Raw genomic sequence first — 144,179 nt, forward strand, 5'->3', positions numbered from 1 at the left:
GACTTAGAGCCTAGCTTCGCCTTCCCTTCTCTTCCCCGCCCTCTCCTCAGAGTCAGAATCAGAGGAAGCCTCACAGCGCTTCTCAGCCCCTGCGACACAACTCCACTATAAGGGAGTTTCTCCGGCAGTTAGCATTCGGAAGAAGCATTTCGCTTTATCTCATCTTATTTAACTCGTGGTTTTTTGATTCTCCTACACGCTGAGCAGCCCCCGGACACTGCAGAGGACAGTGGAGGCCACACCCCCACCTCCCCAGCAGCGCCAGGTGCGCTGGAGGCCTTGTAGGAGGCCTTGTTGCCTTGGAAATTGGGGCGGGGCTTGGGAAACGTCAGCACCCGCGCTGCGTTTGCGCAGGCGTTCGGGCCCTGGACTCGAGTTCTATCGCGAGAACTCCTCTCGGAAGTTCCACGTCAAGCAGTCGGCCGGTCGGCGGGTCGGCGGGTCTCTACCGGAGTGCTTCGTCGGCAGAGAGTAAAGGCGCCCGGGTTCGGACCAACGGAGCCATGGTAGGTCCAGGCCCTGCAGGAGGGAGTGGGGCCCTTGCGGCCAAGGCCAATTCCTGGGGCTCCTGGCCTCAGTACCGTAGTCAGCAGCGGCCTGGGTTCCCCCTGCGGCCGCCGCCTCAGGCCTTGCGGGGTCCTGGTCTAGTACGAACTCTGGGAGGGAGGAGGCAGTGGGTGGTTTGAGGAGGCAGTGCCTGGAATTGAGGGGTCCTTAACTCCTCCGGTGCTTACGGCGTTTGCCAGAGGTCCTGCGGTCTGCAGCGGGATCCTTGGTGTAGGGAAATAGAAGAGACCGAAAACGTTGAACTCCGTAGAAGGCTTTGACGAAACTGCCTCATTGTGCCTTTAAAACGGCGACAGCTGGTTTTGCACTCATGTTGGGCTTGTTTTGGTATGGTATATGCTGACCGCAAACTACAAACTTAAGCAGACAAGCCCCCCTCCCCCAAAAAAGGTAAATAAAATGCATAGAGAGTCAGGAGTGGAATTTCAGGTGCTTTGGGACCCAAGCTTAAGTTTCTAGGGAGAAGCGAAGAGTTGGGGAGTTGTTTATAAAACTGGTTGGCGTGCTTTTCTGCATTTGCAAACATAGCAGCTGATAAGAATGACAGCCATGACAGCATTTTTTATTATCACCCCCAAATATGCTCTAAAATACTTTTGCACAGTTACAATAGTAAGAAAAACAGTATGATAGTGTGAGAATTTCTTTCCAAAAAGATGTAAGAAATTCAATATTTTGTATTTAAACATTTTCCTGCTTTTTTTTCACTTGTTAGGAAGCACAGGTTCAAAGAATTTGGAGCTTGAAGACCGTAGGGATTAATAAGTCCAAGTTCCTCACCTTGCAGTTAAAGGAAAAAAATAAATAAAAACTTAAAATCACGTTAGTTTAAGACTCATTGCTGCAGAGTTTTAACTACAACAGAAGTTGATTCCCTGGGTAAACTTGTGAACATTATGGATACTTCCAGAAAAATGCATAGAGAAACACAGCATTGCATAAAATTTTAGTGGGTTTACTCCCAGATACCGCCCCCCACCCATCCTCATCCATGAACTTTCTTGGGTCCCCAGGTTAAGAGCCTCTGAACAATACTCAAGTCACTTAATTATGCCACCTTGTATTACCAACCACCCGCTCTGGGGTGTGCTGTGCTTTCAGCACTGGACATTTTTGGAAACAGCCCTTGCATCTGCCTAATTTAGTTTTCTTTTGCAGTGTTTAAGAGTATTTTTATAATTACATATTTCATTCTTTAACACATTTAAAGTCTTTTATATAACTACAAAATGTGAATTTATTTATTCACTCATTTACCATAGAATTTACTATGTGCCATGGATTTTGCTAAACATTTGCCTTCTAATTCTCACAGCAGCTGGGAGAGTGAGTTATAAATGCTTATGGAGTGGTTACAATAGGCCAGGCACTGTTCTAACTGTTTAACACTGAATTTAATTCTCATTATACTAAGCGGTAGATAATAGTCAATGGTTAAAAATTTTTCAAACCTGAGAGAAGTTAAGTAAACTTACACACTGTTGTACGTTTGAAATGAGTAGTGGAACTGAAGTTTGAGTCCATCATGATTCTTTAGACCTCAATTATACTGTCTGTACTTAAACCCCTATACCCAAATATATAAGATGCTATGGAGGTAAACACATGAATAAGCAGTGACCCTGCCCTTAAGGAGCATCTATTCTAGAAAGCAGAAACAGACATGTGCACAAATGTTAAATGTTAAAATTAAAACCTGTAGGATCCCGTAGGAAAGGATACTTCTGGTAGGGTAATCTGAAAGATCATAGTAGTGGCAGTAGCATTTAAGCCGAGTCCTAAATGCATCCAGCTTTTGGGAGATATAAGGAGACATTTAGAGTTACGGCCGCAGTATGAGTACCTTACTCATTTTGGTATTCCACAGTGCCTGGTACAATGTCTCATCCAAAGTAGGCACTAAAATCTTGGGAGAAATACAGCAGGAGCTCTTGGCTGTGCTTTTTAAACTGAGATTGTGCATTGGGGCTATGTAGAGTTATACTGGGGTTGCTCAGTCCCCTGGACCACCTTCCTGAAGCATCACTTTTACTCAGTAATCAAGCATTTAAAACATTTTTAATGGTAAAATATACATAGTTTATAAGTGTACAGTTTCCTCATTTACTAGAGGAAAAAGCCTCCACCATGGTTCCTGGCATATAATGGACACATCATGTTTGCTGACTGAAGAGACCAGAAAAAAAGAGTTAACATTTGTGATGATAATTAATGGGACAAAATTCAGAAATGGGTGAAGTAAGAGGTCCTGCTTCAGCAAGGTATGTGAAGATGATGGTTTGAAAGTAGCAAGTTTGAGATGGAGAAGAAGGTAAGACAGTGGAAACATTTTTGTGGCTATTGTAGAGATGAGCCAGAGAACTCGGATCTTTTAAAGGAAAATAAGAGGTATAGGTTGTTGCCAAAAGTGAGGGAGGCCTGTATAGAAGTCAGAGCAAGGTTCGAAGCAGTCAGTGACCCAGATTTGATAGAGATCCAAAACGATGAATGAAAGCCTTGTGAGGTGTTTGCTTTGTCTCAGGAAATTATCTAGCAGTCTTCATTTGTGTAGAAAAGTAATGTTAAATTTCTGTCCCGTTCATGATCATCACGGAAGATTGCAAAAATAAAAATTTGATAACTCAACTTGCCAAATAAACTTTTAGGTTGTGTGTAAAACCTGTTGAAGGAGAAACATATTTTAAATCAGTCTTCCTCAGATCTGCTTCCAAGAGAGAATTAAGACTACTGCCCTAAGCCATCATTATATATAATGAGTTAACTTTTCTCCTAGAAAGGTATCCTTAGGAGAATTCAGAAAGTAGTTAGTGAGATCTTTTTCTTTCTGTGGTTTAGATGAGGAATCCAGGTTGAAAAAGGCTGTTTTAAACTCTTAGTATTTTATGACTTGAGGGAGTATTTTAGCTTTGGTTTAAAATTGTAATTTCCATTTGGTTCTTGTAACTTAAATACATTAAAACATTATAAACATTCTCATTTGGCTCCAAAGCTCTTCATGGACATGGATATAACCCCTATTGATCCCACATTACATTGCCTAGCATTTACTAATATTATTGCCAAAATAAATGTAGTACTTTTCTCTGAAGAACTCAACTTTAAAAAAAAATAATTGAGGTATAATTGACATATGACATTATATTAGCTTTAGGTGTCCAATATAATGATTTGATATTTGTGTATATTGTGAAACAGTCACCACAATACGTCTAAACACCTGTCACCATACATAGTTACAAAAATCTGTTTTTTCTTGCAATGAAAACGTTTAAGATCTACTCTCTTAGCAATTGTCAAATATGCAACACTGTATTATTAACTACTGTGCTGTACTTTACATCTCCATGACCTACTTACTTTATAACTGGAAGTTTGTACCCTTTGACCCCCTTCACCCATTTCTCCCTCTTCCACACTCCATCTCTGGGAGTTACCAATCTGTTCTCAGTATCTGTGAGCCAGGTTTTTGTGTTTTGTTTTTGGGTTTTTTTTTTTATATACATCAACCAAAACAATATATCACAACATATTGAGGGCCGAAGCAGATATGGGGAAACAAATGTCTTCTATTAAGTCAGAATTTAAAAAAAGAGTTTTGCAAAAATGTGAAACATTGCTACTCTTCTCACTAAATTTCTTTTGAAACTATAGTTAGTTTTCATAACAATATCTTACTTAAGTTAACATGTAATGGGTTTAGTTCTTTTTTTTTTTTTTTTTTTTTTTTTGTGGTATGCGGACCTCTCACTGTTGTGGCCTCTCCCGTTGCGGAGCACAGGCTCCAGACGTGCAGGCTCAGTGGCCATGGCTCATGGGCCCAGCCGCTCCGCATCATGTGGGATCTTCCTGGACCGTGTCACGAACCCGTGTCCCCTGCATCGGCAGGCAGACTCTCAACCACTGTGCCACCAGGGAAGCCTGGTTTAGTTCATTTTTGAAAATGAATTAATACACAAATATTTTAACGTCTCAGTTTTAATTTTTAACATGGTAAATATTAATAAATATAATCTACCTAGAAAGAAGCTTTTTAGTGTCCACAAAAATTAAGACTATAAAGGTGTCCTAAGACCAAAAAGTTTGACAAGTGCTGCTACAAATTAAAAATTTTTAAATACTCATATTTTTTGTATATATGAGTGAATAAGTAGGTGCTTTAGACTTCAAATTGTGTCTGTAATTTAGCAAAGTAAACACTGAATTGTTTTGTAGGCATGTTAATGCACTGCTTTTAGTTAAGATCTCAAGCATGTTTTATTTGGCATAGCAATTTAATGTTTGTTTGTTTTTTATGTTTGTCCTTAGCCTCTGCGACTCGATATCAAGAGAAAGCTAACTGCTCGATCTGATCGAGTTAAGAGTGTGGATTTGCATCCTACAGAGCCATGGATGTTGGCGAGTCTTTACAATGGCAGTGTGTGCGTTTGGAATCATGAAACACAGGTAGGAATTTTTAAAGATTTTATTAGAAATACTATCTTAATCTGTTTATAATGAAAGAGAAGAAATATAGCAGTTCAGTAGTATATGCATACTGCTTTCTTAAATAAATTGGTACGAAGTATTTTTAATAAAGGTAAACTAACATTTATGAGGGTAGAGCTTGTGGGAGAAACTATCTGGGCTCATTATATCCAATATTTAAGTGTTAAGTGCTGAGATAGGTAGTATTAGCTCTACTTTGAAATTAAGGAAACTGACACCAATATAAGATCCCTTGCTCTAGATGAAAGTATTTAATGGTACTGAAATTTCCATTCAGTGAGTATTCTAACAATCTTAAGAATGGGATTTGTTACTTTTATTAAATTTTCCCCAAGTGCTCACTGTAATGCATGATTCAGGTAACTTTCAGTCAGCCATACACATTATAGATTATATCAGAGAGAGATTTGTAGTCAGCTTTTCATTACACATGAGAATGTGCCTTTTACAGATTATTTCCCTTAAATGCTTTCATCTGAGTAAATAATAGATCTTTCAGCTTAGTTTGTCTTATCTTTTTCAGTCTTTGTTGGCCATCCTTAATGTTTTTCTTTCAAAGTACAGGACATACCATACGGTTTTGAGTCTATTTATACAGTAATTATCCCCAACATCCAAGATTAAGTTCTTAAAATCCAGATAAAATTCACATTTGAGGGACTTAAGATGGCAAAAATAGGCCTTAGGGAACCAAGTTCAGGAGTAAACCTAAAAACACCCTTACCGCTTATATCACTCTAATGAAACAGTAAGGGCTACACACTCAGCCAAGTCCCACCAGTGACATTTTATTCACATTAACACTTTGTTCTCTGCTGTATCCCAGTGCCTGTGACATTACCTGACACACAGTAAGGGCTCAATAATTATTTGTTGACCTAGTGAATAATAAACTTTCCTTTTATCAATATATCACTAATTCAGAATTTCTGTCCTGCGACTTCAAATCTTTATCTTGTGCATTCCTTTTGCTTTGATGCGGAGAGTATGCTTGTTAACTGCTTTTGTGTGGGTGGTGGTGGTGGGGATATACTCTCTCCATGTGTTTAAAACCTTCCAGATTTTATGCTTAGCAGATATACTGGTACCTGTTCCACCCCCACCGTGCTTCCTAATGCTCCCTGGAGTCCCCTCTGTCAGCTCCATTTAACCATTTCTCAGCTCTGTCATTTTACTATAGTTGTGCTCTAAAGCCCAGGTGTACTTCCCTTATCTTTCTCCAGGCTTTACTGTAACGTGACTCTGCTTTATATGGGTCATCTACTTTGCTTCATTTTTCTTTCTGTACCCTTCTATGCCCTCCTGCAGGGCCATCTACTTCCCCTTTCATTGGTAATTTTTCGTTTAATTTCCTTCTTTCCTTCAAAAATGGAGGTTTTATGAGGACAGGGCTTATCCTAGTGTTAATTCCCATTGTTATTCCAAGTGGGTGGTTTTTTTTTTTTTGTGGTACGCGGGCCTCTCACCGCTGTGGCCTCTCCTGTTGCGGAGCACAGGCTCAGGACACGCAGGCACAGCGGCCATGGCTCACGGGCCCAGCCGCTCCGCGGCATGTGGGATCTTCCTGGACCGGGGCACAAACCCGTGTCCCCTGCATCGGCAGGCAGATTCTCAACCACTGCACCACCAGGGAAGCACCTTCCTCCTGTTTTTATCACCAATAGAAGTTACTTGCCACTCGTGCATTAAGAGCAAAATTCTTGAAAGAGCCAAAAAGGTTTTTGGAAGTAAATTCAAATGTACTTGAATTTCAAATAGGAGATATTATACTCTTTGAGGTGATGGGTGCAGCAGTTAAAAAATCAGTATGTTATATATACGATGGAATATTTCTCAGTCATGAAAAGGAATGAAACTGAGTTATTTGTAGTGAGGTGGATGGACCTAGAGTCTCGTATAGAGTGAAGTAAGTCAGGAAGAGATAAACAAATACCGTATTAGCATACGGTATTTGAATATATATATGAATTCATATATATATGAATTCATATATATATTCATATATACATTCATATATATTCATATATATAATTCAATATATATATTGAATTATATATATTCATATATTCAATATATATATTCATATATATGAATATTCATATATATATGAATATATATGGAAACTAAAAAATTGATACTGATGAACCTGGTGGCAGGGCAGGAATAAAGACACAGATATGGGGAATGGACTTGAGGTCACAGTGGGGGAAGGGTAAGAAGTGAGAGAGTAGCATTGACATATATACGCTACCAAATATAAAATAGATAGTTAGTGGGAAACTGCTGCAGTTTCCCTGCTAATTAAATGATGTGGGCAAGCCTTTTAACCACGTTGAGTCTCGGTTTACTTACCTAAATGAAGATGATATTTTGCCTTCTTTACTTCGCAGGATTGTCAGAAGGATTAAATCAAATTGATAAAATTGTGTACGAGACCTATAAGGCACCATGCAAGTGTTTCTTTATTTTCTTATATTTCGCTGGTGGTTTACATGTTGAGTGTGTAGTGTTTCCTCCTGTTCAGCTTGTTTAGCTTCTGGAGTGGGAAGACCATCCCTTAGGTCATTTGTATCAGCCACAGCACTTAACATGGACCTGAAACATGACTGTTAGTTCTATAGCTGCTTTATGTTTTATTGCTCAGCAGATCCCTGAATTTGTTGGCTCCTCACGAGCTTTCGTGGATTTGTCTGTCATCTTATAGGTTGCATGTTCTACCTGTTTGCAGTGTCTGTATCGCAGTCAGCTGCTAGTGGTTGTGCAGTTGGGAGCTTATGTCCCCACTTATTCAGCCTTTGTCTGAAGAATCTTTGAAGTCTTGCTCAGGAAGCCATAGTGGGCTCAACAGTTCTTGTGAACCAGTCCCTATTTTTAAATTTGGTGTACATGGTTAATCAATCAGAATATGCTCTTTTCATTATTCTCTCGTACAGAAAGACAGATTGAAAAGTGATAGTTTGATTTTCAGAATTTTAAAGAACAAGGCATCAGAGTGGGAGGACAAAGAGGTGCATTCATCCCTGCTCTTTCTAGCAGGGTCTCCTAGTTTTCCACCTTTATCCTGTGTATATAATTCTATTCTGAGCAGCCTTAAGGGACATCTAAATCACTGTGTTCTCGTACTTCACTAAAAGGAAATGGCATCTGTATGGAAGCATATTGCTGAAGTGTACAAAAGAATTGTATCTTGTTTATAAGTTTATTTTATGAGTTTATGGGTTTAATTTTTAAAAGAAGAAAACTAGGGGCTAATTCATTCAACAAATACTTATTACACATTCATTGTTTTTCAGCCGCTGTTCTAGGCTCTAGGTATACAGTGGTGAACAAGATTCCTGCCCTCAGGGGGCTTAGCAGGAAAGATTGACATTAAACACGTAATCATGAATGTGCTATGTTGTGAAAGTGGAGTATAAGGTCCTGTGGGTGGGTTTTCAGGCGGAGGGAACGTGAGCAAAGGTAAGGCACTGGGAGTAGCCAAGGATGAAGCTACAGAAGTAGGGAAGGGCTGGAGCACAGAAGATAGGGAGCTTCATCTTGCTGACATTTGCTTTCTTTTATCATTTATAAGTATTTGCACTTTGAATCAGTTAAAGAAAAGATCTTTGGTCTGTTTTTTTCATTTGACTGTTACACTTTTATATTTTAGCCTGAGAACATTTTATGATTAGTAGTGATATAAAAAATCGGATGTTTTAAATATAACAGAATAGATTTTTCAGTTATTTTCTCATGACTCAAAGTGTATATTCTTGTGAAATTTTTAAGACACTGGTGAAAACATTTGAAGTATGTGATCTTCCTGTTCGAGCTGCCAAGTTTGTTGCAAGGAAGAATTGGGCTGTGACAGGAGCGGTAAGTAATTCCGTGTGCGTCTAACCCATCTCTGAACCTGTCAGTGGCTGCTTTGGCGGCGAGTCACAGAGCTTTGACTCTTGTTTTGTTTTGTTAATTAGTGCATTGTTTTGGAACCTGGGCTTTATACCCTGACCCTATAATATACTTTTTTGTGCAATTTACTTCATAACAGTAACGATGGTGTTAAACTTTCCATTTCTAGGATGACATGCAGATTAGAGTGTTCAACTACAACACTCTGGAGAGAGTTCATATGTTTGAAGCTCATTCAGACTACATTCGCTGTATTGCTGTTCATCCAACCCAGCCTTTCATTCTAACCAGCAGCGGTAAGAGATGACCCCTTTTGGTTATGTGCGTCTCTTTGAGTAATTCATTTTCATTCAGTGAGACATGCAATTCTTTTACTGCTGTTACAAGCAGAGTTCTAATTCGAAGCAGCTTTTAAACTATTTAAATCCATTAACATGCTATCAGTGCTGCTTACTTTTGTATTTTAATGAATATCAGCTCTACTTAGGATTTATATAGCAGTTGCTCCAGTTCCTGTCAGGGAAGAACTGAAGGTCTAGATGCTGAAACGTCAGCTGAACAGAAAGCTAATTTACATGCTGATTGAGTGAGTTTTTGGCAGATTGCCATGTACCCTAGTCAATTTTATCTTTATACTCAGACTAGTTTGACTCCTTGGTATTATGTATAAAACTGGAGCTTTTGGAAGGCATTTAAAACCAGTTGCACTGAACCTGGTAATAGCTCTTTGAAACATTTTTAATTTAGAGATTGAGAAGTAACTCAAAACTTTTTTTTTTTTAACCAATCTTGTATTAAAAGAGAAATGCTTATTTCTGAAGTAGTCATTGCCATCATTATTCATTCATACTTAGACTCTAATCAGACTTGTTCCTCTTTCATCATTCTGTAAAGCCCATTGAGTCTGTCTTAAATTTTTTTCCATGATATATACGTTTGCTATTAGTAATCTCTCTTTTATCTCCACTCTTTAGAGAGTTAAATTTATTCTTAGAATAAATAAGCATTTTGAAAAATCTGTTCAATTCCGATTCTGTTTCTTTAAGACATGGAATATATGATTTGTGTTAGATTTGCTGTCTTAAAAGGCACAGAGACTCTGTACCTTAATTCTGAATGAAAGAAATAGAAATTGCAACTAACTGGAGACTTTCTTTTGGTCTAGATGACATGCTTATTAAACTCTGGGACTGGGATAAAAAATGGTCTTGCTCACAAGTGTTTGAAGGACACACCCATTATGTTATGCAGATTGTGATCAACCCCAAAGATAACAATCAGTTTGCCAGTGCTTCTTTGGACAGGACTATCAAGGTAGGATGTCCACTGTTGGTGTCAGTTATGATTGTTGGTGAAATATAGTTGTGTCAGGTATTTTACTATTGGCTGCCCAGAAAGTTATTCCTGTCTGAGAAGTTTCTCTCAAAAGCTCATTTTGAAGCAAAATAGGATTTCTCATTTCGATCCAGAAGGGCATATTCTGTTGAGAAGAACAGTGTGGCAGTTCAGTGCTCTTAATGAAGGAGTGTTTTTCCATGTGGAAGCAATATGGTGTAAGACTTTTTATTTTTTTATTTTTTAACATCTTTATTGGAGTATAATTGTTTTACAATAGTGTGTTAGTTTTCCCTCTACAACAAACTAAATCAGTTATACATACACACATGCTCTCACGTCTCCTCCCTCTTGCATCACCCTCTCTCCCACCCTCCCTATCCCGCCCCCCTCAGGCGGTCACAAAGCACAGAGGTGATCTCCCTGTGCTATGCAGCAGCTTCCCACCAGCTATCTAATTTACATTTGATAGTATATGTCCCTGCCACTCCCCCACTTCGTCACAGCCCACCCCTCCCCCTCCCCATATCCTCAAGTCCATGCTCGAGTAAGTCTGTGTTTTATTCCCGTCCTACCACTAATCTCTTCATGACATTTTTTCCCCTTAGAGTCCATATATATGTGTTAGCATACGGTATTTGTTTTTCTCCTTCTGACTTACTTCACTCTGTATGACAGACTCCAGGTCCATCCACCTCATTATAAATAACTCAGTTTCATTCCTTTTTATGGCTGAGTAATATTCCATTGTATATATGTGCCATATCTTCTTTATCCATTCATCTGTTGATGGACACTTAGGTTGCTTCCATGTCCTGGCTATTGTAAATAGAGCTGCAATGAACATTTTGGTACATGAGTCTTTCTGAATTATGGTTTTCTCAGGGTATATGCCCAGTAGTGGGATTGCTGGGTCGTATGGTAGTTCTATTTGTAGTTTTTTAAGGAACCTCCATACTGTTCTCCATAGCGGCTGTATCAATTTACATTCCCACCAGCAGTGCAAGAGGGTTCCCTTTTCTCCACACCCTCTCCAGCATTTATTGTTTCTAGAGTTTTTGATGATGGCCAATCTGACTGGTGTGAGATGATATCTCATTGTAGTTTTGATTTGCATTTCTCTAATGATTAATGATGTTGAGCATTCTTTCATGTGTTTGTTAGCAATCTGTATATCTTCTTTGGAGAAATGTCTATTTAGTTCTTCTGCCCATTTTTGGATTGGGTTGTTTGTTTTTTTGTTATTGAGCTGCATGAGTTGCTTATAAATTTTGGAAATTAATCCTTTGTCAGTTGCTTCATTTGCAACTATTTTCTCCCATTCTGAGGGTTGTCTTTTGGTCTTGTTTATGGTATCGTTTGCTGTGCAAAAGCTTTTAAGTTTCATTAGGTCCCATTTGTTTATTTGTGTTTTGATTTCCATTTCTCTAGGAAATGGGTCAAAAAGGATCTTGCTGTGATTTATGTCATAGAGTGTTCTGCCTATGTTTTCCTCTAAGAGTTTGATAGTGTCTGGCCTTACATTTAGGTCTTTAACCCATTTTGAGTTTATTTTTGTGTGTGGTGTTAGGGATTGTTCTAATTTCATACTTTTACATGTAGCTGTCCAGTTTTCCCAGCACCACTTATTGAAGAGGCTGTCTTTTCTCCACTGTATATCCTTCCCTCCTTTATCAAAGATAAGGTGACCATATGTGTGTGGGTTTATCTCTGGGCTCTCTATCCTGTTCCATTGATCTATATTTCTGTTTTTGTGCCAGTACCATATTGTCTTGATTACTGTAGCCTTGTAGTAGAGTCTGAAGTCAGGGAGCCTAATTCCTCCAGCTCCATTTCTCGTTCTCAAGATTGCTTTGGCTATTCGGGGTCTTTTGTGTTTCCATACAAATTGTGAAATTTTTTGTTCTAGTTCTGTAAAAAATGCCAGTGGTAATTTGATAGGGATTGCATTGAATCGGTAGATTGCTTTGGGTAGTATAGTCATTTTCACTATGTTGATTCTTCCAATCCAAGAACATGGTATATTTCTCCACCTATTTGTATCATCTTTAATTTCTTTCATCAGTGTCTTATAGTTTTCTGCATACAAGTCTTTTGTCTCCTTAGGTAGGTTTATTCCTAGATATTTTATTCTTTTTGTTGCAATGGTAAATGGGAGTGTTTTCTTAATTTCACTCTCAGATTTTTCATCATTAGTGTATAAGAATGCCAGAGATTTCTGTGCATTAATTTTGTATCCTGCAACTTGACCAAATTCATTGATTAGCTCTAGTAGTTTTCTGGTAGCATCCTTAGGATTCTCTATGTATAGTATCATGTCATCTGCAAACAGTGACAGCTTTACTTCTTCTTTTCCTATTTGGATTCCTTTTATTTCTTTTTCTTCTCTGATTGCTGTGGCTAGAACTTCCAAAACTATGTTGAATAAGAGTGGTGAGAGTGGGCAACCTTGTCTTGTTCCTGATCTTAGTGGAAATGGTTTCAGTTTTTCACCATTGAGAACGATGCTAGCTGTGGGTTTGTCATATATGGCCTTTATTATGTTGAGGAAAGTTCCCTGTATGCCTACTTTGTGCAAGGTTTTTATCATAAATGAGTGTTGAATTTTGTCAAAAGCTTTCTCTGCATCTATTGAGATGATCATATGGTTTTTCTCCTTCAGTTTGTTGATATGGTGTATCACGTTGATTGATTTGCGTATATTGAAGAATCCTTGCATTCCTGGGATAAACCCCACTTGATCATGGTGTATGATCCTTTTACTGTGCTGTTGGATTTTGTTTGCTAGTATTTTGTTGAGGATTTTTGCATCTATGTTCATCAGTGATATTGGCCTGTAGTTTTCTTTCTTTGTGACGTCTTTGTCTGGTTTTGGTATCAGGGTGATGTTGGCCTCATAGAATGAGTTTGGGAGTGTTCCTCCCTCTGCTATCTGTTGGAAGAGTTTGAGAAGGATAGGTGTTAGCTCTTCTCTAAATGTTTGATAGAATTCGCCTGTGAAGCCATCTGGTCCTGGGCTTTTGTTTGCTGGAAGATTTTGAATCACAGTTTCAATTTCAGTGCTTGTGATTGGTCTGTTCAAATTTTCTATTTCTTCCTGGTTCAGTCTCGGCAGGTTGTGCATTTCTAAGAATTTGTCCATTTCTTCCAGGTTGTCCATTTTATTGCCATACAGTTGCTTGTAGTAATCTCTAATAATCTTTTGTATTTCTGCAGTGTCAGTTGTTACATCTCCTTTTTCATTTCTAATTCTATTGATTTGAGTCTTCTCCCTTTTATTCTTGATGAGTCTGGCTAATGGTTTATCAATTTTATTTATCTTCTCAAAGAACCAGCTTTTAGTTTTATTGATCTTTGCTATTGTTTCCATCACATCTTTTTCATTTATTTCTGATCCGATCTTTATGATTTCTTTCCTTCTGCTAAATTTGGGGTTTTTTTGTTCTTCTTTCTCTAATAGCTTTAAGTGCAAAGTTAGGTTGTTTATCCGAGATGTTTCCTGTTTCTTAAGGTATGATTGTATTGCTATAAACTTGCCTCTTAGAACTGCTTTTGCTGTATCCCATAGGTTTTGGGTCGTTGTGTCTCCATTGTCATTTGTTTCTAAGTATTTTTTGATTTCCTCTTTGATTTCTTCAGTGATCACTTCGTTATTAAGCAGTGTATTGTTTAGCCTCCATGTGTTTGTATTTTTTACAGATCTTTTCCTGTAATTGATATCTAGTCTCATAGCGTTGTGGTCGGAAAAGATACTTGATACGATTTCAATTTTCTTAAATTTGCCAAGGCTAGATTTGTGACCCAATATATGATCAATCCTGGAGAATATTCCATGAGCACTTGAGAAAAATGTGTATTCTGTTGTTTTTGGATGGAATGTCCTATAAATATCAATTAAGTCCATCTTGTGTAATGTATCATTTAAAGCTTGTGTTTCCTTATTTATTTTCATTTTGGATGATCTGTCCATTGGTGACAGTGGGGTGTTAAAGTCCCCCATTATAATTGTGTTACTGTCAATTTCCCCTTTTAAGGCTGTTAGTATTTGCCTTATGTATTGAGGTGCTCCTATGTTGGGTGCATAAATATTTACAATTGTTATATCTTCTGCATGGATCGATCCCTTGATCATTATGTAGTGTCCTTCTTTGTCTCTTGTAATAGTCTTTATTTTAAAGTCTATTTTGTCTGATATGAGAATTGCTACTCCAGCTTTCTTCTGATTTCCATTTGCATGGAATATCTTTTTCCATCCCCTTACTTTCAGTCTGTATGTGTCCCTAGGTCTGAAGTGGGTCTCTTGTAGACAGCATATATATGGGTCTTGTTTTTGTATCCATTCAGCCAGTCTGTGTCTTTTGGTGGGAGCATTTAATCCATTTACATTTAAGGTAATTATCGATATGTGTGTTCCTATTACCATTTACTTAATTGTTTCGGGTTGTTCTTGTAGGTCTTTTCCTTCTCTTGTGTTTCTTGCCTAGAGAAGTTCCTTTAGGATTTGTTGTAGAGCTGGTTTGGTGGTGCTGAACTCTCTCAGCTTTTGCTTGTCTGTAAAGGTTTTAATTTCTCCATCAAATCTGAATGAGATCCTTGCTGGGTAGAGTAATGTTGGTTGTAGGTTTTTTTCCTTCATCACTTTAAATATGTCCTGCCACTCCCTTCTGGCTTGTAGAGTTTCTGCTGAAAGATCAGATGTTAGCCTTATGGGGATTCCCTTGTGTGTTATTTGTTGTTTTTCCCTTGCTGCTTTTAATATGTTTTCTTTGTATTTAATATTTGACAGTTTGATTATTATGTGTCTTGGCGTGTTTCTCTTTGGGTTTATCCTGTATGGGACTCTCTGTGCTTCTTGGACTTGATTGATTATTTCCTTTCCTATATTAGGGAAGTTTTCAACTATAATCTCTTCAAATATTTTCTCAGTCCCTTTCTTTTTCTCTTCTTCTTCTGGGACCCCTATAATTCGAATGTTGGTGCGTTTAATTGTTTAATTGTCCCAGAGGTCTCTGAGACTGTCCTCAGTTCTTTTCATTCTTTTTTCTTTCTTCTGCTCTGCAGTAGTTATTTCCACTATTTTATCTTCCAGGTCACTTATCCGTCCTTCTGCCTCAGTTATTCTGCTATTGATCCCATCTAGAGTATTTTTCATTTCATTTATTGTGTTGCTCATCGTTTCTTGCTTCCTCTTTATTTCTTCTAGGTCCCTGTTAACTGTTTCTTGCAAATTGTCTATTCTATTTCCAAGATTTTGCATCATCTTCACCATCATTATTCTAAATTCTCTTTCAGGTAGATTGGCTATTACCTCTTCATCTGTTAGGTCTGGTGTGTTTTTATCTTGCTCCTTCATCTGTTGTGTGTTTTTCTGTCTTCTCATTTCGCTTATCTTACTGTGTTTGGGGTCTCCTTTTTGCACGCTGCAGGTTCGTAGTTCCTGTTGTTTTTGGTGGCTGTCTCCAGTGGCTAAGGTTGGTTCAGTGGGTTGAGTAGACTCCCTGGTTGGGGGGACTAGTGCCTCTGTTCTGGTGGATGAGGCTGGATCTTGTCTTTCTGGTGGGCAGGTCCTCGTCTGGTGGTGTGTTTGGGGATGTTGGTAACCTTATTATGATTTTAGGCAGCCTCTCTGCTAATGGATGGGGCTGTAGACCTGTCTTGCTTTCTGTTGGGGATAGGGTGTCCAGCACTGTTCTTTGCTGGTCCTTGAATGAAGCTGGGTCTTGGTGTTGAGATGGAGATCTCTGGGAGATTTTCGCCGTCTGATATTACGTGGAGCTGGGAGGTCTCTTGTGGACTAGTGTCTTGAGGTTGGTTCTCCCACCTCAGGGACACCGCCCTGGTGCCTGGCTGGGGCGCCAAGAACCTTTAATCCACACGGCTCAAAATAAAAGGTAGAATAAATAGAAAGGAAAGAAAAGGAAGGAAGGAGGGAGGGAGGGAAGGAAGGAAGTAAGGAAGGAAGGAATGAAGGAAGGAAGCAAGAAAGGAAGGAAGGAAGGTGCAGAGGAAGAAAGGGAGGAAGGAAGAGAGGAAGGGAGGAAAGAAGGGGGGAAGGAAGGAAGAAAGGGAAGAAAGGAAGGAAGAAAGGAAGAAAGAAAGGGAGAAGACAGAGTAGTATAAAGTATAGTTATTAAAATAAAAAATAATTATTAAGAAGAAAAATTTCCTTTTAAAAAAAAAAAAAAAGAAAAAAGAAAAACAGGTCGGTCTAACCCTAGGACAAATGGTGAAAGCAAAGCTATACAGACAAAATCTCACACAGCAGCACACACATACACACTCACATAAAGAAAAAAAAGGGGAAAATAATAGTATATCTTGCTCCCAAAGTCCACCTCCTCAACTTGGGATGATTCGTTGTCTATTCAGGTTTTCAACAGATGCAGGGCCCTTCAAGTTGATTGTGGAGCTTTAATCCACCACTTCTGAGGCTGCTGGGAGAGACCTCCCCCTCTCCTCTCTGTTCGCACAGCTCCTGGGGTTCAGCTTTGGACTTGGTCCCGCCTCTGCGTGTAGGTTTTCCGAGGGCGACTGCCCTTCGCTCAGACAGGACGATGTTAAAGGAGCAGTTGATTCGGGGGCTCCAGCTCACTCAGGCTGCGGGGAGGGAGTGGCACGGGGGCAGAGCGAGTCCGCGGCGGCAGAGGCCGACGTGACGCTGCACAGGCCCAAGGCGCGCCGTGCGTTCTCCCGGGGAAGCTGTCCCTGGATCCCGGGACCCCGGCAGTGGCGGACTGAACGGACTCCCGGGAGGGCCGGTGTGGAGAGTGACCTGTGCTCACACACAGGCCTCTTGGTGGTGGCAGCAGCAACCTTAGCGTCCGACACCCGTCTCTACTGTCCGTGCCGACAGCCGCGGCTCGCGCCTGTTTCTGGAGTTCCTCTACGCGGTGCTCTTAATCCCCTCACCTCACACGCGAGGAAGCAAAGAGGCAAGAAAAAGTCTCTTGTCTCTTCGGCAGCTCCGCGCCCGCTTCTGGGGCTCCTTTAAGTGGCGCACTTAATCCCCTCTCCTCGCGCCCAGGCAGCAAAGAGGGAGGAAAAGGTCTCTTGCCTCTTTGGCAGCTCCAGACTTCTCCCGAACTCCCTCCCGGCCAGCCGTGTCGCACTAGCCCCCTTCAAGCTGTCTTCACTCTGCCAACTCCAGACCTTTCCCTGGGATCCGACTGAAGCCCGAGCCTCAGCTCCCGGCCCCGCCCGCCCCGGCTGGCGAGCAGACGAGCCTCTCGGGCTGGTGAGTGCTGGTCGGTACAGATCCTCTGTGGGAATCTCTCTGCTTTGCCCTCCGCACCCCTGTGGCTGCGCTCTCCTCCGCGGCTCCAGAGCTTCCCCCTCCGGCGCCCGCAGTCTCCGCCCGCGAAGGGGCTTCTAGTGTGTGGGAGTCTTTCCTCCTTCACGGCTCCCTCCCACTGGCGTAGGTCCCGTCCCTATTCTTTTGTCCCTGTTTATTCTTTTTTCTTTTGCCCTACCCAGATATGTGGGGAGTTTCTTGCCTTTTTGGAGGTCTGAGGTCTTCTGCCAGCGTTCAGTGGGTGTTCTATAGGAGAAGTTCCACGTGTAGATGTATTTCTGATGTCTCTGTGAGGAGGAAGGAGATCTCCGCGTCTTACTCTTCCGCCATCTTTTCTAAGTACTTTTTGATTTCCTCTGATTTCTTCAGTGATCACTTCGTTATTAAGTAGTGTATTGTTTAGCCTCCATGTGTTTGTATTTTTTACAGATCTTTTCCTGTAATTGATATCTAGTCTCATAGCGTTGTGGTCAGAAAAGATATTTGATATGATTTCAATTTTCTTAAATTTGCCAAGGCTAGATTTGTGACCCAAGATATGATCGATCCTGGAGAATGTTCCATGAGCACTTGAGAAAAATGTGTATTCTGTTGTTTTTGGATGGAATGTCCTATAAATATCAAGTAAATCCATCTTGTATAATGTATCATTTAAAGCTTGTGTTTCCTTATTTATTTTCATTTTGGATGATCTGTCCATTGGTGACAGTGGGGTGTTAAAGTCCCCTACTATAAGTGTGTTACTGTCAATTTCCCCTTTTATGGCTGTTAGTATTTGCCTTATGTATTGAGGTGCACCTATGTTGGGTGCATAAATATTTACAATTGTTATATTTTCTTCATGGATCGATCCCTTGATCATTATGTATTGTCCTTCTTTGTCTCTTGTGGTAGTTTTAATTTTAAAGTCTATTTTGTCTGATATGAGAATTGCTACTCCAGCTTTCTTCTGATTTCCATTTGCATGGAATATCTTTTTCCATCCCCTCACTTTCAGCCTGTAAGTGTCCCTAGGTCTGAAGTGGGTCTCTTGTAGACAGCATACATATGGGTCCTGTTTTTGTATCCATTCAGCCAGTCTGTGTCTTTTGGTGGGAGCATTTAATCCATTTACATTTAAGGTAATTATCAATATGTATGTTCCTATTACCATTTACTTAATTGTTTCGGGTTGTTCTTGTAGGTCTTTTCCTTCTCTTATGTTTCTTGCTTAGAGAAGTTCCTTTAGCATTTGTTGTAAAGCTGGTTTGGTGGTGCTGAACTCTCTCAGCTTTTGCTTGTCTGTAAAGGTTTTAATTTCTCCATCAAATCTGAATGAGATCCTTGCTGGGTAGAGTAATCTTGGTTGTAGGTTTTTTTCCTTCATCACTTTAAATATGTCCTGCCACTCCCTTCTGGCTTGTAGAGTTTCTGCTGAAAGATCAGATGTTAGCCTTATGGGGATTCCCTTGTGTGTTATTTGTTGTTTTTCCCTTGCTGCTTTTAATATGTTTTCTTTGTATTTAATTTTTGACAGTTTGATTATTATGTGTCTCGGCATGTTTTTCCTTGGGTTTATCCTGTATGGGACTCTCTGTGCTTCCTGGACTTGGTTGACTATTTCCTTTCCTATATTAGGGAAGTTTTCAACTATAATCTCTTCAAATATTTTCTCAGTTCCTTTCTTTTTCTCTTCTTCTTCTGGGACCCCTATGATTCGAATGTTGGTGCGTTTAATGTTGTCCCAGAGATCTCTGAGACTGTCCTCAGTTCTTTTCATTCTTTTTTCTTTCTTCTGCTCTGCAGTAGTTATTTCCACTATTTTATCTTCCAGGTCACTTATCCGTCCTTCTGCCTCAGTTATTCTGCTACTGATCCCGTCTAGAGTATTTTTCATTTCATTTATTGTGTTGCTCATCGTTACTTGCTTCCTCTTTATTTCTTCTAGGTCCTTGTTAACTGTTTCTTGCAAATTGTCTATTCTATTTCCAAGATTTTGCATCATCTTCACCATCATTATTCTAAATTCTCTTTCAGGTAGATTGGCTATTACCTCTTCATCTGTTAGGTCTGGTGTGTTTTTATCTTGCTCCTTCATCTGTTGTGTGTTTTTCTGTCTTCTCATTTCGCTTATCTTACTGTGTTTGGGGTCTCCTTTTTGCACGCTGCAGGTTCGTAGTTCCTGTTGTTTTTGGTGGCTGTCCCCAGTGGCTAAGGTTGGTTCAGTGGGTTGAGTAGATTCCCTGGTTGGGGGGACTAGTGCCTCTGTTCTGGTGGATGAGGCTGGATCTTGTCTTTCTGATGGGCAGGTCCTCGTCTGGTGGTGTGTTTGGGGATGTTGGTAACCTTATTATGATTTTAGGCAGCCTCTCTGCTAATGGATGGGGCTGTAGACCTGTCTTGCTCTTTGTTGGGGATAGGGTGTCCAGCACTGTTCTTTGCTGGTCCTTGAGTGAAGCTGGGTCTTGGTGTTGAGATGGAGATCTCTGGGAGATTTTCGCCGTCTGATATTACGTGGAGCTGGGAGGTCTCTTGTGGACTAGTGTCTTGAGGTTGGTTCTCCCACCTCAGGGACACCGCCCTGGTGCCTGGCTGGGGTGCCAAGAACCTTTAATCCACACGGCTCAAAATAAAAGGTAGAATAAATAGAGAGGAAAGAAAAGGAAGGAAGGAGGGAGGGAGGGAAGGAAGGAAGAAAGGAAGGAAGGAATGAAGGAAGGAAGCAAGAAAGGAAGGAAGGAAGGTGCAGAGGAAGAAAGGGAGGAAGGAAGAGAGGAAAGGAGGAAGAAAGGAAGGAAGGAGGGAAGAAAGGAAGGAAGAAAGGAAGAAAGAAAGGGAGAAGACAGTAGTATAAAGTATAGTTATTAAAATAAAAAATAATTATTAAGAAGTAAAATTTCCTTTAAAAAAAAAACAGAAAAATGGGTCGGTCTAACCCTAGGACAAATGGTGAAAGCAAAGCTATACAGACAAAATCTCACACAGCAGCACACACATACACACTCACAAAAAGAAAAAAAAGGGGAAAATAATAGTATATCTTGCTCCCAAAGTCCACCTCCTCAACTTGGGATGATTCGTTGTCTATTCAGGTTTTCAACAGATGCAGGGCCCTTCAAGTTGATTGTGGAGCTTTAATCCACCACTTCTGAGGCTGCTGGGAGAGACCTCCCCCTCTCCTCTCTGTTCGCACAGCTCCTGGGGTTCAGCTTTGGACTTGGTCCCGCCTCTGCGTGTAGGTTGTCCGAGGGCGACTGCCCTTCGCTCAGACAGGACGATGTTAAAGGAGCAGTTGATTCGGGGGCTCCAGTTCACTCAGGCTGGGGGAGGGAGTGGCACGGGGGCGGGGCGAGTCCGCGGCGGCAGAGGCCGACGTGACGCTGCACAGGCCCAAGGCGCGCCGTGCGTTCTCCCGGGGAAGCTGTCCCTGGATCCCGGGACCCCGGCAGTGGCAGACTGCACGGGCTCCCGGGAGGGCCGGTGTGGAGAGTGACCTGTGCTCACACACAGGCCTCTTGGTGGTGGCAGCAGCAACCTTAGCGTCCGACACCCGTCTCTACTGTCCGTGCCGACAGCCGCGGCTCGCGCCCGTTTCTGGAGCTCCTCTACGCAGTGCTCTTAATCCCCTCACCTCACACCGGAGGAAGCAAAGAGGCAAGAAAAAGTCTCTTGTCTCTTCGGCAGCTCCGCGCCCGCTTCTAGGGCTCCTTTAAGCGGCGCACTTAATCCCCTCTCCTTGCGCCCAGGCAGCAAAGAGGGAGGAAAAGGTCTCTTGCCTCTTTGGCAGCTCCAGACTTCTCCCGAACTCCCTCCCGGCCAGCCGTGGCGCACTAGCCCCCTTCAAGCTGTCTTCACTCTGCCAACTCCAGACCTTTCCCTGGGATCCGACTGAAGCCCGAGCCTCAGCTCCCGGCCCCGCCCGCCCCGGCGGGCGAGCAGACAAGCCTCTCGGGCTGGTGAGTGCCGGTCGGCACCGATCCTCTGCGGGAATCTCTCCGCTTTGCCCTCCGCACCCCTGTGGCTGCGCTCTCCTCCGCGGCTCCGGAGCTTCCCCCTCCGGCGCCCGCAGTCTCCGCCCGCGAAGGGGCTTCTAGTGTGTGGGAGTCTTTCCTCCTTCACGGCTCCCTCCCACTGGCGTAGGTCCCGTCCCTATTCTTTTGTCCCTGTTTATTCTTTTTTCTTTTGCCCTACCCAGATATGTGGGGAGTTTCTTGCCTTTTTGGAGGTCTGAGGTCTTCTGCCAGCGTTCAGTGGGTGTTCTATAGGAGAAGTTCCACGTGTAGATGTATTTCTGATGTCTCTGTGAGGAGGAAGGAGATCTCCGCGTCTTACTCTTCCGCCATCTTTAAGCCGTCTCGGTGTAAGACTTTTTAAACTTCTGCACACCCAGAATAAGAAAATGCCTGTATCTTCTCTAGGTCACTCTTTCCTCTCCTTTAGTATATTTGTTGTTGACTTCTGTTGATTATTAATCTGTTTTATATTTAAATGTCATCTGCCTCCATTCTTTTTCTTACTTCATTTCCCCGTACTGCTTCCAGTTATCTTTCTAAAACATGGATTCCATCTTGTCAGCTCCCAGTCTAAGGATAAAGTCCAAATGACTTGGTGTGGAATGCAAGCGTTTCCAAGACCAGCCTTAGCTAATGTTATGAGATATCTCCAGTAACGCTGGTCTACTCACCATTTTCTAGAGAAGCCCTGAATGTTCACAGAGCCTTACCTAATTCAGCTGGTCCTTCTGCCTGCAGTATTCTTTATTCTGCCATTTTGACTTCTTTTCCTCTGGAGAATTACTCATCTTTCAAGGCTTATTAGCACAGTTATTTACTCTGAGAAGCTCTCTTCAGACATTCATTTCACCTCTAGACAGAGCTAGTCATTTTCATCCTGTTCCTTCCCTCGCTTTTTGCCTCTATTATGGCCTTCATGTTGAATAATAATGAACGTGTCTCCGGAAATTTTTATCCCTGAAATGTTGATGTTTGGGGCAGGAACTATGTGTTACCCCCTCCCCCAAACAGACACACGTTAGCAAGCAGGACAGCGCCTTGCCTATACTAGATGCTTAATACATGTTGCAGTGAGTGTAAATACATTCCTCTTCCCACTGTAATATTTAAAATATTTCTATATGCATAGATTTACAATATACATTACATAAACTTTGACTTGCATGTGTAGGCTTACATCTATATAACATTTTTATTAGTTTTCCTTTAACTTTTATATAATGTTATATGCTGTTTGTCTGACAATTTATTATTAAATGTTATATGTTGAATATCTTAGACTTCGGCTTACTTTATTTATTTTTCCTCTCACTGGATTGTCCTTGCTTTTGACATAGGTTGAAACTTTGAAATTAGTTTTAAACTTTCTTCACTAAATTAGGTATATCTTGAAGACGAAAATTGTCTTATCTTTGGCTCTAGTAAAGTTTGTTTACACATCTTTATACTCCCCACAGGGCCTCCCATGTAGTAGGCATACAAAATAAATATTTGTAAAGGTAAAGCTCAATACCAGTGCTGTAGTAATATTTGACTACTTTTCCATACTTTTAATTTTTTGACTAAGCAGTAGTTTTCTCCTTTTAATACGTCCTACTAAGTCCACTTTCATTAGCTTTATATTAAATCTCTCATGAAGTCATTTCCTGCCCTTAAAGTAGTGTTTCTCAAAGTCAAGACACCTGGGGTGTCTGTTAAAAAAAAATCTAGATTCCTGGGCTTCATTGTAGATCCACTGAATCATAATCTCTAGGGATAAAGCCTGGAAATTGGCATTTTTCAGAGAATGCTGTAGTGATTCTGCCCCCTGGAAATTTAAGGAAAGTGAGAAAAAACAAAAAGTGGGTGAAAAAATGAGCATTCTTTAGCGCCTCTCCCCCCAGCTTTGGCATTTATATGACCTGTCAGGGGTGTGGTGAAGCTGCCTTCTGAAAAGCAAGGCCCCGTATTGACTGGCAGATGCTGTTACTCTCTGAAGGTGTGGCAGCTGGGTTCCTCGTCACCAAACTTCACTCTGGAGGGACATGAAAAAGGTGTGAACTGCATTGATTACTACAGTGGGGGCGACAAACCATACCTCATTTCAGGTGCAGATGACCGTCTTGTGAAAATATGGGACTATCAGGTACAGTTTTTTCATAACTTACTTGCCATATGTTAGATATACTTCTTACTGTTTCTTACAGGACAGTTAAAACTTGGGTTGTTGAACTCTATGTATAGCATAATAACTTAAGGCGTCAGAATTTGCACCTAAACTGTGGTCTCAGACTTTCATTTATATTTGAAAACTAGCAGACAAATGAATAATGTCATGACATCACCATGGTACAATCATTTTGCCACAAAGACTCTTGTAAACCTAGGTATGTTACTACACTTTTTATCTCCAAGAGTATGTTAAATTTTTATTTTTTTGTTTCTCACATCAAAATTTCAATAAACAGTTAATAAAATGAGGCCTAGAAACCAGTTGTACTGAGATACTCAAATTTGTGTTTAAGTACAGGATAAAAATATTAAAGACATTATCTTAGGAATTTAAGGGAATGATACTTAGATGAAGACCACATCTTTCGGGGGTGTGTTGTGTTTTCTTCTTTAAATGTGATAGTTATATTTACATTTGCCTGTACTATCAAATAATTGGAGAAAATGTGTATGCGGTAAGATGGTTCTATTTCAAAAATCTCTGTATTGAATACTGTTTAGATGTCATAACCACTCTTGTTTATTATGTATCTGCGCACTGGGAAAATTAAGGATGAGTTATTGTTTGCCACTAATAAAAGTGTTTTCTGTGTACTGATTACAGAATAAAACATGTGTACAGACACTGGAGGGACACGCCCAAAATGTGTCTTGTGCCAGTTTTCATCCTGAGCTGCCAATTATCATCACAGGTTCAGAAGATGGTAAGTTAGAAATGAATATTTATTCCTGTGTTTAATATCATTACTAAGTGGATATTTAAGCTGGCTAGTGCCCTGCATTTTCATTGGAAGTTTCAAAGGATTATGATATTTTTATTAGAGTAGACTACTTAAGCTATAAAAGAGTAAAGGGGTGTTATTATCATCATCATTCTAATGTGTTTTGACTCTGTTACTTAAATAAGAGGACACCCAGAAGTGCTAGAGAAAAGCTGAAAAAGCCTGTGCTTTGGAGTCTAAAAGCCCGGGGTCAAATTCAGCCTCTGCCCCTTCGTAGATGTGTGGTTTGGGTACATTATGAAATGGGCATAGATATATCTGCCTCATAGGACTACAGTGAAAGAATGTGAAGAAATCACATATAGAAAGCATCTGGCACATAGTGGGCACCGTACCCAGGAATCCTGTCATTATTTCACACTTAAGATCACATTTCTTAGTTTTAGTTTCTTATAAATTTTCTATTATTTATTTATGTTGCTTTATAAAATCACAGACTATAGATCAAGAAATTAAGCTGTCAGGAAGTGTGTTCTGTTTGAATAGAAAGACTTCCATGTGGCTGGTTCCCCTGACAGTTCGTTCTTGGATGTTCAGATTAAAAGGGCATATTCCCATGGTTCTTTTCAGGAACCGTGCGTATCTGGCATTCAAGCACCTACCGCCTTGAGAGCACATTGAATTACGGCATGGAGAGGGTGTGGTGTGTGGCCAGCCTGCGGGGGTCCAACAACGTTGCTTTGGGCTATGATGAAGGGAGCATCATTGTGAAGGTAATCTCTCGTTACACTGTCTCTGAATAGATGGACATAGGGGAAGCAGTTATCTTGCAAGTCACCAGTTTTGTTAAACTGGCACTTCTGTCATTAAGCTCAAGAGATTAAACACCGGAGATTTAAAGTGGGAGAAAGGAGCCCTCCATTAAATGAAAATAGAAAATGTTTATTTTGTCGTGGTTTTATTTTGTTGTGGTTTTATTTTGTTTTCCTTTGCGTTGCTGAGAGTCATTTGTCATTCCTCCAGCTTGGTCGGGAGGAGCCTGCCATGTCCATGGATGCCAATGGAAAGATAATTTGGGCCAAACATTCAGAAGTCCAGCAGGCCAACCTAAAAGCAATGGGAGATGCTGAAATTAAAGATGGAGAAAGATTGCCACTGGCAGTAAAGGATATGGGCAGTTGTGAAATATACCCTCAGACTATCCAGCACAATCCTAACGGGCGGTAAGCCACCACCAGAATCTCTCTGGGCTTCTGTGTATGTTTGCATATCCACAGCATATCCCACCCCTGCCCTTTGGTGGGCATTCCTCATTGAGCTTTTGCCGTGGCCTCACAGTCCTCAACACAGCAGCAGGCAGCCATGCTTCGGATCAGGTTGGCATGCGAGGTGAAGCGTAGTTGCCTTCCTGGCCTTATCCCACCATGCAGTTTTGAACAGTTGAATAGTTTTGTGTTGACTCTTTATTTCAAATGTGTTGGTATGTGTCCTTACGCTCCTTCAAGGCCTAGAATCATGTCTTATCCTGAGACTTAGTGGGTGCTCTCTAAATACTTGCTGACTCATTGCTCTTAAGAAGAGTTGTGAGGTCTTTGTCTTTTGAAAAAGTATTGGGACTGCTAATAATTCTGCTTCTTCTCTGTAGTTTGAATCATCAGCTCTGTTTCTCCCTTAAGATTTGTAAAGCACTGAACATCTTGTGAGAGGAGAGTTTCTAGTACAATAAGTTTAAACCTGTGAGTTTTAAAAATTATTTTACAATAGATCTTGGCATTTTATAATGCTGTCCTAAGCATTAAAAAAGAGTATATAAACCAAGTACGCTGCCTAGTTCAGTAAATGGTATCCATAATTACTTGTAATAAAATTTTCTTATGAAGATTAAGAACGCATTGCATTTTTTCCCCTTAATATCATAAAATGTTTCTTGCTTAAGTTTTACATTTCACCTTTGGCAATCTAATAACAGCCAATATATCTATTGAGAAAATTTTGACTATGCAACATTCGTTTTTTCTTACATTTAAATGTTAAAATATCCTGTTTATTTTGATAAATTTAACAGTCATTAAAAACTGGGGTAAGATATCTTTATTCATTTGAATGATCAGCTTTAAAATGAAGATAGCCTTGCAACAAGATAGCGCCTTCCTGTGGTGTAAATGTAATGAGCAAACTGCCAGGCATCTTGGTGCTCAACAGATGCTGGTCGAATTAGGGGAATCTTCCCCCCTGTGCCTCCACCCTTTCTCATCTTCCTGACCCTTTGTTTATAAGAGAGGCCACTGCAGTAACATTTTCAGCAGTAACCCCCTCTTCATAATCTGCTTTTGATTTGTTGGGTGGAATATTTATGTCTAGCTCCGTATTCAGAGAAATATATAACTTTAAAAGATAATAGGTTCATTTGTAACAGTCAACTGAAATAACGTTTGCTATTAGAAATATTTCACCATAAAGATGAATCATTGTTTCTTAACTTTTACATGTCATTGGTCCTCTGTACTTCACTCCCTGGGTTCTGTAATTTCTAGGTTTGTTGTGGTGTGTGGTGATGGCGAATATATCATCTACACGGCAATGGCACTGAGAAACAAGAGCTTTGGGTCTGCCCAGGAGTTTGCGTGGGCCCACGATTCTTCAGAGTAAGTTTTGGCTGGGTCATATCCAGCTTGCCCTGATTGCCAATAGGTGTCCTCTGCGCAGCTGTATTAAAGAGGTTTGCAAGGCTCAGTGTAGGCTGTGCTTCACCATGTTAAGGAACAGTTCTCACCAGAGCTGTGTTGGAAGATTGGTCAGGGGCAGCTATGCAACCTGAGCTGCCTCTGCCTTTTCTGTGTTCAGTATTGAGCTGGCTCACTCAATCTGATATAATAATCACATTAAACCGGGGACCCAGCGCCTATTTCCTTGGTGGAGCCCATGGCAGGGCCTGGTACTTACGGGCTGAAGGCAAAGTAGGCCCTCAAATCAAGACCATGGCAGGCCCTCCCCAGGACCTGGCATCCTGAGCTGCTGCTGCCCTTTTCAGAGCTACTGGGGAGAGATGCTAGATTCTGATGTAATCTTGATGAAAACATCAATGAATCTTTTTTAAAAAATATATTTATTGGAGTATAACTGATTTACAATGTTGTGTTGGTTTCTGTTGTACAACAAAGTGAATCAGCTGTATGTATACATATATCTCCATATCTCCTCCCTCTTGTGTCTCCCTCCCACCCCTCTAGGTTGTCACAAAGCATCAAACTGAATCCCTGTTATACAGCAGCTTCCCACTAGCCATCCATTTTACATTTGGTAGTGAATATATGTCAGTGCTACTCGCTCACTTCATCCCAGCTTCCCCTCCCCACCGTGTCCTCAAGTCAGTTCTCTACGTCTGCATGTTTATTCCTGCCCTGCCATTGCAGGTCTGTTTACAACAGCCAGGACATGGAAGCACCCTGAGTGTCCATCAACAGATGAATGGATAAAGAAGATGTGGCACATATATACAATGGAATATTACTCAGCCTTAAAAAGAAACGAAATTGAGTTATTTGTAGTGGATGGACCTAGAGTCTGTCATACAGAGTGAAGTAAGTCAGAAAGAGAAAAACAAATACCGTATGCTAACACATATGTATGGAATCTTAAAAAAAAAAAAAAAGCTTCTGATGAACCTAGGGGCAGGACAGGAATAAAGACACAGATGTAGAGAGTGGACTTGAGGACACGGGGAGGGGGAAGGGTAAGCTGGGATGAAGTGAGACAGTGGCATGGACATACACTACCAAATGTAAAATAGATAGCTAGTGGGAAGCAGCTGCATAGCACAGGGAGGTCATCTCGGTGCTTTGCAACCACCTAAAGGGATGGCATAAGGAGGTTGAGAGGGAGATGCAAGACGGAGGGGATGGGGGATATACGTATGCATATAGCTGATTCACTTTGTTATACAACAGAAACTAACACAATATTTAAAGCAATTATACTCAAACTCATTTTCTGTAATGTTACCTCCCATTTTTTTTTTTTTTTTTTACAATCTTAGGATCCATTTAATTTTATTTAAATATATCATCACCCTCCTTGAGAATCTAAATCAAGGACTTGGGATCCTAATTTGAAAATGAAACGGAACAACACAGAGGAACCTGTTTCCTCAAAACAGTAACAGAATGCCTTTTAGGAACTTACACCTAATTAAGTCTGTTCATTCCTTGCATAAACTTTAAGCATCCTCAAATTTTATACATGTCTAAATAGAGAAAAGGGGAAAAACCACATTTAGCTGCATAATTCAAATAAAAGTATTTCTTTACTCATGTCCCATTCTTAACAAAACAAATTCTGTCTGAATTCAAAATGTTCATAAAATAGTCTCATTAAAAACAGGAAAAATTTACGTCTCAATTATTATAGTCACTGACCGGTTCCATTTTTTTTTTTTTTTAAAAAAAACATCTTTAAGGGAGTATAACTGTTTTACAATAGTGTGTTAGTTTCTCCTTTACAACAAAGTGAACCAGTTATACATATACATATGTTCCCATATCCCTTCCCTCTTGCATCACCCTCTCTCCCACCCTCCCTATCCCACCCCTCTAGGTGGTCACAAAGCACAGAGGTGATCTCCCTGTGCTATGCGGCAGCTTCCCACTAGCTATCTAATTTACTTTTGGTAGTGTATATATGTCCCTGCCACTCTCCCACTTCATCACAGCTTACCCTTCCACCTCCCCATATCCTCAAGTCCATGCTCTAGTAGGTCTGTGTTTTATTCCCGTCCTACCACTAATCTCTTCACGACATTTTTTTTCTTAGATTCCATATATATGTGTTAGCGTACGGTATTTGTTTTTCTCCTTCTGACTTACTTCACTCTGTATGACAGACTTCAGGTCTATCCACCTCATTACAAATAACTCAGTTTCATTTCTTTTTATGGCTGAGTAATATTACATTGTATATATGTGCCACATCTTCTTTATCCATTCATCTGTTGATGGACACTTAGGTTGCTTCCATGTCCTGGCTATTGTAAATAGAGCTGCAATGAACATTTTGGTACATGACTCTTTTTGAATTATGGTTTTCTCAGGGTATATGCCCAGTAGTGGGATTGCTAGGTCGTATGGTAGTTCTATTTGTAGTTTTTTAAGGAACCTCCATACTGTTCTCCATAGTGGCTGTATCAATTTACATTCCCACCAGCAGTGCAAGAGTGTTCCCTTTTCTCCACACCCTCTCCAGCATTTATTGTTTCTAGAGTTTTGGATGATGGCCAATCTGACCGGTGTGAGATGATATCTCATTGTAGTTTTGATTTGCATTTCTCTAATGATTAATGATGTTGAGCATTCTTTCATGGGTTTGTTGGCAATCTGTATCTCTTCTTTGGAGAAGTGTCTATTTAGTTCTTCTGCCCATTTTTGGATTGGGTTGTTTGTTTTTTTGTTATTGAGCTGCCTGAGTTGCTTATAAATTTTGGATATTAATCCTTTGTCAGTTGCTTCATTTGCAAATATTTTCTCCCATTCTGAGGGTTGTCTTTTGGTCTTGTTTATGGTATCCTTTGCTGTGCAAAAGCTTTTACGTTTAAGATCTTTGATTTGATTTAATTTAATCCTCAAAACATTTATTTCTCCATTATTTTCTTGCATTTAGTCCTGCTTGTAAGAAGACTCTTGTTAATACAGTTTTTATTCCTCTCTATATTATTTATTTTTCTCCTCTCTGGTAGTATCTAGGAATAAAAAGAATTCTTTGTGAAACTATAAGGTATGAATTATTTACCATTTATTTATTTATCATTGAGTTCACTGATACTCATTTTCAGCCAGATTAGGGCTTGGTTTATCTTTTTAATTTTGGGGTCTTTAACTTTGGGAAATTGTCTTTTACTGTTTCTTAATTTCTTCCTTTTCTTTGAACATCTGGTGTTTAATTTCACCATTTCCCCCTCTCTTATCACTAATCTACACTTCCATTCTGCCTCTCTCTCCAATGGCATCTGTTTTACTGCTTTTGGTGTATATCCCTGCCATATATAGTGTTTTTGATTATGTACGTATTTTTTCCTCTTTTTCTAGACCTCAGGTGCAGAAGTGAGTTTATCAGACTCCTTAGTTCATGAACATTATCATTATTTGTCTATTCAGGGCACCTCTCTTGTTTCATTTATTCCATTTTTTTCCCTCAACTACTCCAACTCCTTTCTCATCATCCTCGGACATTACTTTGTGCTCTTATAAAATGTGTGGGGTTGTTCAGCTATGAAGATGTTTTCAACTTACATTTCACTTCACAGCTTGTACGTCTTACACTTTTCTCTGAGCACTGGCTTTACAATTTTTTTTAAAAATTGAGGTACAGTTGATTTCCAATATTATATTAGTTTCAAGAGTACAACAAAGGGATTCAAAATTTTTATAGATTATACTCCATTTATAGTTATTATAAAATATTATAAAATATTCCATTTTGATTCCTGTTTGGTGCATGTAATAAACTTCAGGGCTTACACATTTTTTTTCAGACACTGAATTACATCTTTACAGTTTTCTTAGTTTTGTTTTCCCCATATTTTGTGTTGCCTCTTCTGCCAGCAGTGTGTAACTTAAGCCTCAGTGTTGCATAGTAAGATGCATGCTTTTTATTTTTTAACAAAAGGTCACTGAGAGATTTCCTAAATAAACGCATTCATGCACAGTTCCATATACTAAAAGGTACTTTGTTACCATCTTAAGCATGGTCGCCTTACCTCTCTCAACATACCTCTCCCTCCGTTTTGATAGTTTCCTCTTTTCAGCTTTATCCAGCCCAGACCCTGTTTAGCATCTTGCCCGTCTTGAGCAAAGCACTTGTCAGATCACTTCCTCATATACTCCCAAGTATCCAACCACAGCCCCGTTTCAAGGCAGAGGCCTGAGTGTATATGATTTTTTAAGTTGTTGCCAAACATGGCTGATAATGAGCCACTTATAATAAAAGTTTTTATTTTTTAAGTTACTTTTATTGAGGTATAATTTATACCAAATAAAATGCACTGTTTTAAGTGTATATTTCAGTGAATTTGGACAAATGGATATAATCCGTAACCACCAGCACAATCAAGATATATAGAACATTTCTGTCATCTCAAAAACAATCCCCTTGTGTCCCTTAACAGTCAGCACCCCAGCCCCTACTCCACAGTAGGTTAGATTTGTCGTCTTTAGGGGTTCATGTCAGTGGAGTTGTGTGGTATGTGCACTCTTAGCCTGGCTTGTCTTGCTCAGCATAATGTTTTTGAGATTCATCCATGTCGTTGCGTGGAAGGGTAATTGGTTCCCTTTTTCGCAGAGGAGTGTTCCATTGTATGAACAGACCACAGTTGGTTTAGTTATTCACTTATCGAGGAACATTTGGATCTTTTCAGCTTCTAAAATAGTTTGTAAGCCCTGGTAATTTGTGTAATAGACCTTGTGAAACCCATTTATCATTTGTCCAGCTGTAAGCAGGTCACTGATCTCTCAGGAAAAAATATATTATTGAATTTTCAACTATTAATGTTATATTTTTGCATAATCCACTACTCACATATATTTGAAGATATTTGTAACATTTGGTGGAATTGCAGTTTAGTATATACATAATATGCTATGTTTGCTTTCCTTTTTTCCTCCCCCAGATATGCAATAAGAGAGAGCAACAGTGTTGTAAAGATATTTAAGAACTTTAAGGAAAAAAAATCATTTAAGCCAGATTTTGGAGCTGAAAGTGAGTGCTGTTTATATATGATACAATTTTAGAAGCTTTGTAATGGCTCAAAAACATCTAAAATATTTTTTGTTCTTTTTAGGTATCTATGGAGGCTTCTTACTGGGAGTCAGATCTGTAAATGGCTTAGCTTTCTATGACTGGGACAATACAGAACTCATACGCAGAATTGAAATTCAGCCCAAACATGTGAGCTCCCTCCATTGCTGTTTTTGGAGTGTACATCTTTGTGACAAGTTCTGAGTCCCTGAGGCCAAAAAACATCCTTGCACCCTGCTGTCCCTGTTCCATTGTGCTGGACACAGTGCCATGTGCCTCAGGATTGCTCAGAAAAGGAGAGTCGTGGTATTTGAGTGAGGCAGTAAATGTTGGGCTTTTTGAAAAGTATAAAAAGTTATACAAATGCCAAGTGCTGTTCATATTTTAAATGGCTTTAATGCTTTGAAGATAAGTAGCCAGGGAGTTATTGACCTGGAAGGGCCTGTAAGTCTCCCACTCAGTTCAGAAAGCCTTTTCATACTTTACCTGATAATGGCTGTTTAAAATTTAGGTAGCCGTTCTCCAGTGACAAAGTTTTCAACCTTTAGATCTGCCTGCTTCTTTGACAGCTTTAACTGTCAGGAAATTATCTGTGGAAACAAATCCTGGTTCTGTTTTCGAGAGCATGCATTTTCAGCAGGGCGATGCCGTTCCCTACGGGGAAGAAATTGGTTCCTGAAACCAATTGATGAAAAAAAGTACTCTCTTTATCTATAAAGCATGGATGCTCATATGTTTATACACATTATGTGTTTGTGTACCTTATGTATATGTTTATGTATTAATATATGTATAGACATATAGTATCTGTGATACTAAAACTTCAGGGGAAGGTGATTGGGAAAAAAATGCCTAAAATAGGTTTGGGGTGGGGGTCATAATGGGAAAGAAAAAAAAGAGTGAGAAACACTATTCTAGAGCAATAGGGACTAGGCTAGTGCTCCTCTGAATCTCAGCACACCTGGCACTTACTGCCAGCGCTCCTTGCTGCCTCCCTTAGGTCTTTCCATTTCTATAGATAGAACAGTAGTGCCCTGTCCACCCTTCCAAATATGTGTGTATATACATGACAAAACTGTTAAGTGTATACTTAGTATTTTAATGTAGGAAGATAAATCTTGTAGGAAACGAAGGGTATGCAGTTGGTCATACCCACTGAGAAATCCGAAATCATTTATCTGTGTTTTTGTTTGTCATGTTGCAGATTTTCTGGTCTGACTCTGGAGAGCTAGTCTGTATTGCCACTGAAGAGTCATTTTTTATCCTTAAATATCTGTCGGAAAAAGTTTTGGCTGCACAGGAAACACATGAGGGAGTTACTGAAGATGGCATTGAAGATGGCTTTGAAGTAATTGCATCGGCACAACTTTAGCTTTGTTTTTAAATGATTTATATTCTTATAGCAGAACTTCACTCATTGTAACATTTTACTATAAAATAGGTTTGGGGAAACATAAGCATTTAAGGAGTTACGGTAAAATGTGAAAATTAAAATCTTGGCTCAGAGATCAGGGTCTGAAAGTATTTGTTCAAAAGAAATTTGTGCTTTGATTTTAGGAAGCCTTTAGACTAACTTTGATTATCTTTCAGTAAGGAAATTAGAAGGTGTTTTGGTCTTAAGACAGTTTAGCCAGAGTTATTTAAAATGAGCTCTCAAATGTAAAGATTAAATCATCCATTGTGGAGGTGTCTTGGAAGACTTTTTGAAATACTTATTATTCCAGTCTCATGTATGTTAGGAGTTTAGATCAACACATTCTTAGATTACAGCTTTGACACAACAGTGAGATATTACAGTACAGATACTCATCCAGGAATCTGTTCTTAAGTGAAGAAAGCAGAAATTCCAAGGAAAGATTTTCTTTCTTGAAATAAGATTCTTTCTTTGCATTTCTTATTCTACGTATCACCCCTAATTATATTCAGTTTTTTGTCATTGACAGGATTCCTTTTGCTGAATAAGATAATAATAGACTTTATTTTTTTCCTGCAGGTTCTTGGTGAGATTCAGGAAATTGTGAAAACAGGGCTGTGGGTAGGCGACTGCTTCATTTACACAAGTTCTGTGAACAGATTAAATTATTATGTCGGAGGAGAAATAGTCACCATTGCCCACTTGGACAGGTAGCTGAGTATCGTTTTGCTTTTGTGTTTAGCATCCTACATTTAAAAGCATACTTTTTAAACATAAACAAAACCAGTTGCTGGCTTTTAACAATGATAGGCCTGATTTTTCAGTGTTATCATTTTAATAGGTGGCAATTGCTAACCAAAATCGCATCAATCAAATGGAAAGATTTTGAGCAAGAGGCAGAGTGAGTGAGTGACTGCAAGAGAGAGAGTGTGTGTGTGTGTGTACTGATTTGGGCTTAGTTCTAAATTAGTTTCCGTTTCTCTTACAGAACGATGTATCTCCTGGGCTATATTCCTAAAGACAACAGGCTTTATCTGGGGGATAAGGAACTCAACATTGTTAGCTACTCCCTGCTGGTTTCAGTGCTGGAATACCAGACAGCTGTCATGCGGAGAGACTTCAGCATGGCTGATAAGGTCCTTCCGACCATTCCGAAAGAGCAGAGGACCAGAGTTGCTCACTTTTTGGAAAAGCAGGTAAGGGGGTGGGGGTTGGTTGTTTATTTTGTGTGTGTTTTTGAAAAGCAACAATTTGAAAGAATGTTAATACGAATTTGAAGAACTTTATTTCTTAACTGCCACTGATTTCCTTATGGCAATGGAATTTCTCTTGTAAATTTAAGTCACTTGTTAAACTCCTCTTTCTCCTTTCTCATTGCCCTTTGCATCCCCTTTAAATGCTAGAGGTGATTATTAGTCTTCCGTTTTGTAGACTTCTTTTCCGTTCTCTCAATATTTTCATTTCTATGCTGCATTTTTCTCTATCCTAGCTGGCTTCTCTCTGTCTCTCTGTCTCTCTCTCTCTGTCTCTCTGTCTCTCTCTCTCTCTCTTTGTAAAACATACATAAAATTTACTGTTACTGATAAGCCTTTTCCTTAATGTAGCAATTTTTAGTATAAATTCAAAGTTATATGTGCACAAAGTATAATGTTTTGCAAGGCTTAGGAAAGAAACAGCCCTCCCTCTCTCTCTCACTTCTACTCCCTAGCGGTAATCCCTTGTAATTCTTTTAGCTGACTCTGTTGGCATTTATTTCCACATGTCTAACATGCTTATATTGCTGTTTCTCAGCTTTAGGCATTTCTTGGGCCTTTCCACTCTATACAAGATGAGGAATTTATCTTTCACTCCCCCTGCTTCTACCACGTACATGCCACTTTCCTATTCCTTATCCTCCCAGTATAGTTACATCATAATTTTGATTAAATTGGTATTCATTGTTTATATTACTGTGGCTGTTGTGAACACTGTTCATAGCTGAGCCATGTGATATATAGCAATAGCTTTCTCTTCTTGCAGTTGTTTTCCCTGGAGTTAATAATTGTTTCTTTTTTTTAAAACTTTGCTTATTTTTCTATGTGCTTAGGGTTATTCTCCCTACTCTGATGGTTCTCCAGATTTCCTTAAAATCTCCTTTCAGTATGTTCAGTCTGCTTCAGGCTGAACTGGTTTCTGCCTTCATCATGGATATCCTCTCACCATCGTGTTGGGGCTTCCCTTTGGCTCTCCTGAGTTGGATCCGTTGTTTCCTATATTCCCTATCTTCTTTCCTGGTTTACTCCCTCATTTTGCTGGAGTATGTCCTTCAGTAGTTTCCTGAGAAAAGGGTTATTTATTAATAGCAAGTAAATTTTTTTGTGACCTCGATTATCTGAAAGTGCCATTGTTCTACCTTAAAATATAGTTGGCCATTTAACTTGATATAGAATTCTAGATTGGAGATGATTTTCTCTCAGAATTTTGCAGATGAAATTCTATTTTGCTTTCTGCCTTCTAGCTTCTAGTTGTTGAGGTCTAAAGACATTTATATGCCTGATTCTTGGTACCTGATCTGTTTTTTTCTCTTTGGAAGTTTTTTGGATCTTGTCCCTGTTGTTCTGTGATGTTATCATGATGGTGGGCCTTGGTGTAGGGGTAAGTTATCGTTCATTCTGCTGGGTATTAGATGAGCTCTCCTAATTGGAAACTCATTCCTTCATTTTTGAGACATTTTCTTGAATCATTTCTCTGTTGATTTCCTTCCTTTGTTTTCTATATTCTCTCTGTGCAACTGTTATTCAGATGTTGGACCTCTTGCACTGGTTTTCTCATTTTGTTATTCTTGGACTTTTAAAATCTTGTTTATGGATCAAAGTTTCTTTTCATACCCTCTGTAAGGGTATGAATGATAGTGTTTGTTGTTGAGTTTTCTTTTCCCCTTATGTGGTATGCTTTCTTCAGATTGGTTGGTTCATTTTGATCTCTGTCTTTCCTTTTAAAGATTTTTCCTCAGCTATCTGATGATCTTTGGGCACTCATTTAAGAGTGGAGGTCTAAGAAGCAGGTCAAAAGATCTGAGTTTATATGTGAATTTATTGGCTGGACTAAAAATATGTGATGTGGACATTGATTGGTGAAACTCAATCAATGTCCGTATCTTCATCTGATGAATTTAATGACTTTTCATTTATTCATTTAGTGATTTAATGAGCACTTAATATTGCACCAGGCACTGTTCAGGCAGGCATATGGCCCTCATTGACATTTTAGTATTTTTTTTTTTTTGGTCTATCTCTCTTTTTTTTTTTTTTTTAACATCTTTATTTGAGTATAACTGTTTTACAATAGTGTGTTAGTTTCTCCTTTACAACAAAGTGAATCAGTTATACATATACATATGTTCCCATAACTCTTCCCTCTTTTGTCAACCTCCCTCCCACCCTCCCTATCCCACCCCTCTAGGTGGTCACAAAGCACAGAGGTGAACTCCCTGTGCTATGCGGCAGCTTCCCACTAGCTATCTAATTTACATTTGGTAGTGTGTATATATCCCTGCCACTCTCTCACGTCGTCACAGCTTACCCTTCCCCCTCCCCATATCCTCAAGTCCATGCTCTAGTAGGTCTGAGTTTTATTCCCATCCTACCACTAATCTCTTCATGACATTTTTTTTTAGATTCCATATATATGTGTTAGCATACGGTATTTGTTTTTCTCCTTCTGACTTACTTCACTCTGTATGACAGACTCCAGGTCTATCCACCTCATTACAAATAACTCAGTTTCATTTCTTTTTATGGCTGAGTAATATTCCATTGTATATATGTGCCACATCTTCCTTATTCATTCATCTGTTGATGGACACTTAGGTTGCTTCCATGTCCTGGCTATCGTAAATAGAGCTGCAATAAACATTTTGGTACATGACTCTTTTTGAATTATGGTTTTCTCAGGGTATATGCCCAGTAGTGGGATTGCTGGGTCATATGGTAGTTCTATTTGTAGTTTTTTAAGGAACCTCCATACTGTTCTCCATAGTGGCTGTATCATTTTACATTCCCACCAACAGTGCAAGAGTGTTCCCTTTTCTCCACACCCTCTCCAGCATTTATTGTTTCTAGAGTATTGGATGATGGCCAATCTGACCGGTGTGAGATGATATCTCATTGTAGTTTTGATTTGCATTTCTCTAATGATTAATGATGTTGAGCATTCTTTCATGGGTTTGTTGGCAATCTGTATCTCTTCTTTGGAGAAATGTCTATTTAGTTCTTCTGCCCATTTTTGGATTGGGTTGTTTGTTTTTTTGTTATTGAGCTGCCTGAGTTGCTTATAAATTTTGGATATTAATCCTTTGTCCGTTGCTTCATTTGCAAATATTTTCTCCCATTCTGAGGGTTGTCTTTTGGTCTTGTTTATAGTATCTTTTGCTGTGCAAAAGCTTTTAAGTTTCATTAGATCCCATTTGTTTATTTTTGTTTTGATTTCCATTTCTCTAGGAGATGGGTCAAAAAGGATCTTGCTGTGATGTATGTCATAGAGTGTTCTGCCTATGTTTTCCTCTAAGAGTTTGATACTGTCTGGCCTTACATTTAGGTCTTTAACCCATTTTGAGTTTATTTTTGTGTATGGTGTTAGGGAGTGTTCTAATTTCATACTTCTACAGGTAGCTGTCCAGTTTTCCCAGCACCACTTCTTGAAGAGGCTGTCTTTTCTCCACTGTGTTTCCTTCCCTCCTTTATCAAAGATAAGGTGACCATATGTGTGTGGGTTTATCTCTGGACTTTCTGTCCTGTTCCATTGATCTATATTTCTGTTTTTGTGCCAGTACCATACTGTCTTGATTACTGTGGCCTTGTAGTATAGTCTGAAGTCAGGGAGCCTGATTCCTCCAGCTCCATTTTTCGTTCTCAAGAATGCTTTGGCTATTCGGGGTCTTTTGTGTTTCCATACAAATTGTGAAATTCTTTGTTCTAGTTCTGTAAAAAATGCCAGTGGTAATTTGATAGGGATTGCATTGAATCGGTAGATTGCTTTGGGTAATAGAGTCATTTTCACTATGTTGATTCTTCCAATCCATGAACATGGTATATTTCTCCAACTATTTGTATCATCTTTAATTTCTTTCATCAGTGTCTTATAGTTTTCTGCATACAAGTCTTTTGTCTCCTTAGGTAGGTTTATTCCTAGATATTTTATTCTTTTTGTTGCAGTGGTAAATGGGAGTGTTTTCTTAATTTCATTCTCAGATTTTTCATCATTAGTGTATAAGAATGCCAGAGATTTCTGTGCATTAATTTTGTATCCTGCAACTTTACCAAATTCATTGATTAGTTCTAGTGGTTTTCTGGTAGCATCCTTAGGATTCTCTATGTATAGTATCATGGCGTCTGCAAACAGTGACAGCTTTACTTCTTCTTTTCCTATTTGGATTCCTTTTATTTCTTTTTCTTCTCTGATTGCTGTGGCTAGAACTTCCAAAACTATGTTGAATAAGAGTGGTGAGAGTGGGCAACCTTGTCTTGTTCCTGATCTTAGTGGAAATGGTTTCAGTTTTTCACCATTGAGAACGATGCTAGCTGTGGGTTTGTCATATATGGCCTTTATTATGTTGAGGAAAGTTCCCTGTATGCCTACTTTCTGCAGGGTTTTTATCATAAATGAGTGTTGAATTTTGTCAAAAGCTTTCTCTGCATCTATTGAGATGATCATATGGTTTTTCTCCTTCAGTTTGTTGATATGGTGTATCACGTTGATTGATTTGCGTATATTGAAGAATCCTTGCATTCCTGGAATAAACCCCACTTGATCATGGTGTATGATCCTTTTAATGTGCTGTTGGATTCTGTTTGCTAGTATTTTGTTGAGGCTTTTTGCATCTATGTTCATCAGTGATATTGGCCTGTAGTTTTCTTTCTTTGTGACGTCTTTGTCTGGTTTTGGTATCAGGGTGATGGTGGCCTCATAGAATGAGTTTGGGAGTGTTCCTCCCTCTGCTATCTTTTGGAAGAGTTTGAGAAGGATAGGTGTTAGCTCTTCTCTAAATGTTTGATAGAATTCGCCTGTGAAGCCATCTGGTCCTGGGCTTTTGTTTGTTGGAAGATTTTGAATCACAGTTTCAATTTCAGTGCTTGTGATTGGTCTGTTCATATTTTCTATTTCTTCCTGGGTCAGTCTCGGCAGGTTGTGCATTTCTAAGAATTTGTCCATTTCTTCCAGGTTGTCCATTTTATTGGCATACAGTTGCTTGTAGTAATCTCTAATAATCTTTTGTATTTCTGCAGAGTCAGTTGTTACATCTCCTTTTTCATTTCTAATTCTATTGATTTGAGTCTTCTCCCTTTTATTCTTGATGAGTCTGGCTAATGGTTTATCAATTTTATTTATCTTCTCAAAGAACCAGCTTTTAGTTTTATTGATCTTTGCTATTGTTTCCTTCATTTCTTTTTCATTTATTTCTGATCTGATCTTTATGATTTCTTTCCTTCTGCTAAATTTGGGGTTTTATTGTTCTTCCTTCTCTAATTGCTTTAGGTGCAAAGTTAAGTTGTTTATTCGAGATGCTTCCTGTTTCTTAAGGTATGATTGTATTGCTATAAACTTCCCTCTTAGAACTGCTTTTGCTGTATCCCATAGGTTTTGGGTTGTCGTGTCTCCATTGTCATTTGTTTCTAAGTACTTTTTTTTTTTCTAAACATCTTTATTGGAGTATAATTGTTTTACAATAGTGTGTTAGTTTTTGCTTTACAACAAACGGAATCTGTTATACATACACATATGTTCCCATATCTCTTCCTTCTTGCATCACCCTCTCTCCCACCCTCCCTATCCCACCCCTCTAGGTGGTCACAAAGCACAGAGGTGATCTCCCTGTGCTATGCAGCAGCTTCCCACTAGCTATCTAATTTACATTTGATAGTGTATATATGTCCCTGCCACTCTCTCACTTCGTCACAGCCCACCCTTCCCCCTCCCCATATCCTCAAGTCCATGCTCGAGTAAGTCTGTGTTTTATTCCCGTCCTACCACTAATCTCTTCATGACATTTTTTTCCCTTAGAGTCCATATATATGTGTTAGCATACGGTATTTGTTTTTCTTTCTCCTTCTGACTTACTTCACTCAGTATGACAGACTCCAGGTCCATCCACCTCATTATAAATAACTCAGTTTCATTTCTTTTTATGGCTGAGTAATATTCCATTGTATATATGTGCCACATCTTCTTTATCCATTCATCCGATGATGGACACTTAGGTTGCTTCCATGTCCTGGCTATCGTAAATAGAGCTGCAATGAACATTGTGGTACATGACTCTTTTTGAATTATGGTTTTCTCAGGGTATATGCCCAGTAGTGGGATTGCTGTGTCATATGGTAGTTCTATTTGTAGTTTTTTAAGGAACCTCCATACTGTTCTCCATAGTGGCTGTATCAACTTACATTCCCACCAGCAGTGCAAGAGGGTTCCCTTTTCTCCACACCCTCTCCAGCATTTATTGTTTCTAGAGTTTTGGATGATGGCCAATCTGACTGGTGTGAGATGATATCTCATTGTAGTTTTGATTTGCATTTCTCTAATGATTAATGATGTTGAGCATTCTTTCATGGGTTTGTTGGCAATCTGTATCTCTTCTTTGGAGAAGTGTCTATTTAGTTCTTCTGCCCATTTTTGGATTGGGTTGTTTGTTTTTTTGTTATTGAGCTGCATGAGTTGCTTATAAATTTTGGAAATTAATCCTTTGTCAGTTGCTTCATTTGCAAATATTTTCTCCCATTCTGAGGGTTGTCTTTTGGTCTTGTTTATGGTATCCTTTGCTGTGCAAAAGCTTTTAAGTTTCATTAGGTCCCATTTGTTTATTTGTGTTTTTATTTCCATTTCTCTAGGAGATGGGTCAAAAAGGATCTTGCTGTGATTTATGTCGTATAGTGTTCTGCCTATGTTTTCCTCTAAGAGTCTGATAGTGTCTGGCCTTACATTTAGGTCTTTAACCCATTTTGAGTTTATTTTTGTGTGTGGTGTTAGGGATTGTTCTAATTTCATACTTTTACAGGTAGCTGTCCAGTTTTCCCAGCACCACTTCTTGAAGAGGCTGTCTTTTCTCCACTGTATATCCTTCCCTCCTTTATCAAAGATAAGGTGACCATATGTGTGTGGGTTTATCTCTGGGCTCTCTATCCTGTTCCATTGATCTATATTTCTGTTTTTGTGCCAGTACCATACTGTCTTGATTACTGTAGCCTTGTAGTAGAGTCTGAAGTCAGGGAGCCTAATTCCTCCAGCTCCATTTCTCGTTCTCAAGATTGCTTTGGCTATTCGGGGTCTTTTGTGTTTCCATACAGATTGTGAAATTTTTTGTTCTAGTTCTGTAAAAAATGCCAGTGGTAATTTGATAGGGATTGCATTGAATCGGTAGATTGCTTTGGGTAGTAGAGTCATTTTCACAATGTTGATTCTTCCAATCCAAGAACATGGTATATTTCTCCACCTATTTGTATCATCTTTAATTTCTTTCATCAGTGTCTTATAGTTTTCTGCATACAAGTCTTTTGTCTCCTTAGGTAGGTTTATTCCTAGATATTTTATTCTTTTTGTTGCAGTGGTAAATGGGAGTGTTTTCTTAATTCCACTCTCAGATTTTTCATCATTAGTGTATAAGAATGCCAGAGATTTCTGTGCATTAATTTTGTATCCTGCAACTTTACCAAATTCATTGATTAGCTCTAGTAGTTTTCTGGTAGCATCCTTAGGATTCTCTATGTATAGTATCATGTCATCTGCAAACAGTGACAGCTTTACTTCTTCTTTTCCTATTTGGATTCCTTTTATTTCTTTTTCTTCTCTGATTGCTGTGGCTAGAACTTCCAAAACTATGTTGAATAAGAGTGGTGAGAGTGGGCAACCTTGTCTTGTTCCTGATCTTAGTGGAAATGGTTTCAGTTTTTCACCATTGAGAACGATGCTAGCTGTGGGTTTGTCATATATGGCCTTTATTATGTTGAGGAAAGTTCCCTGTATGCCTACTTTCTGCAGGGTTTTTATCATAAATGAGTGTTGAATTTTGTCAAAAGCTTTCTCTGCATCTATTGAGATGATCATATGGTTTTTCTCCTTCAGTTTGTTGATATGGTGTATCACGTTGATTGATTTGCGTATATTGAAGAATCCTTGCATTCCTGGAATAAACCCCACTTGATCATGGTGTATGATCCTTTTAATGTGCTGTTGGATTCTGTTTGCTAGTATTTTGTTGAGGCTTTTTGCATCTATGTTCATCAGTGATATTGGCCTGTAGTTTTCTTTCTTTGTGACGTCTTTGTCTGGTTTTGGTATCAGGGTGATGGTGGCCTCATAGAATGAGTTTGGGAGTGTTCCTCCCTCTGCTATCTTTTGGAAGAGTTTGAGAAGGATAGGTGTTAGCTCTTCTCTAAATGTTTGATAGAATTCGCCTGTGAAGCCATCTGGTCCTGGGCTTTTGTTTGTTGGAAGATTTTGAATCACAGTTTCAATTTCAGTGCTTGTGATTGGTCTGTTCATATTTTCTATTTCTTCCTGGGTCAGTCTCGGCAGGTTGTGCATTTCTAAGAATTTGTCCATTTCTTCCAGGTTGTCCATTTTATTGGCATACAGTTGCTTGTAGTAATCTCTAATAATCTTTTGTATTTCTGCAGAGTCAGTTGTTACATCTCCTTTTTCATTTCTAATTCTATTGATTTGAGTCTTCTCCCTTTTATTCTTGATGAGTCTGGCTAATGGTTTATCAATTTTATTTATCTTCTCAAAGAACCAGCTTTTAGTTTTATTGATCTTTGCTATTGTTTCCTTCATTTCTTTTTCATTTATTTCTGATCTGATCTTTATGATTTCTTTCCTTCTGCTAAATTTGGGGTTTTTTTGTTCTTCCTTCTCTAATTGCTTTAGGTGCAAAGTTAAGTTGTTTATTCGAGATGCTTCCTGTTTCTTAAGGTATGATTGTATTGCTATAAACTTCCCTCTTAGAACTGCTTTTGCTGTATCCCATAGGTTTTGGGTTGTCGTGTCTCCATTGTCATTTGTTTCTAAGTACTTTTTTTTTTTCTAAACATCTTTATTGGAGTATAATTGTTTTACAATAGTGTGTTAGTTTTTGCTTTACAACAAACGGAATCTGTTATACATACACATATGTTCCCATATCTCTTCCTTCTTGCATCACCCTCTCTCCCACCCTCCCTATCCCACCCCTCTAGGTGGTCACAAAGCACAGAGGTGATCTCCCTGTGCTATGCAGCAGCTTCCCACTAGCTATCTAATTTACATTTGATAGTGTATATATGTCCCTGCCACTCTCTCACTTCGTCACAGCCCACCCTTCCCCCTCCCCATATCCTCAAGTCCATGCTCGAGTAAGTCTGTGTTTTATTCCCGTCCTACCACTAATCTCTTCATGACATTTTTTTCCCTTAGAGTCCATATATATGTGTTAGCATACGGTATTTGTTTTTCTCCTTCTGACTTACTTCACTCAGTATGACAGACTCCAGGTCCATCCACCTCATTATAAATAACTCAGTTTCATTTCTTTTTATGGCTGAGTAATATTCCATTGTATATATGTGCCACATCTTCTTTATCCATTCATCCGATGATGGACACTTAGGTTGCTTCCATGTCCTGGCTATCGTAAATAGAGCTGCAATGAACATTGTGGTACATGACTCTTTTTGAATTATGGTTTTCTCAGGGTATATGCCCAGTAGTGGGATTGCTGTGTCATATGGTAGTTCTATTTGTAGTTTTTTTAAGGAACCTCCATACTGTTCTCCATAGTGGCTGTATCAACTTACATTCCCACCAGCAGTGCAAGAGGGTTCCCTTTTCTCCACACCCTCTCCAGCATTTATTGTTTCTAGAGTTTTGGATGATGGCCAATCTGACCGGTGTGAGATGATATCTCATTGTAGTTTTGATTTGCATTTCTCTAATGATTAATGATGTTGAGCATTCTTTCATGGGTTTGTTGGCAATCTGTATCTCTTCTTTGGAGAAGTGTCTATTTAGTTCTTCTGCCCATTTTTGGATTGGGTTGTTTGTTTTTTTGTTATTGAGCTGCATGAGTTGCTTATAAATTTTGGAAATTAATCCTTTGTCAGTTGCTTCATTTGCAAATATTTTCTCCCATTCTGAGGGTTGTCTTTTGGTCTTGTTTATGGTATCCTTTGCTGTGCAAAAGCTTTTAAGTTTCATTAGGTCCCATTTGTTTATTTGTGTTTTTATTTCCATTTCTCTAGGAGATGGGTCAAAAAGGATCTTGCTGTGATTTATGTCGTATAGTGTTCTGCCTATGTTTTCCTCTAAGAGTCTGATAGTGTCTGGCCTTACATTTAGGTCTTTAACCCATTTTGAGTTTATTTTTGTGTGTGGTGTTAGGGATTGTTCTAATTTCATACTTTTACAGGTAGCTGTCCAGTTTTCCCAGCACCACTTCTTGAAGAGGCTGTCTTTTCTCCACTGTATATCCTTCCCTCCTTTATCAAAGATAAGGTGACCATATGTGTGTGGGTTTATCTCTGGGCTCTCTATCCTGTTCCATTGATCTATATTTCTGTTTTTGTGCCAGTACCATACTGTCTTGATTACTGTAGCCTTGTAGTAGAGTCTGAAGTCAGGGAGCCTAATTCCTCCAGCTCCATTTCTCGTTCTCAAGATTGCTTTGGCTATTCGGGGTCTTTTGTGTTTCCATACAGATTGTGAAATTTTTTGTTCTAGTTCTGTAAAAAATGCCAGTGGTAATTTGATAGGGATTGCATTGAATCGGTAGATTGCTTTGGGTAGTAGAGTCATTTTCACAATGTTGATTCTTCCAATCCAAGAACATGGTATATTTCTCCACCTATTTGTATCATCTTTAATTTCTTTCATCAGTGTCTTATAGTTTTCTGCATACAAGTCTTTTGTCTCCTTAGGTAGGTTTATTCCTAGATATTTTATTCTTTTTGTTGCAGTGGTAAATGGGAGTGTTTTCTTAATTCCACTCTCAGATTTTTCATCATTAGTGTATAAGAATGCCAGAGATTTCTGTGCATTAATTTTGTATCCTGCAACTTTACCAAATTCATTGATTAGCTCTAGTAGTTTTCTGGTAGCATCCTTAGGATTCTCTATGTATAGTATCATGTCATCTGCAAACAGTGACAGCTTTACTTCTTCTTTTCCTATTTGGATTCCTTTTATTTCTTTTTCTTCTCTGATTGCTGTGGCTAGAACTTCCAAAACTATGTTGAATAAGAGTGGTGAGAGTGGGCAACCTTGTCTTGTTCCTGATCTTAGTGGAAATGGTTTCAGTTTTTCACCATTGAGAACGATGCTAGCTGTGGGTTTGTCATATATGGCCTTTATTATGTTGAGGAAAGTTCCCTGTATGCCTACTTTCTGCAGGGTTTTTATCATAAATGAGTGTTGAATTTTGTCAAAAGCTTTCTCTGCATCTATTGAGATGATCATATGGTTTTTCTCCTTCAGTTTGTTGATATGGTGTATCACGTTGATTGATTTGCGTATATTGAAGAATCCTTGCATTCCTGGAATAAACCCCACTTGATCATGGTGTATGATCCTTTTAATGTGCTGTTGGATTCTGTTTGCTAGTATTTTGTTGAGGCTTTTTGCATCTATGTTCATCAGTGATATTGGCCTGTAGTTTTCTTTCTTTGTGACGTCTTTGTCTGGTTTTGGTATCAGGGTGATGGTGGCCTCATAGAATGAGTTTGGGAGTGTTCCTCCCTCTGCTATCTTTTGGAAGAGTTTGAGAAGGATAGGTGTTAGCTCTTCTCTAAATGTTTGATAGAATTCGCCTGTGAAGCCATCTGGTCCTGGGCTTTTGTTTGTTGGAAGATTTTGAATCACAGTTTCAATTTCAGTGCTTGTGATTGGTCTGTTCATATTTTCTATTTCTTCCTGGGTCAGTCTCGGCAGGTTGTGCATTTCTAAGAATTTGTCCATTTCTTCCAGGTTGTCCATTTTATTGGCATACAGTTGCTTGTAGTAATCTCTAATAATCTTTTGTATTTCTGCAGAGTCAGTTGTTACATCTCCTTTTTCATTTCTAATTCTATTGATTTGAGTCTTCTCCCTTTTATTCTTGATGAGTCTGGCTAATGGTTTATCAATTTTATTTATCTTCTCAAAGAACCAGCTTTTAGTTTTATTGATCTTTGCTATTGTTTCCTTCATTTCTTTTTCATTTATTTCTGATCTGATCTTTATGATTTCTTTCCTTCTGCTAAATTTGGGGTTTTTTTGTTCTTCCTTCTCTAATTGCTTTAAGTGCAAAGTTAGGTTGTTTATTCGAGATGCTTCCTGTTTCTTAAGGTATGATTGTATTGCTATAAACTTCCCTCTTAGAACTGCTTTTGCTGTATCCCATAGGTTTTGGGTCGTTGTGTCTCCAATTGTCATTTGTTTCTAAGTATTTTTTGATTTCCTCTTTGATTTCTTCAGTGATCACTTTGTTATTAAGCAGTGTATTGTTTAGCCTCCATGTGTTTGTATTTTTTACAGATCTTTTCCTGTAATTGATATCTAGTCTCATAGCGTTGTGGTCAGAAAAGATACTTGATACGATTTCAATTTTCTTAAATTTGCCAAGGCTAGATTTGTGACCCAATATATGATCAATCCTGGAGAATGTTCCATGAGCACTTGAGAAAAATGTGTATTCTGTTGTTTTTGGATGGAATGTCCTGTAAATATCAATTAAGTCCATCTTGTGTAATGTATCATTTAAAGCTTGTGTTTCCTTATTTATTTTCATTTTGGATGATCTGTCCATTGGTGAAAGTGGGGTGTTAAAGTCCCCTACTATAATTGTGTTACTGTCGATTTCGCCTTTTAAGGCTGTTAGTATTTGCCTTATGTATTGAGGTGCTCCTATGTTGGGTGCATAAATATTTACAATTGTTATATCTTCTGCATGGATCGATCCCTTGATCATTATGTAGTGTCCTTCTTTGTCTCTTGTAATAGTCTTTATTTTAAAGTCTATTTTGTCTGATATGAGAATTGCTACTCCAGCTTTCTTCTCATTTCCATTTGCATGGAATATCTTTTTCCATCCCCTCACTTTCAGTCTGTATTTGTCCCTAGGTCTGAAGTGGGTCTCTTGTAGACAGCATATATATGGGTCTTGTTTTTGTATCCATTCAGCCAGTCTGTGTCTTTTGGTGGGAGCATTTAATCCATTTACATTTAAGGTAATTATCAATATGTATGTTCCTATTACCATTTACTTAATTGTTTCGGGTTGTTCTTGTAGGTCTTTTCCTTCTCTTGTGTTTCTTGCCTAGAGAAGTTCCTTTAGGATTTGTTGTAGAGCTGGTTTGGTGGTGCTGAACTCTCTCAGCTTTTGCTTGTCTATAAAGGTTTTAATTTCTCCATCAAATCTGAATGAGATCCTTGCTGGGTAGAGTAATCTTGGTTGTAGGTTTTTTTCCTTCATCACTTTAAATATGTCCTGCCACTCCCTTCTGGCTTGTAGAGTTTCTGCTGAAAGATCAGATGTTAGCCTTATGGGGATTCCCTTGTGTGTTATTTGTTGTTTTTCCCTTGCTGCTTTTAATATGTTTTCTTTGTATTTAATTTTTGACAGTTTGATTATTATGTGTCTTGGCGTGTTTCTCTTTGGGTTTATCCTGTATGGGACTCTCTGTGCTTCCTGGACTTGATTGACTATTTCCTTTCCTATATTAGGGAAGTTTTCAACTATAATCTCTTCAAATATTTTCTCAGTCCCTTTCTTTTTCTCTTCTTCTTCTGGGACCCCTATAATTCGAATGTTGGTGCGTTTAATGTTATCCCAGAGGTCTCTGAGACTGTCCTCAGTTCTTTTCATTCTTTTTTCTTTCTTCTGCTCTGCAGTAGTTATTTCTACTATTTTATCTTCCAGGTCACTTATCCGTCCTTCTGCCTCAGTTACTCTGCTATTGATCCCATCTAGAGTATTTTTTATTTCATTTATTGTGTTGCTCATCGTTTCTTGCTTCCTCTTTATTTCTTCTAGGTCCCTGTTAACTGTTTCTTGCAAACTGTCTATTCTATTTCCAAGATTTTGCATCATCTTCACCATCATTATTCTAAATTCTCTTTCAGGTAGATTGGCTATTACCTCTTCATCTGTTAGGTCTGGTGTGTTTTTATCTTGCTCCTTCATCTGTTGTGTGTTTTTCTGTCTTCTCATTTCGCTTATCTTACTGTGTTTGGGGTCTCCTTTTTGCATGCTGCAGGTTCGTAGTTCCTGTTGTTTTTGGTGTGGCTGTCTCTAGTGGCTAAGGTTGGTTCAGTGGGTTGAGTAGATTCCCTGGTTGGGGGGACTAGTGCCTCTGTTCTGGTGGATGAGGCTGGATCTTGTCTTTCTGGTGGGCAGGTCCTCGTCTGGTGGTGTGTTTGGGGCTGTTGGTAACCTTATTATGATTTTAGGCAGCCTCTCTGCTAATGGATGGGGCTGTAGACCTGTCTTGCTCTCTGTTGGGGATAGGGTGTCCAGCACTGTTCTTTGCTGGTCCTTGATTGAAGCTGGGTCTTGGTGTTGAGATGGAGATCTCTGGGAGATTTTCGCCGTCTGATATTACGTGGAGCTGGGAGGTCTCTTGTGGACTAGTGTCTTGAGGTTGGTTCTCCCACCTCAGGGACACCGCCCTGGTGCCTGGCTGGGGCGCCAAGAACCTTTAATCCACACGGCTCAAAATAAAAGGTAGAATAAATAGAAAGGAAAGAAAAGGAAGGAAGGAGGGAGGGAAGGAAGGAATGAAGGAAGGAAGCAAGAAAGGAAGGAAGGAAGGTGCAGAGGAAGAAAGGGAGGAAGGAAGAGAGGAAGGGAGGAAAGAAGGGGGAAGGAAGGAAGAAAGGAGGGAAGAAAGGAAGAAAGAAAGGGAGAAGACAGAGTAGTATAAAATATAGTTATTAAAATAAAAAATAATTATTAAGAAGAAAAATTTCCTTTTAAAAAAAAAAAAAAAAACAGAAAAATGGGTCGGTCTAACCCTAGGACAAATGGTGAAAGCAAAGCTATACAGACAAAATCTCACACAGCAGCACACACATACACACTCACAAAAAGAAAAAAAAGGGGGAAATAATAGTATATCTTGCTCCCAAAGTCCACCTCCTCAACTTGGGATGATTCGTTGTCTATTCAGGTTTTCCACAGATGCAGGGCACTTCAGGTTGATTGTGGAGCTTTAATCCGCCGCTTCTGAGGCTGCTGGGAGAGACCTCCCCCTCTCCTCTCTGTTCGCACAGCTCCTGGGGTTCAGCTTTGGACTTGGTCCCGCCTCTGCGTGTAGGTTGTCCGAGGGTGACTGCCCTTCGCTCAGACAGGACGATGTTAAAGGAGCAGTTGATTCGGGGGCTCCAGCTCACTCAGGCTGCGGGTAGGGAGTGGCACGGGGGCGGGGCGAGTCCGCGGCGGCAGAGGCCGACGTGACGCTGCACAGGCCCAAGGCGTGCCGTGCGTTCTCCCGGGGAAGCTGTCCCTGGATCCCGGGACCCCGGCAGTGGCGGACTGCACGGGCTCCCGGGAGGGCCGGTGTGGAGAGTGACCTGTGCTCACACACAGGCCTCTTGGTGGTGGCAGCAGCAACCTTAGTGTCCGACACCCGTCTCTACTGTCCGTGCCGACAGCCGCGACAGCCGCGGCTCGCGCCCGTTTCTGGAGTTCCTCTACGCGGTGCTCTTAATCCCCTCACCTCACACGCGAGGAAGCAAAGAGGCAAGAAAAAGTCTCTTGTCTCTTCGGCAGCTCCGCGCCCGCTTCTGGGGCTCCTTTAAGTGGCGCACTTAATCCCCTCTCCTCGCGCCCAGGCAGCAAAGAGGGAGGAAAAGGTCTCTTGCCTCCTCGGCAGCTCCAGACTTCTCCCGAACTCCCTCCCGGCCAGCCGTGGCGCACTAGCCCCCTTCAAGCTGTCTTCACTCTGCCAACTCCAGACCTTTCCCTGGGATCCGACTGAAGCCCGAGCCTCAGCTCCCGGCCCCGCCCGCCCCGGCGGGCGAGCAGACAAGCCTCTCGGGCTGGTGAGTGCTGGTCGGTACAGATCCTCTGCGGGAATCTCTCTGCTTTGCCCTCTGCACCCCTGTGGCTGCGCTCTCCTCCGCGGCTCTGGAGCTTCCCCCTCCGCCACCCGCAGTCTCCGCCCGCGAAGGGGCTTCTAGTGTGTGGGAGTCTTTCCTCCTTCACGGCTCCCTCCCACTGGCGTAGGTCCCGTCCCTATTCTTTTGTCCCTGTTTATTCTTTTTTCTTTTGCCCTACCCAGATATGTGGGGAGTTTCTTGCCTTTTTGGAGGTCTGAGGTCTTCTGCCAGCGTTCGGTGGGTGTTCTATAGGAGAAGTTCCACGTGTAGATGTATTTCTGATGTCTCTGTGAGGAGGAAGGAGATCTCCGCGTCTTACTCTTCCGCCATCTTTTCTAAGTACTTTTTGATTTCCTCTGATTTCTTCAGTGATCACTTCGTTATTAAGTAGTGTATTGTTTAGCCTCCATGTGTTTGTATTTTTTACAGATCTTTTCCTGTAATTGATATCTAGTCTCATAGCGTTGTGGTCAGAAAAGATACTTGATACGATTTCAATTTTCTTAAATTTGCCAAGGCTAGATTTGTGACCCAAGATATGATCGATCCTGGAGAATGTTCCATGAGCACTTGAGAAAAATGTGTATTCTGTTGTTTTTGGATGGAATGTCCTATAAATATCAAGTAAATCCATCTTGTATAATGTATAATTTAAAGCTTTTGTTTCCTTATTTATTTTCATTTTGGATGATCTGTCCATTGGTGAAAGTGGGGTGTTAAAGTCCCCTACTATAATTGTGTTACTGTCAATTTCCCCTTTTATGGCTGTTAGTATTTGCCTTATGTATTGAGGTGCACCTATGTTGGGTGCATAAATATTTACAATTGTTATATTTTCTTCATGGATCGATCCCTTGATCATTATGTATTGTCCTTCTTTGTCTCTTGTGGTAGTTTTAATTTTAAAGTCTATTTTGTCTGATATGAGAATTGCTACTCCAGCTTTCTTCTGATTTCCATTTGCATGGAATATCTTTTTCCATCCCCTCACTTTTAGCCTGTAAGTGTCCCTAGGTCTGAAGTGGGTCTCTTGTAGACAGCATATATATGGGTCCTGTTTTTGTATCCATTCAGCCAGTCTGTGTCTTTTGGTGGGAGCATTTAATCCATTTACATTTAAGGTAGTTATCAATATGTATGTTCCTATTACCATTTATTTAATTGTTGCGGGTTGTTCTTGTAGGTCTTTTCCTTCTCTTATGTTTCTTGCTTAGAGAAGTTCCTTTAGCATTTGTTGTAAAGCTGGTTTGGTGGTGCTGAACTCTCTCAGCTTTTGCTTGTCTGTAAAGGTTTTAATTTCTCCATCAAATCTGAATGAGATCCTTGCTGGGTAGAGTAATCTTGGTTGTAGGTTTTTTTCCTTCATCACTTTAAATATGTCCTGCCACTCCCTTCTGGCTTGTAGAGTTTCTGCTGAAAGATCAGATGTTAGCCTTATGGGGATTCCCTTGTGTGTTATTTGTTGTTTTTCCCTTGCTGCTTTTAATATGTTTTCTTTGTATTTAATTTTTGACAGTTTGATTATTATGTGTCTTGGCGTGTTTTTCCTTGGGTTTATCCTGTATGGGACTCTCTGTGCTTCCTGGACTTGGTTGACTATTTCCTTTCCTATATTAGGGAAGTTTTCAACTATAATCTCTTCAAATATTTTCTCAGTCCCTTTCTTTTCCTCTTCTTCTTCTGGGACCCCTATGATTCGAATGTTGGTGCATTTAATGTTGTCCCAGAGATCTCTGAGACTGTCCTCAGTTCTTTTCATTCTTTTTTCTTTCTTCTGCTCTGCAGTAGTTATTTCCACTATTTTATCTTCCAGGTCACTTATCCGTCCTTCTGCCTCAGTTATTCTGCTACTGATCCCGTCTAGAGTATTTTTCATTTCATTTATTCTGTTGCTCATCGTTACTTGCTTCCTCTTTATTTCTTCTAGGTCCTTGTTAACTGTTTCTTGCAATTTGTCTATTCTATTTCCAAGATTTTGCATCATCTTCACCATCATTATTCTAAATTCTCTTTCAGGTAGATTGGCTATTACCTCTTCATTTGTTAGGTCTGGTGTGTTTTTATCTTGTTCCTTCATCTGCTGTGTTTTTTTCTGTCTTCTCATTTTGCTTATCTTACTGTGTTTGGGGTCTCCCTTTTGCAGGCTGCAGGTTCGTATTTCTATCTATTTTTGGTGGCTGTCCCCAGTGGCTGAGGTTGGTTCAGTGGGTTGAGCAGGTTTCCTGGTTGGGGGGACCAGTGCCCCTGTTCTGGTGGATGAGGCTGGATCCCGTCTCCCTGGTGGGCAGGTCCACGTCTGGGGGCGTGTATGGGGATGTCGGTAGCCTTACTGTGATTCTAGGCAGCCTCTCTGCTAATGGATGGGGCTGTAGACCTGTCTCGCTCTTTGTTGGGTATAGGGTGTCCAGCACTGTTCGTTGCTGGTCCTTGAGTGAAGCTGGGTCTTGGTGTTGAGATGGATATCTCTGGGAGATTTTCGCTGTTTGATATTACGTGGAGCTGAGAGGTCTCTTGTGGACCAGTGTCCTGAGGTTAGTTCTCCCACCTCAGAGACACAGCCTTGACACCTGGCTGGAGTGCCAAGAGCCTTTAATCCACACGGCCAGGTACGTGGGGAGTTTATTGCGTTTTGGGAGGTCTGAGGTCTTCTGCCAGCGCTCGGTGGGTGTTCTATAGGAGAAGTTCCACGTGTAGATGTATTTCTGATGTCTCTGTGAGGAGGAAGGTGATCCCCACGTCTTACTCTTCCGCCATCTTCTCGCTGTCAACATTTTAGTATTTTTAAGTCTTACCCCTTTGGCTGGTTAGTTTACAGAGAAGCTCCCTAATCACCATCCTTGTGCGGGCTGAGCAGAGTATGGCTTGGTGTCTCAGTATTTAGTATTTAAAATATTTAGTCTCAACATCCATTCTTATAATTTCCTATTTTCCTTTTGCCACTCAGCACTCCTTCTGGGTGTTCAGGGAATCCCTCAGACTGGAGACCCTCTAGTTTACCCTCTCCAAAGAACAAGATTCCTGTCTTCTATGTGTGTTGAGAGGTCAGGGCGGGGAGAGGAGTGGGGACCTGGGGTATCTAACTGCTGCTTTTTTTTTTTTTTTTTTTTTTTTTTAGCGGTACGCGGGCCTCTCACTGCTGTGGCCTCTCCCGTTTTAGAGCACAGGCTCCGGACGCTCAGGTGCAGCGGCCATGGCTCACGGGCCCAGCCGCTCCGCGGCATGTGGGATCCTCCCAGACTGGGGCACGAACCCAGGTCCCCTGCATCGGCAGGTGGACTCCCAACCACTGCGCCACCAGGGAAGCCCCTAACTGCTTCTTATATAGACTTTCAGGCAGTTTTGTTTACTTGCTGGTTTTAGCAGTACCCTTCATGAGATACCTCTGGGGATTCTGAGGTGTGAATCAGGTTGTTTCTATGCTGTCTTCACTCCTGATTTAGGGATTAGTCTTCTCTAGTGTTTTAACTTGAATGTTTGTACTCCTCCACTAGCTTTTGAGCTTCCAAAATTGTTACTAATGTCTCTGCTGCCTTTCTGTGTGTCCTTGGGAGTTTATGCTTTTAAAAAAGAACCCCCTAAGTGTCATTTCAGTGGGGATTTGCAGGAAAGCAAAAGTAACTGTATATAGCCCACCTCATTTCATCTGCTTTGCCCTCACCTATATCTGACTAGTTCTGTAGATCTTCCACCCTCCACTCTTGGATTTTATATTGTGTACATTAGTGCTAGGGAAGAAAGGGAGTAATGCAGATTATTCAGAATGCCTTGTTACATTGTACTCTTGGGAGAATGGAGGGGAGGGGCAGCTTGTATAGTCTGGGAAGTTATTTTAAACACAGTGATACAGCAATGCTGAATATCTACCCAGACAGAACTCAGACAGCGGTCCAGCTTCTCCATCCTGACCACCCCCTAACAGCGTTCACTCTCAGTCTGAGGAAGTCTTCTGCAGCCTGAGCTTTTTGTCTCTCATACCACATCCCTGGAGCTGAAGAACTTGCCCATAGGGCAGACCCCGTCAGCCCTGTTTGTCTTGAGGGAGAAACTAATATAGCAATTACAGTAGTTAGTTTAAAAGCTTGTTGCTGATGATGACTGGAGCATGGGAAGGCAGTTTTAGACTTCTGTGCTCTGGAATACTTGCTGATGAGTAAACTGGACTTGAGACCAACAGTAAAGGCATAGGTAATGACACCAGATCAATATCAGAACCTGAAAGCAAAATGTTTGCTAAATGACCTGCAGATGATAGAAAATTGGAAGGTTTTACATTCGACTTCCTTTTCTCTGAGCACTGGACTAGATCTCTAAGGCCCAGCTCAGGAGATTAGGAACAGCTAGGTTTACACCACTGTGCCTGTCTTTCTCTTTTTGAAGTGGCTCTTGTTCAGTCAACTTTCCAAAATCCTTTTCTTTTTGACATTTGTTTACTTTTACATTTCTAAATTTTACTGGTTGTTGTTTTGAGTTTATCAAGCATTGGTCAGCTTCCACTGCTTAGAAAACAGTAGATGTTGTGTGACTGAATTTTGTCTGCCCTGTTTTTTGTTGTTGTTTTTTTTCGCAGTACGCGGGCCGCTCACTGTTGTGGCCTCTCCCGTTGCGGAGCACAGGCTCCGGACGCGCAGGCGCAGCGGCCATGGCTCACGGGCCCAGCCGCTCTGCGGCATGTGGGATCTTCCCGGACCGGGGCACGAACCCGTGTCCCCTCCTGCATCGGCAGGCGGACTCTCAACCACTGCGCCACCAGGGAAGCCCTGCCCTGTTTTTTACCAGTTAATTTAACAGCTCCTTAATTTTTCTGTCTTCTAATTGAAGAGTATTTTTTATGTTACTTTGTTTAAATAATGGGGCTTCCAATGTCAGCAGCGTATTTAGTTTGAGAGAGCAATGGATTGTTTGCCATGTGTGTGCACTGTATATGTAGACTACACACACAGGCTTTTCTGTACATAAAACACATATTTTATCTGTTTAGGGCTTCAAGCAGCAAGCTCTTACAGTATCCACAGACCCTGAGCATCGCTTTGAACTTGCTCTTCAGCTTGGAGAGCTAAAAATTGCATACCAATTAGCAGTGGAAGCAGAGGTATGTACTAATTTATGATTTTTTGTAACTGATGGAAGGGTCAGTAGGTACTTATATGTGTTTACTATAAGTTGTGTTTTAAAATTTTCTGAAATGCAAATTAGTGACTCATTTTGGTGAGGTTGTTGCTTTTCTTTGGTTTTCTTAAAAAACGAATTACATTTATCTTTGCATAAATTAAATGGATTATATTGGAGATATATATTATTATATTCTTATTAATATATTCTTAGCATTCTAATTTAAGAAAAAGTGTTTTTTTTAAAATCTTACATGAGATCTGTTTTGGAATAGAAGGAAATAGTAGATAGTAGATAGTAGATAAAGGAGTCTGGAACTCTGAAAGGATGCAGACATAGTAATTTGCCAATATCCCAAACTAGTGAGGAAGATGTTGGTTTTAAAGAAGGGTTCTGACATTTTGAGACAGTTTAATGACATTTTTATGGATCGTTGCATATTTTGTATATTGAGGGCTCCCAGTTGTGGTTTAAGTCTAGCATTTACTGGTAAATTCATTTCAGATGTACTAAGTAAATTTTAGCTATGTTAAGATCATCCAAATGAGCAGCATTTTATTTGATTTCTGAGAAGCTACAACTGACAGAGATAATATTATTAAATATTTAAGGACATAAAAAGTTTTTTCTTTCAAAAAATGGTATTAAATCGTTCCTTAAAATAATTACAGTCTAATTACCTTTAAAACTCGTTAGTTTTAGTTTCACTATGTAATTACAAAATAAAAATATAATGGGCTGATGATTTTTCACATGCAGCATTAAATTTGATTTGTGTTTGAATTAATCTTATGTATGTGAATAATTTCGATTTCCTCATACATTTGTCATTCCGTTCTTCTGATAGAACCTACTTAACAAGCACAGCTCAGTATACATAAAATATGTATTTTATAATTATAGAAAATTTAAAATTGTTAGTACAATAATGTTCAGACTAACAGAATAATGTTGGTTGGAAATTCAGATGTTTATTTAAAAGATATTTTAGTGTGGAATCTCTTTTCTTACAGTCAGAACAGAAGTGGAAACAACTTGCTGAACTTGCCATCAGTAAATGCCAGTTTGGCCTAGCCCAGGAGTGCCTGCACCATGCACAGGATTATGGGGGCCTGTTGCTTTTGGCCACTGCCTCTGGAAATGCTACTATGGTGAACAAGCTGGCAGAGGGTGCGGAGAGAGACGGCAAGAATAACGTGGCATTCATGAGCTACTTTTTACAGGGCAAGTAAGTATTAACTCAAGGTCTAAAAGAGGTGGGCACAGTAATAAAGCACTGACTTCAAGGGTGGTCTTTGGAGAGGAACATGAAGAAGGAACCCTGGAGAGTGCTGATGCCTGGCCAAGTGGTGCTGCTGATGGGAGCAGGCAGGAGGACAGTGCTGCTTTGGAAAAGAACTCAAAAGGATGCTCTTACCACATTTGGTCTAAATGTTTGAGAGAAACGAGCTGCTCAGGGAGGATCAACTGGGAGAAATGTTAAACCCCTTTGTCAACAGCCCTGCCACTTCCTAAGGTATTTCATTGAAGGCAGGAGGCTGTTGGGCTGCTTGCTTCATTTGGTACCTGAACGGCAGGTGATTTTACCCAAGTTGAGTAATTCTGATCTGCTTACAACAAAAATAAGGTGGATGAGGATGCCAGTTACTTTTAGATTTGATTTCAACTATAAAGCATAAAAATGTCATGTATTAAAAAGTCTAGCAGTGCATATCAGATCATTAGTTGACCATATTATGAAATAAAACACAAAAGCATTCATTAACTTTGCTCTACATACTTTTTAAACTTTACACTTAATCATAAAAACTTTGAATGTGTATGTGTTTTATAACATACGTATGTGTAAATTTATATACCTGTAAGAATAGGTCCACTATTTCTTATCAATAACTCAGAAACCACAAAACATTCTGAGAATATTTTATTTGGTGGCAAAACCTGGCCTAAACGCTGAAGTATTATTATTAGTTGCTTTTATGCCACTTGGTTTGTTTTTATTGCATTTAGTATTCATGTGTTATAGCAAAATATTGATGTTTGTGACTCTGATGCTGAGGGTATTATGTAATGTATGGTATATGTACTTTATAAAATCCAAAAGGTGTTAACCTTTTTAAAATCGAAAAAATTCTGAGTTCTAAAGCACGTTATCCACTTTACCACACTTACACAGGAAAAAGTTAAAATTAAAAAAGGAGAATGGACACCTGGATATTTTCCTACCGGGCACTACTGGATTGTCCAGCATAGTCCATGTTAGAGATGCTGCCCTCAAAACTATACTTGTGAAACCGAGTTTCTGCTCTCCATATTCTGAAGCCCTTAGATGTGCCTATCTAAGCTACCTTGTTTTAAAAAGCCCCTTTAGATTCTTCTTAGGGAAGTTAAGGAGATTGAAAAATCTCTCACACTCCTGGAGTCCGTTATGTAACACACTGGGGATGGCAAGTTAGCGGCTCAGTGACAGAAAAGAGGTGTTATGTGTGAGAGTTGGAGTGCTGACTTGCCAGCACTAAACCCACCCTTCTTTAATGTGGTAAGTGCCATTACTATAGCATTTATTCTTGGTAACAGTGCCTCTCCTTTTTAATCTTTAGGCTTGATGCTTGCCTCGAGCTCTTGATTAGAACTGGACGACTGCCAGAAGCTGCCTTCCTGGCACGGACTTACTTACCCAGTCAGGTTTCAAGGTACAGACTTTTCATTTTAGGAAGAAATGTTTCAGATAAAAACAGAACCCCTAACAGTCTCCCAATGGTTCTATGATATCTGTAATAGGGTGGTGAAACTCTGGAGAGAAAATCTCTCAAAAGTCAATCAGAAAGCAGCAGAATCCCTTGCTGATCCAACAGAATATGAAAACCTTTTTCCTGGATTAAAAGAAGCCTTCGTTGTAGAAGAATGGGTGAAGGAAACACATGCTGACCTGTGGCCGGCCAAACAATACCCACTTGTCACGGTGAGTGCCTGGGGTGCCTCATCCCGTGTGACTAAGGGGTGGAAAGGCATTCACGACTTAAGGTTTTGAACTGCACCACACACACTATGGTTCGATTAAGAGCTAGTATCTGGGATTTAGGCCAAGTTTATAGATGAATTATGCTTTCAGAATATTTCATTTCATCATTGCTTTATTCTCCGATAGCCAAATGAAGAAAGAAATGTTATGGAAGAGGCAAAAGGCTTTCAGCCCTCAAGATCTGCATCTCAGCAGGTCAGTCAGATATGAGAAAGTCTGGTTGAGATTTGTTGATTTTAAGTACCGTTTCCCACTTCCTAATCCTTATCTGCCTTCCCTTCGGGAAAAATTTCAAATTCCTGAACAAATTCCTTTGTTTTTATGTGTGTTTCTACTTGGGTTTTCAGGAACTTGATGGGAAACCTGCTTCTCCTACTCCTGTTATTGTGCCCCCCCCTACAGACAACAAAGAAGAAAAGGTACGGACATTATTTTGTTTTTTCTATATGCGGGCCTCTCACTGTTGTGGCCTCTCCCTTGGCGGAGCGCAGGCTCCAGATGTGCAGGCTCAGCGGCCATGGCTCACGGGCCCAGCCGCTCCGTGGTATGTGGGATCTTCCCAGACCGGGGCACGAACCCGTATCCCCTGCATCGGCAGGCGGATTCTCAACCACTGCGCCACCAGGGAAGCCCAAGGTACGGACATTATACCCAACTTCCTATTGGACCTCAGCCTCACCCTCCCTCCCCTCAAGTGTCTGCAGGATGTGCAGAGGCCTCTGCATTTTAAGTGATGTAATCAGTTTCAGAGCAGGGGTTTTGAATGAGAAGATGCCCCCCTTTGACTGTTGTTTTAGTTCTCTTTGGATCATGAATCACAGATAACTTTGCCTTTAATAATTTTGCTTTAACACAGTACTATGTAACTCACCCTCTTCCTTTTCTTTGCAGAGTTTACTTGAACTGGAAGTAGATTTGGATAATTTGGAATTAGAAGATATTGACACAACAGATATCAACCTGGATGAAGATATTTTGGATGACTGAATAATGTTTCCCATTTACTCAGCTAAACAGATCATTATTATGGACAGGTATTGATCATCACCCTGACCACAGTGCTTTGGACTCTGAGAAACTCCTTAGATTTTTATATATAGATGCTGTGGCCCACTGGGAGCACAGTGCCCTCATCTTTGGAGGAGTTTATGTGCAGCATCTAAATCACAATGTTTCCTTGTTAACTAAGACTGCTGTGGGCTTTGATTTTTTTCATACTGTCATTAAGACCATATCTCATAAAATCTTTTGAATTAATGAAGATACTTCAAAGTTTCCTTTCTGCATAATGAAAATAGATTCTAGCAAAACTACACCTCACCTAGGGATCAGCCCGCATTCTCTTTTCTTTGAGTAACTATTTTCAAATACCATCAATCACATTTTTCTTAGAACTGAATATACGTGCTAAACCATTTTCCTTGACCTCATGGCATTATTCCTCTCTATGTAGCTTTCTTGTGCCTTGCCCTGACTTTGTCTGGTAGGTACCCATTTCTGGAATCAGGGTCTGAAACCCCAGCTCCTCTGACCTCTTTAAGCTGGGCTCTAGTTAAATTACCGACTGGCCCATTTGGTAACACAGAGAGGCATAGTACTTTTTTTTTCCTTTCTTGTTACAGTATACTTATCTGACATGATTAGAAAAATTCATAACCAGGCACTAAGATGTACTTCTCAGTTATCCCCTTGTAGCCTAGGAAAGTGAGCAGAGTAACAAGTTTTTCTTTGTATTTCTGATAGAGGCACTACTTGGAATTTAAAAAAAGAAGTAATTTTATAGGGAGCTCCCAATTTTGACATTTTTAAACCACTCAGTATTAACAGAGAAAACTAGCCCGTATTTAGTAAAACGAAATTTATTTAAAAAATATTTTTAGGAAGCTGCAGAATTGCTAATGAATGCTTCTTGATAAGCTTGCAGTGTTAATTCTATATATGCTCCCTTCTGTGCTTCTGTTTCTGCAAAGACCTGTTTAAAAAAAAAGTTTGAAAATAATAGAGCACATACTATTGATAAAGTTTTTAGTTTTGAGACATCACTAACAAACATTTCTGTAGTAGCAAAGGAAAGTCCCAGTTTAAAAAGCCTTCCACATTTCCAGTATTTTTCTGATTACCAAACAATAAGCATAGTACATGGACAGAAAACAGTATCACAGTTAAAGCAATACTAATTCTAAACACCAGAGGTATCCAAATATGGGTGCCATCTTTCAGAAGAAAATTAAGAAACCTGACATTGCTGGATCAAAATAAAAACCATTAAGGTTCAAGAGAAATCTGGAGGATGAGAGTTAGCAAACTGATTTTTCAACTTTAAAGAATGGGTTTTTTTCTGCCCCACCTATGATGTCATCATCACTGGTTGTTTTGATCCTTAGTAAGTTTTATAACTGCTTTGAAGAATGCATGAAGTAGTATTGGGATAGAAGCCAGATCCACAAATACATGTCTATCCCGAGCATTAGAATCTAGAGATGAAAATTATACAACGATCTCCCCTTCCCTTCCTGAAAAAAATCGTCTCTCAACATTTACAGAGACATCTACGTTAGCCCATAGTTTCGAGAGGTATGCAATTCCAAAATGATAGCGCAACTAAGGCTTGGTATTATAGAAGCACTACCCTCCCAGCTTCTGGACACCTGAACAGGAATGTGACCCAACTGGCGGACAGGAAGCTGCACTGGGGATGTGTGCTACCCAGCAGTCCTCCACCATGCCCTGCTGGTGACCTCACCACTTAGTTGCCAGTACTGCAAAAAACGGGGGGGCTACTGCCCCACTGTCTGAACTTCTTGGACTCCAGCAGCAGCTCTGTTTCTACTGTCCAGGCTAAAGAAATATGGGAGCTCTGATCACTCTGGTTCAAGGCCACAAATCTGTTTAGTTACCATTAAATATGACCCATTTAAAAATTCTTTCCAACTCAGTCATCACACAGTAGCTAATGTGAAAAAAGTCCCTTTACCTTAACTAAATGTAATCCCTCAGCAGCCTGCTCTTTGGCCTCTTGAGCTGACCGGCCATCTGGATGGAGGATGTGATAGAGCTGGACCAAGCTGGTGGCATCATCAACTCTAGAGGGAAAGGGTTGACTGTTAAAAAGGGTTTATTGCTTTCTTCTTTTTTAATTTTTAATTTTTGTTTGTACTGTTTTCTTCTTTTGCTTAACAGTCCTATAAAATGTGCCAAACTTTAAATTACATTTCAAACTTTCCTTGGGCCAGAAAAAATTTTTTACGGCCTTCAGTTTCATATTTTCAAAGGCACTTACAGGAATACTGGCTAATTTAGGCTTCATACCAACTCTGAGATAGGTAGGGCAGGAGTTAATACAGGAAGGGCCCAATTTATGACAGTGAATATATTCTAAATGTGGCTGTATCCTTTTTGGAAGCAGGACATCATTTCTTGTAGAAACAGCATTCTAATGGTGGATGATTTCCAAGCCAGCCCACATCATCAGCAGATAACATAATCCAACTCAGAGGGTGTGACTGTACCTTCATCCTACATAAGCCAGAGTCTGGTGGTCATGGGGATTGCTCAATGCCACTTGCTTTTAGGTGCATTAGCAGTGACATCTGCTAACGAATTTTCATTGAGACTCTGAATTAGCAGACAGATGCCTCTGTATGAGGCATTTTAGGAGTCCAAGGCAAGACTCCCAGGCCTCCTGTATTCAAAGGAACCCATCAGTAAAAAATCAGCATCCTAGGGAAGCCAATGTGAAATTATGCATAGCAAACAAAAGGAAAGTCAGGTTCTACCTCAGCAACCTATCTAGTGTCACACAACTTTCTATGATAAAGCCATAACAAAAGCTCAATTCCTACAGTTTTTACTTATCTTCTGTGAAACCTATAAACAATTTTTATGAACCTTAAAACTTACCTAGCCTTCCGCAAACTAAATAATCTCTATGCTCTCACATAGTCAATACCTTCCTACCATGTGCCACCTCAAAGCTGAGAGGGTATATAAAAATAACCCTTCTAATGGCTTCACAGGTGAATTCTATCATTTAGAGAAGAGATAACACCCATCCTTCTCAAACTTCCAAAATATAGCAGAGGGAGGAACACTCCCAAACTCATTCTACGAGGCCACCATCACCCCAATACCAAGACCAGACAAAGATGTCACAAAAAAAACTACAGGCCAATTAACTCAATAACACAGATGCAAAAATCCTCAACAAAATACTAGCAAACACATCCAACAGCACGTTAAAAGGATCGTCCACCATGATCAAGTGGAGTTTGTCCCCGGAATGCAAGGATTCTTCAATATACACCTATCAATGTGATATACCATATTAAACTGAAGGGTAAAAACCATATGATAATCTCAATAGATGCAGAAAAAGCTTTTGACAAAATTCGACACCCATTTATAAAAACTCTCCAGAAAGTAGGCATAGAGGAAACCTACCTCAACATAAGGCCATAATATGACAAACCCACAGCCAACATTGTCCTCAGTGGTGAGAAACTGAAACCATTTCCGCTAAGATCAGGAACAACACAGGGTTGTCCACTCTTAGCACTATTATTCAACATAGGTTGGAAGTTTTAGCCACAGCAATCAGAAAAGAAAAAGAAAAGGAATCCAAATCAGAAAAGTAAAACTCACTGTCTGCAGATGACATGATACTATACACAGAGAATCCCAAAGATGCTACCAGAAAACTTCTAGAGCTAATCAAGGAATTTGGTAGAGTAGCAGGATACAAAATGCACAGAAATCTCTTGCATTCCTATATGCTAATGATGAAAAATCTGAAAGAAAAATTAAGGAAACACTCCCATTTACCACTGCAACAGAAAGAATAAAATAGAAACCTAATTAAGGAGACAAAAGACCTGTACGTAGAAAACTATAAGACACTGATGAAAGAAATTAAAGATGATACAAACAGATGGAGAGATATACCATGTTCTTGGATTGGAAGAATCAACATTGTGAAAATGACTCTACTACCCAAAGCAATCTACAGATTAAGTGCAATCCCTATCAAACTACTGCTGGCATTTTTCACAGAACTAGAACAAAAAATTTCACAATTTGTATGGAAACACAAAAGACCCCAAACAGCCAAAGCAATCTTGGGAAAGAAAAATGGAACTAGAGGAGTCAGGCTCCCGGACTTGAGACTACTACAAAGCTACAGTAATTAAGACAGTACGGTACTGGCACAAGAACAGAAATATAGATCAATGGAACAGGATAGAAAACCCAGAGATAAACCCACACACATATGGTCACCTTATCTTTGATAAAGGAGGCAAGAATATACAGTGGAGAAAAGACAGCCTCTTCAATTAGTGGTGCTGGGAAAACTGGACAGCTACATGTAAAAGAATGAAATTAGAACACTCCCTAACACCTATATAAAAATAAACTCAAAATGGATTTAAGACCTAAACTTAGGGCTTCCCTGGTGGCGCAGTGGTTGAGAATCCGCCTGTCGATGCAGGGGACGTGGGTTCGTGCCCCGGTCTGGGAAGATCCCACATGCCGCGGAGCCGCTGGGCCCGTGAGCCATGGCCGCTGAGCCTGCGTGTCCGGAGCCTGTGCTCCGCAACGGGAGAGGCCACAACAGTAAGAGGCCCGCGTACCACAAAAAAAAAAAAAAAAAAAGACCTAAACTTAAGTCCAGACACTATAAAACTCTTAGAGAAATACATAGGAAGAACACTGACATAAAGCAACATCTTTTTTGACCCACCTCCTAGAGAAATGGAAATTAAAAATAAATAAATGGGACCTAATTAAACTTACAAACTTTTGCACAGCAAAGGAGACCATAAACAAGATGAAAAGACGGCCCTCAGAATGGGAGAAAATATTTGCAAATGAAGTAACTGACAAAGGATTAATCTCCAAAATATACAAGAAGCTCATGCAGCTCAATATCAAAAAAAAATCCAAAAATGGGCAGAAGACCTACATACACATTTCTCCAAAGAAGATACACAGATTGAAACAAACATGAAAAGATGCTCAACATCACTAATCAACAGAGAAATGCAAACCAAAACTACAATGAACGATCACCTCACACCAGTCAGAGTGGCCATCATCAAAAAATCTACAAACAATAAATGCAGGAGAGGGCATGGAGAAAAGGGAACCCTCTTGCACTGTTGGTGGGAAGGTAAATTGATACAGCTACTATGGAGAACAGTATGGAGGTGCCTTAAAAAAACTACAAATAGAACTACCATATGACCCAGCAATCCCACTACTAGGCATATATACCCTGAGAAAACCATAATTCAGAGTCATGTACCACAATGTTCATCGCAGCTCTGTTCACAATTGCCAGGACATGGAAGCAACCTAAGTGTCCACTGACAAGACAAATGGATAAAGAAGATGTGGCACATACATACAATGGAATATTAGCCATAAAAAGAAACAAAATTGAATTATTTGTAGTGAGGTGGACAGACCTAGAGTCAGTCATACAGAGTGAAGTAAGTCAGAAAGAAAAATACCGTATGCTAACACATATATATGGAATCTTAAAAAAAAAAAAAAAATTGGTTCTGAAGAACCTAGGGGCAGGACAGGAATAAAGACACAGAAGTGTAGAATGGTCTTGAGGACACGGGGAGGGGGAAGGGTAAGCTGGGATGAAGTGAGAGAGTGGCCTGGACATATATACACTACCAAATGTAAAACAGATAGCTAGTGGGAAGCGGCTGCATAGCACAGGGAGATCAGCTCGGTGCTTTGTGACCACCTAGAGGGGTGGGATAGGGAGGGTGGGAGGGAGACGCAAGAGGGAGGAGATATGGGGATGGATGTATCTGTATAGCTGATTCACTCTGTTATAGAGCAAAAACTAACACAACATTGTAAAGCAATTATACTGCAATAAAGATGTTAAAGGGAAAAAAAAAACCCTTCTAGAGTGGGGTAAATAATTTAAGACATGGTGACCTTTGAGAGATGCTCTGGGTTCATTCCAAGGCCCATCCACCCTAAAGGCCATGTCTTGGTAGAACTGAGAAGCCAGACGTGAGAAACTAAAACTTTCCAGAGGAAAAATATCTTTTAAATGTTCAGTATAAATCTGTTGTGTTTGTTGTAATCTAATAATCCAATAATCGTGACAACAAAAGATAACAGTAATTCTCCTTAGAGCATAACCATGTGAACCCATAAAGAGCTTAAATGGGTTTCTATATCTGAGTCATGCTTAGGGCTTCTTAACGTTCATGCTACGGTACAATGCCTGTGTCTCACAGGATAATTTAGCTTCACACCCAGCCAAATTAAAAAAAAATAAATTTACATGTAAAGATTTTAAAGGCATCTCAATTCAAAACCAACAGTGGAACTTCAGTTTGAAATGTGCAGAATCTCAATTCTGGCCATGAATGATAGCCATTCACTGAGGACATGCACCCTCTACTGTTTAGCCTGGGATTTGCAGCAAACTGTCCTGTTCAGCATTCCCACAGGAAGTTTTACTTAAGCAGATCAGGAAATTCAGGTAACTCAAAATTCCCTCCCAGTATGCAAATGAACTGCTTCAGAGGTAAAGCATATGTGTGATGAGTATTACTATAATATCACTTATTAGTACTCCTCGATAAAGAACTTTAATTTTCAAAGAATTACATTTTTTAAAAAAAATTATTCCTGGGCTTCCCTGGTGGCGCAGTGGTTGAGAGTCCGCCTGCCGATGCAGGGGATATGGGTTTGTGCCCTGATCCAGGAAGATCCCACATGCCGCGGAGCGGCTGGGCCCATGAGCCATGGCAAATGAGCCTGTGCGTCCGGAGCCTGTGCTCCGCAACGGGAGAGGCCACAACAGTGACAAACCTGCATACAGCAAAAAAAAAAAAAAAATTATTCCTTTTTGGCTGTGTTGGGTCTTCATTGCTGCACATGGGCTTTCTCTAGTTGCGGTGAACAGGGGCTACTCTTCAGAGCAGTGTGCAGGCTTACTGCGGTGGCTTCTCATTGCAGAGCATGGGCTCTAGGCGAGTGGGCTTCAGTAGTTGTGGCATGCGGGCTCAGCAATTGTGGCTCGCGGGCTCTAGAGCGCAGGCTTGTGATGCACGGGCTTAGTTGCTCCTTGGCATGTGGATAGTTGCTCCTCGGCATGGGACACAGGGATAGAACCTGTGTCCCCTGAATTGGCAGGTAGATTCTTAACCACTGTGCCACCAGGGAAGTCCAGAAGTACATTTCTGTGTTGCTCTAATTTCTTATAAAAAATGTTAAATTCTTTTTATAATAAAATAATTTCAGAATATTTACATTTGAGAAGCTTTATAAGAAAATTCATTCACAGATGTCACTGCTAATGCACCTAAAGGTAAGTCATTTTTGAGCATCCTCATGACCACCAGCAGCCTCCTACTTACGTGGGATGAAGGTGTATTTCTGCCCTCTGAATTGGATTACACTACATATGCTGGAGAAGCAGGCTAGCCTGGAAATCACTTACCATTAGGAATGATGTTTCTATGAGAAATGACACTGTTTCCATATGGGCTGTAATTCTTAGACAATATGGAACCTTCTAGTTCCAAATGCCTTACCTTTGTGTGAACGGTTCAGATTACACGGAGGATAGTCTGAGTCAAAACTCCTTACATTCAAGATGGCAGTAATCACTAAGCTCTCTGGTGACTTTCTTACTACAGCCATGTTGGTTTCTTTTCCTTGTTATTTTGGCCTTTCTCTAACTCAACCAATGGAACGATACTTGAAAACAATCTTCTCCTCAGTTCATCACAAGTTGTAAAGTAGTATTTCAGCTAGAAGGCTGGGTGCACACCAGTTGCATGCTAAAATACAACAGACATTCTTTGTTTCACGCAACTTTGAAAAAAACCTGTAACCTTTTTAATGCCTTAAAAATCTTGCAAAAACAAGGAGGATCAAGAGTATTTTCATAAATTAAATGATGACTTTTAATGAAAAGCACCCATCAGAGCTTATGTCTACTTCTTTACATTTCCTATTTAATCCCCTTTGAGCATATGGAAAGTTCACTGGTATCCAGGAACACCAATAAGGCCAGGGATAAGTCAATATCCAGGGTATACAGTACAGATCCAAAGCCATTTACTCTTTCAAAGAATCCAGCCCTGTTTACACAACACGGAAGCAAAGACTGAGAAAACTGGGTTATACTGGAAAAACAAACCCATAAATAAACTGAGGTAAGTGAAACCTATCACTGGACAGTACATTGTTATCACTGGAAAAATAACAGATTAAATACAAGTTTAATGATAATAAGAATTTCTTTACTTACTAAGATCATACTTACAAATCTCTCTGAATCTGGTCAATCAGTAAACCATCAATCTTTTTCTTATTTACAAAATACCAAGCCATTCCACCGAAGTGTCTTGTTGAACGTAAAAGGTCATACTTTCCGTATTTATCTATATCTTCATAGGTCTGATGATGAATCTATCCACACAAAATGCAATTTTTCAGAAATATGAAAATAAATAGAAGTGAGCAGCATTACCGGGTATACATCTACTAGCATGTGAACTGCCCAAGAAAGTATCAGTAAACGAGGTGCACTTATACCGGCCTCCACTATCACTAACCAGCAGATATGATTTAGACCAGCCCTCCACTGTAGAAGTATGTAGGGCCTGGAACAAGTCTGCCCAACATTTATAGCCAGATCAATTACTCTTCAGCAGCCACGCACTATTTATGAAGCTCCTATTATGTATATATATATATATATGGACCACTGGAAATAATGGGCCACCACTCCCTTTTTTCCCTATCCAATCAACTACCCCATTCCAACTTATTAACTAATGTTCCTTCAGTTCTTCTAGAGTGATCTTCCTAAATGAGGACTTTGATGAGGGCATTCTTGTGTTCAAAAGGCTGCTGACTGAAGTCCAGATTCGTCAGCCTAGCATCTGAGGTCACCTGTGATGTGGCCCCATCTACCTTTCTAGCTTAATCTTGAACCACTCCCCTACATAGACACTGCGTGTACAAGCAAACCAGATGACTGGCCATTTCTCAAGTATACTCTGTTTCCTGCCTGTTGTTCATACTTTCCCCTCTACCTGAAACACCTCTCCTCACCCAACTCCACCAGCCATAACGTTCCCTGTCCTTCCAGAACCCTCTTCAAGAACCCTATGACGCCTGAGAGCACATTGTAACCTTCTCTTAGCACCTAACATCTTAGACCTACGGTGGTAATTATCTGTATACTTAACTAGCACTCTTCCCCACAATCATTTCTGGACTTTGACAGGGCTCCCTATCCTAGTTCATGCCATAACCTATACCTCCACAATAATGCCTTATACATGGAAGGTACCATATGATTATTTATTAAACTGAACTGTAAGATACATACACTGCTTTGTGGCAAATTTCAGTGAACAACTGTTTCCTGTGTGATAAGCTGAAAAAAGAATGGTCTTTGCCATCAAGTTTGGGTCTTATCTCTACCACTGACTAGCTGTGCAACTTTCAACAAGTTACTTAACTCTCCAAGCTTAAGTTCTCTCATCCTTCAGACAGGGGTGGTTGTGAGGATGAAAATATCTATCTGGTGTACATCAGGCACTTGATAGGTGTTCAGGCATTTCCCTTCTCTTCCCCCTGTATCAAAGCTTATAACCTAACTCATTGTGCTGGATTAAAAAACCATACTCTTAATCATACTTAATCCCCTACTTTAGAAACTGTAAAATACACTCACTTTGATATATTCAGCAGAATCTGGCTCAAACTGGGCAACGCAGAGATTGAGGACATCAACGTGCCGGTCCTGGCTGTACATGGTCTAAACCGACACAGCAGAGTTGGAATTAGATGAGAAGAACATGAGAGTGCGACACCTGTCCTGACGCCATGCCGGGCCTGCCCATCCACACACAAGCCACACCTGTGCCCAGCAAGAGGGATGCAGAAACAACACAGGCCTCTCGGAACTGTCACACCTGGATTCAAATCCTAGCTAATCCAATTACAAGATAAATAACCCTCCTTATCATTAGAAATGTCTGTTTATCAAAGAAAAATGCCCAGCAGCACCAGAGCCAACTATTCAACAAAGAAACCATCAGCACTACCTCTATGAAACCAAAATCACCTTACCCGAAGATTTTCTTCCTTGAAAATTACTGGTGTTAAAATTCTACGACCTTCTTTTGGGAAATAAACTTGAATCATCCGGTCCCTTTCTTCCCAAGAGGCTTTGCGTAGTGTGCCACTTGGTTCTCTGATGACAATAAAACGCTCCTGAAACAGAAAACATAATCAAGGATGAGTTCGTGAGGACTTATTTTTAGTTCCAGTGTCCCACTAAGCACCATTATAAGAATAACTTGCAATCAACAATATAAAATGCAACCGGGAAACGTAAGATGCAATCATCTGTATGATTTCAATGATAATTGTAAGCCTCAAAGACCGGGCGAGATTTCATACTCCCTTCACTAATCACTGCCGTGCCTCTTGACAAGCAGAAACCTAAATGAAAGTATGTACTAAATGTGATCTATAGCCCTCAAGTGGGTTCAATACATAAAACGGTTCAACTAAAAAAAAGGAGACCTGAGATTCATCTAAATCCATTTCAGAAGAAAGAAGTGCTATAAAACCTTTGTGAATTATTTCATTTCCCCAACCTAAGATCTCACACAGACTTTACTACTTTATGATTTATGTTTAAAATCCCAGGGATTGAAGGAACAAACCCAAACGTGTGGAGTCTTAATCCCACACGTCTGTGATGCCTCATACTGGAGACAAAAGTGTCAGAGAGACTGGCTGGCCCGCCTGCCAAATCCCAGGCCACAGGACTGCTTCCTCCACTGAATTCCACCCACTGTGTGCACCACCCAACTGGCAATTTATCACGTGCAGGATTCTTAACACCTCTCAGATATTGTTAATATTGTTACAGAGCTGGAAGAGGTCAGGAACTGTGGATTACAATTCTTCCCAACACCCAGAGTGACTTACACAGAGCTTTGCACATAGCAGATAAATGAGACACATCTGATTAATGTTTAAATTAACCAGATGGTACTCACTCTCAACTCTTCAGAGATGTAAGAGTCTCTGAATGTGTTCTGAGGATAACATAATTAAAACTTTCATCAAGCACTGCAGATAGAAAAAAAAAAAAATAGCAGATGGCAAAGTAACACAGTTATTCCTCAAAAGGATTTTGGTAATTTGAATTCCAAGTTCCTTTCTCCCTCTCAGGTCAGAATGCTCCCACAACCAGCCTGCACAGCACTGCAAGCATATATAAAAGCAAAAACTCTAATTAAAAATGAAACTCTGATCCCTGTTCATTATGTCAGATATACATGTGACTGATACACAGACATGGACATTGCTCAAATCATGTCTTCTAACCAAAATCACATAGGATAAAAAGATTAATACAGGGTAGCCCTTTTCTCAGCCCTATCACTATGTAATATTCTACTGCATTTTGTGGGCTGAACTGTAAATTACTCTTTTACTCTTTACTTGAAAAGGCTCAAACAACTAATATATTTTGTAAATGCCAGAGTGTTCTTTTGGAACTGGCAATCAGAGGAAGAGGAGCTAGACAAGAAAAACTACAAGAGATGAAGTGGCGCCTGAAAATTATCTGGGGAAACCTGCCATTTTCACTGCAAATTCTGAACACTGAAAATCCTTCAGGAAGTCTGAGTTTTTTGGGCATCAGCAAGAATTTCCATCTTAAAAAGCTTCAGCTAAGGAAATCAGTCTAACTTGAGCAGAAAGAATCTCCCTTCTCCTATTGCCTTGAAGATACTTTCCTATTTGTGGTTTGAGGGTAGGTTTCTGTCTTGTTCTGTCTCAGCACACCTGTCTTTTTTTTCTGCAGTCAATCTGGAAATACTGTGTCCATAATCTGTAAGGAAATGGTGACATGATGATGTGGTGCTGGTTTGCATTTTTCTTCTTTATGCTGTATCTGCCAGGTCTCACTCAGTCGCAGAAATTCTGGTTTGGAAGATTCAGAGACAGCTGGGTCGCACGATGTTGACCCTCGTCCCTCAGGCCCATCTCTACACAGTATTTCAAATAAAAATCGTTTTGCAATTAGACATATACTTACCCGGTGTGGTATGCTATATGATATATCAGTAAACACATATTTGGCTGTTTCTGTTCCTTCCAAAATCTTATCTTCAGCTAACACGTCATTTATTGGCGCTCGCTCTTCCAGAACTGGTGGCATTTTTAATCGGACTTTAGCCGCCTCGACTGCCTGTCTTGTAGCCTAATGAAATAAAATATTTCTTGGGAAAGCCGCAAGGTTACAGACCAAAAGAATTACCTGACAAAAGCAGATACTAATGAAAAATGCTAAAGACTGCAAAGAGAAGAAGCTGTAGCCATGAGTAAGTGAGTAAAAAGCCAAACTTGGGCTCCTGGGCCCTGGTCTTTGCCTCTGTGGTGTGGCTGAGAGCACTAGCTACAGGATTAACCATTATCAAAACAGCAAAGGGATGTTCTAGGACAGAGCCAGGCCACAAAAGCTGCCTGAAATAGGACAAAGGATTTCACTTATTGGGTGCTTACTATGTGTTTAAATATTTTGTATTATATTTGGCTCATTTAATGCCCACAACTACCTTATGAGCTAAGTGCTACTGTTATGTCATTTTATGAGAGAGAAAATAGAGGCACACAAATGTTAAGTAAATTGCTAAGAAGCTGCAGCACTAGGATTTAAACCCAGGCAACTTAACTCCGGAGCCCATGCCCTTAACCACTGAGCACACTGCTCCGTGCCATACTGTTAACGGTGGTTACCTGTGAGAGGTGAAAGGGGCCCTTCGTGTGATATGCTATTGGGTATTTGAATTCTTTGCTATGACTGTTAATTATTTTTGAATTAGAAAGAAGAGCTATTGCTCTTCACATATTCATACATCAAAGCATTTTCCACAAAGCACTCAATACCCACGACTCCAGGAGGACCCTTGCCTGGAGTTGGATGCTGTCCAGAAGGATCTCATAATCTCACCAAAGCCTCAGCCTCAAAGTACTCACAACAAACGTTCCTCTAGGAAGGAAGCTGGAACAGGCAGCACAAAGGGAGGCTGATCAAGCTGGCTCTGGAGCAGAGGCGGCTCTGCTGGACAGCCAGGCCTGACCCACATGCCCAGTCTGCCTAATTTTGGCCACATCCCCTGCTCCTCTCTGCCTGCCTGCTCACATTTCTTTTTTCACTCCTGTGCCTACAACTCCCCCTCAATAGCACCCGTGGAAAAGCAGCTACCAACATCTGAAGGCGTCCTGGAAATCTTGTTTAATCCTTTAAAGGAAGGTATTATACCAATATTCTTACATTCACATACCTCTTCCAACTGTGCTTGGGTCATTAGCTTATAAGTTGGTGGCTTCACTTCTTGTATAGCTGGCTTAAAAATCTTCTGCAGATCTAAGCCTGTCATCTTGATGAGTATGCTTTGGACTTCCTCATCCATAAAGGTAGGTTTCTTGATCTTTGAGCTACCAGATTCTGTTAAAATGAATTTTTAGTAAATAAGATGTCAAAAATGACAAACCAACAAGACCTCTAAATGGAAAAGTCAACAATAAAAATTATTAACACATAAAGATGGCGGAAGAGTAAGACGCAGAGATCACCTTCCTCCTCACAGAGACATCAGAAATACATCTACACGTGGAACTTCTCCTATAGAACACCCACCGAACGCTGGCAGAAGACCTCAGACCTCCCAAAAGTCAAGAAACTCCCCCACGTACCTGGGTAGGGCAAAAGAAAAAAGAATAAACAGAGACAAAGAATAGGGACGGGACCTGCACCAGCGGGAGGGAGCCGTGAAGGAGGAAAAGTTCCCACACACTAGAAACCCCTTCGCGGGCGGAGACTGTGGGTGGCGGAGGGGGGAGCTCCGGAGCCGCGGAGGACAGCTCGGCCACAGGGTGTGGAGGGCAAAGCGGAGAGATTCCCGCAGAGGATCGGTGCCGATCGGCACTCAGCAGCCCGAGAGGCTTGTCTGCTCACCCGCCGCAGCGGGCGGGGCTGGGAACTGAGCCTTGGGTGGATCCCAGGGAAAGGTCTGGAGTTGGCAGAGTGAAAACAGCCTGAAGGTGTTAGTGCGCCACGGCTGGCCGGGAGGGAGTTCCGGAGAAGTCTGAAGCTGCCGAAGAGGCAAGTGACCTTTTCTTCCCTCTTTGATTCCTGGGCGCGAGGAGAGGGGATTAAGCGCGCCGCTTAAAGGAGCCCCAGAAACGGGCGCGGAGCTGCCGAAGAGATGAGACTTTTTCTTGCCTCTTTGCTTCCTCGGGCGCGAGGAGAGGGGATTAAGAGCACCGCGTAAAGGAGCTCCAGAAACAGGCGCGAGCCGTGGCTGTCGGCACTGACAGTAGAGACGGGTGTGGGGCGCTAAGGTTGCTGCTGCCGCCACCAAGAGGCCTGTGTGTGAGCACAGCACTCTCCACACCGCCCCTCCCGGGAGCCCGTGCAGCCCACCACTGCCGGGGTCCCGGGATCCAGGGACAGCTTCCCCGGGAGAACGCGCGGTGCGCCTCGGGCCGGTGCAGCGTCACGCAGGCCTCTGCCGCCGCGGACTCGCCCCGCCCCCGTGCCACTCCCTCCCCCCAGCCTGAGTGAGCCGGAGCCCCCCAATCAGCTGCTCCTTTAACCCCGTCCTGTCTGAGCAAAGGGCTGAGGCCCTCAGACGACCTACACGCAGAGGCGGGACCAAGTCCAAAGCTGAACCCCAGGAGCTGTGCGAACAGAGAGGAGAGGGGGAGGTCTCTCCCAGCAGCCTCAGAAGCGGCGGATTAAAGCTCCACAATCAACCTGAAGTGCCCTGCATCTGTGGAAAACCTGAATAGACAACTAATCATCCCAAGTTGAGGAGGTGGACTTTGGGAGCAAGATATACTATTATTTTCCCCTTTTTTTCTTTTTGTGAGTGTGTATGTGTGTGCTGCTGTGTGAGATTTTGTCTGTATAGCTTTGCTTTCACCATTTGTCCTAGGGTTAGACCGACCCGTTTTTCTGTTTTTTTTTTAATATAAATTTTTCTTCTTAATAACTATTTTTTATTTTAATAACTATACTTTATTCTGCATTGTCTTCTCCCTTTCTTTCTTCCTTTCTTCCTTCCTTTCTTCCCTCCTTCCCTCCCTTCTTCCTTCCTTCCCCCCTTCTTTCCTCCCTTCCTTCCTCCCTTCCTCTCTTCCCTCCTTCCCCCCTTCTTTCCTCCCTTCCTTCCTCCCTTCCTCTCTTCCCTCCTCTCCATCTTCCTTCCTTCCTTTCTTGCTTTCATCCTTCCTTCATTTCTTCCTTCCTTTCTTCCTTCCTTCCTTCCTCCCTTTTCTTTCCTTTCTATTTTTTCTCCCTTTTATTTTGAGTCGTGTGGATTAAAGGCTCTTGGTGCCCCAGCCAGGCACCAGGCCTGTGTCTCTGAGGTGGGAGAACCAACCTCAAGACACTCGTCCACAAGAGACCTCCCAGCTCCACGTAGTATCAGACGGCGAAAATCTCCCAAAGATCTCCATCTCAACACCAAGACCCAGCTTCACTCAAGGACCAGCAACGAACAGTGCTGGACACCCTATTCCCAACAAAGAGCAAGACAGGTCTACAGCCCCATCCATTAGCAGAGAGGCTGCCTAAAATCATAAAAAGGCTACCAACATCCCCAAACACACCACCAGACGTGGACCTGCCCACCAGAAAGACAAGATCCAGCCTCATCCACCAGAACAGAGGCACTAGACCCCCAACCAGGGAACCTACTCAACCCACTGAACGAACCTTAGCCACTGGGGACAGCCACCAAAAACAACGGGAACTACGAACCTGCAGCCTGCAAAAAGGAGACCCCAAACACAGTAAGATAAGCAAAATGAGAAGACAGAAAAACACACAACAGATGAAGGAGCAAGATGAAAAGACACCAGACCTAACAAATGAAGAGGAAATAGGCAGTCTACCTGAAAAAGAATTCAGAATAATGATAGTAAAGATGATTCAAAATCTTGGAAATAGAATAGACAAATTGCAAGAAACAGTTAACAAGGACCTAGAAGAAATAAAGAGGAAGCAAGCAACGATGAGCAACACAATAAATGAAATGAAAAATACTCTAGATGGGATCAATAGCAGAATAACTGAGGCAGAAGGACGGATAAGTGACCTGGAAGATAAAATAGTGGAAATAACTACTGCAGAGCAGAAGAAAGAAAAAAGAATGAAAAGAACTGAGGACAGTCTCAGAGACCTCTGGGACAACATTAAACGCACCAACATTCGAATTATAGGGGTCCCAGAAGAAGAAGAGAAAAAGAAAGGGACTGAGAAAATATTTGAAGAGATTATAGTTGAAAACTTCCCTAATATAGGAAAGGAAATAGTCAATCAAGTCCAGGAAGCACAGAGAGTCCCATACAGGATAAACCCAAAGAAAAACACGCCAAGACACATAATAATCAAACTGTCAAAAATTAAATACAAAGAAAACATATTAAAAGCAGCAAGGGAAAAACAACAAATAACACACAAGGGAATCCCCATAAGGCTAACATCTGATCTTTCAGCAGAAACTCTACAAGCCAGAAGGGAGTGGCAGGACATATTTAAAGTGATGAAGGAAAAAAACCTACAACCAAGATTACTCTACCCAGCAAGGATCTCATTCAGATTTGATGGAGAAATTAAAACCTTTACAGACAAGCAAAAGCTGAGAGAGTTCAGCACCACCAAACCAGCTCTACAACAAATCCTAAAGGAATTTCTCTAGGCAAGAAACACAAGAGAAGGAAAAGACCTACAAGAACAACCTGCAACAATTAAGTAAATGGTAATAGGAACATACATATCGATAATTACCTTAAATGTAAATGGATTAAATGCTCCCACCAAAAGACACAGACTGGCTGAATGGATACAAAAACAAGACCCATATATATGCTGTCTACAAGAGACCCACTTCAAACCTAGGGACACATACAGACTGAAAGTAAGGAGATGGAAAAAGATATTCCATGCAAATGGAAATCAGAAGAAAGCTGGAGTAGCAATTCTCGTATCAGACAAAATAGACTTTAAAATAAAGTCTATTACAAGAGACAAAGAAGGACACTACATAATGATCAAGGGATCGATCCATGAAGAAAATATAACAATTGTAAATATTTATGCACCCAACATAGGCGCACCTCAATACATAAGGCAAATACTAACAGCCTTAAAAGGGGAAATTGACAGTAACACAATTATAGTAGGGGACTTTAACACCCCACTTTCACCAATGGACAGATCATCCAAAATGAAAATAAATAAGGAAACACAAGCTTTAAATGATACATTACACAAGATGGACTTAATTGATATTTATAGGACATTCCATCCAAAAACAACAGAATACACATTTTTCTCAAGTGCTCATGGAACATTCTCCAGAATCGACCATATATTGGGTCACAAATCTAGCCTTGGCAAATTTAAGAAAATTGAAATCGTATTAAGTATCTTTTCCGACCACAATGCTATGAGACTAGATATCAATTACAGGAAAAGATCTGTAAAAAAATACAAACACATGGAGGCTAAACAATACACTACTTAATAACGAAGTGATCACTGCAGAAATCAAAGAGGAAATCAAAAAATACTTAGAAACAAGTGACAATGGAGACACGACAACCCAAAACCTATGGGATACAGCAAAAGCAGTTCTAAGAGGGAAGTTTATAGCAATACAATCATACCTTAAGAAACAGGAAACATCTCGAATAAACAACCTAACTTTACACTTAAAGCAATTAGAGAAAGAAGAACAAAAAAACCCCAAATTTAGCACAAGGAAAGAAATCATAAAGATCAGATCAGAAATAAATGAAAAAGAAGTGAAGGAAACAATAGCAAAGATCAATAAAACTAAAAGCTGGTTCTTTGAGAAGATAAATAAAATTGATAAACCATTAGCCAGACTCATCAAGAATAAAAGGGAGAAGACTCAAATCAATAGAATTAGAAATGAAAAAGGACATGTAACAACTGACTCTGCAGAAATACAAAAGATTATTAGAGATTACTACAAGCAACTCTATGCCAATAAAATGGACAACCTGGAAGAAATGGACAAATTCTTAGAAATGCACAACCTGCCAAGACTGAATCAAGAAAAAAAATAGAAAATATGAACAGACCAATCACAAGCACTGAAATTGAAACCGTGATTAAAAATCTTCCAACAAACAAAAGCCCAGGACCAGATGGTTTCACAGGCGAATTCTATCAAACATTTAGAGAAGAGCTAACACCTATCCTTCTCAAACTCTTCCAACAGATAGCAGAGGGAGGAACACTCCCAAACTCATTCTATGAGGCCAACATCACCCTGATACCAAAACCAGACAAAGACGTCACAAAGAAAGAAAACTATAGGCCAATATCACTGATGAACATAGATGCAAAAATCCTCAACAAAATATTAGCAAACAGAATCCAACAGCACATTAAAAGCATCATACACCATGATCAAGTGGGGTTTATTCCAGGAATGCAAGGATTCTTCAATATACGCAAATCAATCAACGTGATACACCATATCAACAAACTGAAGGAGAAAAACCATATGATCATCTCAATAGATGCAGAGAAAGCTTTTGACAAAATTCAACACTCATTTATGATAAAAACCCTGCAGAAAGTAGGCATACAAGGAACTTTCCTCAACATAATAAAGGCCATATATGACAAACCCACAGCTAGCATCATTCTCAAGGGTGAAAAACTGAAACCATTTCCACTAAGATCAGGAACAAGACAAGGTTGCCCACTCTCACCACTCTTATTCAACATAGTTTTGGAAGTTCTAGCCACAGCAATCAGAGAAAATAAAGAAATAAAAGGAATCCAAATAGGAAAAGAAGTAGTAAAGCTGTCACTGTTTGCAGATGACATGATACTATACATAGAGAATCCTAAGGATGCTACCAGAAAACTACTAGAGCTAATCAATGAATTTGGTAAAGTTGCAGGATACAAAATTAATGCACAGAAATCTCTGGCATTCTTATACACTAATGATGAAAAATCTGAGAGTGAAATTAAGAAAACACTCCCATTTACCACTGCAACAAAAAGAATAAAATATCTAGGAATAAACCTACCTAAGGAGACAAAAGACTTGTATGCAGAAAACTATAAGACACTGATGAAAGAAATTAAAGATGATACAAATAGGTGGAGAAATATACCATGTTGTTGGATTGGAAGAATCAACATTGTGAAAATGACTCTACTACCCAAAGCAATCTACAGATTCAATGCTATCCCTATCAAATTACCACTGGCATTTTTTACAGAACTAGAGCAAAACATTTCACAATTTGTATGGAAACAGAAAAGACCCCGAATACCCAAAGCAATCTTGAGAACGAAAAATGGAGCTGGAGGAATTAGGCTCCCTGACTTCAGACTCTACTACAAGGCTACAGTAATCAAGACAGTATGGTACTGGCACAAAAACAGAAATATAGATCAATGGAACAGGATAGAAAGCCCAGAGATAAACCCACACACATATGGTCACCTTATCTTTGATAAAGGAGGGAAGGATATACAGTGGAGAAAAGACAGCCTCTTCAAGAAGTGGTGCTGGGAAAACTGGACAGCTACCTGTAAAAGTATGAAATTAGAACACTCCTTAACACCACACACAAAAATAAACTCAAAATGGGTTAAAGACCTAAATGTAAGGCCAGACACTATCAAACTCTTAGAGGAAAACATAGGCAGAACACTCTACGACATAAATCACAGCAAGATCCTTTTTGACCCATCTCCTAGAGAAATGGAAATCAAAATAAAAATAAACAAATGGGACCTAATAAAACTTAAAAGCTTTTGCACAGCAAAAGATACTATAAACAAGACCAAAAGACAACCCTCAGAATGGGAGAAAATATTTGCAAATGAAGCAACTGACAAAGGATTAATATCCAAAATTTATAAGCAACTCATGCAGCTCAATAACAAAAAAACAAACAACCCAATCCAAAAATGGGCAGAAGAACTAAATAGACATTTCTCCAAAGAAGAGATACAGATTGCCAACAAACACATGAAAGAATGCTCAACATCATTAATCATTAGAGAAATGCAAATCAAAACTACAATGAGATATCATCTCACACCAGTCAGATTGGCCATCATCCAAAACTCTATAAACAATAAATGCTGGAGAGGGTGTGGAGAAAAGGGAACCCTCTTGCACTGCTGGTGGGAATGTAAATTGATACAGCCACTATGGAGAACAGTATGGAGGTTCCTTAAAAAACTACAAATAGAACTACCATACGACCCAGCAATCCCACTACTGGGCATATACCCTGAGAAAACCATAATTCAAAAAGAGTCATGTACCACAATGTTCATTGCAGCTCTATTTACGATAGCCAGGACATGGAAGCAACCTAAGTGTCCATCATCGGATGAATGGATAAAGAAGATGTGGCACATATATACAATGGAATATTACTCAGCCATAAAAAGAAATGAAACTGAGTTATTTATAATGAGGTGGATGGACCTGGAGTCTGTCATACAGAGTGAAGTAAGTCAGAAGGAGAAAAACAAATACCATATTAACATATATATATGGACTCTAAGGGAAAAAAATGTAATGAAGAGATTAGTGGTAGGACAGGAATAAAACACAGACTTACTAGAGCATGGACTTGAGGATATGGGGAGGGGGAAGGGTGGGCTGTGATGAAGTGGGAGAGTGGCAGGGACATATATACACTACCAAATGTAAATTAGGTAGCTAGTGGGAAGCTGCCACATAGCACAGGGAGATCACCTCTGTGCTTTGTGACCACCTAGAGGGGTGGGATAGGGAGGGTGGGAGAGAGGGTGATGCAAGAGGGAAGAGATATGGGAACATATGTATATGTATAACTGATTTACTTTGTTGTAAAGGAAAAACTAACACACTATTGTAAAACAGTTATACTCCAATAAAGATGTTTAAAAAAAAAAAAAAAAAGCCTGTATAATATTACACTGTGAAACAGCATGTAAGACATTGACCAGCTTAAACTGGTTTTACCTCCTTAAATAGGTTGTTGATTCATCAAATTGAAACAGCACCAGCTTCAACTGGTTTTGTCTCCTTAAATAGGTTGTTGATTAATCAAACCTTGAGTTATTTTACAGACACAGCGCATGCATATGCAAGATGGGAACCCATGTCTCCAGAGTGACCCTGGAACCAAGAATCTTCAGTCTACGGAATTTAAGGAATAGAAATGTTGCCACCAGAGCTCTTTACGCAGTGAGAAGTTGTTCAACGCGGAAAAGCTGGCTTCCAGCAACACAAGTAGCTTATGTGGACTGATTCAAGACTAGCCAATCAGCTTCCAAGTTTGAAATTCCCCTAATCGCTTAAATTTCACCCCAAATCCTGGATCCAGAAGACAGATTTGAGTCCTGTGTCCTTGGTAGCTGACCTTGCAATAAAGCTCTTTCTTTTCTCAAAAGTCAAAAGAAAAAAAAAATTATTAACACACGGTCTACCTCAGTATGCATAATACTAATACCTACAAGATTCCTTCCTTCATTCATTTAAAATTACTGAGCATTCACTATGATAAAGATACAGTTTCTGCCAAAAAGGCACTGAGAGTCTAGTGAAGAAAAAAGCAACATGAAAAAAGTAGCTAATGCAACATGAACAACAATCATGGTTACTACCATCTACAGAGTTGTCTCCTATATGCCACTCATTACATACATTTTCAGGAATGCTTACAACAACCCACAAAATACTGATATCCCAGTTTTGTAGATGAGGATATCAGATATTGGAGTCTTCCTAAAGACAACTAGCTATTAAATGATAGAGCCAGGATTTAAACCGAAGTTTATCTGATGCTAGAGCCTAGATCAATTCCACTCTTCCATTACGCTCCTTAGAGCAAGTGCTACATACAAGGAAGGTACAGGGGGTTGTGTGATTACAGAGGCAGAAACTAAACATAGCCTGGGAGCAGAGAAGGGCATGGTAGGGTCAAAGAAGGCTTCCCAGGGGCCTGAATAGAGCAGAGAAAAAAGGGAAGGAAATTCTAGGCTGAGGGGATCCAGCTAGGAAAAAGAGGCCCAGGTCACTGGACATGATACTGAAGAGGTCATGTGGCATCATGGCAGAAAGCTGGACAGAAGAGGAGGAGACTCAGATCTCAGCTCTGCCTTACGCAGCTTGCCTATTCCTTTGCCCAACCTCCATTTCCATTAGAAAAAAAAAAAAAGCCATTCCTTCCCAACCACCTCTTCCTCTGCTAGTCCTATAAATGCTGGCGTCCTGGTGTCCCTCAGGATTCTGAACTACGTTCTTCTTTTCTCCCTTCTCACGTTCTTGATGGATGATCTCCTAACCTCCTATAATTACTTCTATATGCTGGAGACTCTAAAATCTGAATCTCCAGCCAAGATCATCTTCCATCCAACTACCCAATGGATATCTCACATGCAGTTCAATACTACCAAAGCACAACCCATAACTTCTCTCCTGTCACAAACCTGCTTTTCCTATTATCCTTAGCACCATCCAATAGGTCACATGGGCCAGAAGCCTACAGTCATTCTTGACTTCTCCTTTACCCTCCACATCTAGCCAACAGCAGGAGTAATGTTAGCAGCTTGTTAGGTATTTACTATGTGCCAGTACTAACTACTTTACATAATTGGCACATTTAATCCTCCTAACAACCCCACAAATACTATGATTATCCCCATTTTACAAAAAAGGATACTGACACAAAACATACTGCCTGTTACACCTCATAAATCGGTCTTTAATCCTCCATTTCCCACTGCCACTACTCTAGTCAAGGCCATCCTATCTCTTGCCTTAGCCTCCTAACCTATCCCCCTGCCTCCATTCTGACCGTTCTCCACAGAACAATCACAGTCATCTCGTAAAAATGTAATTCAAACAACAGAAAAGATTAACAAAGAGTTGGTTCATTGAAAAGATAAGCAAATTGACAAACCTTTAGCTACACCAAGGAAAAAAGAGGACCCAAACCAACAAAATTGTAACTGAAAAACACATTACAACTGATACCACAGAATTTCAAAGGATCACACGAGGCATGAACAACTATATGCCAACAAACTGGACAACCTAGAAGAAATGGAAAAATTCTTAAAACATACAATCTACCAAGACTAAATCGGGAAGAAACAGAAAATCAAAACAGACCAATTACTAGTAAGAAGACTGAATCAGTAATAAAAAATTCTCCCAATGAAGAAAAGCCCAGGACCAGATGGCTTCACAGATGAATTTTACCAAACATTTAAAGAATTAATGCCCATCCTTCGCAAACTCTTCCAAAAAATCGAAGAGGAGGGAACACTCCCAAACTCATATTATGAGGCCAGCATTAACCTGATACCAAAGCCAATAAAGGATACTAACAGAAAACTACAGGCCAGGACTTCCCTGGTGGCGCAGTGGTTGGGAATCCGCCTGCCAATGGAGGGGATATGGGTTCGAGCCCTGGTCCGGGAAGATCCCACAAGTCGCGAGGCAACTAAGCCTGTGCACCACAACTACTGAGCCTGCGCTCTAGGGCCTGTGCATTGCGACTACCGAGCCCACATGCTGCAACTACTGAAGCCGGTGAGCCTAGAGCTCAGGCTCCACAACAAGAGAAGCCACCACAATGAAAGCCCGCGCACCGCAACGAAAAATAGCCCCCACTCGCTGCAACTAGAGAAAGCCCGCGCGCAGCAACAAAGACCCAACAATAAATAAATAAATAAATAAAAACTACAGGCCAAACATTCTCAATAAAATACTAGCAAACTGATTCAGCATAACATTAAAAAGATCATTCACCATGATCAAATGGGATTTCTTGGGCTGTGAAGATGATTCAACATACTCAGGTCAATCAATCAATATTCATAGAATGAAAGGAAAAAAACAAGATTACTTTGACAGATACAGAAAAAGCATTTGACAAAATTCAAAATTCATGATTAAAAACTTCTAACAAATTAAGTACAAAAGGATCAAACCTCAATATAATAAAGGCCATATATGACAAACCCACAGCTAACAACCTACTCAATGGTGAAAGTTTGAAAGCCTCTCCTCCAAGATCAGGAACAAGACAGGGCTGTCCAATCTCATCACTCCTATTCAGCACAGTACTGGAAGTTCTAGCCAGAGTACTCAGGCAAGAAAAAGAAATAAAATGCAACAGAATTGAAAAGGAAACTGTCTCTATTTGCAGATGACATGATTTTATCTATAAAAAAATCTGAAAGACTCCATCAATAAACTGTTAGATCTAATCAACAAATTCAGTAAAGTTGCAGGACACAAAATTAATATACCAATACCATTTCTGTACACTAACAACAAATTATCTGAAAAAGAAAGTATCAAAAACAATACAATATTTAGTAATAAATTTAACCAAGGAGGTGAAAGATTGCTATACTGAAAACCACAAAACACTGCTGAAAAGAAATCAAAGAAGACATGAATAAATGGAAAGGTATCCTGTGTTCATGGATTAGAAGAATCAATATTGTTAAAATGTCCATACTACCCAACATCCTCTATAGATTCAATGCAATCCCTATCGAGGGTCCAAAAAACAAAGGCAGAAAAAACAAACCTAAAATTTGTATGGAACCACAAAAGACCCTGAATAGGCAAAGTAATCCTAAGAAAGAACAACAAAGCAGGAGGAATCACACCTCCTGATTTCAAGCTATATAATCAAAACAGTATGGTACTGGCATAAGAACAGACACATAGACCAAGGGAACAGAATCGAGAGTGCATAAATAAACTCATGCATATAGAGACAACTAATATTTGACAAAGAAACCAAGAATACTGAAAGGAGAAAAGACAGTCTCTTCAATAAACGGTGCTGGGAAAACTGGATATTCACATGTAAAAGAATGAAACTAGACCCCTAGCTTACACCATTCACAAAAATTAACTCCAAGTGAATTAAAGACTTAAATGTAAGACCAGAAACCATAAAACTCCCAGAACAAAACACAGGAAAACAGCTCCTCGACATTGGTCTTGGCAATGATTTTTTTGTATATGACACCTAAAGCACAAGCAATAAGATTAAAAATAAACAAGTGGGACTACATCGAACTAAAAAGCTGCTGCACAGCAAAAGAAACAACCAACAAATGAAAAGACAACCTACAAAACACAAAAAATATTTGCAAACCATATATCTGATGAGGAATTAATATCCAAAATATATAAAGAATTCATACAACTCAATATCAAAAAAACAAATAATCCAGCTAAAAAATGGGCAAAGGACCTGAACAGACATTGCTCCAAAGATGTATTAAAGGTACATGTAAAGTACTCAACATCACTAGTCATTAAAGAAATGCAAATTAAAACCACAATGAGATATCATCTCATACCTGTTAGAATAGCTATCATCAAAAAGACAAGAGATAACAAATGCTGGTGTGGATGTGGAGAAAAAAGGAACCCCTGTGCACTGTTGGTGGGAATGTAAACTTGTACAGCCACTATGGAAACAGTATGGAGGTTCCTAAAAAAAAACGGAACTACCGTATGACCCAGCAATCCCACTTCTGGGAATGTATCTGAAGGAAATGAAAACACTATATTGAAGAGATACCTGCATCCCCAAGTTAATAGCAGTATTATTTACAATAGCCAAGACACAGAAACAACCTAAGTACCGATTGATAAACGAATGGATAAAGATGTGAGATATATACTCACTCATTCGTATTTCACATATATATGTATGTATACATATTTACATACATACGTATATGTTTATGTGTACCCAAGAGTGAGATATGTTTATATACCTCACATCTTTATATACACATAAACACATATACACACACGTGTATGTAAAAAATATATATGTAAAATATAGTGAATAACATATAATTTTGTTACAGATACTTCTGAATTTTTCCATAAAGATAGTTTAAAAACATGTAAAAGGAGGTTCTGTTAGAGTAGGCACTCCTGATAGCATCCTGTCTTTAAAGTTACTAAGAAAGAATATTATTAGTGAGAAGAAAAGCATCCCAAAGATCACGTCCTAGTAGAAAATCATGGCTGTCAGAGAAGTCTAAAATTTAATATGTAAAATAACACACACACACAGAATATTTTTCAGCCACAAAAATGGAGGAAATCCTGTCATTTGTGACAACTTGGATGGACCTTGAGGGCATTACACTAAGATAAGTCAGGCAGAGAAAGACAAATACCAGTATGATCTTTGTCACCGTGCTTGAACGCGCATGGTGCTGGGGGGGGCGGGGCGGTCAAAAGGTATAAACTTTCAGTTTTAAAATAAATAAATTCTAGGAATGCTGTATGGTATACATGAAAGTTGTTGAAGGTAAATCCTAAAATTCTCATCATAAGAAAAAAAACGCTTTTTTTTTCCTTTTTTTGTATCTCTGTGAGAAGATGGACGTTAACTTACTGTGGTAACAATTCCACGATATATGTACATCAAATTATGTTGTACACCTTGAAGTTATACACTGCTGTATATCAAATATATCTCAATAAAACTGGAAAAAACTTTTATCTTAACAATGTAATCAAGATCACTCCCATACTTAAAACTCATCAATGGCTTTCAACAGCATTTAGAAAAAAAGTTATGGTGATCTGCTTACTGCACTGTGTCCCCACTAGACTCTGTGTTCTCCCAAGGCCACAATCCTGTTTTGTCCTGGTCTCTGGCACCCAGGGTCTCTTACAGTGCCTGGTACACAGTAGTGCTCAGCACTACTCTCCCCTCAGATAATCCCTCCCATTCCGCCAGCTTTGGTTAACATTTTTACTCCAGTGCTTCTCAATTTCTATGTAACTGCATACCCAACGCCTCCACTTGAATCTCAAAGGCACCTCAAATTTAATGCGTCCAAAACAGACTTTAATTTTGCTTCCCTTCCCATCTCTACTCCTGCCTTTTCTCCCCCACTTCTCCTCCTCTCATTCCGCTCTAAAAAACCGCCCTATAATTAATCTTCTCTGTCTTGGTGTAAATGGGACTACTTTCCACTCAAATGCTCAAGCCAGAAACCTGAGAAGTAACATTGGTTTCTCCTTTGATATCCAGATTCAAAGTCATAACCAGTCTCATCAATCCTACCTCCAAAGTGGGTTCCCAAACTACCTGTGTTCAGTCTCATTTCTGGACTTTTGCTTATGCTGTTTCCTCCGCATGGAATGCTTCTTGTTTTCTCCCTGGCACGATTAACCAGGTCTCAGCTTTGGCCATATTTTCCAGGAATCCTTCCTTGATTTTTCAACCTAGTTTGAGTGCCACTCTTCTCTGCGTCCCCTATCACAGTCCGGGTCACACTGTACTGCCATTCCCCACTGGGCCGCGAGTTAGCTCAAGGCAAAACCCATGTCAGTCTTAGTCCACCGTATCCCCTAAACCTAGCTCTGTGCTTTACAAAGAGCGGAGCCCAGGCATTGACGCTTAAGTGAAGGAATGAAGGAACAAACGCGGTAGACGACAGACCCCGCGGGTACAGGAGAGAGCCGCCTGGGTCTAAGGTCGCGCTGCGGGAAGAGCCGGGGCCCCCGCGTGGGTCTCGCCAGCCTGAGGCAGGCTCTACATCTCCCGGGAGAACGCCCAAGCGGACGCCCGGAAGGTCACTTACCCGCCTCGGAGCCGAGTCCACGGCATGGCGTTCCCACCCTGCAGGCCCCGGGCAGAGGCTGGAACAAGGAACCGGGCCGGGGCCGAGTGCGGGCCCGGAAACAGACCCGCCAGGTGACCCGAGAACCTGCCTGCAGGGTAAATAGCGACACAGACGCTCTGAGGGTCGCCATACTTATCCGGGCCACTTAACGCCGGAAGCGGCTGAGAGCGATTCCGAGTCTCGCGCGGTTCTTACGGCATTCTGGGAAATGTAGTGTGGAAGAGGGAGGAGGGAGGAGGGAGCAGGAAGCTACGCAATTTCTATTTATAAAACAGTAAATTTCTGCTTATGAAGCAATAGATTGTTTCTTGTAAACCGCTTGTTCACAAGTAGAAGGTGTTTATGTGCTCTTTTTCCTAGACCTTTTCTTCGTTTCCATGGTTCTCAATAACAAATTTCCTGCCCAAACCTTTTCTCCCAGCCCCAGGTTTAAATCCAACTGCCTATTGGACTTCTCCGTTCAAACTTCTCACGGGGCCCCACCCCACTAACCCCGCCAAATAACACCTGATTCCAAGCTCTGATTGCCACCACCATTCCGCCATCAACTCGCGCACCGTTTGCTGTCTTGGAATCTTTAAGTCTCTTCTGTAGTAGCTCTTTTCTCAATTTGTGCTCAATTATTTTGCTCATTTCTCTGCTTGCTTATTTTTCTCATGCCATGAAGACAATGACTTTATACACTGTATTATAATATCACCTAGCCTGGTACATATGTACACAGCAAACATTTGTTGAGTAAATGACGAACTGAACAATGAAAGGATCCCGTTATGTTCTTCCCAGCTGTCCAGGATGTGCAGGTTTTGCCCTCCCCCAGACTATAGGTTGGTGCCTGTACTAACTTATCCCAACACCTGGCTAAAGAAGGGTGTTAAGTAAACGATTGTTTGAATTAGCTAGACAGATAGACTCATCTTCTAACCTCACCTCACCCACTGCCCAGTCTGTTTATGAACTCATTCCCTATTCAGGCAGGGAAGGAGAGAACCCTAGGCTTGGTGCTGCATTGAGGCATGACTGCTGCCAGTGTGCCCCAACGCTTCCTCTCACACCTATAGGATAAAAGGTGTCAGGGCATGGTAGTGGGATGCATGCAAGTGTCTCCCAGCTATGTCCTTTCTCTGAGAATATAGCAACTACTTTCCCAGAGGATGGGCCTCTGTGGTTGTTCATTTAACATCCCCCTGGATATAACTGATTGGACGATGAGTGGACAACTAACACAGGAGAAGTGAATCCACTGGCTGCTGTATTAGTTCCCTGTAGCTTCTGTAGCAAATCGTAACCAATTTGGTTACTTTAAACAACAGAAATTTATTCTCCCGTAGTTCTGGATGCCAGTAATCTAAAATCAGTAGTACTGGACTGAGGTCAAAGTATTAGCAGAGCTGTGCTCCCTTCAGAGGCTGTAGGGGAGAATCTGTCTCTTCCAGATTCTTGTGACTGCAAACATTCCTTGGTTTACAGCTGCATCACTCCAATCTCTGCTTCGTATCACCTTCTCTTCTGTCTGTGCCCAATCTCTCTTTGCCTTACTCTGTAAGGTTATACATATGATTGCATTTAGGGCCCACCCAGATAAACCAGGGTAATTTCTCCATCTTCAAATCCTTAACACCTCTACAAAGACCCTGTTTCCATATAACATTCACAGGTTACAGGGCTTAGGAAATAAATATCTTTTCAGGAGGGTGGACATTTTTCAGCTGACCCCAGCTGTCCAGGTACCAAGCAGATTTTATCTCAATATTGCAAACTAAGAAACAAAGAAACTATAGTTGATGGTAGAAGCTTGAAGTGAGTAACTATTTAGTTAGGTTTGGAGCAGCCTTTTTCAGCAATATGCTCACTAATGAGTGAGCAGAGAAAGCCAGTCTACAGAGAAAGGCAGGGAAATGGAGCAGAATTAGAAATGGCAGAGTAGGAGGTCTGAGAAAGTGAAAAGATGGAGGAAGGTGCTATCTTGTCCAGAGACACTCCCACTTTCCTTCTGTTAACCTTCTTTTCTTGGGCTACACTACATTTTACTAATGGGATGACCAAGTTTCCTGGTACCAGCTTTAATCCTCGGCAGATGCCCACATCTTTCAGAGCCTCAGTCTCTCACCTGAAACATGGGTGTGATGATAGTACTTATCTTGCAGACTCTGAGGATAAAGTACTTTCAGGATCTAATGCCTGGTGTTTCCAAAGGGGCTGCAAGAGGTCATGTGGTAGCCAAGTCATTGGCTTTCTGAAGATCTTCAGAGGGAGAGATTTACAGAGGTATATGATTATCAGTTAAGATTCTCTGGTTACAAGCGACTGAAATCTTTCCTATAAAACAGAGATGGAAGTGATGGGAAGGATGCTTAATATCTCACAGAGTTAAAGGGAAAGCTGAACAGCCAAGCCTCAAGAAGGACTTGGAGGACGGAAGCTCCAGGCAAGAACTGAAGAGAAATCTCTCCAGGAGGCTGCTGTCAGAATGACGTGGTTCCAACTACAGTTGGCCCTTTGAATCCACACATTACACATCCATGACTTTTTTTTGGTTGCGCTGGGTCTTCATTGCTGTGCGCGGGCTTTTCTCCAGTTGTGACGAGCGGGGGGCTACTCTTCGCTGCAGTGTGTGGGCTTCTCATTGGGTGGCTTCTCTAGTTGTGAAACACGGGCTATAGGCGCGCGGGCTTCAGTAGTTGTGGCTCACGGGCTCTAGAGCGCAGGCTCAGTAGTTGTGGCGCAACGGCTTAGTTGCTCCACAGCACGTGGGATCCTCCCGGACCAGGGCTCGAATCCGTGTCCCCTGCATTGGCAGGCGGATTCTCAACCACTGCGCCACCAGGGAATTCCCCACATCCACGACTTCTGCATCCGTGGGTTCAAACTGTGGATTGAAAATATTCAAAGAAACAAAATTCCAGAAAGTTCCAAAAAGTAAAACTTGAATTTGCCATGTGCCAGCAAACATTTATGAAGCATTTACAGCTATTAATATAGCATCTACATTATGTTGGGTACTATAAGTAATCTGGAGATGATTTAAAGTGTAAGTGAGAATGTGTGTAGGTAATAAGCAAATACTATGCCATTTTATGTAAAGGGATTTGAGCATCCTTGTATTTTGGTATTTAAGGAAGTCCTAGAACCAATCCTCCATGGATTCTGAGGGATGACTTTACATGTCTGCCATCAAATTCAAGTTCTGGTGAAAGAAGCTGATTGGCCTGGGTGGGATTCTATTTACCCCTGGGAAGTGGAGAGACCTGGTCTTCTGACTGACAGTTCCAAGACAACTTGGCCACATCGACTGGTAGGATTCATCAGGTCAAATCTGGGAGAGGGATGCCTGGCTCTGTGCAGCGAGAATGAGTCCTATTATTTGTAAAACAAAAGTGATGTTTCAATTACTCAACTGTCAGTGATTTTACAAAGTCTGAACTTCTCATCATTTCCCTAAAGGGACTAGGATTTTAATTCTTCAAGATGAGGGTATGAGGACAGATGTCAGGGAGAGGGATGGAGACAGAAAGAACAGGGACTGAGGGAGAAGGGTGACAGTCTGGACAATCTTAAGAACCCTTGCAATTTTCAGCAACACCCTTGCAACTTCCGTAGGGTCTTCAAAACCTTATCTTTGAAGCCTTCCCCAAGGGCCACACCTGCCCCACTTTTGTCCTCACCCGGAGTGTTTCTCCCCTGTTCCTGTTCACGGTCCAAACCCCCAGCAGGTTCCTACAGACACAAATTCCTTGGTCGAAGCCCCATTGTGCACCAAGAAGGGACCAGGAGCAAGAGAAAGAGTAAAGTGAGAAGGGATACGTGATGAGGGGAGGTCCCCAAGGAAGTATCAGGAAAAAAGATTCTAAGTGGGGACGCTGGCCATCGATGGGAAGGGGCCTCTGAACCAGCAGACAGGGAGTTAAAGATGGATAGAGTGTGGATAGGTTTTGAGTAGAGAATCAGAGGGCCTTCCTGCCTCTTGGCCTCTCTCTTCTCTGAGCAATGGAAAGCAAAGTCATTGGCTGAGGAAAGGTAGGGTTGTGTTGGGAGTTGCAGGAGTGAGAATTCTGGAGTAGCTGCTGGGGGCTGTGCACGTGGCTGTGATGCTAGAACTTGAATCCATGCAGCCCACCGAGTAGTGGAACGGTCTGTAGTACTGCAGGGCAGTCCTTCCTGATCACGCGGAGCGTACTCTTCTCATTAGCCCTGTGTGTCCTCATGGCAGATTGGTGAAGTAGACAAGGCAGGCACTGATAGTCCCACCTTCTATATATAAGCTGAGGCTCTGGAATTACGGGTTTTGACCAAGGCCACCCAATTTATTCAAAGCGGAGACGAGGCTAAACTCTGTGGTCCCTGGCAGCTGTCACGATGGAAAAGCTCTGTTTCACTTGTGTTTCATGGGGTAGGAAAAACACTGAGACTTGTGAAAATAACAGAGACTGTCTTCTGAGCCCAGAATGTGGCCCAAAAGAGAGCAGGAAGGGAGACTGTCCTCCACCACGAGATGGTATGGTGGATGAGTCAGTTCTCCCAACCCTGGAATTATCAGCCTATCTCCAATTTTCCACGTGACACTCTGTCTCTTTTCTTCTGACAACACCTACTGAACTACAATTCTACCCCGAACTGAACACTCAAAACAGAAAATAACTGCCCAAGGCCAAGGCTACATCTGTCTGTGATGACAGGCAGACTCTCTGCCCTACAGCACAGGGACATAAATGTCAAAGGCACTTGGGCTGGCTCCTTCCTGCCATCCTGGATGCCCCCACTGTGATGCAGGCCCGGAGCAATCATCCCATGTCACAGCCACTGTGGACATGATCTATAATAGCTGACACTTGGCTCCCCTACTCCCCAGAGCTGGCTGCTGTCAGGTTTGGTATGTGGAACATTTTGTCTGAGGGACATGCTGGCCTGGGTTGAAAGTAATTCCCATCAGCTCAGAACAGGGTGGTCTGTCACAAGGTTATTTTTCAGTTTGATCTGGACTCAGGAAGTCTTTCGGACTGAGAGCTGGTGTTTTCAAAGGTTAATAAGCCCATCAGAAATTTCTTTCATGAGAAAATGTGATGCATCTGACTTCCCTGACTTGCATGCAGTTCCCAGATCAGGGGCCTGAGCATTATTTCACTTTAGACTCAGGACTGCAGTGTCCTGAAGATTCCTGGGGCCTGGACTGGGAGAAGCTGACAGTGGGATGCACTGGCCACTACTAATGAGAAGCCAGAAAGGACAGAATGTATGTTCTTAGGATGCCCTAAGTGTGTCTGTGTGTAGGTGCACGTGCAGTGTGTGTTTGGCTGTGTGCACCACACAAATGTTTATGTGCATGTTTGTTTGTCTCCAGGGGACATGTGTTTGTGCATATGTGTATGTATGGCTGGTCAATTGGTGTGCATGTGCATGTGTATTCAAATGTGTGTGTATATGTGTACATATGTGTATGTGTGTGTGGTCCTGTGTATGCACAGATGGACAGGCATGTGTTCACACATCTATGCTGGCCTGGGAATGGGGCGGTTTAATGGTGAGAGCTTTGGAATCAGACAGATATGGGTTCAAATTCTAACTCTACAGTTTATTAGCTATAGGAGCCCTTGCTACTCACCGCCTTGGCTTCCTCCTCTCCAAGATGGGATGATACCACCTTTCTCATAGGAGCGGGGTGAGGGTTAACAGCCATGAAGTAGATACTGCCCTGGCACATAGTGAGTGCCCAGCAAGTGGTAGATAATATTATTACTATGACTCTCGTCACCACCATTATCATCCCTCTTGTCTCATCTTATTTTCTTCCCTGCCCGCGTGGCATTCGTTCTGTCTCTTTAAAACCCATCCAGGGCTGCAAACATTTCAGATGGAAATGAACTACCTTGAACTAGCAGTCCAGAGAAATGGGTGACCACACCAGTTCCCCTCACCCACTGTGACTTTGGCTACATCAGTGAATAATAATAATATCCCCATCAACTAAATGACATGAACAACCATCCCTGCTCAATGAGTTTTCTTTCTATGCTGGTACCTCTTGCAGAGATGAAAGTAATCAAATGGTTGTTGGCCACTTTTCTGCACACCCAGGCCCAGCATAGCTTCCATGGAACATATGAGAAGAGAATACACATATCCCCGACCTTAACAATTTCCAGTGCAGTTGTCTTGTTGTTTTTAGTAAGTAAACAAACAAGTAAACAAACAGGCTCACTCAGGTATAACTGTCGTACAATAAACTACACGCATATGAAGCATATGATTCGGTAAGTTTCAACCCATGTACACACCGTATAACCATCACCACAATCAAGATAATGAGCATGTCCATCACCCCATCGCTTCCTCCCACTCTTCCTGCACAACCCTTCCCCCCAGGCAACCATGCTTTCTTTCCCCGCAGACTGGTGTGCATTTTCTAGAGTTCTATGATCTTCAGATTATAATCACAAGCATGAATTCTGGGGGGTTTCTTCACTAAGCATAATTATTTTAAGCTTCATCCATGTTGTCATGTCAGTTTACTCCTTTTTATTGCTGAATAATGTTCCATTTTATGGACGTACCACAATTTGTTATCCATTCACCTGTTGAGGGACTTTTGGGTTGTTTCCAGCCTTTGACTATTACAAATAAAACTCCTATGAACATTTGTGGACAAGCTTGGATGTATGTTTTCATTTCTCTTGGGAAAATATCTAGGGGTGGGATGGTTGAAACATATGACAAGTGTATATTTAACTTTTTAAGAAACTCCCGAACTGTTTTCTAAAGTAATTGCACCATTTTACATCTTTACCAGCAGTGCATGAGAGTTCTGTTTCCTCAAAATCCTCACCAACACTTGATATGATCAGCCTTTTTAATTTTAGCCATTTTTCATAGGTGTGTTGTGTATCCCATTGTGGTTTTTAATTTGCATGACCTAATGACTAATGATGTTGAGCATAATTTCTTTTTGTAAAATGTTATTGGAATATAGTTGATTTACAGTGCTGTGTTAGTTTCAGGTGTACAACAAAGTGATTCAGTTACACATATACATATATTCATTCTTTTTCAGATTCTTTTCTCATATAGGTTATCACAGAATATTGAGTAGAGTTCCCTGTGCTATGCAGTAGGTCCTTGTTGGTTATCTATCTTACGTAGAGTAGTGTGCGTATGGTAATGTGCGTATTTGCTATTCATGTATCTTCTCTGGTTAGCTGTCTGTTCAAATCTTAAGCCTATTTTTAAAGTTGGGTTATTTGTTTTCTTATTATTGAATTTCAGGAATTCTTATATATTCTGGATACAAGTCCTCTATTAAAAATATTTTCCCCCACTTTGTGGCTTGCCTTTGTATCATCTTAACAATATCTTTTAAAGAGAAATTTTAAATTTATCACTGTGTTCCTTTATGGGTTGTGCTTTGCCTAATCCAAGGTCACAAAGGTTTTCTCCTATGTTTTCTTCTAGAAAGTTCATAGTTTTATATTTCACATTTAGGTCTATGGTCATTTTGAGTTAATTTTTAAAATATAGGGAATTCCCTGGAGGTCCAGTGGTTAGGACTCTATGCTTCCACTGCAGGGGGTCTGGGTTCAATCCCTGGTCGGGGAACTAAAATCCCACAAGCCATGTGGCATGGCCAAAAAAAGAAATATATATATATATATAAAATGAGGTATGGATTGAAGTATATTTTTGCATATATATGTCAATTGTTCCAGAATGATTGTTTAAAAGACTGTCCTTGGAGATTCCCTGGTGGCGCAGTGGTTGGGGGTCCACCTGCCAATGCAGGGGACACGGGTTCGAACCCTGGTCCGGGAAGATCCCACATGCCGCAGGGCAACTAAGCCCGTGCACCACAACTACAGAGCCTGCGCTCTAGAGCCTGTGGACCATAACTACTGAGCCCACGCACCACAACTACTGAAGCTCACACGCCTAGAGCCCGTGCTCCTCAACAAGAGAAGCCACCGCAATGAGAGGCCTGCGCACCACCGTGAAGAGTAGCTCCCGCTCACCGCAACTAGACAAAGGCCACGTGCAGCAACGAAGACCCAACGCAGAGAAAAATAAATAAATAAAATTACAAAAAAAAATACTGTCGTTTCTGCACTGAATTGCCTTTGCAACTTTTTCAAAACTCAGTTGTCTGTATATGTGTGGGTCTATTTCTGGAAACTGTCCTATTGTGTTGATCTACTTTTATATCTTTATGTCAATACTATGCTGATTGTTACTGTGGTTTTATGATAAATCTTGTACTGTTAGTTCTCCAATTTTGTTCTCTTTTCTTTCAAAGTTGTTTTGGCTATTATGTCCTTTGCATTTATTTCCATATAAAATTTAGAATCAGGTATTCAATTTCTATAAAAATCCTTCCTGGAATTCTGATTGAGATTATATCATATCTCAGGTCAAATTAAACCTAGTCTCTCCAATAAATCAATTTGGAAAGAATTTAGATCTTAAAAATATTGAGTCTTCTATGAACAAGGTTTATCTCTCCATTTATGTAGATCTTATTTACTTTCTCTCAGCAATGTTTTGTAACTTCCAACGTACAGATCATATCTTTTGTCAGACATATCCCTAAGTGTTTTTAACCCTCATACTAGTCTACACTGAGCCTCCAGAAATTTGTCAATTACAGTTCAAGTTTTCCCACCTCTGTGCTGGTTCCTGCAGAAGTTGTGATTCTACGTATCCACCTATCTGTCTCTCCGATTTGGGAGTAGCAGTTTGCCCTGTGACCTCACTTCTCTGACAAACCTAAGAAGATCTGCTGATTTTCAGTTTGTTCACCCATTTAATTGTTAGGATAGAGTGATGGCTTCTAAGCTCCTTACATGCTAAACCAGAAACCTGTTTAGGTTTTATTTGTCCAGACTATTCATGATCTCTTTACCCTAATTTTCTGTTTTTCCCCAAAAGTGTTTGTTTTTTTTTCATGACCCCCACTTTATGTCCTTTGTTGGCTTATTGTATTCTTATCTTAGTAATTATTTTAGGATAGTATAGATCTATAACACATTTGGTGTGATATTACATACCATAGTATACTTCTGTTTTTTCCCCTCCAGTATTTATGCTATTTTATCATACCTTTCACATATATATCGACAATTATACATATATTTTACATACATATATTCTAGAGTGGGTGGTTACTATTTTTGTTTAAACAGTCAATTACCCTTTACATTTTTAATACTTTAGTTTTTAGAGCAGTTTTAGGTTTACAAAAAAACTGAGCAGAAAGTACAGAGAGTTCCCATATACCCTCTCTCCTGACCTCCACCCCAGTTATTAATATTTTGCATTTGTTACCAATGATAAACAATCTTGATACATTTGTAAAAACGCTAATGTTCATAGTTTACTCTAGGGCTCACTCTTTGTGTTATACATCCTATGGGTTTTCACAAATGCATAATGTCAGGTATTCACCATTAGAGTATCATTCGGTATAGTTTCACAGCCATAAAAATGCCCTGTGCCTCCAGCTCGTCGTCCTTTACTGCTCCCCCAAACCCTTGGCAACCACTGCTTTCTCCAGGATGTCCTATAGTTGGAATCATAAAGTATGTGGCCTTTGGAGACGGGCTTCTTTCACTCAGTAATATGCATTTAACATCTCTCCATGTCTTTTTGTGGCTTGATAGCTCATTTCTCTTTGTCACTGAAAAATAATTCCATTGTATGGAATTGTTTATCCATTCACGTATTGAGAGACATCTTGATTGCTTCCAATCAAGCATTCCAATACAAACATATATATCCAGGTTTTTGTGTGGACATAAGTTCCAACTCACTTAGGTAAATACTTAGGCGCATGATTGCTAGATAGTATGGTGAGAATATATTTAGTTTCGTAGGAAACTGCCAAACTCTCCCAATAATTACCTTTTAAAGATATTTAAGCAATAAGAATATACATAGATATAGATATAGATAGATACACACAAACCCATATATGGCATTTCTAGTTCTCTTCTTTCGTGTAGATCCAGATTTTCACCTGGCCAGTAGGACGTGTTCTGGGTTTCTGTCCAGAGCCCAACTCTGCAGGATGAAGGGACGCGTGTTATGCCGGGACGACACTAGGTGGTGCTGTGGGACCGCTGTCAGGCCCCAGGCCCCAGGCAATGGGTCCTCCCGGGTGGCTCAGCCCTGGAGGAGCCCTCTCCCACCTGGTCCTTCGTAAAGCTAGGGTGGCCCCTCTCCCTGTTCTCCTTCTCTCGGAATGATATAGCCAAGTCCTCCCTTTTCATGCAGCTCCTTGGTTCCTTTTCCAACGGCCCTGTGGGCAGGGAGAATCCTCACCCTCCCTCCTTCCCGCAGAGAGAGACACTGGGTCACCGAGGATGGAGGAGGAAGTAGGGAATAGACAGGAGTACCAGTCCTGGGGGAGACAGAAACCTTGCTGCAGAGACAGTCGACCTTCTAAATGCCCAAAGCCCACATCCAGGCATGCTAACCCCTCTTTCTAATTTTGGAAGCTTGCTGATACATCTCTGCAACCCTGTCTTTGGGGAGACTTGCTTTTCTAAACGGGTCTGTTCAGGAGAGCCAGAGGACCAACTCTCCTCCCTTCTGGCACTGAGGGACCCCACTTGTGCCCACACGGCTTGGCTGTGGATCTTTCAATGTGGGATAACAGAGAGAGTGTGGGTCAGGAAACGTCAGCCCTGGAAGCAAGCTCAGCCTCCACAAACTGGGTGATTTAGAATCGGTCAGCATGGTAGCTTCTCTGAGGCTTGTCTGCAGAGTGCGGAGAGGAAGCCCTGCGTTGGAGGGCTGCAGTGAGGAATGCGTGTGTCTTGCGGAGGCGCTTTGTCCACTGGGAAGCTCTGAGCACCTGTGCGATGCGTTTATCACAGAATGATAACAAACTTGGATTGGCAGCCTTGGGACATGTACAGAATGGCTGGTGTGGGCAGCAAGGGCCAGGGAGGCCGGAGGAGGGTGGAAGGGAGAGATGGGCCTTGAGCCAGGCGGTTGGGATGAAGGGTGGGGGTGGAGGGTTCCCAGGAGCACAGGGATTGCCAAGTACGGGGTGAGAGGGGCTTGGTCCACAGGCTGGAAGGAGAGGGTGGGGTCTGAGACGGGGACCTGAGTGCCTGGCTGCTGAAGCTGAACCGGTCCTCCAGCCGTCAGAGGACTTCTACCCAAGAGGGGCAGCCCTTGCAAGGATCCCTCGGGCAGCAGTGGGATGAGAGGATGGGAAGGCAGCCTGGAGGCTATTGAAATCAGTGTGCTTTCGCCCTGCTCTTAATTGTGATTTTGGAAGCACTGTTCCTCTTCTAACTTTTCCCGGCGACAGTATTGAAATGGGCTTGAGAGTTGAGGTTTGCCCAAGGATGGGACTGGCCGGGTCGAGGCAGGCAGCACTTGACGGATGACACAGGGCTGTTCACACACGTGTTCCCGTCTGCACTGACACCACAGAGAGTGTCCCTAAGGCTTCACCCCCTGCTTCCCAGCGAGGCAGGGAGCCCAGCTGAGGCCTGTCTGGGTTGTGTCAAAGAGAGAGGCTGGTCACAGAACCCATGGCAGCACCATCCCAGCACGCACACACACACACACGCACACACACACACACGCGCACGCGCATACACACACACACACACGCACGCACATGCACACACACACACACACAGCGGTGGGGGCGATGACATGTATGAAGGACAGAGTTATCTCTGCTCTGAGGGAAAGCCAAACAAACCACAGAGCCATGAGATGCTCCCACACCTCTGGGCTTCATCTCCTCTGCTACCCACAAGAAGGAGAAGGCGCTGCAGGACCTACTTCCTTGGTATCTCCTCCGCAGCAACCTTATCGTCAAGCCGCGGAACTGTGGGTCAGGAGGCCTTGGCTGGCGAGAGGTCTGGGGCAGTGGGCTCTTCTGTTGGGGAGGAGAGGGGGCACCTGAAGTCGCCTGCCTTTCCCAGCCCGTGGCTGATAGTCTCTCTGAAATCCCAGCACTCCCATCACTGCTGGTGGCTCTGGGTGAAATGTTCCTTGAATGTTAACTCTGAACCCCCAAGCAACACAAGGACTGCAGGAGGAGGAGGAGCTGGGCTGGCCTGAGGACGCATTTGAGGACTCCGTCCTTGGGGGGAAGCTCGAATCTCATTTCTCTCCACGCATTCATGGAGAAGGCAGAGGAAGGCAGCGGAATGTGGGACAATGGGAGACTTGGCTTGCTGGGTTCCGCCTTAGTGAGATTTCTGTTCTGAGCTCTGGGAGCAACTCCCCATGGCACATGGCTTTCTGCCACCCCCCCACCCCTGCCCAGGGGAGCCAGGAAGACCTCTGATCCAGAAGAGAGACAGAGAAGCCTTCTATGTGCCCTGGACAGCCCCCTACGAGCTTTGCGCTCAATTCTTCCATCTGTAATATGGGGACAACAGGACACAAAGGCATTTCATGGGGTCACTGTGGAGATTAATAGATAGATGTAAAATAATTTGGAAAAGGGCCTGGCACCATTTAGTGAAGGTGGTATTTTTTTCCCCCGGTGGGAAAACAAAGCAATATCTTCTCACTACATAGAAGTAAAACCTTAGTCCCCAGAGCCAAGTGAGTCCAAGAAATGAAGCCAAAAGCAAACCTGGAAGGCTGTGGCTGGAATTCTCAGCGAGGAGGCCTTTGAAGTGAGGGCTCTCCCTCCCTCCAAGGGCTCCGGCAGCTCCCCGCTCCGCGCTTGATAAAAGGGAAGACAGGCTCTGTTGTGGTTTGACACATGCCCCAGATGTCAGGTTGCAGCTCCACTCGGCAATTAGCTCTCAGAGGTGGCAGCTGTGTGGAGTGAAAAGGACCCCGGTCTTAGAATCAGGGTGCTCGGTGCCAGTGCCAGCTGGGCCCCACACCACTTATCTGTGCCTCCTTCCTTTGTGAATAAAATGGGGGTGACACCAGCCCACGCCACCTCCCCTGAAATTCAGATCAACCTGAATTTCAGATAATGAACATATGATCTTTTAGTACAAGTATAGCCCATGCAATACCTGAGACATACTTACACTAAAAAAACATTATTTGATGCTTAACCTGAAATTCAAATTTTCCTGTATTTTATTTGGTAACTCTATCCCCTTGGAAGACTTTACAGGGGTCATCTGGGTGAAAGGGCTTCAAACTGTAAATGCTTTGAAAGTACAGGCTGGGAGGTATTCTGGAAAGATGGTGGACGGTAACTCTGGCAACCAAAAAGGCCTTTTATCTTGAAACGCCCAAGGCCCTCCCCGCCCCCCCGCATCCATACCCACTCCCACTGCAGTGGAATCTCTTCATCTCTAAAGGACTCCCCTGCTCTTCTAAGCCCTGCTCCCCTCTGGCTCGCACACCTCCTCCACCCCCAGGTCCGTCCTGTCCTGGAGAGGCTCCCTGGGTTCTTGGAGGCTGAAGTCACCCTCTGCTCTGGGTCCTGCCCACCGGGCTTAATCCACCTTGGCTTCAATGGGACTTTGGCCTTCATGGAGTGTGGGATGCAGTGGGGAGGCCCCCGGGTCCGGGCAACAGCCCTGGCTGGAGCGCGTGCTCTGCTGTGGAAGCAGAGACCTTGGACGCTCAGCTGCTTCTGTCTCTGAGTTTCAGGGTCCTCAATTGCACAATGGGACGATGCTAACCCTAGCTCCTCTCTAAGACGAGAAAAGGAGATGATGCTGGAAAAGCACCTAATACAGGGCCAGGCCCACAGTGGACACACAGTGGGCTAGTTCCGCTTCCGCCTGCTCACCCCGCCCTCCGCCACACCAGGCTGGGCAGCTGGCAGTCACCCAAGTGTTCTGTCTAAAGGAAGGCTCTCCCTCACCGTTGCCTCCCCCTATATGTTCCCACACTCCCAGGATTCCAAGCTACCAGCTCTGCCAGCTTCCATCTCCCATCTGTCTGCCCCTCCCCAAACCGCACTGGGTACCCTCTCTTAGGATGCGAATCTGGTCACTGTCACTGTCCCCCAAGTGCAGCCGAAAAACAGACAAGCTTAGCTCACACCGCCTCAATCACACCACCAGCCTATTCCCTTCCCTCCCCAACCAAGACATCCCAGAAATCCCGCCACTTTAGGGAAGCAGGCCAGGTGCCCAAGGTGGGGCTCTCTGCTGCTTCCTTGTTGGGACCCCAAGTGGCTTTCAGGACAAAGTATATTGGGGGATGGGGCGGGCAGAGGACCATGGCAAGGAGGAGGACTCGGGGGTCTTCTGCTTTTGTTCTCTCGCCCCAAGTGCAGCTGGGGCCAAGTGTCCACCGGGAAGGGCAGGGTTAAGGGTGAGGAACCTCTGCCTTCCTCCCCACGGAGCCCTGAGCCATTCTTTATCTCCACTGGGCTGCAGCATCTCCAAACGCATGGACAACCGCCCCCCCGCCCGAATTATTCATTCATTCACCCAACACACACAGACTTCTCGTGGGACTGGGGGACACGGCGATGGAGACACATCCCTGCTTTTGTGGGGCTTCCAGGCCCGAGAGCGGGAGGGCCTGAAATGAGGCAGATGCAATGCACGTAGGAAGAGCTAAGACAGAGGGAGGCTCGGGTCACTCAGGATAGCATGGGGGGGCAGGCTCCCAGTGGTGTGCAGACCAGTGGGTGTGCAGGATAACAGAGAAGGCACACGTGCATCAACCGGTTGGCAAGAATGTTAAAGCTGGCCATCGCCAACGCTGGCGAAGACGTGGAGCAACGGGAATGTCCACGCCCTGCCAGCGGGAAGCTAATTTAGTCCAGCTACTCAAAGACCGCTGGAGATGCCCGTTCCCTGTGACCATAGGAGAAGTTCTATGCCCAGGTCTGTGCGCCAGGAGGGCCGCACGAGGCCACTCCCAGTCTCACTGCGCGCCACAGCCTGAGACCCAAACAAGCCCCCGGGGCCATCGGTGCTAGAACGTGGGGGAGTAACGTGTGGCAGGGTCACGCGACGGAAGGCTGCACAGCTACGGAAATGCACGGGTGGCAACAGCTACAGGCAGCAGCAGGAACGAATCTCACAGACACAGACACAAAATGGTACAGGCCTGATTCCATTTGGACCAAGTTTTAGAACAAGCAAAACAAAACCATGTTGCTTGAAGGAGGCACACGTGGGCGTTACAACTCTACACGTCAAAGCTGTGACTGTCACCGGCCAGAGTAGTGGCTGGCTTCCTCCATGGCAGAGGTTCTGTACTGGGGTGATTTTGCGCCCACGTGCTTGGAGAAGTATTTGATGACCACAGCTGTGGCGGACAGGGGAGTGTGCTACTGGCCAGGAATGCCGCTAAGCCCCCTCCCCCCCCCATTACACCCCCTCCCCCATAGTATTATCCTGCCCAAATCCCACAGTGCTGCTGTTGAGACACCTTGATCTAGGGGACAAGGAGGGTGGCTCACACAGGGCTCCTAAAATCTTGGCAATGTACAAAGGTGGTCATTTTACCTATATCCTGTAAACTCTACGTGATGTTGTATACACGCCAAAAGTTATTCCAGAGCTTGCAATTGGGCATTTGGGGGATGAGGAGGGAGGCGCATGAGATGAGGTCAGCCTTGGCCTCCAGCTGCAAGGGGAGGCCAGGGGCAAGTACTGTCGCTGGGACAGCCCTCAGAAGGCATTTCAGAGACCTGGGCAGCCCGACACGTGTCCTCAACACTCCTCCAAGAAACTAGAACACAGAGGGGCTCCCCGTGCCAAGGACAAGTGCCCTGCCCAGTGAGGTGAGTTCTCTGGGCTCTGCTGCACTGTGGGGCACAGCAGGGTCAGTGGAGGGCCGGGTGGACAGATGGCCTGGCCAGCCGCCTCCCCTCCTCTCTGCTCAGGAGGGCCTGGGTCTCCTGAGCTTCCTCAAGGCATTTGAGGGTGGGGGGCGGTCAGGAGGCAGATCCTTTTGGTCCTTGGATTCCATAGGTGCGGGCACCATCCAGACAAGGTCTGAGCGTTTACAACCCAAGAAGGGCAGCAGTAAAGAGTACTGGCATTCAGACTGAGACCTGGGTTCGAATCTGCACGTGCAGTTATAAGTGGTATGACCTTGGACAAGCTACTTGATTTTGTTGAACCTCAGCTTCATTATGTGTAAAAAATGGAAAGAGAGGTGCCTCGGTCATAGTGTCGGCAGAGGAAAAGATGTGCTAACGTGGGTAAGATGGCCAGACTAGCTTCAAGGGCACAGCAGCTGCCGTTACTGTGGCAGCTGGGAACCACTGCTGCCATATTGAGTAGCACAAAGGTTGATGGCTGCTGTGGGCTCTCAACCTGCTCTGTGTCCCCCGCAGTGGTTCAGGCCTCTTGTGTCCTATTTCCCTGCTAATGTCCCTTGGTATTGACTAATTTAAAAACGAACAGCCCCTTTAGGGAAGGAAGGAAGGAATCTGGTTCCAGGTCTGGGCCAAGGCTTTGGAGGAAGACTGGGGGTCAACCCCAGTGGGCAGTGACACGAGAGCTCACACATTAACAGGAAATTTAGGGCCCCTTGGCTCTGCTTCCACCACCTCCACCTCCTCTTCAGACTCTCTTGCCAGTGTCAGAGCCTCTGATTTGTTTTACCGAAAAGATCCTGTGCTCTATCAGTCAGGATCCCAGCAGGCAAGGTATGGCACACTCGAATTAGGATGATTTGAAGGGGGGTTAACCAATGGACCATTCAAACGTTGTGCGCAAGTGTAGGGCCTCCTCAGGGACAGTGCAGACGCTGAAAGACTGGGAGTATGGAAGGGTCACCAGAACCTGGAAGGAAGGGAGAGTGGTCCAGACAGGACTGCCTTGAGAGGCCTGTGACCTACAGCCCGGGAGCACCGGTGGCCTGCAGCAACCCTACAGGATCTGCTAGAGGAAGAGATACTCCTACTAACCTTCCTCTTCCTTCGAATCTGCTGGTGCCTGTCACTGGCTGAAGTTAATAGCAAGACAACTGGCAAGGGGCTGTCCATGCAATCCATTCTGGTCAGCCTCCCGGACACAGAGCAGGATGGAGTGGGGAGAGGGTACCCAGAGATCCCCAGCACAGGGGTGTGAGGAGAATGTGAGGGCGCTACTCAGGGGATCTCTCTGCTGATGGGTCCCTGCCTGAGTGATATCTTTAAAATCAACTTTCTGTGGGACTTCCCCGGCAGTCCAGTGGTTAAGACTCTACACTTCCAATGCAGGGAAGATCTAACACAGGTTAGATCCCTGGTCAGGGAACTAGATCCCACATGCCTCGTGGTGCGGCCAAAAAAAAAAAAAAAAAAAAAATCAGTATTAAAATCAACTTTCTTAAGCTATAATTGAAACACAATAAAATGCACCCATGTCAAGTGTACATTGTGATGAGTCTTGACAAATTTATACACCCACGTAACCATTGTCATAATCAATGTATAGAACATTCTCATCACGCTAAAGTACTCCATGCCTCTTCCCAGTCAATGCTCCCTTCCACTTTGGCTCTAAGCAACCACTGGTCTGCTTTCTATCATTAGAGATTCCATTAATCTTTTCTAGAGGTTCATATAAATGGAAGAATACAGTGTGTAATCTTCTGTGTCTGATTTCTTTCCCTCTGCATGATTTTGAGATTTATCCATGTTACTGTGTTCAGTTGTTCATTGATTTCATTGCTGACTTGGTATTCCATTGTACTAACATGTCACAATTTATTCCTTCACCTGTCGATGGACATTGGGGTTGTTTTTAGGTTTCTGCTGCTGTGAGTAAAGCTTCTACAACAAACATTTGCATACAAGGCTTTGTAGAGACAGATATTTTCATTTCTCTCAGGCAAATGCCTGGAGTGGGATGGCTGGATCATTTTATAAGTGTTGTTTAACTTTTTTTTTTTTTTTTTTTTTTGCGGTACGCGGGCCTCTCACTGTTGTGGCCTCTCCCGTTGTGGAGCACAGGCTCCGGACGCGCGGGCTCAGCGGCCATGGCTCACGGGCCCAGCTGCTCTGCAGCATGTGGGATCTTCCCGGACCGGGGCACGAACCCGTGTCCCCTGCATCGGCAGGCGGACTCTTAACCACTTGCTCCACCAGGGGAGCCCAGTGTTGTTTAACATTATGAGAAACTGTCGGAACTTCCCTGGCTGTCCAGTGGTTAGGACTCTGCACTTCCACTGCACGGGTTCAATCCCTGTTCTGGGAACTAAGATCCCACATCCCACATGCTGTGCAGCATGGCCAAAAAAACCCCACAAAACAACAACAAAAAAACCCTTGTCAAACTGTCTTCTAAAGTGGCTGTATCTTTTTACATCCCATCAGCAAAGGAGGAGCATTCCAGTTGCTCCATATCCTTACCAACACTTGGTATCATCAGTCTTTTTAATTTTAGCCATCCTAGTGGGGGATGCAGTGATATCTCACTGTGGTTTAATTTGAATTTCTCTATGACTGATATTCAGCATCTTTTCATGTGCCTGCTGGCTATTCAGATATATTCTTTTGTGAGGTAGCTATCCAAATCTTTTGCCCATTTTTTAAAGTTGTTTGTATACTTATTAGTGAGTTCATTGTTCCCTGTCTATAGTTTGCTTTTTTGCTTCTTATCAGTGCATTTGAAGGTCAGAAGTTTTTGATTTCTCATTGAGGCCCCTCTTAAACGTGACTTCAGTCCGGGTAAGAAGGCGGGTTTCCCTCGGCCCCCACCCCACTCCACGGTGGACTCGGACACACAGGTCCGAGTCTGTCTTTTATTCCATCAGTTCTCACGAGAGCTCCTGGCTGGAAAAAAACTGCCTCTTTGTCAGATGAGAGGAACCCAAGAGAGCACTCTCCTTCTTCCTTCAGCTTAAAACAGACACAGGGTGCTGCACTGGGGCCCCTCGGCTGCTGAGGCTTCAGGCACCCAAACCAAGTGCTCCCTGGGCGCCAGACCTCAGTCCATGATGCCCTTCACAGGCGTCTCGTCACTGAGCCCTCGTGACCACCTGTGTGTGTGGAGTCATTGTCCCCATTGGACAGATGCAGACTCTGAAGAATGAACAGGTGTGTCCATCAAGAGATGGAAATGTCTTTTTGACAGAGCCAATTACACGTGAGCATTGTTAACCAGGAACTGCAGAACTAAAAAGACAAAAGGGAACACAGAGATATCATAGAAGTAGCAACAGCAGGGATGTGTAAAGGACTCCTGTAACTCAATAACAAGAAAGCAATCCAGCTTTTCAAAATAGAAGATTCCAACAGATACCTTAAAGAGAATACAGGAACGGCAATGAAGCACATGGAAAGATGCTCAGTATCGGTAACAGCTCCCAGGGCTGGGGGAACAAAGGTGAGACTTAGGGGTTATAAAGACCTAGACACTTGGAGGAGGGGCCTTTGAGGCTGGGACCCGGACCCTGAAGGTACACGAGGCCTGTGGAGGACACAGACAACCGGAACCAGCAGCTGCTGCTGGAGTGCAAGGCGACTGCTGATGGGGACAGGGAACAAGCTCCTTCTTCCGTCTCCAGACTGGCGGGAACCCTCTAGTGCATGTGGCTCTGAGGCCAACGCCCAGCTGGAGGTTGGCAAGTGCCAGCCCTGGAGATCAGAAGAGAGCCTGCAAAGTCTGATGTGTTGGGCACGGGAGCCGGGGCAGAGGGCCGGGCAGGCAGCTCCACAGAGCTGCCAGTGGGTACCAGGCACCTGTCCTGAGTCCTGAAGCACAGAGCCGGGGCTGCCGGGGGAGCCAAGCTGGAGCTCAGTTACGGGGCTGGGGTATGTGAGCTGCGTGCTCCTGAGCCAGCCCCCATTGCAGCCCAGATGAGGCAGCCACGCGTGCCCTGGCTCTGGGCTCTGCATCCATGAGTCGTGGACGGCCCTGCGGGATGTCCTGGTGGCCTGAGCCAGGGCCTCCCACCAGGGAGCCGGCAAAGCAGAGTGCACAGAGCTGGACAACAGTGCCTCTCCCCTAGACACGGCACCTTCTTCTTCAGCTGAAGTCTTCCCGAGGCCAGGCCATTAGGACCCCATTTGGAACACCTCCCGTCTTTATTTGCAATCTTCTCCTGAGACTAGCCTCCTTGTCGTAATGACCATGAGCCAGCCACCACTCCCTCCACCTCCGTGAGCCCCTTTTTCTCAGAAGTTTCTAGAGGGTGGGGCCACTCCCCAGACTCCAGGGTGCTGGGAAGAGCTGTGAGCTGGGGAGTGTGGGCTGCCCTCCCCAGTCACCTCTGGGCAGGTCCAGCCTGGGTGCCCACCAGCGGGACACGCCACACACGCATTTGCTCTCCTCCCCCGCTTCCAGTCCTTCCTGGCCGTGCAGTTGCAGAGCTGCACACGTGGCGTTGCTCTGAGCCAGCCTCCCACTGCAGAGCCCTGCACCCCAAGCTCTCAGGCCCTCTGACACCACCTCTCCTCTCTGTGATGAAGCCACATCCAGTCTGATCTCTGAACACCCAGGGCCTAGGGGCCCCAACTTGGCGCTCAGCGGCCACGGGTTCAAATCCTAACTCTGCCGCAAGCCAGCCGCATGAAGGTGGGCACGGCGCTCAGTCTCTCTGTGCGTCGTTGCGGTATTTGTCAAACCAGGTGACACGAGGATGCCCAGCCTTGCAGCCTGGTGGGAGGACTGCCCGAGGCCAGGTGCGAGAGCTCCGGTGCGGTGCCCGGCGGTCGGCTGCTGCTCACGCAAGGGCGCTGCGGCAGGTGGAGCTAGCTTCAGATTTGGGGCTGCCGGGGCCTCCTTTGGCCCCCCCGCCCACTGCTGGGGCATAAACACCAGGTATAAATGCTTTCCAATTTCCCACCCGGCCCTGCTCATCAGAGAACCAGATTAATTCCCCAGCCCGGCCCGAGCTGCTGCGGTCAGCTTCGGACAAGAGGAGTCACTGACCCGACACGGACACCTTGGGCGCAGGGTCCATCCAGGTGCCTAACTGGTCAGCAGCGGCTGGCCATCCCCGCTTCCCCTCCACAACTAGCGGGGCTGTGGGCCTGCAGTCCCAGCTGGCTCCTCCCCCGTTCCGCTACAGCACCACCCATGGGCAGCGGACGTCTGCTGCCTCCACTTTGATCAGGACAGGGGGGTGTTCAGCGGTTGGTGTGGGACCATCTCTGTGATGCATTTTGACAGCCTTGGCCAAGCATATGCTTTAAATCCTCAAGAGAAAGGGTCTTTTTAAGTGGAGAGGAAGCCCATTGCATGCAGCCTTCAAAGGGCTCTCTGGACACATCGGGGTGCATGGAAAAGACCCCCGGCTCTGTATCACCCTGCGGCCCATGTGCAAGATCGAGGTGGCCCGAGAGAGAAGACTCCTGGCCTGTCCTCAAGTCCAAATGGCAACAGGAGAGCCGAGTCATGGCCTTGCTCAGCCTCCCCTGCCCAGGGTTCATGCTCCTGAAACCTTTCCCACGTTTTCCATGCCTGGCCTCTTTACAGTCCCTCCGAGCAGCTCTCCCTTGGCTCTCCTTCATCAGCCGCCTCAAGCAGAACCTACACTCCTTCTAATGGCTTCAGAAGGAGTTAGAGGGCTTCCCTGGTGGCGCAGTGGTTGAGAGCCCGCCTGCCGATGCAGGGGACGTGGGTTTGTGCCCCGGTCCGGGAAGATCCCACGTGCCGCGGAGCAGCAGGGCCCGTGAGCCATGGCCGCTGAGCCTGCGCGTCCGGAGCCTGTGCTCCGCAACGGGAGAGGCCACAACAGTGAGAGGCCCGCGTACCGCAAAACAAACAAACAAACAAACAGAAGGAGTTAGAGAATTTGTCACTGACACACTTGGAAAACCGTAATGAGATTTCAACTCAGTACTTTTGAAAAATCAGTGATATCCAGCCACAAGAACTTGGGCAGCAGAAAGAATATGGCCAACAGAAAGATTTCACCCTTTTCTTCTTTTTTTTTTTTTTGTTATTAGTCCCCCCGTTCCAGTCGATACGAACATATCACCTAGATGCAATGCCACCTTGGGGTCAACAGCTCCCCAGCTGACAGCAGGGTCAGCCTCTCCCCCGACGGTGTTCAGAGCCAGGCTGGGCCTCCAGGAAGGCAGGGAAGGAACCTCCCTGGAACTGGTGTGTCCTTCTGTGTTTAATTTTCCCACAAGTCAGCTCTGATTAAGGGGGATGGCCTCATGTTTCGTGTATTCAGAGCTGGGTTCTGAGAGCACCTTGCAAGGGCGGGGGAAGCCCCCTGGCTGGCGGGTGGGGGCGGAGGGGTAGCTGCTCGCCCGCTCTCCCCGCCAGCACACACGTCTGCTACCTATCAGGTCTCGTTGGAGGAATGACCCTCTGGATGCTAAGATCATCTGACAGTCTCCTGCTAACGAGACCCAGGGCTGCTCCCGAGCTTGAGTGGGAGGCCAGATGGAGAGGAAGCCCCACCAACCGGGAGAAACACCTCCAGGGAAGGCGAGATGTTCTCCTCTGAGCCTCTTTTCTGTGTGAAATGGTGGACCCAGCACTTCAGAAGCAGATGCCTCCGTGCTCCACTTTCTTCCTGGGACCACGGCTTCTCAGGTCCCTCCAGGTCAAGACAGAACTTTCAGTATTCACTCCTGACTTGGCATCTCTGTCGCTGGTTCACTCCTGATGGCTTCAGACGGCTGCAAGAGGAGACAAGTTCAGTTCTCACCTCCAAGACCTTGCAGTCCTCCTGGGGAGACGTGATGGGTGCCCACAGAACAAGGAGGGTCAATGTCAGCATGGAAAAGGGGAGTTCTGTGCATGGGGGCACCCATCTAAAAGGATCAATCGGATCGTGCATCCACCAGTGAAGATGCTCTACTGTATCTCGTAGCACTTGGGAAAAAAAATCCAGACTCTTCTCCAAGACACTCCAGTCCCTGTCCAGATGGGGTCCTGTCCGGGTGGTTTTCTTTCATTTTTCAAATGCAAACTACAACCCTCAGGGCCTGCGCCCTTGCTGTTCTATTGCCTGGGATGCCCTTCCCCCAGATCATCACAAGGCTATGCCATCTCGTCATTAAAGTTTCAGCCCAAATGCCATCTCCTCAGAGGGCACTTCCCAGACCAACCCGTATAAACGAGGCTCTCTCCCCAGTCACTTGTAGTAGTAGCAACAGCTCATCAGAATGGCCTACTTAGCCTTTACCATGATATATTTCCTAGTGACTGCTTTCTGAATGATCTCCCGCACTTCCCACTAGAACGTAGCTCCCTGAGAGCAGGGACCTCCTCCACCTCGTTCTCCACCGTATCCTAGAAGGCGAGGGTGTTTGATGAGGCTCACGGAGGAGACTCACTAAGTATCTGTTGAATAAGTGATGGAAGAGAGGGGAGAAGGAATCTACAGACAGCAGCTGTTTTGAAATGCTCCCAACAACCCATATCAGCACCCAGAGGGGTGCAAAAATGACCTCAGTTCCACCACCTGCCAGCACGTGGGAATGAGCCTCAATTCCCCTGTCAGTAAGTGGGACTGTTTCAGGATTCAGCACGGACCACTCGGTAGGGATCAAGTGTGGCACGTAGCAAGTGTTCCATAACTTGGAGTTTCGTCCTCACCATCGTCCGTCCTCATCCCCATAATCTACACTGCGGTTCAGCATCGATCCACTTTAAATTCTCTTTGTTGTCTCCTCTTAGCTTCTGCTCCATGTCTTCCTGTCCTGGCTCCCTCTCCTTGCCTGGTCTCCCTTGAGCCACTGGCAAATACTGTTGGTTTCCTGGCCCAAAGCATCCCAACCTTTATCCCTGCTAAAAGGACCCTGATTATCTCATAACAGACGTCTTGATCTTAGGGTAGGTGGGTGCAGAACCTGGTCTGAGGAATGGGCACATGAGCCATCCCTGGTCAAGCTTCTGGAAGAAGTTTTCCTACCAGAAAAGAGAGGTACATGAGCTAGACTTGAATAAAGTTGAATGTGATGTCTGGAGTTGTGGCAGCTATATTGTAATTATGAGGCAACACACATGGCAACAAAAATGCTAACACGCTGAGGATAGGAAAATAGACAGCTAGAAAGAGCCTTGCTCCTTGATGACATCCTCGAGCTACTGATCTGAGTCTGGCGACACCTTTCTTCTGTCCTCCTGTAAAGTATCTACATTTTCTAAGTCACCCTTAGTTAAGTTGTTACTTGCAGCCAGAAGCTAAGACAGCGAATGCGGTTTCAGGCCATCTTCAAAGCTCTGATCTAGCAGTCCTTGCAGCAGTCTATACTCCAGTGGCCACACACCCTCCCTATGAGACCCCAACTAAGCTGGGCCTGCTGGAGAACCCACCCCTGCCCTCCCTCCTCTCTCTCCCACTGAAGAAGGGGAGCATACTGGAGAGTAAACAGGAATCGGAATGGGAGAATAGGGAGCACAGCAAGAACCTTCCCACTTGAAGGGAGGAGGATGTGGGGTATAATCATCTTCAGAGACCTCTGTTTCTGGGTACTTAAAATGATAAAATGATTTAAAATAACAAATGGTCAATTCTCTGAGAGAGAAAAGAAAACCAACTTCACATGGGACATACTGTGTCTTAAGCATACACTTATGGCCAAACCTAAGATCAATCTTGTTTCATGTTTAAGAATTTAACACGTTACACATTGGACTATGCCCAAAGTGAGGCTTTCTTTTATATTTTCTGTAATATATCTCCTCTATCAGGATGGTGGAGGGAAACAGGGGCGACTGAGTTTAACAGTGAAAGGAATTAGTCCTCTCAGGTATAAAGTCTTTCTCCCTAAAGCAGCTTCTAAGAGCAGGAGAAAGCTTGTGTCCTCTTTTGGTGGCGAAAGAGTCCTCAGGAAAGTGAGAGATAAGCCCCGGAACTGTTCTCTCCACCTACTCCTGCCCTCCTCTGATGGCACCTAGGCTGAGAACTCATGGTCTTTCTTTCAGCATGATCAGTGCCCCCTGGGCCCCCCCCCAGCTCAGCCCCTGGTCCCATCCTCAGTAATGCTGTGAGCCCTGTGTCTTAGCCACAGGCATCACGTGGCCCGGCTCAGTCTCCTCATCCTGGTCTCTCCTCTGGGGTCACCTTGGCCCTCATCACGGTGGCCCCATGGCTGCCCCACTCCCAACCTCCCACATCTCTCAGCAGGAGCTTGTGAACAACTCCAGATTCCTCCAGAGGAGCCAAAGGAGACCGTCCACTATTCGTGTAGTTAGTTCCCTGTCCAGCCGTTGCTGGCTCTGTCTTCGGGGCAGTGGCGCCATGTTGGATGCAGTGCTTCTCTAAGAGGGATCAAAGTTCTCTCAGTCTACCTCCATGGGAACTATAAATAAGCCCTGAAGTCAGAAATACCCTCAAATTTATCTGTATCTTCTTATACCACATTTCTCTTAGGTTTCACAGGAGGGAGCCAGATGACAGAGTCTGACCACTTCCCCAGCCTTCCTCCCCCTTCCTCCTCCTTCCTCCCAACACTGGAGGAGACGTTCCTCCTTTGAAGCCTGACAGGATTCCTCTAATAATTTACCCTTCTCTGCCCCAGGGATCTCTGCCTTCTAGGCTGCACCTGCTCTCTTCTCTCCTGGAGGACCAACCTCATGGCTATGCTTAAGTGGGTAGGTGGGATTTCAGAGAAAAAAAAGCCAACTTGCCCATTTTAGGATATATGTTGAAAGGCTTTTTTTTTTTTTTTTTGCGGTATGCGGGCCTCTCACTGTTGTGGCCTCTCCCGTTGCGGGGCACAGGCTCCGGACGCACAGGCCCAGCGGCCATGGCTCACGGGCTTAGTTGCTCCGCGGCATGTGGGATCTTCCCGGACCAGGGCACGAACCCGCGTCTCCTGCATCGGCAGGCGGATTCTCAACCACTGCGCCACCAGGGAAGCCCTGTTGAAAGGCATTTTAACAACAGGATCAGGCTTTCCTGGTGGTGCAGTGGTTAAGAATCGCCTGCCAATTCAGGGCACACGGGTTCGAGCCCTGGTCCGGGAGGATCCCACATGCCACGGAGCAACTAAGCCCGTGCGCCACAACTACTGAGCCTGCGCTCTAGAGCCCATGAGCCACAACTACTGAGCCCGTGCACCACAACTACTGAAGCCCGTGTGCCTAGAGCCTGTGCTCTGCAAGCAGAGAAGCCACTGCAATGAGAAGCCCACGCACCGCAACGAAGAGTAGCCCCCGCTCTCCGCAACTAGAGAAAGCCCGCACGCAGCAACGAAGACCCAACGTGGCCAAAACTAAATAAATAAATTTTTTAAAAAATAAAAAAAACAGTATCCTGGTTATATTCACCTCTGTACACTCTTCAAGGAACTGCTTACTTGCAACTCTTTGAGTAGAATTTATTTCCAAATGAGAACCCATTGAAAGCTCCCTCCCACTGGGTTTGTTCAGCAGATGACAATGGCTCTTTCCCTCCCCTCCCTCTCCATTTCAGGGGGCCCCTGTTTTCTGCAGGACCTCCAGTGTTTCCACCCAGTGGAGTGCCAGGGTTGGGTCACAATTATCCTGCGCACAGGCCAGGGACAGGCCACCCTGAGGGTGCAATCAACGCGACTGAACTAGACAAGAAAGGCTTCCTGGAAGAGGAGGGCCTGGAGCTTGGCCCTGAAGCGTGGGTAAGCCTTGGCTTGCTTAAGGACTCCGAGGCGGGATGAGCCTGGTGAGAACATGCCCTTGCCCTGGAGTCTCCCTGATGAGCCTCTACCTGACCTCTAAGACTCACATCCAAAGGTCTCTGACATCCTGTCAACATTGCTGACACGATCTCTGTGCCAATCGTGGGAAAACATGAGCCCTCCTTGATCAGAGGCGCTGGGCCCCCCTACCAGCTTAGGTCTGGCAGCCCCTCATGTCCATGCTGCAGTGGCCCTAATGCCTTGTAGTGGAGGCCTGATCCCTTAGTCCCGAGTAAGGAAGACCTCCCCGTGGCCCTTTAAAAACCCGTCCCCTGGGCTTTAGATTGGATGACCTTGCACCCTTCAGCAGGGCCGTCAGCTCCAGTCACTGAAGTCAGGCCCATCCTTGTCCTGATTCATGTTTTCATATTCATCTCTCTGCTGTGTGGCCTTGACAAGCCTCTTTACCTCTCTCAAGCCTCATTCCTCACTCATGGTGTATCCCTTGCAAGGGTCTGAGGACTACAAATGTTCATGCAGGTCACACACGTAGCACATAGTAAGTGCTCAGCTAACGACAGTTATTACTGTATCTTTTCATACCTCTTCATTGAGACGGGTCTTTGTCCTTTTTTTCCCATGGGTCCACACAAGCCTGTGCCAGGCTGCCCAGCATCCATGACAAACATATGACACAGGAGGGTGTCTCCCTCACAGAGGCCTCACCATCCCCGGGCCTCCAGGCCCTCTGCACCCCTGTCGGGGCTCCCCTGGCTTGCTCCGCCTTTGTCCCTTGTCGGGAGCGGCAGGGCGCTCTGGGAACCCTCGGCCTGTCTTGTCGCCCAGAGATCTGTTCTGCCCAGCACCCTAAGGTCCTTCTGACTTGCCTCCCGGCTCTCATCTCCCATCTCTCCCCACCGACACGGGCACACAACCGCACGCACACCTGCTCTCGTACGTGTACACAGACGCTCACGACTACTGGCTCCCTTGTGCGTGGAACAACCTTCCAGAAACCACGTGCTGAGGTCTGTCCACACTAAGATGCCTCAGAGACACAGGGAAAAATGGGTTTAAATGGCATCTGGAGATGAAGAGGCCGGTCCCCTCACACCTGGGGGTTCGGCATTAACTAGGAGGCGGGGCGGGAGAACGAGAGCTGGCCGTGTGGGCTGCCTGCATACAGACAGCGCCGAGGTGAGGGACGCGGGCTCCTCACCAGACAGAGGAGGGGTTCAAATCGCAGCTCTGTCATCTCCTAGTTGTGTGGCCTCCAGCAAGTTACTTAACCTCCCCGAGTTTCCGCTGCCTCATCTGAGCAATGAAGACAAGAGGACCCACCTCTGAGCAGGGCTGGGAGACTTAATCCAAATAATGTGTACAAAACGCTGAGCAGAGCAGGCATATGGCAAGCAATCAATGAGCAGAACAGCTTTTATTATCGGTATCAGGCCCTCGGAGAACAGGAAATAAACGAAGGCCAGAGGAGCCAAAGAGGGCTGGGTGGAGGGCGTGGGCGCTGACCCCCCCACCCCTTGTAGAGGGGTCAGGGAGCTGGTGGAAACGACGCGCACACAGGAAACGGAATTTACACGTGCACGCTCCACCTTGGCAGAGGGTCTGTCCAGTGGGCTGAAGGGCATTCAGAGGATGCTCTGATCCTGGACTGAATCCTATTTAAAATCCTCTTACCCCAAGCGCCTTCGGAACCAGTGTGAGGCCTCGGTATCAGTCAGCATCCCTGCACATGTGACAAGGTGCAGCGATCTGCAGCGAGAGGCAGCTCAGGCCCAGGCCTCAGATTGCGGTCCCACTGAAAGGCCCGACACTGCCCACGTCACAGGGGAATCCAGGACAACCCACCCTGGAACCCACAAACCCAGCCTGGATCCCAGCTCCCCACTCACTGGCCACGTGAGCTTAGACAAGGCAATGCACCTCCTTTCTGGGAAAGGCCAACAGCAGGTGCTCAATGTCGGTGACCACCAACCACCACCCCAGTACCAGCCTGCCTCCCAGCCCTGCTTCCTGCCCCAGATTTAACCCCCTCTCGGAGGATCCAGGCCACGTGGTCACTGTCCGTGGTGTGCCCCCCTCCACGTGAATGCTAACGTTCCTCTCCTCTCCGGAAGAATTCAAAGGGCCCTGGAAACTTGTTTATTAGGAAAAGCTGTGGGAGTCTGTCCTGCTTGGTGGATTTGCTGACCTCTCCCATCCTTCCCTGCATATTTCTCCCCAGCGACATCTTTTCATGTTCCCTGGCTCACTTGGGTGAGTCACAGATCTGTAAATCCTGACCACAGAAAGCTTGGCAAAGTATGTTAGGTGTTTATTGGAAGGGGGAAGGAGGCAAACGATCAAAACATTGGCTGTGGCTCTCGTCTCTGATATTTGCAAGAGCAAGTTTTAAAATCTGCGTTTGAAGCATCGCAACAGACTCATGGAGCATTTTTTTTTTTTTAAGCCAAAATGAGGATAAGACTGTATCTACTCCTTAGTTACAATCAGATCTTTAAGCTGCCTTTGTATAGTGCCAGATATACGAGTGAAAACCAAGAAACACAATTCCGTTTTCAGTTTCCCTATTTAGACAGCCTGTGTTTGTATCAGCAGAGCTGACACAAACACAGGCTGTAGTTCTCTGTACACTCCACCCCCATGCCTGCCTCCAAGCCTTTGCACATGCTGTTCCCACTGTCTACGACTCTCTTCCACTCATACCAGAGTGGAGTGTTTTTACTCCGTTTGTCGTTACTCTGTGCCAGGCCCTGGGCTGGGCCCTTGGACACAGAAATGAATCAGACGCAGTTTTGGACCTCAAGAATTAGTGAGGAAAAGAGGCTAACAGGGGAAGAGGCCCAAGCTCGGTCTTGAGGATGAGCAGAAGTTCTCCAAACCAACGATGAAGGGAAGCCCCTTCTCACGCAAGCACATCTACTCACCCTCGAAGACCCTGGTTCTGTCTCCTCTGGGAAGTGTCCCCCCTTGTTGAGCTGGTGACTCCCCTCTGTGTCCACACTGTACCTGGTACACTCCCTCTCCTGCCCGCCCTTTCCTGGGTCATTTATCTGCCTGGTGATCTAGTCTGGGGGTTTGCAGAGGAGACATGATTTCCTCTCTGGAGCTGATGGCAGCTCCAGACCTGCTTGCATGGCGGGTTCATTCGGTGTTTGGTGGTGTTTCTAAGCTGAGCTTCACCACTATTGGGAGGCAAGAACTGACATGGCCACAAGGCATTACGAGAGTGCTGACTGCTGTTTTGTCAAAGAATCCACACCTGAACCTCACCCACTGAGCCCCCATTGCTTCAAGCATCTGAGCCCTGAAGGGGTCTGGGTGGGATTAACCCCTGGATCCCAGCTTCATTCCAGCATCCGTGGTTTGGTGGTGGTAGTGGGAAGGGGAGCTAGTCAATCAAGGAAGAAATATGCTTTGAAATGAAAACACTTCTCTTTCTGATCTGCCTGGCTCTCCTTTCTCCGGCCTTCTTAGTATGCATGAATTCAGCCCCCATTTCAAGATGTACTCTCGGCATCTTCTCCACGCGGATGGGGCTGGAGTGGGCTCCCTCCCCTCGGCCCTCTCCAGTCCTCTCCAAAGACAAATTGCTTACATCTGTCAAGGCTTTTCTGATTAATAGAGGAATACGCCATGGGATGTCATCAGGGGTTCAGAGGCTTTTGATCAAAGGGGGAGGGGAGCCCAGCCACACATCCCCGTTGGTTCATTTATCAGGTCAGTCTGGCACCTTCCCTCCTGAGTGCCCCTGGCAAAGGCCTGCCCACCAGGCCACCATCAGCTCCCACACCCCTTCGGGAACAGAGAGGGAAGCAGGGAGGAAACAGTGCTCCAGTGAGGGGGCAGCGGGGAGCCAGATGCAGGGAGAGAGGAAGAGGAGCAAGTTCGGGGCAGCCGGGGTGCCGACTGGGGCAGCAGGTCCCAAGTTCTTCCTGGTTTCTGGGCAGCCACTGGGGTGAGCATCTACCAGGCGATTCCCCAAAGCAAGGGATGAAAGGGAGGGAGGGAGGGAGAAAGGGAGGGGCCCGTGGATGAATGAGTAAATCGGAGAGAGAATGCGGGATCTAAGAAAAGAACAAATAAAGGAGGGGATGGGGGGTTGAATTAATGAGTCACTGAGCATCTGAACCAACGGGCGCAGGAATTTACAGTCCTTACAAAAGTTGAGTTGTAGAACACAGATCACCTCTCGTTCTTTCTTCCATTCACCCATTGGCTGTTGTCAACAAGACATGGCTTGGAGGAGCCACACAAAGTTGAAGGTGACTCTGGAGGAATTCAGGCCTCCTCTCCACGCAGCTGCTTTCAGTCCCCGGGAGCTGGGCGAGAGCAGATGAGGGGGACGGCTGGGTGACTCGTGCCCAGGCAGGGGCAGCACGAGACCCGGGCCTGCCTCTTGGCTCAGTTCCCTCCCGCACGGCCTGGTCCCCGGAGAGAGCGGCTGGTGTCCATCACAGGCAGCTGCAAGGTCACTGCCCACCGTTTCCCCCAAGCTCACTCCTGCTGAGACTCGGCAATGGCAACTGCAGAGAGCCATGTAGGGTAAGGCTTCGGTTGGCCTCGGAGGCTGCTAAATTAGGCTCTGAGGATTTAGATTAGCCTAATTTAATGACACGGATGACTGGCTGGATTGAAGTTCTTGCTACAATTTTTTTCTTTCAACTTGCTCAACAATTATTTCCCTCAAGTTGCTTGCAGATGCAGCCTGCCCAGGAATTATAATCCATTCCTTACCGAACAGCACGGAGACCCGAGATGCTGGCCACGTCCACACGCTCACCACCCAGGCAGGGGGCCGTGGCTGGAGGGAGGGCAGTGCCACCGGCTGTGTCTGTGCCATGATGAAGAACTTGGAATGGAGGGCCCAGAGCGTCTTGCTGGGCTGGGCTGGCCATCCTGGAGGCTGGCAGGCAAGAGACATAGCTGCCTGGCTCCTGACTGGGTGGTGACTGTCTCTACCCCCTGCTCTCAGCCCAGGAGGAGCAACCCCTACAGACACGCAACACACACAGGCACGCAGTCACAGAAGACACATATGGACACAGCCGGGAAGAGACAGCCGTGGACACTCAGTCACACACACAAGCGTGCAAACCTGTATGACACAGACCCAAACCACAAGGTATGACACATGTACACAGAGACACACCAAACCCACCTACCCTGATATCCCTCCTGTCTTAAGCCTAGTCAGCGAGGCACACAGGTAAACAGGCCAGAGCATCACCACATGTCAGGGCTGTGATGGAGGGGACTGTGGAGTCCTGAGGAGCCCGGGGTGTCTCCAGGTTCTTCCCAGAAGAAGGGATGCCTAAGGCCAGGGATTAGGTGAAAACGGTAGGAAGGACATTCCTGGAGGAAGGAGGAGCCCAGGCCAGGACCCAGGGACACCAGGGAGAAGCTATGTTCAGAGAAGCGTGGCTCACACAGTGTGGCCCGGCCACAAGGAGGGGCCGGGAGCATCTGAAGAGAGTCAGACCCCGGTCCTGCTGCCCCAGCAAGTCAGCCTCAACCTAGAGGCACTGACGCTGCTGTGATTTCACATTACAAACACCTTTTCCCTCTGAGCAGGGGGTCATCTGGGGACTTCCCGGGGCTGGCCAATTGCACTGGCCACGGCTGCCCACCCTCCTCACCACCACTGGTCTCCAGTCCCTTTAGAGGCTGGTCCAGCCTGAGGAGGAAGGGGGCTCTCTGGAAGCACTCACTGCTGTCTATGGGGCCCCTGCCTGGGCCCAGGGCCTGGCTGCAGACAGGGTTTCAGAGCCTGCACTCTTGATTTCGTTTGTCCTGGGCAGATGCAAGGGGCTCTGCCAGCTGTGAGGCCCTATATGACAGCCAGTTCTTAGACCTGTCACACACGTGCAAAGTGAGCAAAGCCAGGCACCTCCCGGACAGCCATGTCCCAGGGGTTCGGCCCCTAATCCAGGTTCTTCTGTGGAGTGCCCCGTCCGCACACTCTTTCCTATTTTCCATCTCCCCCCCCCCGACCCCGGATAACTCTCAGTTGCCCTTCCAGACCAAGCTGAAGTGTCATCTCTTCCAAAATGCCTTTCTGAACCAACCGCCTTATCAAACAACAGACTCATTGTCTGGTTACTTGGGGATCGCCCCAGAGACCCTGAGAGCTCTCCCTCTCTGTGGGGTCAGCTTCCCCCATAGGACCTACGTATTAGCTATCACGGGCCACATAACAGACCCTCCCAAAACTTAGTGACTCAAAACAACAACAGTTATTTATCACCTCCCAGGTTTCGGAAGTCAGGAATTTAGCACAGCAGGGACATCTTATCCACAGCATAGGAGGCCTCAGCTAGGGTCTGGAACTGTCAAAGTATCATTCACCATGACCGGTGGTTGATGCTGCCTATTGACTGAGGACCAGCTGGGTGTCCCCATGTGGCCTGGGCTTCCCCTCAACATGGTGGCTGGGTGCAAGGACAAGCATCCCGGGAGAGAGAGACAGAGACAGACAGGAAGAAGCTGTATCATTTTTATGACCTAAAACTGGAAGTCACATGGCATCACTTCTGCCATACTCTGTTGGTTGAGGTGGCCCCCACATACCCATCCAGATTCAAGGGGAATAAACATAGGCGCCCACTTCTTGCCGGAAGGAGTAACAGTCACACTGTAGGAAAGGCATGCGGGTGGGATAAATACTGAGGTGGAGCTGTGCTCGGAAAATGCAATCTGCTGCAATCAGTTGCCAGCAGGTGCTAAGTGAAGGGGTGATGAGTGATCAAATGAGTGAAATGAATGAATGAATGAATGACTCTTGTTCTGCACTGTCCATCTCTCCTCTGTCCTCATGCAATTCTCAGTTAAGACTCTAACCGACTCTGACAAGCCCCAGGGCAAGTCACAGCCCCTCCCTCCACTCTGGAAGCTAAGAAGCCATGAAATCCCTTCCAGGTTCTGAGTTCTCAGAATTGTCCCCGGAGTCTGAGTGGGTCTCCCTGTGGTTTCAGGGCACAGGGGCTGAAGGGAGGCAGACGGGGGAGGCAGTTTCCTTGCTGATTCACAGACAGGGTTTCAGGAAGCAGATCTATGGAACTAAAATATTAGAGGAAGGTCTCCCTTAAAAGGTTTTCAAGGTTTAAATAACTGTCTTCAGTTACGTAATAGTCTTAGGAGAAAAAGTGCTACTTCTACAAGCTGATTATATTTTTTTGAGCTCCAACTTTTGAACAATTACTATGTGCTTTCACAGTTTTTCTTATTAATAACAGAATGCACTGAGATCTTAAAGGGCCAGGCTCTAAGTGCTTTATAAGCACTATTTCTGTAACAGGGAAACGTGATTCACGTATGAGCATTTAGGGGCTCCCTCCACTTGCCATATTATGAGGGTAACCAGTGGGTAGACAACAGAAAAGCCCTTTGGTGAGGGAGATTTTTTGGAGCAGGTTACGGGAGGACTGAGGGGAAGAGGAAAGCGACCTTGAGAATCATTCTGGTGAGCTACGGACTGGATCTCCTGTGACATTCTTCAAGAGATGCCGTGGAGATCGAAATACTTTTTAAAGTTACTTTTGGCCCTTGGAACGAGCTTCCTTGAATGTGACTGCACAGAGTCCGAGCCACAGGGACGCTGAAACGTATAAGGGTTGCATCTCACTTGGTCCACACAATAATGAATGAAATGGAAACGCCCATCCTCTCTTTTCAACAGCTAAGAAAAATCAGATGCACCCCTTAAACAACATGCCTAAGGTCACAGCACTAAGAAGTGGCCGAGCAAGGGCTGTAGCCTAAATCTCTCCGATCTGGAGGCTGATCTCTTAGTGACATGACCACTGTGATACCACCTCAATATTCACAGATAGGAATTAGAAGAGCACAGGCATTTCACCAGAAAGCAAGGCCTGGTATTATTCCCCAGCTGGGAGAGGGTGGGCAATCCAGCTCCTACCTACTCGGGTGCCACCTCCTCCAGGGAGCCACCTGTGAGCACCCCAGCCCACAGTATATGGAAACGGGTGCCAGTCTCATCAGCTCCGCCTGGACTGTAACTCCCTGTGTGCAGAGACCACACGTGCTCCCCTGGCCCCCTCAGGAGCAGCTGGCTCAGGCTAAGCGTCCACCAGAACTCTGGACTGAATCGGGCAGTGGGGGCAGGGATTAATCGGAGTCTTAGAGGGAGGTTTTTAGAACATCAAATCTAGTAAGACAAATCTCATGATCGCAAATTCAGTCTCAGCTGCTCCTATGTTCTCGGTTCTTCCTTTTGGGTTTACTCTATTGAATGAAAGTCTGGGGAACCTGCAAAATGGACTAGGGTCATCTGATAGACTCAGGGTTCCTGCCTCTTCCAGATCCAGGCCCCCTCCCTCCCTGGGTCTGGACCCACTTCCACCTGTCTTCCCTGCCCTCTCATCACTCCTTGCCTTGAGCCCTTAGTAAGTTACTTAACCTCTCTGAGTCTCTGTGACTGCAACTTAGAACAGGGGTGATACGAACGCCTGGCATATGGTAATAACTCATTCAAGAGTCGAGGAATGAATGAAAAATATCTACTTTGTAGGGCCACTGAAGGGGCAGAGTACACAGTAAGCGCTCAGTAAACAGGAGTTACTGTTATAGAAGAGGTGGAAGGACCAAGCCATTGCACTGAGAGTTTGCACTGCCTCGTGAGTCTTCATGACATTCACAGCCAACACTCCTTACTTTTTTTGCATGACCACATCTCCGTGTGATCTAAGCATTATGAAGAAACAGTAACAAACAAACAAAACACAAAACCAAAACAACCAGCACCAAGTAACTCCGTAACTGTCCCCTGTGACCACACACATGCCAAGCATCACTTAGCGAGGCCAGTCCAGCCACTACGGAGAGGGAGAAGTCGTGACGAGATCCAGCAAAGGAAACCCGAGACTGCTCCTGGGGGTGAGTCAGACTCCGGAGTGGAGAACGAGGCAGCCAGGGCGAGCGGGGTGCCAGTGAGTCCCGTGTGCACATGTGTCCAGCTCCGGTGCCATGGACCCAACTGTGCCCCACACACTGTGGGTGGGCGGGGAGGCAGCCTGGGAGTGAGCTGAACACGGAACCCCTGGAACAGAGGAGGACCATGCAGAGCTCAGCTTTCCACCCAGTGGAGCCTCACCGTCAACCCGCTACACAGAGGCTGTCGCTCCGCCGGGCTCCTCAGGGGCCTTTCTCAGCACCTGTGGCTCTCCTGGAGCCCAGCCCTTCCTGCCCACCCTGCCCCACTGCTCAAGGTGAATTCCCCCAGGCGGCAGGCCTAGGGCTGGGGCAGGTCCCGGGCAGGGTCCTGCTGACATCTGGGTCCACATCTGAGCAGTTCTTGGGGCAGGGCCACCATGGCAAGACAAGCGCTCAACAGCTGGGTGCTACCGGACTCTCTGGAGCCCACTCAGCTGCGGGCCACAACCTCCGGTGTGCTGCAAGCTTGGTCCACTCAAGGCCAGTGGCCTGCCCGGGGTACAAGCATTTGGACCCTCAGCCCCACAGGAGGTGGGGCATCTAGTGGGGGCAGTGGCCTGGATTTGATGGACCTGCCAAAGCCTGGCGCTCTAGACCCTGCCCAGTGTCCTGGACCTGCATGCAGGAGGCTTCTCCCGACCCTCCAGCCGTCCCAATGGATATCAACCCCGAACCTGAACTCAGGCCGCTTCTAGCCTGGAGGCTCTGCTTTTTCCTACCTACTCAGCACAGCACTTTGCAGGCAGCACCGACTATGTCTGGCTCTGCAGGGGGGACAAAGGGAAGTATAACTCTTGGCTGGTAGGGTCACCCTCCTGGTGAGCCTGCTCCTTCCCTGGGCGTCAACTAGGAGGCCTGGAAGGGCTGGGCCCTCTCTCTGAGCAACAGGCAAAGTCGGCTCAGCTGGCTGTGCGGAAGAGTACCCGTCAGAGAAGTAGCACCCCATCTCCGCCCATTCGCACACTCCTCCCTCCAGGGAGGGCGGGCTCCGAGCCCCACCACACCCCAGCAGAGGGCTTTCCAGGTCAGTTCCGGCACATGGGTTCCCCTGACAGTCCCTGAGCCCCGTGGGAGTGCAGAGGGCTGAGGCTGCCCCTGTCCTCCCAGGCTAGAGAGGCACCAACCCCAGGAATGTTCACTTCTATTTATTGTTGTGGCTGGTTGGTTGGTTGTTTTTTTCCAACTACACAAGTAGAGCTAAATCTGCAGAAAATTGTGCAAACAGAAAAGTGCAGAGAGAGGCAACCAACATTACGGGATTCTTCCTTCCAGTCTTTTTTCTCCCCGTTCATTTATTAAAATGCAATTGAAATCCTGGCTCCCCCTACCCGCCCTCGGCCTTAACCTTGTATCAGCAGGATTTTCCCCACCTCACGAAACTCTCTTTGTAAACGCCAATTAGAGTCTGCATAGCCTTCCTCCACTGGGCTGAGTCAGGGTTTGTATGAACATTCCCCGAGGGTAAGCTTTGTTCGTTTGTTTTGCGGTATTGCAAAAGTAATGACACAAAAAGCTTTGCCTGCATTCCAAAATATTTCCTTGGGCTAGATTCCTAGAAGTGGCATTGTTGGGTAAGGTGTAAGAACATTTTTAGGGTTCTTGGTCTCCGTTGCCCAATCGCCTCTGGGAGGACCGAACCAGTTCACCCTTGATAAACGGAGCCTTCGACACACTGTGCTTGGTGCTAGTGACAACGGGCCCGCGGCCACAGACCTTGCTGCTCTGAACCCGTCATCTTGCCACCACTATCAATTCTGGGATTTCTAAGCCCCAAACAGTCTCCCTTCTCCCATACCCCCAAAAGCCACCTTCCCCACAAAATAAAAAACTTTCAACATCTTTGGAAAGAGTTCTGGGCCCAGGAGATAAGGACAGCAGGTTCCAGACCTCTCCGTCACCGGTGAGCTGGGGAACTCAGGCCTTAGGTCTTCATTAGTCAAGCAGGGCACCTGAACTGGATGGTCCCCAAGGCCCCAGGCCAGGGGCACAGGCTGGCAGTACAGGAGTCAGGGGTCCCAACTGGGGTGTCAAAGGGCCTTGGCTCATGTCCCAGCTTTCACCACTTGCCAGCAGCATGATCTTGGGTAAGTTATTTGACTAGTTTAAGCTTCAATCCTATAATCTTTAAAATGGGAAGGAAGAAAATTAAATTACCTATCAAAGTATTACGATGATTGAATGTAATTATGTATTGAAAAATTATACGTTGGTGGAAAAAAAAAGACAGTGCCTGGCACAAAGTAACTACTACGTAAAGGGTTTGATGCTATTGCATTTGCAAACATCAATACAACTGAAGGGGGTCCTCTAAGGTTGATACAGCCAGTCGGGAAAGAGGCAGTGTTCCCAGCCCACAGCGGCATGGTAACCTGGCAGCTGCCTTACCCATCTCGCTCTGACCAGGTCTGGCTGTGCTGCACCCCTCAGGCTCTGAAACATGACGCTTCCCAGGGAAGGGAGTTGAAGGCCGCTACACCAGGTGGTTCTCAAGGCCCAGGCTGCCAGGAGGCTTGGGAACATAATCTCCGGAAAGAGATTGAACTCACCCGCTGGGGAACAAACGAGGACGCTGGGCTCTGATAAGCCCGCAGAGCAGACGAGAGGAATTATACCTAGGGGCTTGGGGAGGAGCTGGCTGACTCAGCCTGCAGACACTTCCTCAGGGCTTCAGTGAGCTGGAAGCCAGATCCTTAGACCTGGGTGATAGAGGGTGGCAGGGAGGTAGGGACAGAATCCTCTCTGTGGGCTGAGGATGGAGAGAAAGAGCCATGATCAGAAACATGTCTAATCGCCAGGGGCCAGCCCCCGGCCCGGAGTCCAGCCACTGGGCGCAGCCAGGGCCTCCGGGGTGACTGGGGGCTGGCCCAGGGGCTGCCCAGGCTCTTGGGAGGAAGGGGTCACGGCTCTAGTCGATGGGTGTCCTTAGCAGTTTGCTCAGCAGCAACAGGAATGAACCTCTGCTTCCAGGACAGGATGTCCTCATGGAGGAGCCTCGGTGGCAGGGACCCTCAGCATTTTACAGATCCCAACCGGACACTGAGGTTGAGAGCAGTCAGAAAAGGCGCCTGACCCTGACAAAGTGAATCAGGGGCCAAGCGGCATGTGAACACAAGTCTCCTATGCCTCCTTTTCCTGCGAAGGGCTCATAGGCTTCACCAGCCTTACAGAAGAGGTCAAGAACCCCTGAAGCAGTTTTCGAGGTGTCGAAGTCACTGACAGAAACGAAGTGAAATGATTCTATGTAATAGGAATTAAGTTTCTGCAGCAAACTCTGTTTCTTAGCCATTAATGTCCACTTCAGTAGAGACCCTGTTACCTGTGCAGCTGCTACTCTCTCTCTTTCTCTTTCCCAACAGGACCCTAACTTTGCTCAGGTCTCTATGGCACTCATGCCTGGCTCCATCGAGGCACAATCTGTACTCTAAGCCGATGGTTCCCAAATCGTGTACCAAAGCACCACAAGGAGGGCCAGTGAATTCACTGTAGCACCAAGTGATAGTTGACATTTCGAGGGAAATACAGTGACGTCTGTTAGAATCATGAGAACTGCTAGCTCGAGGCACTTCACGGTTTTAACGTCAATAACACCGTATCTTTGTAAAGCCAGGTTTTCAGTGGTTGCCATCATAAAAAGCAAGTACCGCATCTTCTTTAACCGTCTATACAGTGGAGTATTACTCAACCATAAAAAAGAATGAAATATTGTCATTTGCAGCAACATGGATGGACCTGGAGAATATCACACTAAGTGAAGTAAATCAGACAGAGAAAGACAAATATCATATGTTATCACTTATATGTGTGGAATCTAAAACAAAATGTTACAAATGAACTCATTCACAAAACAGAAACAGACTCACAGACTTCTGAAACAAACTTACGGTTACCAAAGGGGAAAGGTGACGGTGGGGGGATAAATTAGGAGTTTGGGGTTAACATATACACACTACTGTATATAAAATAGACAACTAACAAGGGCCTACTGTATAGCACAGGGAACTCTACCCAATACTCTGTAATAACCTACATGGGAAAAGAATCTGAAAAAGAACAGATTATGTATATGTATAAATAAATCACTTTGCTGTACACCTGAAACTAACACAACATTGTAAATCAACTAATACGCCAACGTAAAATAAAAGTTAAAAAAAAAGAAAATACCACACAGAAATCCATGTAAATAGGAAAAAAGGGTGTGGCATCCAGTCGAACCTCAGGGTTGAGAAGTTGTGCGGTGCCCGTCAGGCACACACATCCCATTAGTAAATGGTTGTGGTTAATTAGGAATAATATAAAAAGATTTTTTTTCAATTTATTTTTCAAATAGCCACTAAGTTGATAGGACATAAACTCTTATTAAATTGTTTGTACCTAACTCATTAATAAGGAGAACTGTTAGGTATTTCTTTTGGCATAAGATGCCATGAAAAACTACTGAGATACTTAGGGTGCTATAATTGAGGAAGTCTGGAAACCTCTGCCCTAAGCTAATAAGAACGGGGCATTTCCCTGGCACCTGTCCATGGTCCCTAGTGGCTCACTGTCCCTATCAGACTGAGAATAAGGACACACGTGGCGTGGTTGCAGGACTGATTCTCTCACTCTCTCGTGGGGTGAGAACAGAGTGGCACACAGACCCAAGTGCCACTGGTGTCCACCTTGTGATCTCAGGGAACCACGCTTAGCATGGCACCCATACTGAGCACAGCAGAGGGACAGGAGACCTGGGTCCCTGATTCCGTCACTGAGCTTCTGGATCTATTCCCCCTGCCTCCGGGCTTCCGGTAGTGGGAAACAAGACATTTCCGATTGACTGAAGTAGTGTGAGTCAGCCTGTGCTGCTTGCAGCCCAAAGCATTCCAAGGTATAAACAAACTCCCTGTGATTCAGGCTGTGTTAGGAGGAGCTGGGGGTATGGAGAGGAGCCCTTGAGGAGTCACGGGGCAGGGGGGTCACCAGGACTCCCTGTGGCCGAGGTCTGTACAAAGCTCTCCTGGTACGGGGTCTGGAGGACTGGCTCTTCCCAGGGTGAGGGTGAGGGCAGTGGGTGCAGGAGTCTTCTGGGGGGCACTGTCCACACAATGCATCACCCAGGCAGCATGCATGCACGTGTCACACTGCACCAGAGCTCACTGTTCCCACGTGTCTCCTTCACTCGCCTGAGCTCCTTGAGGGCAAGAACTGAGAACCCACCTAGTCTAGCCGCGGCCAATAGGCATGAAACCAGACACGTTCCCACTCCCCAGACCGCTCGGGCTTCTCCAGGTAGGCAGAGAGAAGCTGCCCTGCCCTTCTGATTGCCGGTGGGATGGAGGTGGCCCCTCACAGAGGCCGGGGGCCCTGGCTAGCTGAAGGGTGGCCTCTGCTCTCCAGCGGCCCCCATACTTTCCTAGAGGGAGGACTCAGCTCCGGGAGCTCCCATCTCCACAGATCAAAATGGGCTCTAAATGCAAATCAAGAAGGAAATTACAACAATGTGAAGCAGAATTGCCTTCTATTTCTGGCACCTCGGTAACTTTAGAAAGTCCTGAAAGATTTACATGGTTTTTTATTTAAGGAGAATTCCATCCCCCTTCCAGAGCGAGGCCACGCCTGACAAGCTCCTGCCCGAACAGTCAGGCATTTCAGACATGCATTGTTGCCAAAGAGGGTGCAGATGGGAAACCACAACTCACTGCTTGCTGCTGAGCCTCAGAGCCAGGGGTCCCTGGGCCGGGCCAGTCCAGCCCCTCTCTTTTCCCTGTGGGTCAGGGCTCACGGCTGGACTCCAGCTGCAGCAGCAGTCGCAGACTCTGATCTAGGATCCAACAGGGGGCACCAGAGACTGCTCAGGACAGTGAACAGAGACCAGCCAGGAAATTGGTGAGACCCGGAGTCTGATCCCAGGAGCAGCAAAGATGAAGATCCCTGTACATTCACAGTGAGCCCTTTCTCCCTTTCTGTCTTACAATAAAGAGCATAAATATATTCAATATATGCTCTCAGATGACTGTGAACAAACTCACCCGGCACACATCTTCATCCCCACATACACAGAATATTAAAACAGCTTCCAAGTTGTCGCCTGACTGAGATTGATTAGCAATGTCTGCTATGGGCACAGGAGAAGGGGGGATGTGCCAGGTTTTACCCATTCGTGGACTGCACAAATCTTCCTGGAATACATATGTTATCAGTGTTCATTAGTTCAAAGGGCCACAGTGGTCCCTGCTGCCTCCAGAAAAAGCTAAGCTTGGTGTTGAAGGCCCTTCACAATCTGTACCCCACCTCCCTGGAGACCTTGATTCCCACCAGTTACCCACTGGCCTGGCGGCCTCACTGTGGGCCTCCAACATGCCCTCAATAGGCCCAACGTACCTTTGCTCACTAGGATCCACCTGACGGGAACGTACTCTTTGCCTTTCCAAAGTCCCCTAGCCTCAACTCAAGGCCAGGGACCCATCCGTGATCAGGTCTAAGCAACCCACTTTCTGCTCGGCTTCTGTAGCACCTAAGCATTTGTGGCCTTTGTCAGCCACCACTTTGTTAAGGCCTGGAAGAATCAACTGTCTTTTGTGCACATGGAGTTTGCCCATCTAGGCTATAAGTTCCCTGAAGACAGGGATGTTGCCTCGTTCGTCCCTTAAGAAAGGAGGCAAAACACTTACCCTGTGCCAGGAACCATCCTGGAGAGTTTCACTCATTCTTTCACTCAAGCCTGATAACAATCTCCTGATGTATGACCACCTTCATTTTGCAAATGGGGAAATAAAGGCACAGAGAGGTCAAGTGACTTGTCCAGGGCCGTACAGCTAAGAAATGCCAAGGGCTTGGATTCAGACTCTGATCTGCCTGACTTCAAATCCAGGCCTCTTTTGCCCTGTTCTAGGATTCCTCCCACAGAGAACCACATTTTCCACAGAGGACCCCGAAGAGGGCAGTGCTGACCCCCTACGGATGTGCCTGACACTTCAAAAATAGTTATGGCCTGACTGATGAAAGTCTAATGGTTGAGTGTGACGTGTGGTGGCAGATGGCGGTGGGGCTGATCAGGCGGTGGGACGTGCCCAGCTCTCCACCCGTCTCACCTCCCAGGTGACTGCTGAGTCCACCTGTCGAAGCCTAGCACAGCCGGTAAGCCACACAAGACCATGCCTTCCCTGCCTTTTCACTTTATGCCCGCCCCTCCCTCTACCCCCAAGATTCAGTCTTCCACCATCCTGGGTGATTCAGCCTTGAACTGCTGAGGCTGCCACACCAACTGCTTCAAGCACATGGAGAAGTCAGAAATCGCCGTCACTTGTGCCCTCGCTCTATCTTTAGAAGAATGGCTAAAAGGACCTCCACTGCCCAGAATGATTGTTTTGACAGTTTTTTTATTGTGCATAAAATTGCATCATTGTTTTGTTTAACATTGAAAGGAGTTAAACTGCTATGAACTTAATGTGCCACCCCCCCCTGGTAAACCATTAGGTCCCTTCTGTGTTCCTGACTTTATAAGTCTGTTTCCCTCAGAGGAACATCTGTTGTATACTTAAATGACCTTAGTTCAAAGGCACGATCAACAAAAAATTCTCAACTCCACTAGGAAGCATTCGAGGGTATCCGTTACTCTGCGCTGGTTGCGGTATTAGGGGCTTCTCCGCCAACAGCTGTGCACATCTGCCCACGCGGGCCGAGGCCCCTCTCTTTCTGCACATCATTAAAGATGCTCAGGCCTGCTTTTCGGCCTCATTCCCGCTCTGACCCATGCAAGTGAGTCTCGCCAAAGTCTCCATTTTATGGGCATCGATAGCCAGGGTTCCACTCAAATATAATTTCTACTCTGCGTGCGGAGGGAGTGGTGATGAAAGACGAGCAAGGGGTGTTCTGCTAATCCTTGGAAAGAACATGAATGAGCATTAGGAATTTCGAGCAACTTGACAAATGCAGGAAAAACAGATTGTCCTGGGCCAAGCGCAGAGGAATTTGAGGAGAAAAACGAGCCTGTTGCCGAGAAAGATTACAGGGAGACACCATCTTGGAGGCCATAAAAATCATATTGGAAACAGAAATGGCCACGCAGCAGGCTTTCTGGCTTTCACCTTGATTAGCTCATCCAGATGTTATCCCCATTTTCCAGATGAGTCGACAGACACTGAGAGCTCCTGACTTGACCAGAGGAGGGCCCAGGCGTCCGCCTCTTGCCATCCTGTTTATGGGTGGCTGCTGCAGAGGTTAAAGGGAACCCGACCAGTTTGAAGAGAGGAAAACAATGAGGGCAGAGACAGTCATGGGGAGGGGCTTGAAATGTCTCTTTCCCCAGCTCCTCTGCTTTGGGCTTGGTTCTCAGTGGGTCTCCATGAAGTGAGCCGACAGTAGCTTTTCTTCTTAGTGTTCGGTCAGATTTTCCAGGGGATGTGACTTTTTGAGGATGCTCTGATGTCCGCTGCACCAAACATCAGGGAAATGCAGAACTGAATTTCTCCAGGAGGTTGAGGACAGGTGGGCTATCCTAGAGCAGCAAAGCTGAGCTCGCTCTGGGGCTGTGCCATCCAGCCTGGCTGGTGAGTTGTCCCGGGGATGGGGCAACTGGGCCCCAGCTCGGGTTTCGGGCTTTGTCTGGGGGCCCTTCCCTAAAAGGGGTCATTGGGTTTTCACACACATGGGAATCTTTATGAGTTGTTGAAACATTTCTGGAAGTTGCTGGGTCTCTGCAAGGCTGGTTCACGGAATTGTGCCTTCTTGCAGTTGGGAAAATCACTACTAAAAATAAAGGAAAGTTGGGTTTTGCCTTATTTGGAGAGGACTGGCCTGCACTGTCTCCCCCTTCTTATGTTATCTTTTAGAGAAAGTGGAAGAGCTTTACACACACACACACACACACACACACACACACACACACAGAGTGTGTTTTTTTTTAAGTATAGATCAAATTCCATTGCCAAGAGTTTCAGAGACTTGCTAGAATCTCTTCGCTGGACCACAGTGTCGCTGCATTTATTCTATGGTGCTGGTAACGTGTGGACCCATCTGGGTCTGAGGAACCTCAAGGGGTTTTTCTGGTTTGGTCATTAAAATTTTAGTTGAAAGGGGATGTGACCCATAGCTCTTTCATTTGTCCATTCGGTCGGTCAGCCAGCCAGCCAAAGATGATGGAAGCCAATCTGTGTCAGGCCCCATGACGGGCTTTAAAGATGCAGAGACGAACCGAGTCAGCACTCTGCTCTGAAGGATCACGGGTAACAGAGACTGGCAGAGGCGGGTGGGGCAGGGAGGGGGTGGGGAACACGGAAGGGCTACTAAACTGGCCTGGGGACAAGGGAGGGGCTGCCACAGCTGAGTTTTACAACAGTTTTAAAGGATCCTGGTGGGAACAGAGACAGAAGACAGGCAAGAATTCCAGGAACAGGGAAGAGCCCTGAAAAGGCCTGAGGTGCTCAGAGGATTGTAAGCAGCTCCTCGGGCTCAGCTGGCTGATGCGTGGTGAGGTAGGCACATCCAGATACATGGCCGGCACCAGGGTGAGGGAGTGAAGACCAGAGAAAGACAGGATCTCACCCTGCCCTTGCACGATTCACCTCACTCCCCTCCCCCTAATCCTGGCCCTATTTCTTCGTTCAACATTTTATTTTATCATGGATTTTGTTTTCTGCATTAATTTCGATTCTCAAAAAGATGCCACTAAAACATTATTTCTCTCGATCACTGAGCTTTGGGGCATCCCCTTAAATTTTGTTCCAGAGGTGAGTATCTTTCTTTCTTCACTCTAGTCCTGGTTCGTTCAAGAGAAGAGGCTTGGGAAGTGGGCAGGACAGGGGGCCCGGGGGTGGCCTTCTCAGCTCAGAACTCTGCCTTTCACCCTGAAGGCAGCAGGGAGCCACTAAGGACGGTACAGCAGGGAAGCAATGCCATGGGATGTGATGTAGAAAATCTCCCAGCAGGAGCAGCAGGGTGGAGGCGGGCCGGGGTGGAGGGATTGGAAGCAAGAAGATCTGTGAGCAGTGAGTCCCAGAATCCTAGGTGAGAGCTGATACGGGCCCAAGTCAAGGCTGGGGAAATGGGGTTCAAGAGGAGGACCTGGAAGGGAGCAACATACACTGCGGACTCTCTACTGCAGTCCAAGCGCCCAGCCTCCCCGGGTTCCCTTTGGCAAAGAGTAGAAAGAGAACTCCCGGACTCTCTGGTGGACAGAGGAAGACACGGGGGCTTGGAGAGGTCAGATGACCTGGCTGCAGCTGCCTAGGGCACGCTGAGCCCTGCCATGCCCACCCCGCAGGCGGGCTGCCCTGCCTCCTGCAGAGTACGGGGGGCCCCCCACAGGGCTCGCACCCCTCGCTGTACCACACCTCCCCAGCCTACCCAGCAGGAGACAGCGGGCCTGGGGCCTGCAGGCAGGACAGGGGTCCCAGGGGCAGGGCTCTGAGCCTCGCACACAGGCATGCAGACACATAGGGCGGGCAGGTGGGAGGCTGGGAGGAGGTCTGGTCCCCATTAGGGGCCATTTGCCTGTGGTATCAGGCCAGTGGGGCTGCGGGCTGGTTAACAGGCATGGCCACTGGCTGCCTTGAAATTGCACTGATTGACTCTAATTTCCCCTGCTCCACTCAGGGGGCCCGAGGACAGCCTAATGTAGGGTGGCAGCCGTGGCAGCCCAAGACAAGACATCTTTCCTCACTAAAAACACACGGAGTTTCTTCCCTCCAACCGGTTCTTACAGATAATGCAATTTACTGTCCCTGACGTCTGATCAAATTCCACCTCCTCCAAGAAGCCTTCCTGCCCTACCCTGACCCCTGGGCTCGGGCATCAGACACATCTGGGTCCCTTCCTTCTTCATCTCTGCCCCCTCCACCACCACAAACCTCTTAGCCTCTCTCAGAGTCAGTTTCTTAAGCAGGAGAGGAACCCCAGGGCAGACAGGGGTGACAATGATGGGGTGACATAATGGTGTGGCACCTTTTGCTCAGGACAGCCCTTCCCTTCTAAAAGCAAGCACGGCCTTCACATCCAGATGGTCACCCCACTCCACACCCACCCCCACCCTCGCCCTGCCAGGTCTGAAGTATTTCTCTGAAGCTACAGAGGAGGAAGCCCCTCCTCCCCCCACAAAGAGACCAGCCTCATAGCTCCCGCCATACCCACTGCAGAGGAACATGGAGATAAAGCCCGCTGGACTGGGGATGACCTTGACGGTGCTGGCACGTGGGTGGCGGTGATGGTGGCCTGGGTTTCCAAGGTGCCGTCTGTAGCTGGAACACTTGGGGGCGAATCTCCCCACCCTCCACCGGCTTCCCTGCCTCCTTGCTCTCTTCGCCCACTCCCTCCTCATCTCCACTGACCTCCAGGGTAGAGCCTCACAGCCGGCTGAGCTCCCCTCTTCTCCCTTTGGCATTTTTCTGACTGCTGCTGCTTTATCTTCTCTTTCTCCACCAACCCTTACCCCCCCAAGCTTCTAGCTCTTTCCCTCTTCATTCAACAATACTTATTAAATAGTCAAACTACATTTGTTTAAGTGCCTGCTGTGTGTCATGGGCTGCGCTCGGCTCTGGGCGTGGAAGGGTGGGCTGACATAGGAGACGTTCTAGTGGGTGACTTCCTGCCCTCTGTCAGTTTCCGTCTTCCCTTAGGGGTCTTTCTTGAGCTAAGAGGGAGGTCAGGGCTGCCCTGTAACCACAGAGGGGGGCAGGCCCTTGGAAGACCATCCTTTCCTCTCTCCCACGCCTGCCCTGGGATGCGGAGGCCCTGCCTGTCCTCCTCCCCCTCTCCATCCTCCAGGGGGGGCTATTCCTGCCCCCATAAGACTGGGGAGTGAGTGGGGAGGAAGGGACCTCCTTGCTCAGGTAGCTGCTTCGTTGGGCTCGGATGGTGAATAGCCAGAGAGGGATAGAAGGAGCGAGAGGCCAGGTCACCGCTGAGTCAGGTCCACAAAACACTGCTTCCCCCGCTGGCCTGGCCGCCAGCCCCCGACCATTTCAAAGGGCTTGATAAACAGCTTGGCGGCCTTGTCTCTCCCACGTGCCGCTCAGGAGCATGGCTGGGAGAGGCAGCACCAAGGGTAAGGTGTTCCTCTGCCGGGTCAAGGTGCTCCAGGCTCCTTTCTGGGCCCCCAGAACCGGCGCCTTCTAGCAGCCAAACAGCTGCGATCCCCTCCTGGCCCTGCGAGGCACATCTGTTCACAGTTAGGGGTCAGTGCCCATCTGGGAAGCACGGCCTGGCAGCACATGCTCAGACCCCCACGCGTGTGTACCCGGGCCTGGGCACATCCGGGTACACACGTGACACCACAGTCACCCACATGTGCCCACGGGTCCCTGTGCACACGCAGAAACACATATATATGCTCCCATCATTGAGAACATGTTCAGTCCAGGAATTATACAGCCAAGTAGACTGGAGGAGGCGGGAGAAGCGCTTTCAACTGAAAAATAAAATATAGGCTAAGGAGGCTCAGAAACAGCTTTGAAAGAAAAAAAGAAAAAAAAAAAAAAATGGAAGGAGCTAAGCCAACATCTTAGTGCTCCTGATGCTATCGGATAGAACTGAGTCAACATGGGCTCAGCCCCGCTCCCCGGAGAGATGTTCCCTCAGGGGCACACTGGCCATCTACCATACAGGGCCCAGCAGTGCATTCTGTGAAAGTCAAGGCCTGGCCTCAGTCCCCACTTCCTTCTAAGGCCTGTGCCCCTGAGCATGGATGGAGTGGATGTGGCTCCAGGGAGAGGCCCCGGGCTGTCATGAACCTGCCCAGCCCAAGGTGGCTAGTGCAGCCCCTCTAGGTATTAGGGCATGATGGGGCCCTCTCCAGCCCCTCATTTCCCAAATGCAGAGGCTGGCCCAGAGAGGGGCAGGGACTGCCAGCGCAGCCCAGCAAGGCAGCGGCAGTTAGGATGGTAACCAGGGCCTCCTCACTCCTCACTTTCCTCCCGCTAGTTGTCTGCCCCATAATTCAGGCCAGTTCAGCTGGACTTAGGGAGACCCTGGTCTGGGTCAGCAGCATCGTGGGGCAGAGGCAGTCCCGCCCCGGGCATGCCCAGGCCTTCCCCGTCCCTTCCACGAGAAGGCTCCGAACTGATCCCATGGTTGGTGGCCATTTACCTGTGCGTCCTGAGGGGCCCGGGTATACGGTAGCCCAGCAAACGGCCTCTGGGGCCAGACTGCCTGCATTCAAGTCCTAGTTCTGCTACTGGCCAGGGTGTGACCTCCACCCTGTCTCAGTTTACCCTTCTGTAAAATGGGAGTGATAATTCCATTTGGCAAAGTCCGTGTAAGAATTCAAGAGGGAGTTCCCTGGTGGCCTAGTGGTTAGGAGTCCCAGGCGTTCACTGCCGTGGCCCGGCTTCAAATTCAGTAAGATAATGTAGGTAAAGTGACTGGGACCCAATTAAAGCTCAAATGTTACCACTCCTCCAGTCAACCCCGCTTCAATACATTTCGAGGCCCCCTTCACTTCCTTTCGTGTACGCAGCGCGGCTCTTCCTGCTCCCCAGAGGGTGGGGAGGAAGAGGACTTCAGGCAGCGGTTTTAAAGTGCGATCCCCAGACGAGCAGTAGCAGCATCTCCTGGGAACTACCCAGAAATGCAGATTCTGGGCCCGGCCCCAGACCTACTAAATCAGATGCCCTGGGATGGGGCCCAGCACTGTGTGTTTTAAGAAGCCCTCCAGGTGACTCTGAGGACTCAAGGTGGAAAACCCCCGGTGAAGGTTGGTGCATGACACTTAGGCAGTAGGTCCGACACCTGCTTTGTGTTAGCTTTTTACGGCCGTTGCCCAGAAACGCTCACCACCGGGCTCTGGGATGAGGGCCTAAGCACTAGCACCCGGGCTCCACAGCCAGGGGCGGTCTGGCCCCGCCTGGTTACCACACCTGCTCCCATCCCCCCTGCCCCCGCCAGCCCCTCAATCTCCACAGCCCATATGCCGGCGCCCGCCTCCGGCCATGTGCACCCTAACCTCTGCCCTGCACTCAGCCCGTGTCCAGCTGGGCCTGGCCCAGCCCCGGAGGGGGAGATCCAGGCACTTGACTTCAAAGCCTTGTCAGAGGGAGCCTGGTTTGCAATGGAGGTCAAAGATAGACCAAGGAACAATTCGGCCAGAAAATGTGTGTCGGGGGAGGCTGCCCAGAGCTCCAGGCGAGGAAGGGGGAAGGGGGCTGGGCTCGTTCTGCAGCCCTTCCTGCAGGAGCCCTGCCTTCCAGCAGCCTGGGGCCACGCCGGGCACCCTTCTGCGAGGCAACCTGAGGGGGAGGCTGGCCCCAAGCCGAGGTCACTCCCACCCAACCCCTGCCTGAGTCTGAACTGCATTTGTTCTGGCCTGATCTCTTGCATCTCCACTCGGTAGAAACATATGCTCAGAGCTGGGCCTGACACTTGCCCGGACCCATGAGCAACTTGGTGGAGGGGGAACACAGCCAGGTGGGAGTAGGACAGAGTCCAGGTGGGACCCGGGTGTCCGGTGAGGGTGCTGCTGTTTAGACTGCATGGAGCTGCACGCGCCACCACGTGCCCTCCTGGGCTTCAGGAGAGGTCTGCGTACGCCCTTCTCCAGCGGCCACAGTGCCCTGCGTTGCCATGGCCACGCCTATACCCCAGGCCCCCCATCTACGTTCATCTGTGTTACAGGGGTGCCCCTCAGGACACGTGAGTGGGGTGAAGGCCTGTGAACTCCATCCTACACCAGAGCAGGGGCACGGCGGGTAGTGTAGGAGAACGACATGCTACAGTTAACCCTCCAAATCCAGCTTACGTGACGACGGCCGGTGGGCATGCTGGGGGCTGACCAGGACTCGGGGCCAGGTGGGGTCACGGTGAGAAACAGGGCTGGCCCCCAAGTATCCCTGGGGAGGGAGGGGGGCCCAACCACGTAGGGACACCACCGTGTGCTAAGCGCGTCCACGTAGATTATCCTCCTTAACCCTCGGGGTTGCCGTCCCCGTCGCAAGGAGGAAAGTGAAGCTGCGCGGGACCCCATGTGGCAGGGTCAGAGAGAGGCCAGAAGTGGAAGCCTCAGGGCTCCCACCAGCCTCTGCTGTGGTCAGGGGGCCCCTGTCCTGCTCCTGCGGGGCACCCGCTCGGCCTGCGTCCTCATCGTGCGGGGAGCTGGCCCTGTCCTTGGCAGCCACGTGGAAGCACTGGATCTTCGGTCGCCCACAAAGCCCACATGTGACCATCACGTCCAAGGTGAGCCAGAGCTTATCACCACCACTGTTCCCACTTTCAAATGGGAAAGTGGGTTCAGGGAGGCGCCCTGCCCAGGTCTGCCCCACTGGCAAGTGGGGAAGCTGGAATGGGAGCCCGGCTCAGATGGGCAGATGCCCTGAGTTCAGATGAGGTGAGATGTGAGTAGAGCCAGGGGTCCTGAGGGGGCGGGGAGTCTGCTTTTTGTCCTGAGGGTGTTAACCAACATCATTTTAAATAAACTACAAACCGTGCAGTGCAGCATAGAGCATGAGACACACGTGCCCCTGGGCAAGTCTTCTCCCCTCTCCAGAGGTGACCAGAGTCATTAGACACCGTGGCTCTGTCCAGAGCTTTTCTATGCACTTACAGACATCTACAAGCACCTGGACACCAGGTTCGGGGTTCTGTTGTTTCTTAACAGAAATGTTTCACATATATATATATATATATATATATATATATATATATATATATATGTTGTTGGTCTATGGCTTGCTTTTTTCACTTAACATTTCTTACAAAGTGTTCTACGTCAGTACATAAAGCTCCCACCACGTTCCTTTTCAGGGGTGCAGAGGCTATGCATTAATGGGAGTCCTGCAGTCAGTTTACTCTCAGAGGCCAGCCCTGGGCCGCAGCCATGGCCCATGTAGCTGTGGGCTAATGGAGTGACAGCTGTCCCACACTTCAGGCAAGACCTGAGGCCCAGGCTTCCCTCTGGGCCACGCCGGCCCTGGTGTCCTCCTGCCTGGCCCACCTCACCCCCTTCCCAGCCTCCCAGGACCTTCGAGCCAGCTTGAGTGCCCGCAGCCCAGCCCCACTGACCCCTGTGGAGGTATCTGAGGCCTGATGCGCTACCCTTTCTGGGGGCACTGGCATTGTGAGAGGAGGCAGTGCCTTAAGCCAAAGGAACAATGCCTGCGTGGGAGCCCAAGGCACCATGACGGGGGAGTGGCCGGGACATGTGGGGCGCAGGGGCCTTGCAAGCTTCACATGGCCCCGCACAGGAGACCCAAGCCCCCTGCCTTCATGCTTGTGCAGCCAGACTCCTGCCCTGTGTGAAGATCCCCGATGCCCCCGGGGAGGCTTCAGCAGGTGGGATGGGGATGCTCAAAGCCCCCCAGTCTGGGCCAGGCTCCTGGCAGGCATGCAGAGGAAGGCTTGGATGCAAGGGGCCCCCAGGCCCCAGGAGCTGCAGGTGCCAACCGCACCTCTTCATCTTTCTCCCACTCCTTGGCTCTGGGATTGTGGAGCTGGGCTCCCATACAGCTTCTCTGACCCCGAAGTGCTCTGCAGCCTCCTGCTTCCCTGCCTTTGTCCTTGCTGTTTCCTCTGCCTTGAACACCCTTCCCGTTCATCAAGCCTTTTGAAACTCTACTAGTGCTCCCTCCCCTGGAACACAGGCCCCAAAGCCACCACCAGCTCTCCCCACTCAGGCCGTCCTGACGTTTAGAGCCATCTGTGGTTGTCACACACACCGCCTGGGGAGACCCTGTCAGCCCAGCTCCTCTCCACCCCAGCAGACTGCATGTTCCCTAAAGACGGGGACTGGGCCATACTTGCTTCCCACCCCCAAGGCCCAGGCGGGTCTGGCACAGAACAGGCTCCCTGCCGTTTCTTGGCCAGGTGACCTCAGCCACGGGGTCACCCCTGCTCCTTCACCAGCAGGAAGTTCTTCCTTGAATCACAGGAAGCCCCTCCTGTTACAGTTCAAGACCGTCCTGATCACGGTGGGGAAGGGGCAGTGTAGCCACTCGCTGGTGATTCCCTCATCAGCTCCCCGAAATTTACTCAGTCGACGTTTACTGAGCGTCTATGTGTCACAGACATCACACTGGCCAAACGTCACTCCCTTCGAGGGGCTCACGGTCCAGCTGGGAGACAGATGGCCTGACCCTAGGGAAACCGGCGTATGCGTGTGCGTGGGCACCTGCCAAGAAGGGGCTCTGAGGGCACAGCAGAGAGAGAGGTGAGGAAGGCTTCCCGGAGGAGGCAAAGGTGAAGCTGAGTTCCGTAGGCTGAGTAGAAGCTCTCCAGGAAGGCAAGGGAACAACACACATGAAATCACCCAAAGCAGAACTACATGAGGCGCCTTCCTCTGCCACAGCACTGCCTGCTCTGCTGTGACGGCCTCCCCTGCCAGACCACAGCCCCCTGAAGACAGAGACGGCCTATGGCGTGGCCTATGATAGCCATGCCCAGTCCTGGCCCAAGCTCGTCGCTCAGGAACATGTGCTGAGCCAGTAAGCTGAACCGAGGGGGCCTGGCTGCTTGGCGTTGCTAGCTCCTCTCAGCAAGGGAGCAGGCCACGTCTCCAGGCCAGGAGGGCCCCCAGTTTGGCTCCACTGGAGACACAGGCCCTCAGAGAAGAGGGGGAGCCGTCAGGGGGACCAGGGGAAACAGCCCAGGGCTGCACGTTTCCCTTGTTCTATGTTCAGCTCTTCCTCTACTCTTCTGGGTGGCAGTGTGTATGTCACTTTCCCGCCTCTGAACCCTAGTTCCCCCGAACTGCAGTGAAGTCCTTTGTGATTGAAGACTGTCGCAGATGATTGGTACAATCACCTGCCGCCTCGAGAGAACCTTTCTGGTTCCAACATTCTGCGCTTCTGATCCCACGGACCACGCTTAGCAGCCTGACCCACCTGCTTCCCTGCAAGACATTCTGCCCCCTCCCTGCATGGTCTCCCCAGGGCAGGGCGGGGCAGGCAGGCGCCAAGCTAAAGGGCCCCAAGTCAGGAGCTGAGGCCCTTTTTCTCTCTCCTCTTCCATGCTGTTCAGAGTCACTGACTTGGATCTCGCCCCTTCTGGCTGTGCCCCTCCCAAGCACGCACTTGCACGCCTAGCACTTCATCATGAGTCAGGCGCCCTCTGAGGACTCTGCCATCTCTCACTCCTCAGAACGGACCAGCGCACGGAGCAGGGAGCCCAGCTAATTGGCTCAGAGGCCCCGCCCAAAGTCCCAGACCAACTGTGTCCAGGTCCCCAAGCTGAGAGCCTGTCCCAGACCTGCCTGCGTTAGGCACTGCCCTTAAAATGCCCACAAGCCAGGGGAGAGATGGGCCCTCAGACCCATCTCCCGTCCTGGCTGCCAGAGCTCCTGGCAGGAAAGCCATCCGGAGTGGAGGCCGTACACTCAGAGCGGCAGCATCTGCCAGTGGCGTGACCTGGCCCACATTCCCCCAGTGAAGAAAAGAGAAACAGCCCCTATCCTCACCCGCTCTAGCTGCTTTCCTGCAGCCCTGGAGAGGGAAACTGCCACGTTCTGCCAGGATACTGCCTCCGGGAGGCTCCCAGGATCTTTCTCCAGCGGGGATGGCTTTGTCGGGCAGGACCCGTGGGGCAAAGGTGTGTGATGCACGTCGCAGGCGGAGTGGCTGCCGTGGGGCTGGGGGTGGTGAGGGGACACAGCTGCCGCCCCTCTGCTGCGGCGCTGGCAGTGAAGGGCAGGCGTGCAGATAATTGGGGTGACGTCCTGGTACACTGACGAGACCCACTTCCAGATGGCGCTGAGGGCCCACTTAGAACAATTAGCCAGGGGAGATGACTCCACCTGCTATTTTTAGAGGGTACCACATCTGGAGGTGGTATCTTTCGGCTGGAGACGTCTGCACCAAAGGCCGGGGGATTTGCAGCATTTTCTGTGATCAACTCATCAAGACTTCTCCACCATGTTTTCAGGCCTTCAGATGACAAAGTCATTCTGGTGTTTTATGCATGGGGCCTGGACTTCGAGCAGACTCCAGAAATATCTTCCAATCAGTGCTCAGTGCTTTGCTGGGTGGGGAGGAAAGGGCCCAGGCAGACCTGCTTCCTGTAGCCGTGATTTCCAGCTCTGTCTGCAGGGCGTGGTGCTGAGCAGCTTGGTAACCAGGCCTCAGGCAATGGGCTAAGAGGTGCTTCTCTGGGTTCGGGGGTCAGTTCGCCAGGGATGCAGCTGATATGTGGTCCCAGGATCCTCAGGGAGCAGCCCACAGACAGTGAGAGTCCCACCTGTAATAGGGGAGGAGACCTGCCTCGGAGCAGAACTCAGCTAAACACACTGCACGGGAAAGTGTGCATGTACACACCCGGACCCCAGGGGACAAAGTTGTGCCTTTCTTGATCTCACAATCCAACTTAGCTCTTTTTTTTTTTTTTTTTTTTTCCCGGTACGCAGGCCTCTCACTGTTGTGGCCTCTCCCGCTGCGGAGCACAGGCTCCGGACGCGCAGGCTCAGCGGCCACGGCTCACGGGCCCAGCTGCTCCGCGGCACGTGGGATCCTCCCGGACCGGGGCACAAACCTGCGTCCCCTGCATCGGCAGGCGGACTCTCAACCACTGCGCCACCAGGGAAGCCCCAACTTAGCTCTTGACCCCTGTGTCCACTGCTGGCAGGCAACCATCCAGCCATTTCACAGGAGATCCAGTCTCTGCAGGACTTTCTTAATCAACTGTCCATCAACGTGGCACCCCTCCTGTCTTTCTCCCTTCTTTGCCCCAGGGGAGAGGAAAGCTGCAGGCATTAGAGGGAGGGACTCCTGCCTCTCCCCCTGGCTGCCTCTGCCCGACGCTGGTACTGGTCCTGGACGTTCCTTGTCTGGTCTTCGTCCACTGGCCTCTGGCCATGCTGTGACTGTTGTTGCCACTGGTCTCAGCTCACCAAGTACACGTGGTCACTCGGTGTCCTTCCTGTTCTGATGCGGGATGTCTCCAGATCTGCCCACCCTGCTCTCAGCCACTCTCTCACCCCTGCGAGGCCCAGCATGTTCGCAGATGCTCCCTCGTACTACGCCCGCCTGGAGTCTTTTGGTGTTCCCTGTCCCACATCTCTTCCCTTTCCCCTCATCACCGTGACAACCCTCACCCCTCACAGCCTTGCTCCTGGAGGCCTGCCCTGACTACCAGTCTACTCCAGACAGTGTCCCTTCTCTGCAGCAGCCCAGCAGCAGGCCCCACTTGGACAGCCCACCAAGCACAGGACTCTGGGCGTCTGTGGGTGTCCTCTCATGTCTCACACTGGTGGATCCCAGTCTCTGCTGGGAAGTCCCTGAGGGTGACCGCAGTCCTCTCCTCCAACCTGCCAGGACTGGACCCCCAGCTGGGCCTCCCTGCGCCAACTTCTACACACCCTCTGGTATCCTCTAAGGTTTATAAATCAACACATAACTCAATTGTAATAAAAGTCTTTCTGATTTTTCTTAAATAAATTAGGCTTTGATGAATAGCTGTCCCCACACCTCCTGGCCAGAAAGGTTAAGACTGAACAGTGACTAAAAGTGGGGGATTTTACCAAAGTTAGGAGAAGAAAGGAAAAACAGAGATCAGAGCAGAAATAAATGAAATAGAGATGCAAAAGGCAATACAAAATATCAATGAAACTATGAGCTGGTTTTGTGAACAGACAAAATAAACAGAACTTTAACTTGACGCACCAAGAAAAAAAGATGATAGGGCTCAAATAAATAAAATCAAAAATTTAAGAGGAGAGATTACAACTGATACACAGAAAAACAGAGGATCATAAGAGACTACTAAAAACAATTATATGCCGACAAATTGGACAACATAGAAGAAACTGATAAATTCCTAGAAACATATAAACTACCAAGACAGAATCATGAAGAAATAGAAAATCTGAACAGACCAATTACTAGCAAGAGATTAAATCAGTAATCAAAAACCGTCCAACAAACAAAAGTCCAGGACCAGATGGTTTCACTGATGAATTCTACCAAACATTTAAAGAACAATTAATACCAATCCTTCTCAAACTCTTCCAACAAATAGAAGAGGAGGGAATATTTCCAAACTCATTTTACGAGGCCAACTTTACCCTGATACCAAAACCAGACAAGGACACTACAAGAAAAGAAAATTACAGGCCAATGTCCCTGATGAAGATAGATGAAATAATCCTCAATAAAATATTAGCAAAATGAATTCAATAACACATTAAAAGGATCATACATCATGATCAAATGGGATGTGTTCCAGGGTTGCAAGGATGGTCCACA

At 44.8% G+C, this 144,179-nt stretch overlaps 2 protein-coding genes across 3 annotated transcripts; one reads left to right on the top strand and one right to left on the bottom strand.

The window, feature by feature from the left end:
• The first annotated feature begins 370 nt into the window (after nt 1–370).
• On the top strand, nt 371–60,167 carry COPB2 (COPI coat complex subunit beta 2). Its single transcript, XM_059065162.2, has 22 exons — nt 371–506; nt 4,873–5,010; nt 8,821–8,907; nt 9,113–9,239; nt 10,109–10,257; nt 23,540–23,686; nt 24,377–24,476; nt 25,125–25,267; nt 25,518–25,717; nt 27,029–27,139; nt 32,152–32,240; nt 32,323–32,429; nt 33,484–33,627; nt 34,273–34,403; nt 34,682–34,889; nt 55,754–55,864; nt 56,898–57,112; nt 58,485–58,577; nt 58,666–58,846; nt 59,033–59,101; nt 59,254–59,325; nt 59,798–60,167. Exons 1-22 carry the CDS (start codon nt 504–506, stop codon nt 59,891–59,893), a joined length of 2,721 nt encoding a protein of 906 aa, XP_058921145.1. The 5' UTR covers nt 371–503; the 3' UTR covers nt 59,894–60,167.
• A 559-nt stretch (nt 60,168–60,726) lies between these two features.
• On the bottom strand, nt 60,727–87,867 carry MRPS22 (mitochondrial ribosomal protein S22). 2 transcript variants are annotated; one of them, XM_067033691.1, is made up of 9 exons: nt 87,642–87,829; nt 73,270–73,433; nt 72,021–72,185; nt 70,975–71,013; nt 70,034–70,177; nt 69,636–69,719; nt 68,214–68,359; nt 61,881–61,989; nt 60,727–60,878 (listed from the first exon to the last, which is right to left on the bottom strand). In XM_067033691.1, exons 1-9 carry the CDS (start codon nt 87,811–87,813, stop codon nt 60,783–60,785), a joined length of 1,119 nt encoding a protein of 372 aa, XP_066889792.1. In that variant the 5' UTR covers nt 87,814–87,829; the 3' UTR covers nt 60,727–60,782. The 2 variants fall into 2 exon arrangements, with proteins under 2 accessions (XP_066889792.1, XP_058921198.1); XM_059065215.2 differs by lacking the exon at nt 70,975–71,013 and having other exon boundaries at nt 87,642–87,867.
• Between the last annotated feature and the right edge of the window lie 56,312 nt (nt 87,868–144,179).

The sequence above is a fragment of the Kogia breviceps genome, chromosome 5, assembly GCF_026419965.1.
Source record: "Kogia breviceps isolate mKogBre1 chromosome 5, mKogBre1 haplotype 1, whole genome shotgun sequence".
In the NCBI taxonomy this organism is placed as follows: Eukaryota; Metazoa; Chordata; class Mammalia; order Artiodactyla; family Physeteridae; genus Kogia; species Kogia breviceps.

What these genes read in the sequence shown, in the direction of transcription:
- COPB2 (XM_059065162.2), top strand. An exon ending in TTGAAATTCAGCCCAAACAT is followed by an intron (nt 32,430 to 33,483) that starts GTGAGCTCCCTC and finishes GTCATGTTGCAG; the next exon opens with ATTTTCTGGTCTGACTCTGG. An exon ending in CAAGATCTGCATCTCAGCAG is followed by an intron (nt 59,102 to 59,253) that starts GTCAGTCAGATA and finishes TTGGGTTTTCAG; the next exon opens with GAACTTGATGGGAAACCTGC.
- MRPS22 (XM_067033691.1), bottom strand. Translation starts at nt 87,813, where the DNA reads ATGGCGACCCTCAGAGCGTCTGTGTCGCTATTTACCCTGCAGGCAGGT. An exon ending in CATATAGCATACCACACCGG is followed by an intron (nt 71,014 to 72,020) that starts GTAAGTATATGT and finishes TGTTATCCTCAG; the next exon opens with AACACATTCAGAGACTCTTA. An exon ending in TCAAGGAAGAAAATCTTCGG is followed by an intron (nt 69,720 to 70,033) that starts GTAAGGTGATTT and finishes GTGTCGGTTTAG; the next exon opens with ACCATGTACAGCCAGGACCG.